At 34.3% G+C, this 143,384-nt stretch overlaps 8 protein-coding genes across 16 annotated transcripts; 6 read left to right on the top strand and 2 right to left on the bottom strand.

Moving 5' to 3' along the window:
* Positions 1-12,094: 12,094 nt before the first annotated feature.
* LOC127878454 (CD109 antigen-like) lies at positions 12,095-17,175 on the top strand. Its single transcript, XM_052424980.1, has 7 exons — positions 12,095-12,217; positions 12,573-12,800; positions 13,540-13,800; positions 14,699-14,800; positions 15,994-16,056; positions 16,436-16,618; positions 17,017-17,175. Exons 1-7 carry the CDS (start codon positions 12,095-12,097, stop codon positions 17,173-17,175), a joined length of 1,119 nt encoding a protein of 372 aa, XP_052280940.1.
* A 2,771-nt stretch (positions 17,176-19,946) lies between these two features.
* On the top strand, positions 19,947-32,081 carry LOC127879557 (C3 and PZP-like alpha-2-macroglobulin domain-containing protein 8). Its single transcript, XM_052426482.1, has 18 exons — positions 19,947-20,064; positions 21,196-21,310; positions 21,596-21,715; positions 22,253-22,354; positions 22,668-22,805; positions 23,232-23,373; positions 23,870-24,052; positions 24,290-24,371; positions 25,206-25,452; positions 26,009-26,198; positions 27,030-27,193; positions 27,722-27,886; positions 28,248-28,310; positions 28,672-28,781; positions 29,275-29,425; positions 30,231-30,333; positions 30,909-31,009; positions 31,704-32,081. The coding sequence occupies exons 1-18, from the start codon at positions 19,973-19,975 to the stop codon at positions 31,722-31,724; spliced, it is 2,289 nt and encodes a 762-aa protein (XP_052282442.1). The 5' UTR covers positions 19,947-19,972; the 3' UTR covers positions 31,725-32,081.
* Positions 32,082-38,317: 6,236 nt separating this feature from the next.
* LOC127877195 (CD109 antigen-like) lies at positions 38,318-61,777 on the top strand. 2 transcript variants are annotated; one of them, XM_052422854.1, is made up of 28 exons: positions 38,318-38,470; positions 39,855-39,948; positions 40,381-40,526; positions 40,834-40,974; positions 41,874-41,914; positions 42,177-42,330; positions 44,297-44,367; positions 44,636-44,764; positions 47,134-47,182; positions 47,423-47,507; positions 47,819-47,921; positions 48,630-48,857; positions 49,262-49,522; positions 49,819-49,920; positions 50,093-50,155; positions 52,285-52,467; positions 53,122-53,271; positions 53,627-53,734; positions 53,963-54,020; positions 57,358-57,523; positions 57,833-57,947; positions 58,717-58,836; positions 59,146-59,247; positions 59,593-59,730; positions 60,420-60,561; positions 60,814-60,996; positions 61,333-61,414; positions 61,628-61,777. In XM_052422854.1, the coding sequence occupies exons 2-28, from the start codon at positions 39,890-39,892 to the stop codon at positions 61,728-61,730; spliced, it is 3,282 nt and encodes a 1,093-aa protein (XP_052278814.1). In that variant the 5' UTR covers positions 38,318-38,470; positions 39,855-39,889; the 3' UTR covers positions 61,731-61,777. The 2 variants fall into 2 exon arrangements, with proteins under 2 accessions (XP_052278814.1, XP_052278815.1); XM_052422855.1 differs by lacking the exon at positions 38,318-38,470 and adding an exon at positions 39,422-39,487.
* On the top strand, positions 61,727-67,748 carry LOC127877197 (CD109 antigen-like). Its single transcript, XM_052422856.1, has 10 exons — positions 61,727-61,875; positions 62,298-62,488; positions 62,869-63,035; positions 63,304-63,468; positions 63,785-63,847; positions 64,678-64,787; positions 65,218-65,368; positions 65,609-65,711; positions 67,065-67,168; positions 67,460-67,748. Exons 2-10 carry the CDS (start codon positions 62,374-62,376, stop codon positions 67,478-67,480), a joined length of 999 nt encoding a protein of 332 aa, XP_052278816.1. The 5' UTR covers positions 61,727-61,875; positions 62,298-62,373; the 3' UTR covers positions 67,481-67,748.
* Positions 67,749-68,061: 313 nt separating this feature from the next.
* On the bottom strand, positions 68,062-100,661 carry LOC127877198 (coiled-coil domain-containing protein 169-like). Of its 7 annotated transcripts, XM_052422857.1 has the most exons (10): positions 100,553-100,661; positions 97,935-98,017; positions 91,507-91,620; positions 84,046-84,063; positions 82,856-82,960; positions 77,935-77,981; positions 74,241-74,336; positions 73,873-74,027; positions 71,859-71,942; positions 68,062-69,975 (listed from the first exon to the last, which is right to left on the bottom strand). In XM_052422857.1, exons 1-10 carry the CDS (start codon positions 100,621-100,623, stop codon positions 69,873-69,875), a joined length of 876 nt encoding a protein of 291 aa, XP_052278817.1. In that variant the 5' UTR covers positions 100,624-100,661; the 3' UTR covers positions 68,062-69,872. The 7 variants fall into 7 exon arrangements, with proteins under 7 accessions (XP_052278817.1, XP_052278820.1, XP_052278821.1 ...); XM_052422860.1 differs by lacking the exons at positions 82,856-82,960; positions 84,046-84,063 and adding an exon at positions 85,871-85,909 and having other exon boundaries at positions 100,553-100,660; XM_052422861.1 differs by lacking the exons at positions 82,856-82,960; positions 84,046-84,063 and adding an exon at positions 84,298-84,330 and having other exon boundaries at positions 100,553-100,660.
* A 5,183-nt stretch (positions 100,662-105,844) lies between these two features.
* Positions 105,845-109,206, top strand: LOC127879517 (transforming growth factor-beta-induced protein ig-h3-like). The gene is made up of 6 exons (XM_052426406.1): positions 105,845-106,126; positions 106,428-106,621; positions 106,778-106,982; positions 107,261-107,362; positions 108,427-108,537; positions 108,821-109,206. The coding sequence occupies exons 1-6, from the start codon at positions 105,970-105,972 to the stop codon at positions 108,949-108,951; spliced, it is 900 nt and encodes a 299-aa protein (XP_052282366.1). The 5' UTR covers positions 105,845-105,969; the 3' UTR covers positions 108,952-109,206.
* Positions 109,207-112,561: 3,355 nt separating this feature from the next.
* LOC127877823 (transforming growth factor-beta-induced protein ig-h3-like) lies at positions 112,562-116,129 on the top strand. The gene is made up of 6 exons (XM_052424082.1): positions 112,562-112,844; positions 113,241-113,446; positions 113,782-113,995; positions 114,822-114,923; positions 115,236-115,343; positions 115,893-116,129. Exons 1-6 carry the CDS (start codon positions 112,640-112,642, stop codon positions 116,012-116,014), a joined length of 957 nt encoding a protein of 318 aa, XP_052280042.1. The 5' UTR covers positions 112,562-112,639; the 3' UTR covers positions 116,015-116,129.
* A 154-nt stretch (positions 116,130-116,283) lies between these two features.
* On the bottom strand, positions 116,284-138,654 carry LOC127877822 (ATP-binding cassette sub-family C member 5-like). 2 transcript variants are annotated; one of them, XM_052424081.1, is made up of 31 exons: positions 138,200-138,654; positions 136,939-137,052; positions 136,424-136,588; positions 135,560-135,707; positions 134,741-134,888; positions 133,560-133,645; positions 132,881-133,054; positions 132,045-132,107; positions 130,914-130,998; positions 130,421-130,569; positions 129,534-129,641; positions 128,882-129,032; positions 128,505-128,572; positions 127,707-127,778; positions 127,301-127,425; positions 127,004-127,076; positions 126,690-126,893; positions 126,122-126,269; positions 125,383-125,493; positions 124,854-125,038; positions 123,942-124,169; positions 123,654-123,783; positions 122,955-123,237; positions 122,162-122,348; positions 121,577-121,666; positions 121,002-121,185; positions 120,530-120,689; positions 120,215-120,293; positions 119,371-119,484; positions 118,513-118,677; positions 116,284-117,533 (listed from the first exon to the last, which is right to left on the bottom strand). In XM_052424081.1, the coding sequence occupies exons 1-31, from the start codon at positions 138,364-138,366 to the stop codon at positions 117,435-117,437; spliced, it is 4,263 nt and encodes a 1,420-aa protein (XP_052280041.1). In that variant the 5' UTR covers positions 138,367-138,654; the 3' UTR covers positions 116,284-117,434. The 2 variants fall into 2 exon arrangements, 1 of the variants encoding a protein (XP_052280041.1); XR_008048625.1 differs by lacking the exons at positions 116,284-117,533; positions 120,215-120,293 and having other exon boundaries at positions 118,665-118,677.
* Positions 138,655-143,384: the final 4,730 nt, after the last annotated feature.

The raw sequence follows: 143,384 nt of genomic DNA, 5'->3' as shown, positions 1-143,384 counted from the left end.
GCCATACGCAGGTTTTTGAAAATGGATGTTCTTTATTTATCTCCTGTGCCATATGTTTGACGGCAGCGAGCGGCTTACCTTTACCCAGTTAGGTTGACGCACACAATAAACATTAATACGACCGTAATGATACCTTTAAGAATTGTCTTCAAGACTTGTCACGTTGACATTTTAAAACTCGTCCCTATAATGTGTAACTACATATTCGAAACATATAAGTTGTACAATTTCACTTGCGCTATTTCATTTTTGCACTAGCCAAAGCTTAAGAAAACATTATCAATAATGCAGTTATATTCACGTTTACTACAAAATAATCATAATAATAATCTAACTACATGCATATATCTCAGGCTTATGTAATAATAATCTTAATTAAGGATGTTCTGAAAGAAAGAAAAATTGTTATTTACTTTTCTTTTTTTTGTTGGAAGTAAACATGTTTAAAATCTTAAATATATAAAGAAAATTTGAGTAGAAAGGTCCGATATTCATCAATTGTATAGCTTTTTCAGGACAGTCATGCGATTATGAATATAGAGAATAAAAGGTTGATGTTGAAAAAGAGAAACTACGGGTTATCTGGTGCAGCTAAGGAATCGGAAATTGGGCGAGCCTTTAAATTTACTGAGGATGCTAACGTCTTTCCACAGTTTTCCACTGTTTTTCCCCCAAAATTCTTGAACAGCCGGAAGTGTTTTCAATTTGAGTGTACTTAATGTGGCCCTAAACGTTTCCGTTTTCCCCAAAAAACCATTGTTTTCGAAATCGCCACGACTTGTCGGACCATTTTTATTTTTCAACTGGTTTACAAAAAATTATCTGATTGTAAATACCGCTGCTTTAAATGCATTCAGAGGTTTTAATGACTAATGTCAAATACCGTTCAGGGATCAAATGATACCGTGGTTAGCTGGCGAGAAGGAATACACATTGACTGGATATCGCAGTCTCATGATCTACACCCGGATATCAACTTAATTATACGGTCACCATTTTATCTGTATAATGTACTCAATAGTAGCAGGATGAAACACTACTTCGGACAAAAGCTCAGTATCGTGAGATCTTGACAAATGGGCCAATAAGGCTAGTCTTGATAATTTTATCATGTTGTTTATCATGATTATATTACAAAGTTCCCACAAACCTCGTAAAATAATGTATTAAGTGTGTAGTCCATTTGATACTTGTCAATACAATATATTTAAACACCAGTTAATGATCGTTTTATTACGTTTATGTAATTGGAAACATGTTTCAGTATGTTTAATAACGTTTTTACTCAAGAACGATTGGTTCGCACGGAACTAACTAAGATACGCACGAAGATTCACTCCACTTGAAATGCTATCGCTGACAAAAACTTAAAGAAGAAAATCTACAAAACGTTATTTATTATGTGTAAGCAATTCAACACCCTTCTCTGTATCTATTGATACCGATACCTTCAAAAGTGAATGCTAATTGCGCAATACGGGAATCCTAATGACACAAACACTAATAATAACCATTTATCGGAAAACCAACATAATACATGAACTGTATTACCACCAAATCGACGATTGGTTGGCTTTTGTATTGTTTTTCGAAATGGCTGCAACTTCCACATATTTATTTTGAAGAATTGTTTTATCTCTTGTATCAGGCGTAACACAAATAATTGATTGTTTCCGGTGGCCCGACCTTACCTATTTTTTTTGCCGCCGGTCCTAATCTTTTTTAGCCCTAAATTCGAAAAACATCGGACCGCGTATTTTTCGGCGACGCTCAATAAACTTGTCTACGTTAACTATCATTTTTATTGTTATTGTAGCGCACGTGGTAGCTGGCCAATCAGCAATAAGTTTGCTCACACATAATATTGGGTCATTCATGCGCAGACACTGTACTTTTGGAATACACAGTCAGTTGATCTTGTCGTCTGCCAACAATATAGCGGCCGATGGCAAACGTCGTATTTAAAGATTAACAAATCAAAAGAGACGTACCAATAAATAAATTATTTCTAAGCTGAATACTTAACACCTTTCTCCCGACTATCGATCTGAATTAACGGATGATAATTAAATAATTAGTTCTATTTCGACGATGTTACACCTTTTTGCCGATTATCGTTTGAAATTAAAAGGTGATAATTAAGTTGTTTTTTACCCACAAAAAATGCTATTGTAAAGCAATATGTCAACCAAATGGTATATTTGCTAGGTTTTGCAATGTCTGCAGTCAAACGATTTGCACATTTTATCTAATGTGGCAAACGCGTACAATTTTTCGGACTGTCGTTTTAGGATACATTATATTTCGTCGATTATAATTTATTTTCGAAGTTCTTTATAGAAGAAAAAGAATGACGAATCCACATGCGGTGATACGGACGGTGTGGTTTATAATATTTTAAATTGTATTTACCTAAAAATACAATTGGAAAGACTGTCAAAAAGAACAATTAGTAAGGGCTCTGGATTGGGTGGGGGATCTGCCTTTATTCCCTGTTGGATTCCTGCGGCTGCGGTTCCAAGACCCCCGGCCTAATTTTCAGGATTCCAAATTTGGAACAATCGACACCCTTATTAAATGTACATTTATAAAATAACTTATGTTTGTACTTTGACAAGTACCATACTAATTATTTCTATATTGAAAAATGTATGTAACATTATGATATGTGATATGCCCCTTTATGTCATTAAAAGAAATATAAACAAGTTGATAGTAAATGTATATATGATTATTTCAAAACCAGTTTTCGCGCATCGAAAAACAAAAACCTGGTTGGCTCAAAGAAATTTTGGGACAGCGCTAGCCATAGTAGATAGACCCCACGACACCAGTACATAATATAATCTGAAAATGTGGTCCTTTGGAAGCATAAACTGCATCCAAGAAATATAATAGCACATCCAGTTTGATTGGGTCTGTTCATGGTGATAATGTTACATGCAACACCACTCGCGGTCCCCCTAGCATGGCTTTTGGGCTATTTAATATATTATAAATTATAAATAATATAGTATATAGTCCATGATCCCAAAGGAACAGAATGATATACAACACTAAATCTCTAAAGACGCTGAGGGTCAAGCTTACTACGACTTTAGTTATGCCTTTTATTGGTCATAAAATGGACTATTAAAGCCGTTGCCAGAAGTCAAAATTAAACTCGGAAATAAGGAAAGCAACAAATGCAAAATTAATGAACAGCAAGTTTTTATTTCATTAAAGCATTTAAATAAAGCCATATAACATTACATAAATCATCCAATTTATTGTGCATACAGTTGTACACAAAAAATGAGAAGAAGATGCAACATGTACGACAATTTCTAAAAAAAAATATTTTTAAAATAAAATTATTTGCCAACCTGCCTACCCTAATTTTGAAGGCCATGTCAGTGGAAACAAACATATTTTTTGTTAGGCCTCACCTCACAGCTAATTTTGAATCGTTTAACTGTTATAATTCGATAGGAAAACCCCTGTGTAGAAATTAGAAGCTTTTCTATTCTAGAGTTTAGCTCAATGCAAAATATTCAATTCGTTTATTCGTCCGTACTTACTCACTTATTTGTGTTATTTGCTAAAAAGTATCATTATTGGCACCAATTACACACGTAGTGTGTTTCTTAAGGGAAACATAAATAATTGGGAAGTAATAAAATAGACTTTGTCCATACAATTTGCCATACAAAAGTGGAACAAGTACAGAAGATGATATATGTTCACATATTTTCATTTGTAATGTATCATTTTAATATATTAAATAAAAAAAAATATTATTTGGAAAAGTTCAACATCTTACCCATAAAAAGTTGAATACGCAGTTTTCATTAACCTGGATTTTAAACGGGGACTTTTAAGAAAAAAATCAATTGCGATTACGATGCACACAACATACTTTATAGATTCACGGTGCATTTTATACGTTAATAAATGTAAATTATACACGTAGTTTACAAAAATGCCGATTTCTATTTAAGATTATGGAAACGATATTTTCTTAATGTTTTAATTACGGTGTGTTATTTTGCTTCTTTGAATCTATGTATTTTTTTGACAACTGACATTTTGAGACACTGACAACATGTTTCAAAAGTACATAAACATGTATTGTGTTACAGGTAATCACTAGGGGTATACGAAAGCGTTACTCAGTTTATACATGTATATACATTTATAATGTTGGTTAAATTGGTTGTTGTAAACACTTCTCATTTTTCGCATTTGAACAGGATCACTAGAAGGGTTATTCAGTGAGATTTAATGCATTTCATTACCGCGAATAAAACTCATATACAATACGTATCAGGCTTTGATGTACACAGAAAACGGTAGCGTTCTTTCTTGATGTTCGTCGTCGCCTTGGTGACTTTTTGTGGTAACGCAGTTGTAACATCTGTAATTAAATTCACATTACCGAGCACCGCTGCGTTATTGCGAGATTGAAGATTAAGAAAGAAATAACATTTGATTGAACATGCTATATCCGGCTCGATACGTTAATTATAATACGATTAAGGATGTTACCATGATTTCGAAACACCTTTCCGCTACCAGGCACGGACAACATAAAGTTTTACTTTTTCAGCTTGTAGATGAGTTCAAAAGCCCATATATAAAGCCTCATGTAATTCACAAAGCTATAATGGTCGGTTTTCATATCAAGATTTAACCATGTATGCTACTTTTTTCGTAGTTCTATGGATATTTACGTCACCGATAGCCGCTGAAAAGTAAGTAGTAGCTATTATGCGTTCGTGTAAAATCTACAAGTTACCAAATTTTTTTACAAACCGCAAATGGGTATTTGTGATGAAGATAATATGTCGAGCTGTACTTTCTTTTTACACAGTACGTATATGGTATTGGTTCCGAACACCGTTCGTGCAGGAGCCACCCTGCGCATTGCAGTTCACTTCTTGAAACCTCTGTCCGGTGAAACGGTCACTGCTGAATTACTAACTTGGCAAAATGATTCGCTAGCCAAAACAACATCATCCGCAACAAGTACGTTTTAAGTGGTTTAGTTGTAACATAATTTTTTTTGCATACAGCCTGATATGAGATTTAAATCACTTTTTAAAACAGTGTCAGTTTCTACTCCCAGATGTGCGAATAGAATAATACGCAATGACAATTTACATTTGTTTTAAGTTAGCTGAGTAACGCTCGATTGGTCATTGTTGGCTTGTGTACTACTTAAATGTACCCCGGGTACTCGTAAGTTAACTTTAATGTACCCCTGGTACTCTTTAGTATATTTAAATGTACCCCGGGTACGAAAAATATACTTAAACGTACTCAGCCAATTTAGACCCGAGTTTTATTCCCGCCCAAAATCCGATGTCGTAAAACTCGCTACGGATACGAAACATGATTCTCTTTGAACAAAACCTGCCTCATTTTTTTTTCTAAGTATGAGTTTCGATGATTGAAGCCATTTTACCAAATGTTGACATAAACAAGAATATATTTGATTTAAAGAAAAAACAACAATGACAAATTTATTTATAGAATTCCCGGGAACGTTTAAGTATATTTTCCGTCCCAGGGGTACATTTAAGTATACTTAAGAGTACCCGGGGAACAGTAGTAGTAACCGAATCGACAATGACCAATCGAGCCTGACTAACTATAACTACTGTGGTGTTCATGCAGAAAGGCATGCTATAGGTCTATTGTTGTATTGAGTTTGAATTTTATGTCATCGATTTTAATAAATAAGACGCAAAATCAAAAGCTAAGTATCAGTGTTTTCCCTAAAAATAAGGCTCTAATATAATTTAGGTAGGCTAACAAATTATGTTTTCTGACGCCCGGCATATTTGGTTGCTTTCATAACCTTGAGCTTCAACCATTATTGTATACGTATAATTCTCTCACAGTCACATGTACTTGTAAATGTCTTGCTTTATGACAATGCAGAGGGTCCTGGAAATACATTCACGCTTCCTGAACGCGTGTACGGCGATATAAAGAAGCTATGGCCATCAGGCAACAAAGAAGGGAAATTTCCTCTTTTGGGACCAAGTACTTATTTTAGTTGGCTTACCTATTTTGCTTCAGTATTTTGCTAATATTTTTAACGTATTACGATACTATTTATTGGCAGTATTTGCTTGACGTGTGCTTATACGGGTCAATGGTACACCATAGCCGTTGTGTAATCTATTTATAACGTACATTTAACGCGTAATCGTTGCATAATTTAGAACAATTGATGTAATTCAATGCATTAAATGTATGTAAACGTTATTTCTCTATAAAATGTACGCAAACATGGGCTACATATGCTTTCAATTATCCCGGATATAAGAAGTAAATAAGTTGAATCACAAACGTGTTAATTGCTATCAAGTCAAGGATTATAAAAAAAGTGTAGTGTACCATACATTTCATTAATTTTGCAATTGAATCGAAAATCAAGAACGCGTTACCTCGTGAAAGAATGCCAGATACGCACCGCTATTGGGAACCAAAGAAATTAGAAAAGCGATATCGGCACACATTTTATGTACGCCCCTCATTTTCTAATCCATATAACAAAAGTATCAACGACAGTTTGTTCATGATTATAGTGCGGTGTGTACTAACATCACATTAACAGCTTGTTTTACATTAACTTTTTAAGAATCTTGTTTTATGTTTTGAGTGGTTTTCATCATTTAAAGGGACTTGTTCACAGATTGTTATATTTTTGAAAAATGGCATTACATATGTTTACTTACAAATCAATAATGTTTAAATAGTCTTAGTAATTACAATAACAAGAAAAAGGTTGAATAAAAATATAGCGATCCCCGGGATTGTAAACCGGGTCATCTGGACGCCAAAACCAACGCTATCCCACTGCACCACGAAAACATTCATGTTAAATACCGAAATAACCATAAAACAAATTAGAACTCGACGTATTTTCCAAATCATAGAGGAAAAGTGTTGAAAGGCTTAATTATTTTACCGGTAAGGAATAAAGATTACGCGTTAATGAATCAATATTTAAAAAATAATTCTCAGTTAAGAGCGCTTTGTGGCTTGGTTTAACATAATGCGTACTTTCTTTTTTGAATATATGCCAATGATTTGGAAAATCGATATTTTACCAAACTCTGAACAAGTCCCTTTAAATGAAATCACATACCACATAAATTAACATATTCATGTTTCATTTTACTTACAGAGTCCAAGATTTAAAAAATAATTGTTGCCTACAAATGTGAGCGTATAGTATAATTTGGTCGGCAAGTCCATATAGTAAGCACTTAAGTTTGATTAAGGTCTGTTAACGAAACGGAATGATTTTTCAGATGTATTGTGTTGTAAACTTTCAACTAAATGGTTCACACTTAAAATCGGTAAACATATCAAATATAAAACTGTGTATGATTTGTAGAAAACATTATAGATGTGTTCGTGTAGGAGAAGTGCCAATGGTACAAAGCCGATTGCGTTTTAAAGACCTGAACAAATCCATCAATGGTGAAACTTCTTAATTTTAATAAAATTTTCTCTTAATATGCATTACATATCGTTGTCATTTTAGCGTCTGGAGGCGCGATTCAAGACATCGTTTTAGAGTTGGCCGTAAGTAGATTTAGTGTATATACTTCTCCAAACGAAACTTTGATATTATTATGAAGATATATGAAGACTATACAAATGAATTCTTACACATTTTATGCTATTCAGTAAATAAATCATTAAGCAATTTGCACCCAATCAATTCAATATGCCGAGATTACAAATATCTTCTAAAAATTATCCGATTTGAGAAAGACCCCATCACGGGGCATACTTTTTTTTTTTTGATGCGGAACTTTTTCTATTTTGCTGAACGAACATGAAAACAATGAAAAACATTCATCAAAGGAACGGGGTAAGAATTTACAGCGACTCAATATGTACATAATAATAATGTTCTTCAATCATTGCACGTGGCTTCCGTCTCCGGTCCAACATGATCTGAGCACAATGTCCTGCGTGAAGCAATCATGACGGTGCCGAGGGTCTACGAAGAAAACATTTCGAGAAAACTGGCGGAACAACTCACTTTAGGACTTCGTCTCCATGTCCTCCTCTCGTTTCTCTTCTTGTTCCCTACGTCCGTCCTCCTTGGGGGTGTCTCCTGCGTCGTTTTTTTCCCTGCGTTCCCTGTCTTCAGATCTGGAGCTGAGTCCACCCAGGGCCTCCTTGGCGAGGTTCTTCAGGTCCCCGAGGTCATTCCTCTCATCCTCCACGTCCTCAATCTTGGCTGTGATGTCTGGCAGGATCTCCCTCAGCTCCCCTATCTCCTTCTTTGCCTTGTACACCGGGTGGTCAAAGTACGAGGTCTCCCTTTCCTCCTCGGCTGCCTCCAGGACCTTGTTGAGATTGGCCACTCTATCCTCAATGACTCTGATGGATGCACGGTAACTCTCGGTGGACTCGGTGAAGTTCTTGTTGAAGCAGTAGGCCAGACCCAGCTGGTAATACGTCTCAGCAAGGAGCCTGTTGTCGGCCTCCAGGAGCTCCTTCTAGATCTTCAGGCACCTGTTTAGATCCTTAATGGCCTCTTCGTATTGCTCTGTCTACAGACTGACTTCGCCAAGTTTCAGATGTGATTCTGCTGCTCTCAACTTGGCCTCCCTGCTTTCATCCTTGCTGTAGATCAGCTTGGCCAGTTCCAGCATCTCCCAGGCCAGCTGCAGGTTGGACACATCGTCAGGGTTGCCATCTTGTGATCCGTCCTGTGAGGTTGTCTCCCCTGCCTCCACCTCTGTGGCCACAGCTTCCTACTCACGGGGCATACTTTATTAAAATACCATCCTTATTTGGCTATTATGAAGGTCTTGTTGTGACATATTGTGATGAAAGTTACCACATTTAAATGTATAGTACATATACAGAGCGTGCTATTTTTTCCCCACCAGGCGCCGCTTAATATCACCTGGACACAGTATAGAGTGAAAGTATGGGGTGAAGGTCCTGTTAACTTTAAAAACGAAACAACTATTAGCGGTAATCCGCGCTCTTTGGCCATCTTCGTTCAGACGGACAAGGCTGCATACAAACCAGGGGACACAGGTAACATTAATACACGCCACTTTAAGCTACTATAGTGTATAGCAAAAAATGAAACGGTCGCTGTTGAGTATTTGAGTTGGCGTATGGAACGTCCTGACTTCGATCTCCATTGTCGGAGATTTATATTGATGTCCTTCATAGGCATCAACACATTGATCGTATAGGGTAAAGATCTTGTGAACGTCTCAATTACCTTGGCACTGCTTTGGCTTTCAATGGAATCAGCCTGATATATATGTATAGGTTTAAAACAATAATCAAGACTTTGATCCCCAGTGCACAGCAAAACTTTTGACTAGATTTTCTATTTGAAGTTGAATATAATAAGACAGGATTTTAATCCTTGTGAGTTTGTAATATTAATCGTCATAGCAAATGTCTCTGTTCCTAACATATTGTAAACCATTATTAACTATAGCGGATTCGATTTGCCAATAATATGTTGTTGAATATGAAAGCACCGTTGTCAAATCCTGGTTAACTAAAATGCGGAATTTCGACTTGTAATAATTTCAAAATGTTAATATTTCCTTTCTAGTTCTTTATCGAGTCTTCGCCATAGATAGTTCACTGAAACCAACCAAGAGCTTTCTGGACATTGAAATATTTGTACGTATAACATTACATATCTTACTCTAACCAATATATTTGACATTAACATATTATTTTACATCCTTAAGTCTTGACATGATCAGCAGCTCAAAAAATGACAAATATTGACAAGTAATATTTAGCATAAGTAACAAGCTTCTTTTTCCATTCTGTCAAACTACACACAATGACTTTTTAACCCGCTTCGCAGCCAATTCCTCATTTTGTAATGTTTATGAGTTCATTATATCATACGGATCTATGAAATGTATACCTTTGTAAAATTTACAATGATATATGAAGTGTACATCTTTGTCAAATATATCATGTTTGCTTGTTTACTGATGCTTGCCTGTATATTTTATATATTGTATATTGTTGGAAGTAAACTTATATAACAATTTGCTGCTTCTGTAACTCCTACAAATATGATAAATTTTGTGTACAATAGTTCCAATGAACTTAACAATTTTGAAGTTTACGTTACCGTGAAATAACGTCGTGCATTTTTAATTGATTCATTCCACTTTTGTTTATATACATGTAGATAATAATATTGTATTAAGTTAAATTCTATAGTTTGTCTTGTCTCATTGTACGATCCTGTTTGTAACTCTTCCGAAAATGGAGAAAATTTAGATACATTATTACACCAAAAATACATTGAAAAATAAAACAAAACAAATGTGAATATTATAATTATACGAAAATTAATGAAGAAAAAAATATACAATTTCATAAATATTTTGGCAGAATCCACGAAATGATAAAATCGACGAGAAGATGGGTCAGGATAATTTAAAACCCGATGGGATACAAGGAAGTCTGCCTTTGTCTGATATGCCTGTGCTGGGAAGCTATCGGATACAAGTACAAGTTGCTGTAGGTCGTCATTTATTTACATAATTATATTACTTTAGACGCTATCTCGTCCCCTCGTAATATATAATTAACATGCGTTACGAATTTGCAAACGTTGGTCTTAATTATTTAAAGAGTGTTATTTACTTATAACACACTTAGGTGCCACGGTTGCTTTTACGTATCTGCATGAGAAACAAATACTACAGTGATTGAGTGCATATTCTAATCTAAATAATTCATGTGTTATGTCTACACTTCACAGGGGATGAAGAATGGAAATGAACACTATTACTTTGAAGTGTTGGAATATGGTAAGATATTGTCGACGCTATATTTAAATAACACACATTTTAAAAAGTAAACATTAAAACTTCGTGTTTATTTTTATAGATGTTTTGATTAAAATTATACATACCATAATTACGCGATGTGTTAAACATGAGACTCATCAACATCCGTATAAAAATTTAGCCGAGTCGATATCAAGAACATAAATGTTAAGTAGATACTGGAATTCTTTCATTATTTTCGAATCCAATGCCACACTAAATATCATGGTTATGTGATGATAATACACAATTGGCCATGTTGTTTATATTAATTTCAGAATTAGGAACTTGTGAGACAATTCGCATAAAACTATCAACAAGCTATGGACGTTTTGTTTAACAGCACACGATTGGTAGTTTAAGATAAAACATCTATGTGTCTATGAATTTCCATCGTTGATTTTATTTGAATGTCTGGACACGTTCCTTGGCCTCGTTTTCTGAACGATTAACAAATATTGTTTATGTTCGAGGCTATATGAGGAGCATTACACCTACTTAAATAGGACCATTCTTGTATCTGAGTTTGAATTAAGCGCGTATAATAGTAATCGGATAATCAACATAGTGAATGAACTGTAACAGAACACAATGTCTGGACTTCCTTTTAACACATTGCAAAATTGGAAACGAATTGGACATCAGTTGAAACAAATAATGATTCAATATACACACTCGATTTGTTTAAGTACTTCCCAAATTTGAAGTTATCGTGGCCCTATCATCGTACGGAAAGACATCGGATACCGAACTCACTGGGGAAGTGAAAGCTGTGTATGTAATCTACGATTGTTTACTTGTTCTTATTGATGATTCTGCGCTTGAGTACGATATATAGCAAAAGCAATAAGTCTTAATTCGGTTTAAAATGTGCACAGATGGCGTGGTTTTATGTGAATGGGACGCTGATGATACAGCAGCTGGAAAAGAAACATGTCAAACTTATTAAAAAATTGTTATCGGTACATTTCAAACCAGTGCAAATTTCCGCCTATTGCTCACGTCCGAAAAGGAGGTCTTGTTTTCCCTTTTTCGTGTACATTATTTAACAGCTTAGTAAAGTAAAGGATATACATGCAGTTGTATGTACATTTGTGAATCGTCAATTTCATTATGATAATTGGTTTAGTTCATTATGATTCCGAAAAAAAAGTTTACAATATTATTGGATGGCTTATTCCCTGACATGTGTTTTATTATTATGATGTATTATTATTTAATTTTAGTATTCCAATGAAGTCGGTATAATGGGTCTTCCATATTTCAGATACACGTTTGGTAAACCAGTGGTTGGCAATGTCAAATTACAAGTCAAACAACGATACGGCGGAGGATTCTATGATCCAGCCGCTGCCCAGACAGAATTCCCGGTTAGCACAAGTGTTCAATAAAATATAATAAATACGTACATACTAACTTGATCTTATTGAAATCTAAATATTAAATTTGCATATAGGTCGGGTCTGTTCTAATTGGTAATATTTGCAAATCAGAACGATCATTGTTAAAAATAAATTAATCTACCGTAAAATATTGAGTCTTATTGTACATTTACGACATCTTTTCACAGTTCTTCTTTCAGAATAATAATGTGTAAATAACGGACGCAACATGACAAGCCATTTATAAAATTTGAAGTATTTTTCTTGGTTCCTAGTGTAACTAAAATGACTGGTAATGACTTTTTTCGGCCCTGATTTTGTAACATAAAAATGTGTATCACAGATTTACGGTAAGGCCCCTTTCAAGATCCCCATGACACTCATTGGACGACTTGTTCGCTTTCTTGACTCGAATACCGTTCAAGTGGTTGCCAATGTTACGGAGACGGCTACCGGCGTCACACAACAGGGCAGTGCATATATAACGTTCTATAAGAGCCCGTTTGTGATAGAGTTCTTCCCAAACATGCCCGACAACTTCAAACCAGGATTCGGTCCATATCCTGTTACGGTATGACTTCGTCATTACAAAGTTTCTATACAGGTTACACGTGCGGATATAACTTCCGTCATTTTTCTGTACCACGTTTGCAAGTTTGATGTCAATTTCCACCATAACCAAGAGAGTTACTATATCCAAATAAGGCCATAATCTTTTGAATAAACATCATTTTAAATTTACGCTCTTACTCAAGTGTATTAACTTAGTATCAACTTACCATTTTTTATGCATTGAGGCTACGTAAGAACTGTATCGAGAACATTAAAAACAACCACAAACATGTGTGATTTGAAACCACATAACAAGAACGAAGACAGATGTTTTGTTCTTGGTTACAAATATACCTTTAACTAGACACAAAAGCACATCAATTAAACATCATACACTCAACAATGGGTGCTTATTCTTAACACATTCTTCAAGCATTTGTAGCATAAACTGCCGTTTATGAAATTAATACGACATTAATAATTCCAATATCGATCGTTCAATGGCAGTCGTGTATTTGATCTAATTCTTAGCGTCACTTAATTTTGTATTTAACTGTGATCTGATCTTAATAATTGTAATGTTTTTTCTTGGTTTTATGACGAGTCTCCAGCTATGATCACTTTTATGTTTGGTAGGGTTATCTTTGTTTTCGCGTTTCGACCACTTATCTAAATAAAAGTTTAGAAGATGACAACAACACAAATATCTCCCGATAATATTTATGAAGTTTTATTTTAATATATAAAACAATTCACAGATACGAGTAAAGGAACGTGATGAGCGTCCGCCAGTTTCACCCATGCAAAAGGTAAAGGTAACAACGAACTTCTTCACCGACAAACCCATTCAAGGACCCATGCAGAAAAGTGCCTTAACGTTTCCAAATGTTGACGTCATAAGCCCATTTATTTTGGGAGATACCATCATGATTGAGGAAAAGAGTTATGACTTGAATGAGAAAGGTATCGTCGAATTTGATCTACCCATACCTGCCAATACAGCAACCTTTACCATAAAGGTAACTATTGATACATGTACCTTGCATATCTAATGTTTATATTGGGTTTGATTATTCATTTTAATTTCATAAAAACATTAAACCAACAAGAAATATGTAAACGATATGAATTCACGTCACAAAATATACTAGTAGACACCCATATACAGATACATACACACGTGGATTAGGTGGATGCACAGTACATTCATATTGTCAACAAGCATATTAAAATATCCATATGACATTAAAGGGACCGTCAACCGCGATTGACGAAAAAAGAAAAGTTATAAAATATCGTATTTGTTTTACAATTATTTGTTTATAAAGATTAAAATATCACGACTGGTATATTATATAAATTGAAAAAAGTTCATTTTTGCAGTATATTCGGTAATTAAATTTCGCGATGTGAAATCGAAAGTACATCGCGAATAGGTGACATAACGATATACACACTATAAATAACGTTAGTAAATTGATCATTTCATATATAAAATACATACAATTCACTACGCATGCACAATTTGAATTCCTAGGTTTATCACGTGACAATGATGATCAATCTAGTTGCGTTTTTTTAGTAAACTGGTAGTTTCCTGGTACCTGTAGTCAGTAAAATTTATTACCGAATATACTGAAAATATGAAAACTTTTTTTCAATATTTAAATAATACTTTAATAGTCTATTGTTTAAGCTATAGTTTGTGTTTATTCCGAAGCATCAACCAGGGTATGAACTTAAAACAGAGACAAAATGACACAATCTAAGAATGGCATTTTTTGCTAAAGGGCAAATGTTAGGCTGCCAACGGACGCATAATCATCACACTTATACTGCGACATCGTAAGCTTGATTATGTCAATGCTGATCGAGTGTTCAATATAAGTGTTAAACGTCGTCTTTGTTCTTCAAAAGGCGGAATTTCAGGACGAAGTTGTGTACAAGGAGGTTAGCCGTTTCCGCTCCCCGAATGATGTGTTCCTAAAAATAGAAATGACCAACGCAACAGGTCTTCAGGTATTGTGTGTAATATGCGTTAGAAAGTACTTGTTCCCGTATTCTGTCACAGATTTTAAAACAATCAGTAAAGAAGTACATACAAGAAGTAAAACATGTAATTTGTATGATAATGAAATTCTTCATTTACAAAATCCACATTTTTTCTTGAATCGTTCAATAAGTAAAACAGTTTAGTATAAACATAATTTTTAAAAAGCCGGTTATGTTTAATCGGTATTAGTATTGCTAAGAGTATCCAGTTAGGTCGTATGCAAAAAACTATAAGCAATGGTTTTGCGGTTCGTATCTTTTTGTTATGGTATTAATTGCGGAGAAACAAAAACAACTATGATATTATACGGTAACTTGGGAGGGTGGAACTGTAAAATTAAATTTGTTTCACGCTGTGTGTTCAACGCTCACAAAACCAATTAAGTTTTTTTTCGTGCACACGAGTTCACAAAATGACATAAAACATTAAAGTTCAAAGTTAACTAAGATGTAAGTTTTCAATGCTTAGACACGTATGGTTCAAACTTTAAACAGTATAAACTTAAGTCTAAATAAAAAACACTTTAATTCAAGATTTAAGTTTGCTTATTATTAGAAAAAGTATCCAGGTTGTATACGTTAATATATAATAATCACAATCACTCGGCATTAGCTGCAACCCCCAATGACAAAAAAGTTCGTCGAAAAAAAATATTGTTTTACTTATATATATAAGTAAAAAAAATAAAAAAATTCGACGAACTTTTTTGTCATGTTATTTTTATTACTAATGGTCAATTTTGAGAGTTTGAGTTTGGGAAGGGGGTAGCAGCTGGGGGGGGGGGGGGTAGTAGCTATGGGGGGGGGGGGGTAGTAGCTAATGCCGAGTGCCTGTGATTATTATATATTAACGTACACAACCTGGATACTTTTTCTCAGCTAAGGAGGCAAGAATAAGTGTACTGTTTCAATCGATGTTTCAATTGTCTCAAACGATGTGTCCTCTGCCCTTAATAACACGGTGCAAGTACACAAGAAAACGTAGTTGGAAAGTGACGTTTGTCGATGAAAGAAGTATCGTACTAGGCCCTTAGTTAATGATGAAAAATTATTAAAATAAACAAACAATAATAAAGTGTTATACAATAGAACGAGCTGTTATTATTGATTGTACCATAATGTGCAACTTTGTGATCATGGCATGTGTTTGAATCATGTAGATCGGTGACAAAGCAACTGTAAAGTTTTCCAGTAAAACAAACCCTTCGAAGCTGAACTATTTGGTAAGATACTGGCTGAAAAGTTTACTTTACAATTTATATTACAACGTTTAATAACCTTGCTCGAATAACCGTAGATTAAATACACACGGTTGTTTTGTGTGAGCAGTGTGTGAACAATTTTGTTCTTACTTTAACTTTATTTGCGGATACAATAAACGCATTCAAGATAATATAATTTTACCGCTGGCATATTAAAAATATCCGTTAATGATTATAATATATATGTGTATTTATTAAATGCGCACGACTTCTTTGCAATCAGCTTGCTACTGTTTTCATTACAAATATATTAATGAAATAGTATCACTACATTTGTAAATTCTCTACTGTGTGTATGCAAACTTATGATTAACAATTTCAATTTAATGTGAAACTTCAGGTTTTGTCACGTGGGAGTATCGTTGTCTTTGGAACAGTGCCTTTTTCTGGCGGATCTTTCAAGTTTAACATCACAAAAGAGATGGCACCTTCATCGAGACTAGTTGCCTACTTTATTAACACAGATGGAGAAATCGTAGCAGATGGGCTGAACTTTGTTGTTGAAGACATGTTTGAAAACAAAGTAATACTACATGATTGTTTCGCCACGATTTCGTTGTTGTTTCAATATTAGAACATCATGAGAAAGTTACTTCTTTAAATTGTAAATGCGATTGGTTTTAATGATTCGCGAATGCGTACATGTTTTTTTAATTTAATCATTATAAACAATGTTGAACTTTTCTTACTACCGGTGCGTACATGTCTGAATTTAATGATTAAGGGCAATGTTGAACTTTTATTACTACCTAGTGTTGAATATGTGTAGTCACAGACATGTTAATTTTACATATCGAGTAACGTGATGGTATTTAAACGCAGATTGCATATACTCTTTACAGAACATTCCGAACGGACGCGTATTTTCAAAAAACGTAATGTTAATACATTTTAACAGGATCTTGTGTATCTTTCGGTCAGGTGTCGGTGGAATATGACAAAACCCAAGTCGTACCGAAGGCTCCCGTAAATCTCAAGGTGACTGCCGACTCTGGGTCATTAGTAAACGTTCTCGCTGTTGACAAAAGTGTCATATTGTTCAGACAAGGCAACGACATAACACCTCAGAGGGTATGGTAACTGTGTATAATTCCAAATTCCCACGATTTTAGCATGTCACAAATTAATGGCTTTTATCATGGCAGTCCCAATTGACACATTAGCATTGCTATTAAGACAGACTTATAGAATCGGTAAAATCTAGAGATATTTTGATTTATATTTATAAGATTATTAACTAAAACCGAAGCACATTGAAGATTGTTAACACAATTAGTAATTTTTTTAATCTTGTCCATTCAATTATGTTATGTAGGTAATAGAAAAAATGTCGATTTTCGGCGACTTCCCATTTATATCCCGTGGATGGGGACTCATTTGGCCGTGGTACTTCAATGCGGACGATGCGTCAGATATATTCAATGTATGTATATCATATAAAATTATATCTTTGCAAGCAAGATATTTGGTGCAATAAATGAGCCATTTGCATGGTTAAACCAGTAAAGTACCCTTAAGAGTTACTTAAAGAAAAGCTTACTTCATCATTTGTGGCGCACATTTATGTTCTTGCATAACAGCCTGAAACGCAGACTTCCTGAAAACCGTTGGTCCGACGGACATTACCAACAAATTGTGAGTGGGCCGATATTTTTCAACAAAATCGGTTAAACCGTCCGACGACTTTATAAAGATTGCATCATGTATGCAACTGAATAAAACGAACTTATATCGGAGCAATTGAATACATCTATGTTTTATTCTAGTTCGGTAAAAAGCATGTACACATTTTGGCTGTCAACAACAACCTTAATAACTTTACCGTAACGCCATATTATGGAATCCTAAAAAATGCACAAATACCGCGTATGTATGTAATGTTAATTGTTAAAAAAACGATTTGTTATCATGCATACTCGTATTTTATATGCACAGCAAAAGTTGTTGTAAAATGCGCTAGTTAATCAGTTTATATGTAATATATAGAATAAAAGGTTGTTGACGAGGATGGAGAATGGTTATCTGGCAAGTCGGAAGAAGATCCGACGACGAGCCAGCTAACCATTCTCCATCCACGTCATATAATTCTATTTATCAAGTCACATTTATTTATTTTTATTTTATGCTTTTTTTCACCGTTTATTTACACTGTAAAAGAGTTTAACTGGAGAGTTTCGCTGGAATGATGACGTAATTTCGTAAAAATGACGTCATGTCACAGTAAAACAGAGCGACTGACGGATATTCGAGGTCAAGTGGTCAACTAGCCTAATACATGTAACTCTTGGGTTATTAGGTTACCTGGTTATCAGGCTGATTAAAGGCATGTGGCAGGATAAATTAATTTATCGGTCCCTGAAGCTTTCGTTAAGTCTGAAAACGGAGACACATGACACATTTTGTATTTTACTCAAATAAAAAATATTAAAAAGGAAGGGATGCTTTTTATTAATACAGATTTTGTCGCGAGATTTAATAAATATATTTACAGTTTACGCAATATTTAAATAAGAAGGTTTAAAGCACTGCTCTAGTAACCATATCTATTTCTATACTCTGTGTGTAATAAAATGCTACGTTTCGATTTTTATGTAATTCCAATACTATAAATGTTCGTGCGCAGTTGCTTTGTATCTATTGTAGAATGCCAATTTGGACGTTCTAACAGACAGTAACTTATACAGCTTTAACCTGTGGTCTGGTAAGTTTATCGATTAAATGATAGCTAATACACCTTCTCATTTTGCCTCTTTGTAATTGAAAGTGAGAAAAAGTTTTAAATTTAACGTGTATAAAGCCGATGCAATTCAATTATGTCACGTTAATGCGAGGAGATTCGCAAACTCTGATGTTATACTGATTCCGAAAATAATATGCAAGCAAATACAAATGACTGAAAACTGATATGGTTACTGACTACAGCGATGTGTAAAGGTGGTTTGTTTGAGAATAATCCATTAAGTGTACGTTTAATAACGCATATAAAGTTTAAATAACAAAATAAAACGTGCGTCACTAGCATAACGTAGTGCCTTAATTCTACATGTTTGTATCTCATGAAAAGACATCTCATAGGGGCTGATTTGATGTAGTCAGATGCTTTCAAGTTTTCTCTCTGTTCATCTTCGGTTTGGCTGCAAGGAAATTATCGTAGTGACCAATGCTCAAATAAATGCAAAATGCGATTAAATATAATCAGTTAATTTTAATAACATTTTACCAGGACTTAAAGATATTATCATTCTGTTCCAAATAATGTGCACAATGATAGTAAAAGTCGTAACTCAAAAGACTGATCCCGAAATGCGCTTGAGTTAAGAAAACCCCACTAATACCTCGGTACAAACAAAGCTGGGTACCGGTGAAACGTTGCTTTAAAGCTGCTTAAAATGTGACAAAAGCACAATACAATGAAGTTTGCCTAGGAGAAAATATGTTTAAACGATGAGAGATATGCAACGAACACACTCCATACTTAGTTGTGTTTTTTTCCGGAATAGGACTCTTGAAAAGTCTCGGTCGAGTATGCTAGAAGTACTGAGACATGAAGCAATCGAAATTTCGGGTTTTACATTTTAACAACTGTTTACATCAAATACCATGTATTACCCATCATATACTTAAACCAAACTACTGTTTCATTAGTTATCATGTACTATATTGCACCCGTTGTTTTTATCACGTGTTTTGTCTTAAATTAAGTAAGTCGTTCAGGCTGATCCCACATTTTAAACTTTATTACATTTTATGCAACTGTATTACTCAATGCTTTTGCCGACGACACGCATTACGCGACATTTATCATTTATATCTTTCAGTCCAAAGAAGGGGTTTATCAGCAGTAAACTCTGTAAGATTTGGTAACGAAGATGCCATCATGTCAAAGTCGAACATAGATGCAGTCGAACCACAAGGTCAAGTTAGAACAGACTTCCCGGAGACTTGGATGTGGGCATCTAAAACAGCAGCGTACGTATATAACAACCTCATTTGAAATGTTGCAAAACGTGTTTTTTTCCGCCTGTCTGTTTTATGTGGTTATCTTTCAGTTAATTGAAACCCAATTGATTTGATTATGAAACAATCGATTTGGTTTGTTTTGCCACTGTAATATTATCCTAGAATTTGCGAGTTTCATTGCTAGATTGGCACTTGTCAAATTGTATCTTAGCCTAGCTAAATCCGGGATAAATGGTGTCCGTATTATATGTCTTTATTCCAACAAATATATATTTACTCTGAAGTAATTGGGATCATGTTTGTGTTAATGTTTCTGTAAATATCTCACACAGCAAATACTCATAGTAAGTCTTTATTAATGAATTTTAAAGGCAATATAAAATAAGTTGTTTGTTTGTTGGTAAAGCTAATGAATCTTTATGAATCTTTGTATTTCTATGAGTTGTGACATTTTCAAGGACTGCAATGGGTCAACTACATAAAAAGAATTTGACAAGAATAAAGTGGCATATAAAAACGGTCACAACTCTTTGCATGTTCAAAAAACTACAGGTTATGCAATCTGAGATAAAAATCTTGTTAAAATATACACTTTATAATATGAGAACTATTTGTTTTCCCTTTTTATGTTGACATTATTGGTTCATAATTGTTGTTATTGTCTATATCCATTATTTGGGCAGGATATTTATGATAATCATAATAGTGCTGTCGATAAAGGTGATGTAAACTGTCGTTTCTTGGTATGACTCATAAGTCATGTGTTCGATACCCACTTGTAGTTTTATTTTTTACGACGTTTTTGCTTATTTGTTTCTATGTAATATATCATTTTGCATATGGCAACTATTGATTAACTTAGGAAATATGTTTCAAGACCATGCGTCATGAAAAATATGATTGCAGTAGGAATCAAGTTTTTTTCTTGCCTTTGTTTTTATTATGTCACAGTGTCATTGGTAAGTAAAAATACTATATTGGGGCTTTGTGTGATTAATACCAATTTGTATTGGATCACAAAGTGCCGTCGTGCCAAATTGTCAAAGTCGGATCGTTGCATTTAATACGGAGACCCATTAATCTTGTATACAAGTATTCGAAGATACACATAACTTGTACTATAATCCGTTTTATTTGTAGAAATGGTCGGGCTATATTTCCTGGATTCGCCCCTGACACAATAACAGACTTCGTAGCGAACGCGTACGCCATCCACCCTGTGACTGGACTAGGCGTAGCACCTGTTACCTCAAATGTAAGTAACAGCGTGGCGTGTCGAAGGTTTATCGCGAACCATTTGTATATTACTATTCATTCAACAGAATCTTACCCCTTGATGTAGTGGAAAGATGCTTTCAGAGACACGCGCAGTATTCTTACAATGAAACAGTTCGGTGATATACACGTTCCCCTTTTTTAATCTCTTTACGCCTCTGTATCTTCATATATCGAATTCGTGATATGTTCAGTTTCTAGTGTTGTGTCACGTTCTGTTTGTTGGAATATCAATTACATTCATCTACATGTGTATTTTATTTAGCTGACGGTTTTCTTGCCGTTCTTCGTGAATCTTCAACTTCCGTATTCAGTCATCCGTGGAGAGTTGGCGGTGATTCAGGCCAACGTGTTCAACTATCGTGGGAACGGATCCACGGAATATGTGAGTATAATTAAAGAGACCTTTTTAAAGATGTTGGCATGCGTTCAAAATACTTATAAAATGCTTAATATTGATAAAAATGTAAATCATTGGAACTAAAAAGCAACATGAAACAAATAATGAACGAAAAAAAGTAATCCTCAACTGGGCTCGAGCCACTGACCCTGGGAGTAAAAGTCTTAAACAACTTGACCATCATGCTCATATTGCGATTTGTGTATTTCATTGTGAATATTAGCAATCCTCGTTGTGACAAAATTGTTAACGATAACAACAGAACTTCCCAAATTATTCAATCGTTTCGCGTTTGTAACGTTTTAAAATTTACAGGGTTTCATATTGCTAAAAGATGCCCATAATAGATATGTTTAAAGCATGGTAAATTTTCAGTTTAACTGTTTTCTCGTAAATATCGTAACTACAACGAATATTTTCGAATCTGAAACCATTTTTTTCTAATTTTGTCAATTTAACAAAACGTGAAATGGTCCCTGTAACAGCAATGATAGATTATAACTTAATATGCTGTTGCCATAGGCTACGGTTCGTCTGAAGTTCTCCAAAGAGTATGACATAATTTCTGTCAATGGCGCCGGAGTAGAAAAGATTCAAACAGAGGATTACGTCCAGTGTGTGAAGGTTCGTTAAATCGACGCAAAGTGCTATGAGAGTAGTATAAACTTGCGAATATATTGAACATAGAGTAATGCAAATTGTAGTGTTATATCCGAATGAAATTGTTTTACTAAATGTATTTTCTTAATGGTCAAACTAGCAGCGTCTTAACATAAGCAGCGTCATCATCCTTCAGATTTATTGCAATGATTTCATTCACTTTATGACATATTGGTATTTTAATTAAAAAGTATGTAAAGGCTTTTTGTCAGCAAACATAACATGAAATACTTATAATTAGTTTCCAATGTCACACTAAGTGTTTTCTCTTACACAGACGACCCAAGGTGGTGTTACTCCAGTATTCTTCTACATTCGCCCAAATACCATCGGAACTATTGAACTTAGCGTTAGAGCAACCATCCCTCGACCGGTTAATATCTTTGATGAAGTGATTCGCCAACTTCCGGTCAAGGTATCATTACATCACAGTCATTCTATAAGAAGTCTGTCATGTAGTCTTATTCAGATGAGATTCAATATGCTTTCATAATATTTACATATATTCAAGGTGTAATTCGGGTAAATCAAAACATGTATCCTTGTTTGGCCCTCTGATCTAAATTAATAAACCAATAAGAATACATAGCATGACAAAATAAGTTGATTTTGGCTTTTGTATTTTTTATTAATAGCCTTTTGTCATGAATAGAGAACTTCGTGGTGTTAATAATGATTTATTTTTGAAAAATTAAATTAGCACCTGAAAAAGATGTTTATCCACTGTTGCTCGATAAGTTAACATGCGTTTATTACTAACGTTTGAATGACATTTATGAATATACCATGCGCTTTTCAAAGTATACGATTAAACATATCAAAACAAACAAACAATTAATAGGCTGAGGGTATCCAGAAATCAAAGAACCAGCCGGTGCTTATAAGCATACAGACACCCGGCACCCAAGTGGCTACACGAAATATTACGTTCCCCAACGTTGGTTTGGTGCCGGAGTCGGAGAAAATACGTGTAACAATAATTGGTAGGCACGATTTGTTTACATGTTACACACTCATTCTATACATGACAACCAGAATGAAGTATTCCATTATGGTTTTGTGATGCCGGCAGTTATCAACTATATGAATTCCGACAAAGGCTTAAAAGCTAATGTAATAAAAAGAAAGTGATTTTGTTCGATACATATATATCTAGTAGAGAGAAATGTTTTTTAGGTTTTCAATCATTATGTTCTGAAAAAGATATGATTACTCTAAATATCATAAGTAAGATATAACGCATGTTTATGCTTTTTTAATGGATTGAATCTGAAAAATAGAAAAAAGAATGTTCACATTTTATCTAAAACACTTAAGTCAACTACAGAACAACTAGAAACCAAGGTTTTCCTTTTCTTAGGAGTTGGATATCGCATACATCTCATGTGGACCTTTAATCTTGCAATTGTAAAATTAAACACTGTAACAAAGAACAACCATCCTTCGCTCTAGAAACATGATCAATGGTATGCTCAACAGGTGATCTGTTTGGCCCATCTCTTGCCAACATAGACGATGTTGTTAATCTCCCATCTGGAACCGGAGAACAGAACCTCCTCAGCTTCGGCCCGGCAGTATACGCAACCGTGTACATGAAGAGTACCGGAAGATTCGATGGCAATGTCGCTCTACAGGACAAGATCCGAAAGATTTTGATGACAGGTACATTTCAAGGGCAGTTAATGAAGCATTAAGTTTAACATCATAAACTTATTATAAACTTATTATTTTTGATATTATAATCATAATAATTATAATTATAATGATAATTATTATAATTGATATAATAATACCATATTATAATAATAATAATTATCATAATTATTATTTATTTTTTTCAACAAACATAATACATAAATTGTTTCTGTTTAAACGTTTATGATATCGTTTTGAATTCAGGCTACCAACGCGAACTGATCTTCCAGCGTGGGGATGGATCATTTAGTGATTTCGGAAACGCCGATGATTCAGGGAGTCTATGGTAGGTTCTTTACCGTGCGAAAATTGCCACAACACAGCACTCTGGTTCGCTGGTTCGACTTTCTACCTGATCATTTAATTTGTCGAAAATAGTTATATTGCTTTTATTTTGTCCAGCTCTGAGTTCAGTGGGGCATTTGTCAGTTGCTCACATAAGTATGTGAAATATGAACTGGTACACCAGCTTACTCAGGAAAAGTGAAGATAAGTTATCTGAACGCCGTTATATGAATGAATAATGTAACAAAACGTCTAATAAATCAAACAAACAAAACCCAACCCACGTATCAATAATCAAAATTTGCTTGAACGGATCTCATAACAAAACTTATTGATTGCAGCGTTTACTCATTTACTTATTAAAATTACTTTCCGCATCTATACCTCTTAATCATCACGTTTGAAATCAATATTATTAATAAAGTTATATAAAATAAATTTAGCAAATCACGAAAAAACCACTTCAATATGTAATCAATGACAAATCAAACATTTGAGAGTATGATTGAATTCCCGTTCGAAAAATAGTTTATGTTGTAGAGTTATACATGACTTGTCTGCAATACTGGTTTAACTTCATCAAATATAAATATATAAATCATATATTCTTATGATTATTACCATACAGCCATGCAAACTGCGTTGGACAAGATATTATTGCTTTTTCAGCAGTTTGACATATGAATTGACGAACATGCCTATTTTGCTGTGTCTTTTAAAGCATTTGGTATTTGCATTACCTACATGTGATAAATTATACCAATACCAGCTCAGTTCAAAGCTGATAATTTTGAAAACTATCAATTACTTGATTCGGTTATCGAACTCTTTCTAGGCTGACATCATTTGTGGTGAGGATTTTTGCCCAAGCCGCTCAGCTGGACTTGATCACGATCGATTCCAAAGTCGTTGATCGTGCCGTCAAGTACATCATCAACCAGCAAACGACGAGCGGCAACTTTGTCAGCACTGGAACACTCGCACATCCCAGTATGCAGGGAGGTTCCAGCTCAAGCGTGAACTCTCTCACTGCCTTCATATTGATTGCATTGAATGAAGTTAAAACCGCGGATATTCTTACGGTAGGAATTGCCCATTATTTATTTTATTAAATTATACGAAATGATATGAAGTATGTCCGCTTTATAAAATATATTCAAAACATTAAAATCCTCTTTCCTAAACAAATGATGTGTGTCAATTAAGGATTGAATTAACTATCATGGTGATTTAATGCTAAATTGGTAAAATATTTGCCGTTGGTATCTTGATTAGTTTCTTTTTTTCTTACCAATTGACGTCAATTTTAGACATGTAAAACGGTGACTCTTTTCTATGTTTTTCCGATCTGGCTATGACAAATTATGGAAAATGTTGATATGCTTTACACATATATTCTTAAGATAAACAAAAAGTGCAATACATTTAAATGGTGGCTTTTTCACTGATGGCACTTCTATATGATAATTGGTCTAGGTCTATTTCATGTCTTCTGGCAAAGTTTCACTATTATACAATGATGCAAGTTTGGGAAATAAAAAAGGCGGATAAAAAATTGTGTATCTGAACTTGTATGAACATAAATATTTAAGTATGCATATATTCATAAACATGTATTCTTGTGGGTTTTGTTTATAGGACCCTTCAACAATTGCAAGTTTAACGGCATCTATCAGTTCGGCCACATCGTTCCTTGTGGGGCGAATTCCGACCATGACTACAGACTACGAAAGAGCAATCTGCGCTTATGCTCTAGTGAAAACCAGTGTGGCCCAGGCGAACACAATACTGACACGACTGGAATCCAGTCCCAATTTAACCATAGAAGGTAGAATGAATTGAATAATTTATGCCCGATGTAGTTAGTATATTGTTAGTTTATATATTGTATATTGTTATTCGATATATATATATATATATATATATATATATATATATATATATATATATATATATATATATATTACTTTAGCTTGTACCAATTATGGAGTTTAAAGATCCTGTTTATGTGTTTCGTAGGCACTTGATAATAAACAAGATTATCTTAATACGAAATATATACGGAAATATTTTTTGTAAAAATACAACATACATTATTAAAGTGTTGTTTTGAATGCATTCACATATAATTTCAGATACGTGTATCTCTTTAAGTTCTTTACGTTCTTAAATAAATTGTGAGTTATCGTTGTAGATTTGCAGCGCATTTGTTTCAACGCCAAAAGAAATATATGTAAACAAACAACAACAAAACTACAAATTGTTAGCATATTATTTAAATGAAGTGTTGTCTTGTCCGTGTACTTTCTTTATAACACAGAGGAATGTTGCTTCTGTTTGCCAAATATAGACATTGCAATTTATCTGTTTCGAATTGCAGGATCTACTATTAATCAGGTTATACTTACACAAAGTACACAGTCATCAACATATTCTATGGAAAAAAACACAACAAACACATAAAAGTTGTTATCTTTTTCACGATCCTGAAGTTTTGACAGCAGCAAGCACTTGATGGAAAACATGCTAAATACATTACACGTAATTGTCAGAAGCACGTGTCGCCATCGTCTGGTTAGGACACGCTATATATATGCTTTTAATGTTTCTTATTGATGAGTACGCTTTAAACATTTAAAGACTCTACCTACTATTTTAGGCAACAGCAAGTACTGGAAGAATGACATGTCCAGCTCGCTGACCACAGAGACGACAGCCTACGTCCTCCTAACATACAGCGTCAAAAACGACAGAGCTAATGGTCTGCTTGTCTTGCAATGGCTTGTGAAGCAACGCAATGCTTTTGGCGGATTTTCAACCCAAGTAATTAAAATTGTTTATTGATCACAATACTTTGTTACCTTCTAAAATATACATACGCGATATATGTCTATAGACACTACTAGGATAGTGATGCATACATGTAATTTTATTTAGCGAGGATAGGAAAAAAACCACGAGCCTTGACGAGTTGTTCAGGTCTTCGTACCAACCAACCAATCTTGTCTGTATTTAACACTTATACTATTTATCCTATCATTTTCTTTATTGTTTCGGTCATAAGTAAACAAAAGCCAATCGCTGAATACAGCACAACACAATCCAATGAAGCCATGGAAAACGGCATCGTGATACTGCGGCGTGTTTGCTGTATCAACAGTACTAAATAAACTAACATGTTTTACATGGGTTAACTTCTTGCTAATGCAGGTATGATTGTGTGATAACTTCATAAACATTATCAAGAGTTAAAATCTTGGTACAATCCGCTTTTACTGGCAGCTTACTTGTTATGGGCAATTTTGTTCTAAGACATTCTTATTCATAAACATAACATCAATACACTTTTAGGATACTATCGTTGGCCTTCACGCTCTGACGGAGTTTGCCAGACTGATCTACTCCAAAAGTGTCGACCTGACGCTTTACATCAGAAGCAAGACAAATGGCGTAGAGAAACTGGAGGCTACCCTTACCCTTACTTCTGATAATCACGACGTGCTTCAATATGTCGATGTATATTTCTCTTCTTTGTATAACCCTATTGAAATGTACACGCGTATACAATCGCTGAAATAAAAATTCGACCACTGTTGGTTTAGGCCCTTGGCAGTCTGTGGTGTGATAGCACATTTTTGACTATTCAACCATGTACGATGATTTACCAAGAAGTACGAACAACAACTATGAAAAAGGCTTAACACTGTAAAACGCCAGCTCAATTATGCATTAACAAGTAGAAAATGGTTGATTAAAGATATCCAGTAGAAAATGGAAAGTGTCTTATAATCCTATTCTAAATTGTTAATTGCAAAAGTTTAGGACTCGGCTTCCACGTTTCTGTTCACAACAATTACATGTGTTTCTTATTTTTTAGATTCCGGACGTGGTGGATGAGATAATTGTGCGAGGAGCTGGTACGGGTCTTGCTCTTGTGGATGTAAGTGACTTCTTTGTTGTGTATCCGCTGCGTTCATTATTTTTCTTCTTAAACGGTACATACCGGCAAATGCATGTTACTTTCTACTTCTGCACTGAAGACTATTCATGTGATTCATTTATCTTTGTGGAACTGTTTTATTTGAAGTTTTGTTACAACACAACTATTGATCGTGCAATACAAATATATATCTATATACCATCCACAATACAAACGTTAACTTATGTCTTAGTTTTATTAACCCTATATGCGTGAACATTATATTGCATATGATTCGTTGTATTAAGTACAAACTCGGCATTTGTTCAAGAATGAGTATTATTGGAACATTTTAATCATGACTTTAATGTTCAATACACAGATTATTCAATTTTACAACATTAAACAAGAAGCGCTACCGCCGAAGTTCGATCTTAAGATCACCACTTCCGACGAGACGCTGCTGAGCTACGCCTTGAGAGTGTGTGCGTCGTAAGTAACAGGCTGCTTCTTAAACATAGACAATACTAGATCAATGCTCAATAAAGAAACGTGTAGTCAGCGAAGCTTTTGAAACCAAGACCAAAGCAAATCGTTTCCTCTAAAATTGGTTTACCTGTTCGTGCCAAACATAATTTATGTTTAATTCTGAGAACAAAATAACACCACATGTTATGCAAAACGAAAGAAAGACGAATAAGCCACTCACATATAATTTAAAAGCGCGTTCTGCTGTATTACCAAACTGTGGAACTACATCTACGTGTAACCCTTGGGTGTTATTTTGTTGATACACACGTTCTTACAGATAAAACAGGATATTGTTCATAGATTTAGTGCGTAAAAGGGTATCAAAAACATAACAACAGCAAATATGATTTGTAAAAAAATGTGTGTTTTATAGAAATCGAACATGATAAACGTACATGTTGCATCCAAATAATTTTGAGAAAAAAAGAGTTTGACATTTCTTGTGATCTCTTAGGTACAACTTTCCCCAGAGTGGAAGCAATATGGCCATCCTGGACGTCGGATTTATTTCCGGATTTGAACCAGAAATTGACAAGGTCGACGTTACAGGCAATCTTAAACGGAAGGAGCTTGCTGGCGGGAGACTTATACTTTATTTTAATGAGGTAGATATCCATGTAGTTGATCGTCAGTAAAATATGTCCAATTATTGAATATTACTTTCGAATTGTGCTTAAGTATATAGACCTTTTTGAATTGCATATGCAGCTTCATATGCAACTAAAATGATCTTCGTTTGTGGTGCCAATATACGTTTTTGTTTTCTTGAGGTACTTGTGAACAGGTTTTCGTATTTTAAAAAATTGTTATTCAATGAATTTAGGTTTTCGATTTTATAGCAATAGTCACTAAATTAATTAATTATTATTAATACTTGTTATATTATAAATATTTTCTCAAACTTAACATAACAAGGACAAAAGGAAACAAACAAATTCATGTGATTCCATGTCTAAAAACCCGGGGCCTTTCGAGGGAAAAGTTAACGGTCTTCCACTACGCCACACAGGGTTTTGAATTTAAACGGTAGTCTTAACGCTGTGTTTGTAACACGGGGTTATGCTTAACGATAATGACAATCGTAAAAACGCCTTTTTCCTTATTTCGATTTAGGATAATCTTTAAATAAATTTTAAACATTTTTCCTACACAGGATTTATATATAATGCATACCTTCTTGTTAAACCTATAACATTTTTAATTGTCATTTGACCTAATTGTGTACGAGTAGTTTTAGAGGGTTTATTATCGACTACGGTTATGATTCAAAATGTTAATTAATCTTCTGCATTATAAATTGAAGTATTTTTTCTGTCATTAATATGTAGACTGGTTTTCATTACACAGATGTTAACTAAGTATATTCCATGTACGTACATGGGTTAATAGCTATGTTTTATCTATGTGTAGATTCCGTCAAAGCCGGTATGTGTGGATGTTGTTGCCCGGAGGTTGTCCTATGTAATCGGTGTTCGCTCCGCCACTGTGGTCCTCTACTCGTATTATAACCCTGGTTTGTGTCTATAGCATTGTTTTGGAAAAGTAGCGTTGTGTAATAAAGAAGTATTATTACAAAAAATATATTAAATGAGGGCTTGAATCCTTAAAATTTACCGAACATTCGTAAGTAAATGGAAACATGATGCATATTGTTAATTTACTTCTGCAACATGCGATATTTATTAATTTACGCATAATATTAAAGCAACATTAACCATATTTATAAAGTGCTTCAGAATTTAAATAAATGTACAATTGACATGCATATCAAAAAGTCCTGGTACTTCATCGTTGCTTGGTCTCAGATATAGTATGTTTCAAAGGGCAGTAATAAGTATCTTAAACTCAAGATTTACGCCTCCCGCTTTTAATTTTGCTGCTATCTTTTTTCACAACAATTTGAAAATCTCGTTGAACATCCTTTACTGGCATAACCACTGTTTTATAACGATAAAATATTGACTGAAATGACCCGCCACATTGGAAGTATTAGTTATGCTGCAAACAAAGCGTCTTTGCCGAAGCGGTCGTAACGAAGCAGTTTTTCGCGAGATAAATTTTGCACTACTTACACATAAAATGTTTCAGAGGAGCGGACTATGAAGGAGTACTTGCCATCCAACCTCAAGGCCCTCGGATTGTGCCGCTTATGCCCGACATGCTGCGCTCCGAAAGTCCTCCCTCTATCGGTATCTCGTTGTAATGCTTTGATCTCGTCGGCAAGATTCAAGGGGCAGTTGCAGGATTTTGTTTGGGGGCTCTGATTAATAATTTCCTTAACACTCAGTTGCCTTTATCTGTTTTAAGAGTATCAACCTTAAACTTCGTCTGTGTATTATCTATACTTTTCGAGCTTTACCTTGAAACTACTTTACTTATATACGAACACTACATCCAGCATTAGAGCACTACTCTGTGTACGATTGTCAGTTATGCTGCAAACATGTAATGAACACTTTTGTTTTTGTTGAAAACAACTGTACCATGAACATAATTATATATGATTACAAAAACAAGTGCATGTAGGACAAACGTTTTGATAAATAAAAAGACGCGACATTTCAATGCCATAGTTGTTAAACCGTCGCTTTGGCAATGTGACTGTCTCGCGTTAATTTTATTAATTAGACCCTGTCGAAAAGGCTTTGATAAACGGTCATTTGTCAGAAAAAAGTATATAACATAGCTGTCATCCACATGCTTACTGCCACAAACATCACGCATGTGTCATGGACTGGCATACACATTTCATTTTAAATCTTTGATATAAATGTTTTTACACTTACCAATACAGCATGAGACGATGAAATAAAATGCATTCGAGTGTAGTTAATTTATGAAAACGTTTCGTTTTAATATATTAATAGGTTCTTTTATTTTCAGACGTGTGGATCCCGTCAGTAATAGCCCAACGAACCCGGATATTGACATGTTTCTTATCGTCGGACAACGGGTTGTCAGAATATGTGCGCATTAAAACTTATTTTTTGCTCTTCGAGGAGCAGTTTCCTATAAAAAAAATTAAATAGTAACGGCTTCTTGATGACACGAAGATTAAAATGAATACATTAATTTGTGGCACTTGAAGATCATTGACACTTTTGGGTGGGTGGTAACCTTTTTATTGTGTGTTATTTTCGTTAAATCTTTATTAAGTGTTTCCATTTTATATTCATGTGTTAATGAAAATTGTTATTAATGAAATATTGTTCTTTTAAAACGAAGCCCATTATCAAACGAAATAAATAAATAAATTGATAATATGTTTCTCATTTTTGAGTGTATGTGTTTGAATAAAACTACAATAAAACAGTCGGTCATTTAGAGTGAGACCAAGTGATTGCAGATCTCTATTACCCAAATATTCCTAAATATGCTGGTATCTTGCATATGAAAAAGCATGCATGGATAATTGGCAAAGCACTGTGTTAGACTATTTGATAACAATTTGATAATAATTAAGTTTATTCCAAAGTAAATTTGATATATTTGCTTACATACACATACAGGGAAACTTCAAATACATAGGCATTAGTTAAACCATGAGGTCCTTTGTTTATAAAAGGGAGTGACAGAGCACTTGCAAACCAGTGTTTAAAAACGTACTTTACACTATGTTATTATAAATAACCAACACACATGAATATAACTGGGCCCCTGCATTGGAACGGTCAATACAAAGTATTTAGGGTTTTAACCGCTTAAAAGTTGTTTCAAGCCTAACACTTGACCAGAGTTATTCACACAAGATTTAAAGGGGCCTTTTCACAGATTTTGGCATGTATTGAAGTTTGTCATTAAATGCTTAAAATTGATAAATGTAAACATTGGATCTAAAAAGCTCAATTAAAACAAGAATAAAATTAAAGAAAGAAAAAAGTAACCCTCAACTGGGCTCGAACCACTGGCCACTGGAGTAAAAGTCTATCGCTTACACTACTCGGCCACATACAAACGTACACATTTTCGGTATTATTAAAGGCTTGAGTACACTTATCTCGAAAAGAATTAAAACAAACATGATGAATACAATGCATCATATTGAATACTTATACATGCTAAGAAATCATATTTTGTAAGTTTACTATACAACGAATAAAACCGAATAAAATGTCAATTTTTACAATATCCGCCACATAATTGGCATTGTTAAAGTTCTAAATAATAGAATTTTATTAAATTTAATAAATGTTCTTCTTATAATGTTCCCACAATTTAAAGATATTAGAAACTATTACACCGTGTTTGCAATAAAAGATAAATTTTTAGCTATTACCACATGTCATATTTAATTCTACAATTCCGACGATTAAATTGCACTTGTTCGTAAATTAATTAACTAAACTTGAATAAATAAAATATGTTTACGCTATTATAACATGATACAAAAAATCACAATTTCACCATAAAAATTAACTTAAAACTTTATTTACAACTACAATTAAGACGTTCCTACAAATTAAAAGTGTCCTCACTAATAAGTTATTGTTAGACATCCAATTAATTACTTTCTTGTTTTGAATTTAAATGTCATTATTCCAACGATAAAGATGATAAGTAACCTCATAAAATATTTTTATTTATCGCCATCCTTTCGCAATAAACATGCATAAACAAATCATTTATATTCATGAAAACACGTAATTTAACATCACAATACCCGCATAAAATGATATGTGTCTTGTTCTGTGAAATTGGGCAAAATGCATGTGCGTAAAATGTCGTCCCAGATTAACCTGTACAGTCCGCACAGGCTAATCAGGGACGACACTTTCCGCTTAAATGGTATTTTTCGTTTAAAGACAGTCCTTTTTTACCGAAAATCTAGTTTAAGCGGAAAATGTCGTCCCTGATTAGCCTGTGTGGACTGCACAGGCTTATCTGGGACGACACTTTAAGAACATGCATTTTGCCCAATTTTCACAGAACAAGACACATTTTATCAGTGAAGTTGTTGAAATCTTCGATAAATAAATGTGGCGCAAGTCCCCTTTTGGTGTGTAACTATCATAGAATTACCATTCAAATTTTTAAAGGGGCCTTTTCACAGATTTTGGCATTTTTTAACTTATTCATTAAATGCTTTATATCGATAAATGTAAACATTGGATCGTAAAAGCTCCAGTAAAAAATCAAGAATAAAATTTAAAAAAGGAAAAGAACATTGCCCGGACCAGGTTTCGAACCAGTGACCCCTGGAGTCCTGCCAGAGTCCTGAAGTAAAAACGCATATAATGGCTATATTAGACCATGGTAAATGTTCAGTATTACTGTTTCCTCACAAATATCATAACTAAAACGAAAATTTGCGAATCTGAAACAACTTTTTTCAATTTTGTCAATTTACCAAAGCGTGAAAAGAAATCAATATTTTGCAAGCATAATAATACTTATTGCAGATCTTCTATTGTATCATCAATTTTTTTCAATAACATTAAAAATGGCGTTTACATCCATTTTTGAGCTCGATAAATATGTCTTGCAACATGTACATGAGCACCAAATTTCGATGGCGGACAGCAACCCCTTTGTAAGCAATGTAACAGATTTCAAACTTAACATGTTCTTCAAATAAAAAATAAATTTCTCTAGTTAAGGTATGACAATCCATGTGACAAAATTAAAGACAATAAGACAAAATTCAGCCGCTTTATCTATAATAATTAAAGTACGTTAGATAGAATGTTGAAAGTTAATCAACCGAACGTTGGGCGCTTTTCTTTTTGTGTGGACAATTGAATACTTTTGTAGAACCATTTAAATGTATACCTTTATACAAATCAATCTCAAAACTCAAAATATATGTGTCTTGTTCTGAGAAAACTGGTCATAATGCATGTGCGTAAAGTGTCGTCCCAGATTAGCCTGTGCAGTCCGCACAGGCTTATCAGGGACCACACTTTCCGCTTAAACTAGATTTTCGGTAAAAAGGGACTTCTTTTAAACGGAAAATACCATTTAAGCGGAAAGTGGCGTTCCTGATAAGCCTGTGCGGACTGCACAGGCTAATCTGGGACGACACTTTACGTACATGCATTATGACCAGCTTTCACAGAACAAGACACATATGTAAATTGTAGTTTAAGCATTCCGTTGAGTGAACAACAGCAGCGGCCGACATTCCGAATACCAAACATGTATTAGAAGAAGATTCCACTTGTTGGACAAATTGTAGGTTAGGCATATTTGTCTTGTTCTGTGAAAGCTGGTCATAATGCATGTGCGTAAAGAGTCGTCCCAGATTAGCCTGTGCAGTCCGCACAGGCTAATCAGGGACGACACTTTCCGCCTAAACTTGATTTTCGGTAAGGAGGGACTTCCTTGAAACTAAAAATACCATAAAAGCGGAAAGTGTCGTCCCTGATTAGCCTGTGCGGACTACACAGGCTAATCTGGGACGACACTATAAGCACATGCATTATGACCAGTTTTCTCAGAACATGACTCATATGAAGACGCATACTTGTTTTAACAGTGGATTATAACTGCAGTGGACACACGTTATGAAATAAGTATCATATCCCCTTAGTGCCATAATAATTTAATAACAATAGCAGTGAGGGTATAAGATGGTTATGTTTATTTTTCTTCGACAATCCTAACACGTAATTATGTAAACTATTAAAATAAGGTAAACGATATAAAGTCAAAATCAAACAAGGTTTTATCGGTTCAATTTGTAACACGTAGTCAAGTTGGCACATACAGCAATAAACAATTGTGTCATACAACATTATATCATTTCCAGTTGCTATAAAAAAAATTAACATAATGCTAAAAAACTGTCTGAAGACTGAAAATGCATACTAACTTCACTCTTGTTATTTAATGTTTTCAATACCATTAAAAATATGCAGAATCGGTCACATAGTTTATTTAAAATAAATTGATATTCTGTAATTTTCGTTTTAACAATGATAATCCGTTCTGCCATGTTCTGACATGAAGGTCATTTATCCTGACAAATGGATTGCTAGCGAATCCAACAACAAAAAACTGTTAAAAAAAGCAAAAAAAAAATCCACACAAAAATAAATAAGCCAAAACAGATGTTCCAATTAAATACAACTTTACCTGCTTTGCACTGACCTAAACCATCTATGTGATAACGTATGAAACAAATAAACACTTGCAGGTATGTTATACATGTCAATTTTGCGGACAGAGTGAACAACAAATTATTTCAAAAGAATACTTAATTCACAAACTCGTCAGTGCAACAGTAACAAAAGGCTTATTAATTAATAAAATGACATTTTACATGGTAAAGTTCATTATTTATTCAACTGTACCAGTTTTGCGACACACTAGAAAGTTTCAGTGTACTTTATAAAAATGTGTCGAGCAAGCAGCTTGTTTTTGAAAATATGCACGTAAACATATCAGTACGGTATGTTGAGAGAATGTATTGTCGTTGCTTTATTTTTGTTTGGCGACTCATTTAAACTTACACAGAAGGTATTGGTGTGACTGGTCAAGTCTACGTCTTGTTTTAAACCATATTCGTAATCATACGATCCCACCTTCGTGCGATCCGGCATGAGCCTCACGATTCTTGACACGAAGCTGATCGTGGTTATTATCTGATATTTAAGGCTTAGATGTCCGTACGTTATGAAATGCGGCCTCGCGCTCGATTTAAATATGTTCTCTGCCACGGTCTAACATGGTCTGATCCCCAGTTCAAATACGTTAAAATACCCAATTGTTGCTATATCTTTGGGCTTTGGCGATTGTATTTGCGATGAAAGCGTCTTGACCCGATCGACTATCATACCCGTAGCAAGGGGATGCGTTGGGTCATCAACTGTGACGGATCTTGGGCATATAATGGGCATATAAGTACATCTTTTTTCTTCATCGTCCTAGTATACATTGTTAAGGACTTTGAGACCATAGGGCCAGTAGTTTGTGGTTATAGGGTCTTTATGAAGCCTTAGGTGTTCTATGTTTCTGAAATTCGTTTAGAGAAAGATAACTATTTGTTAAAAATATTTATAAAAAAATAAAGTAACCAGTTATACCATTTTAATTTCATTTTAGGATTGATGCACATTAGAGAAGACCAAGTGTTGTAAATTAGTGTTTGTTGTACTATTCACTATTAGCACGTTAGAGCAATGCTAGGCCTCTGGGGTACTATCCATAGTAGCAGACAAACAATAGTTTTGAAAAAAGTCGAATATTTTCAATTAATTTGCTCGATTTATGAATGGAAGAATGTTGGAATGGTAAAAACACACCAATTTTATCAAGGTTCCAAACTCCCAATAAATAATGATCTTTTAAACCGTTCTTATTGTTCATTTTACATTCTATAAATTTTATGTTGTATATGTAAACAAAGTGTGTGCGCGGATACTAGTGTCGGGTTAAACACCGTATAAAATTATGTATTTCCGTGACTGATCGAAAAAGGTGGTTATTGAAAAACGTTGTGGGGAATACATGTATGTTATATCATATTCATGTCGATCAGTCATTGAGTATGGACAATGAAAGTAAAATTTCATATAAAAATGCTCTATAACTTCAGTCTCTAAATATAGTTAAAAAGTGACCAGAATGCAGGAGTTTAGGTTTCATTTTCAAAATTGTCTTGGGTGGGACCTCTAAAGCATCCTATTGCAGGAGGAAATTCCCTCCTGCACATAGCCCCTTCGCCACTTCGTTGCTCAATAACAATCGTCATTTGCAAAAATTCGCACCCCATTTTCAAAACTCTAGCTACGGACCTAACTTTAGACTTCATCTCTTCTAACCGATCCTAACGTTTTTCTTGCATAAGATTGACTGCGATTGCCACGATAACACGATGACGACAGTGCGACAATACGATGACGACAGTGCGATAGTACGAATGTGACAATGCGACAATGCGAAAGTGCGATAATACGATGACGACAGTGCGACAATGCGATGGCGACAGTGCGATAGTACGATGGCGACAATGCGATAATACGATGACGACAGTGCGACAATACGATGGCGACAGTGCGATAGTACGATGGCGACAATGCGATAATACGATGACGAAAATACGATAACGCGATAATACAATGTGATAATGCGATGATACGATGGCGACAGTGCGATATGACTATCGTATTGTCGACATCATACTATCTTACTGTCGACATCGTATTGTCGCACTGTCGCATTGTCGTCATCGTGCTATCGCGTTGTCGCATTGTCGCCATCGTACTATCGCAGTGTCGCCATCGTACTATCGCATTTTCGCCATCGTATTATGGCACTATCGCATTGTCGCCCTCTGGATTTAAATGTGTAACCACGATAGCCGTTAAAGTATTCCGTATAAGAGCTTTGTTTGGATACAATTTGATTTACTACGGTTACTGCGATTAAGAATTAAGCGCAGTTGATCGTGCGTATAGTAGATTTTTTTTACAGTTAAACCATTTTTCACGATTAACATGATTGACTTCAAGATCTGGTATTAACCGATACGATCTGATTAGGTCCCAACAAGACGTTCAATCGAGGCGCAAATCGTGTTTTTTTTGTGCGAACGCAGAACAACAGTACACACAGTAACCTAAGATGTTATAAGCTCAGATCAATCTCGGGTTGTTTTGGCTTGGCCAATGTTCATTTACAAGTATTTACGTGATTAACGTCTTCTGAAGGTAAGTCACGCGTTTATTTTTTAACTCATTAACAACAACAACAACGGAAACATAAACAGCACGATAAATATGATGCTACGTCAACAATCAAAACGCACGAATACACTCGCTTGAAAGGTTTATGGCCAGTTTGTGGTTTACACCGCTTACCGACGTTTAAGTGCAATGTCTTTGTTAACAAGTTAACGCATGTTCGCATGTAACAGTAGCGTAGCAATAAACGTGTAACTGTGCAGCCACACATAGCATGCTTGTATATTTGTTTGATCGGTTTTTGATATTTAAATGGAAAAAATATAGTATTAGACCAACTTCGATGTATCTGAATGCAAACGCAAACGCTCACGCCAAATTGTTTGAACACTTTTGCAAGAATAAAACAATGAAATGCGTAAAACGGCAAACATAAATAATCATTTAAAACATCTTATTCGCCCATGCAACAAACTTGTCGATGAATTGACTTCTTTCAAAAAAAATGTTTTTCGATTGTTCATGAAATATGAATTCCAAGAAACACGCGAAGTGCATGTATACATACATGTGTCTCCTTTTACACTGACTTTTACATATTTATGACATTGTGTAAAGGGTTAATTTGTTACTTGAGAGCTAATCGTGCGTGTATTGTTATTTTTATATGTTTGAACGTTTGACTACTTGTGTTTATACTTTTTAAAGTAACGAAAGACGAAATTAACTTTGTCAAGTGTTACCTGAAGTGTTTTAACAGAACCCCATGTTTAAAGTATTTATTCGTCTTACGTCCCTGCGAAGTGCACATGGAGTCGTTTATTATTTGTTGCCGCTTGTCTGGTATTCGAATGACACACGTTGATACGAGTTATGAGAAATCATGTTTTTGCTGGGACAACATCGGTCGACTGGTTTTGAGATATGTATGACCTTCAGCGGCGCAAGAGGGGTGAAGGTCAAAAAGAGAAGATGAAACTATATAAGATGAGAAGCTTCAAGAACATTTCTCTTTTGAAAATTGTTTTTCAAGGAAACTACACTGTGAGCATGATTTATCAATTCATAATTTTACTTACTGCAATATGAATCACAATTAACACCGTTAAATTGAAAGTTATACTTTGAGGCGACCACTAGGAAATCGATTTTAAAAAAAATCGCTATATCTCTCAATTGAACTTTGAATTGTACTCGAACGTTTCATTTAAAGGAAGTTAGGTTAAGTAAATATCAACGTTTATTGCCTTGAGGCAGGTGTGTTAAGTGCGAAATGATGACTAAATATTTCCACGTATTACTTGTTGTATTTCCAAGCAGCACATGAGAAGCCATTTAAGTAGATAAGCATTTGTTCATAATTTGTTGGAGCATATTGAAAAAGTAATAATAATAATTATTGTCATTTCAGTGTTGTTCGTGAACTAAGAAAGGAACGAAGTTAGAATGTACGGTGTTTTTCTAACCGTGCTGGTGTCGATGCTGTGTTCGACATACGCAGAAAAGTGAGTATTTTTTATATTATTAAAAAAAATCACCAGTCATACCACGAGTAGCTTAATGTAATGAGTAAATAATCTCTGCAAATAATGTTAAACGACGTTGTTTTTTTTATGAAAATACAGGTAAAAAACATACGTTCACGTGGAAAGATAGAGAAGACTATAAAATAAACCGTACGCGGATATCATATTTTAACATATTAAATAATGTTATTATTTAAATAACATTTAAATTTAATAAATAATATTAAATTGTTTAAATTGCATTGATGTTGGTTTTGCATGAAAATGAATATTACAAGTGAAAATAGTATTTCAAATATTATTTTGTTCAGGAAAAAATATTTTCTGATTCTTATTCCAATAAAATTATAAAAAGAGATATAACACATGATAATTTTTTACTTGTTACACCGATTTTCATATTTCTTGCAGTACCTACTTGGCACTTATTCCCGGCACGGTTCGGCCGGGCAACATTCTGCGCATACCAGTTCACTTCCTGTCTCCAGTGTCTGCCGAGACCGTCACAGCTGAGCTGCTCACGTATGAAAACGAATCGCTGTCCGTCGCTACTTTCCGTAAGTTATTCTTATATGCTGGCTTCTTCCTTCGGTAGAAAATAGTGCACACAACTACTCCCGTCATACCTGACCTTATAGCATGTGCGTTTAAAATGCATGCTAATCGACGAAGTTCAGTAGATACGTCCTTGTTCATTTCTTTGGCTTTAAAAGAATAAAATTCAATCAATCAGATAAACGGTAGAAGAAACATCCTGAAGTTAAGAAGAAACGTTTTAAGACTCCTACAGGATAAGGTCATGGTGCATAAATAAACGGAATATCGTGTGGCGCAATTTCCATGAGTCAATATTCATGGTTTTAGAGATCTCAGCTGGGCCGAGAACAAAGCGTGGGGTGTCACCTGATCCACTGGGTGCAGAAACGGTTAGTGGAATGATCCTTACGGTGCCAGGAGCGAATGCAGTCCCAACTACAAGACAGGTCATCCGGACAGCACAGTCAAGTATGCTGATTGTGTTTAAAGCTAGCTTATTGACGATAAATACTTTACATGCAAAAAGCATATTGTTTGAATCAAACTTGTGTTTATCTATGTAATCCAAGTAATGTTTTAAACATGGCTGACTAAGACCATTTTAACCAAGATTTGGCCTTGCAATAATTTATTAAGCAGGTCGATTTTAATTCTTATCATTGTGATCCTCTTGGTGTGTATGAAGAGCACAGCTTCTGAGCTTTATATTTAACACATTTCGTGTTGTTTTGTTATTACATTTGTAAATATACTTTATCTAATATGAGAAGTCAGTGCTACTTTCTCATCTCATCAATCGTCGTTGTCTTTTAACTAATAAGTGCATATGCGCGGAGCGCATGTCATATGCTCTTTATGCTACTGAACGAACCCATTTTAAGCATGTTTATTGTACGCCGTTTAGTATGCCTAAGGTTTAATTGCCAATATGTATATGCCGTTGTTTTCTTCTTACTAACCATACATACTTCGACACACGTTATGATAATGGATGCATCTTGTTCAATTTCCACATATTTGCTTGATAGTTTTTTACATGGGCAAAACAAATCAACAACACACTCAACGTAAAAGAAGCATTATAATTGTTTTGTTTTACTCAGTATATATGGTATTCATTATTTACAGACATGTCGGCATTGTATGCTTATGTTGGGGAATGTATGCATATATGAACATATTCCTTGTTTTACTTCTTGTTTATTATTGTTTATATGTACTGTGTGCAACATGCCCTGCATGGTCTGAGGCCTCTATTAATGGAAATAGATTAGTTAACTGCATATTGTACAGCAACGTATTTCCCCAATGATAACGTGTGCCTTAGTTCTAGAAACGATCTTCTAGATGGGTCTTATATTTTTCAGCCTCTACAGCTCCGACACGAAACATAGTCCTGGATCTTACAGTAAGTTTATAATTGCTATTTTTTGTTGTGTGTGTAATTTTAACAAAAAATGCTTTACTTTAATTGCATGTAAAACAACTGATAGATATGTTGTACTTTGGGTGAAATATATATAAAAAAGCATTTAAAGCAAGCCGAAGTAATGGTGCATTAATAAATATACGTGTACTTTTCAGTTCATTATTGCATGTTCGTGTAGGTATGGATTATTTTATTAAACAGCACTAAATCGTATGTTAATTTAACTATGCGGCTCTTGTAGGCACCCAGTGGCATCACATGGGGCAGTTACAGATTGAAAATCAAAGGCGCAGGAACAATCAATTTCGAGAACCAGACGATAATTAACGGAGACCCAAGATCCATCGCAATTTTTGTACAAACGGACAAGGCAGCTTATAAGCCTGGGGATACAGGTAATACAGGAGTTTACACGTACCCAGGGGCACTGCTAAGGGAAATAATAGGCGATCATTAAAAGTGCATGATGACATTTTTACACTTTTTTCTGAGAACAATCGCTTGCTAAACGTAAAACTGCTTATTGCAACCTTTACGCTGATCGTATATGAGTTCATATTACATACAGTTTATGAAAGCCATGTAAGCAATTAAGAGCTATTAAAATACATTAATTAAATAGGCAATATGCAAGTTTAACCAATAAGATGTGCGAACGAATAAACGAAAATCAAGTGGTTTGTGTCAATGCGCACGTAATAATATGATAGAAGAGCTCAAGTTACAGTTTGAACACATAATATAAACTTTTGAACGTATCATGAAAATTAAATATAAACTAAATACATCAGACATAACTTAATTGTATTTGGATATGTGTTTTTCAATATGGATACGTCTAACTTCAGTAATTGTAAAGTCATAATTGAGGAATACAGCTGTAACCAAACGGCATATACTCGAAGAGTTTTCTTTAACATTTATGAATTAAATAATGTACAGTCATATAAAACCATGTGGTCAGTTTAGACTAACGTAAAAGCGAATCCGTTTGGATACATAGTATTTTTTAAGTGACACATGCATGTGAAAAAAGGGAAAAGGTTTATGACATCTGGCATATGCAAAACATGCAACATTTTATTTTTAAGATAATTCTAGATTTGTGTTTTGCTGATACACACATTTTATTGCTTTTGAGCAGAGTCGCAATATTGCATGTGACCTTTTCCAGCCACAAAGTGCTGTTCTCCCTCAAGGCCTTTCATTAATCAAGTACATAAGCGACATAATGGATATTTTGTTTCCCTGATATGATATGGAGTATAATAGTATACTAATAGTATATACTACATTTTTTGTTTAAGTCACGATAGGTTTAAAACATAATTATCAGAAGATGCATCGTTTCATATTAACTGCATGGCATGTAATTTTCTACAACTGCGGTACATGTGCCCATTAAGCGCTTGACAGGCACACGAACAGTAGACATTTACCAAACTGTAAAGGAATATAAAAATGTATAAAATCTGAAGGGTGAACGTACTTTTAACTGATGATGAGATTAAAAAATGTTTTAGCTAGGCTGACACAACATGCGTTAATTGATAGGCCACGCGAAACTTTCTACATGAAACATGCTGAGATGTCAGGGAAAAATAATTGTTTAATTAGTGTCCAAATGGTAGGTGTCCTGGAACAAACTGTCAGTGTCAACTGTTAACAAAGTATGCCCTTGATCCATGGTTAACCCTGAAACGTCTACCGTCTAGTTTGTTTACTCGACAGTCGTACCATTGATGTAAGAAATGGTGTTTCTCGTTAAAACATGTTTTGTCTACGTGTTCGTGTTCAATCACGGGCTAATGTTTTGATTCAGTAGGTCGTGCATCAATTGCGTTGAAATAATGATTTGAACGGCAGGATTTTTGCGCAATGTGTATGTTTGAATTTATGGTTCAGTTCAGTTGTGAACTAGTTATTGTACATATGTCTGATTTGTATTGATTTGTATAGACATACAAAACATAAAGTTTCAGGAAACATAATAAAGATTAATATTTTTTTACCATTCTCAAAAAGTATTCACGATGCTGAAAGCGCCTTGAGATGATCAACGAAAAACATAGCTTTTCAAAAGGTTGAAAGGCGATAACACATTTCAAAAATTAAATTTCATCGTCGATTTGCTTCTTAAAACCGCATTGACAGGTGTCACTAGTGATATTGTATGGGCATTTTAAAATAAAAATAAAAATGAAAAAAAAAATTTAATAATTGTATATTTTATGATGTTGTTTCTAATCAGCCCGATGCATTAATTTTCAAAAACGTTTTATAAGATTGCATATAACGTTATTGCGTAACGTTGTTCCTCCATGTACAGAAATGAACATGTACATGCTTTGTCTTTCGCAGTCCAGTTCCGCGTGTTTGCAGTTGACAGTACACTTAAACCAGCGAAGAGTACTTTAAATATCGAGATATTTGTAAGTGAAGCCACCAAGTGAAACCAACATTATAGCCTCGCTTCCCAAAATGTTATAAGTACAAACCTTTTTATAAGAGAGCCAACAGCTTTAACTTATTTTAACTTATCTGCTTAAGAAAAAATTTAACTTGGCGTCCTCGTATGTTTTTATGCCTCCTTGCGCTTTCAAAAGCCCTCTTTTTCCATCTGCTTTACATGTAAAGACATGATAAACACACATACTTGGTCAAAGAGATTTATTTTAAAATCGTTTTCATATTATCTAGAATCCTAAAGGAGATAAAATATATGAGCTGATGGGAGAAGACAATTTACAACCAAATGGAATACAAGGCAGTCTGCCTTTGTCAGAAAGGCCGGCTTTGGGCAACTATAGGATACAGGCGCAAGTTGTGGTAAGTACTGTTTAATAAATAATATGTTAAATATACATAAATAAGTGTGTATGTGTCTTATGAATTCAGGAAGCAAATGTAAAAAAGCGGCTTTTTTTGCTTGGATAAGTAGTGATATCGGCTACTTAACTGCACATACACATTTCCATCGGCATGCCAAATACACAAACAAATTAATAAGTCGGTATGAAGAACAAAGTATTTAAGTAAAATTCTCAGTTAGTTGTTATTGCTGCTTGAACATAAAATAATCATCGGATCATGTTATTTTAACACTAGGCTGTGAACGTTGTGAATGCCCTAATAAATGTTCGACTGCTCCTCAGTAGGTGTACTCACCGGTAAAAATTACAGCACACGGTCTCAACGTTTAAGTTGCCTTAAACCCATACTTTGACAATCAAAGACATCCATAATTTTGAAGACCTTGATTACTTTTTCATGGCGTACTTACATGTGTGACTCATTTTATTTACAGAAACGCGTTTCTTTAAAGTTAAACCATAGAAATTCGCCGGCAAAATCGATGGTATTTTTCAACGAAAATAGCCCGTTTCTTTAAATGCGCCATTAAATCAAACTGGTAATAATCGGCAAAACGCTCGTGGTTACATACCACAGGTGGTTAGCGTGTGGCTATGCTATTAATTAGTGAAAACATCATTTTGAATGATAAATAATCATATTATAACGAAAAATTAACTTTTCTGAAAAAAAATATTTCACTATCAAATATATATATAACAAGGTATGCAACTCAAAATCAGCCCAAAACGGGGTGCATCGCTTTGAACAGCCATATCTTCATCAATTTTGCAGCGATTTTCACGATCTCGGTCTTATTCAACGCAGAAATGAATTTCCTTTCTGGAAATGTATATGTCTTGCAATATTTTTACAAATGCTGGGTCAACTTTTAAGAAATAACACGATACACAACACGCATGACCCAGTTGACAGTGATCATGTATTCTTTATGAATGAAATCTCCAGTTGTAAAGACACACCTCCGCATTGGACCAATGAAATCACTCGTATGTTTAAAATGTTAGTTAGATGAAATGTATGTAAACAAAGGTTTCAAACGGCGCTGGACAGTTAGTCTTGATGCAGAATGTAACGACAAGAACGGTAATAATGTTTTTTCATACGTTTTATTGAATTATGGTATCGAACTACACGAACTTTATAGGGAAGTTACCCTTTACTCCGTGAAGATTTCAGTCTTAAAGACAGCATGATCACTGTCAACTGGGTCATGCGTGTTGTGTATCGTGTTATTTCTTAAAAGTTGACCCAGCATTTGTAAAAATATTGCAAGACATATACATTTCCAGAAAGGAAATTCATTTCTGCGTTGAATAAGACCAAAATCGTGAAAATCGCTGCAAAATTGATGAAGATATGGCTGTTCAAAGCGATGCACCCCGTTTTGGGCTGATTTTGAGTTGCATACCTTGTTATATATATATTTGATAGTGAAATATTTTTTTTCAGAAATGTTAATTTTTCGTTATAATATGATTATTTATCATTCAAAATGATGTTTTCACTAATTAATATCATAGCCACACGCTAACCACCTGTGTTACATACCACTTATTGCTTATGTTTATTACCTTGCCGTTAACACGAATTTGGATCGACTACTACTATTACTTCTACTACTACTATAACTACTATTACTATTACTACTATTACTACTACTACTACTACTACTACTACTACTACTACTACTACTACTACTACTACTACTACTACTTCTACTACAAATCTCATTTAAATCGTGATAACAATCTATTGGAAATACATGTTAAAGGGGCCTTTTCACAGATTTTGGCATTTTTTAACTTATTCATTAAATGCTTTATATCGATAAATGTAAACATTGGATCGTAACAGCTCCAGTAAAAAATCAAGAATAAAATTTAAAAAAGGAAAAGAACATCTCCCGGCCCAGGTTTCGAACCAGTGACCCCTGGAGTCCTGCCAGAGTCCTGAAGTAAAAACGCTTTAGCCTACTGAGCTATTCCGCCGAGTACACAGAGATAACGTATTTTATACATTATATAAGCAATCTTCGTAGTTTCACAAAATTTAACGACAAAAACAGAACTCTCCAAATTATTCAATCGTTTCGCGTTGCAACGCTTTATAATTTTTAGGTTTTAAAATCGTCAAAAGATGCATATAATGGCTATATTAGACCATGGTAAATGTTAAGTATTGCTAGTTCCTCACAAATATCATAACTAAAACGAAAATTTGCGAATCTGAAACAACTTTTTTCAATTTTGTCAATTTACCAAAGCGTGGAAAGATCCCTTTAATGTAAAATAAAATTTAAAATGCACCTTTTCATGTTTAAGGGATTGGACAGTGCTTCCGAAAGTCAAAACTTCGAAGTTTTAGAATATGGTAAGTAAGTGATTTTTAACAATATTATATGGAATACATATAGGGTGAAATTAAAGACAACAGTCTTGTATTTTGAACAAACGGAACGATAAAACGGTCAAACTACTGTTGCTCTTTAAAAAATAATGTCATTTTATGTTGGCAAAATGACTTTTTATCATGATTATTTGAATCTGTTAAAATGGTTTGACTTCACTTTGTCATACTTTAACCACTTGTTAAGTTCCATTATTTTTTCAGTGCTACCGATGTTTGAAGTCAGTGTTACAATTCCACCGTTTGGAAAGACAACTGACACGCACCTAAAGGGGAAGGTCCAAGCAAAGTACGTTTTCCAGGAACTTTTATTAAGTGTTTTATATAAATCTTGAACAATTTCTTGAATCTAAAGTAAAACATTGATGCATTTTTAAGAAATTTGTTATAAGATAAAATTAAAGGACCTATTTAATATATGATTTTTAAAATCTTTCGCTTGTTGAACACAATTTTTGCTTTAAATAATACACACCATTTATAGCTAAATACAAAACTATTAAATCCAATAAATTCGTAAATATTTTATACCATTGTCTTAATGTATTGGCTTACATACATTGTAGTCGAAATATAACATAAACTGTATATATTCGGAAGGTATACGTTTGGCAAACCGGTCATTGGCAATGTCCTTTTGCAAGTTAGAAGAAGGTACAGTTCAGGATTTTATGACCCCATAGCTGTCCAGTCAGAGTTTAAGGTAAGTGCACGATAACAAAGGTACAAGTGATACGCCAAATTAAAATTGATAGTACTTCAAACTTTTCGCGGTCAACATTTACTATTTATATCAACTGTTGTTGTATTCGATATTCTTGCGTCTCTCTTTATTTCGTTAATTATTTTAAGTAATGGACACACGACACCATGAATCTTTGCGAAATTAGCACTGTCTGTGTTCATTACGGTTCATACAAAAGCATATTTCCATTTTAAAATTTAATAGCTATTTACCAAAAAGTATCATTTACTGGTTGTTAATGGGTGTATAACTGTTGCGTAAACTATACTATTAACGGCATTAGCATTTTATCCAAGAACGTCGTTTCGTTTGGAAACTAATTCATTTTAAATGGCACAGAATAATTACTTTTCGTTAACACTTATCCGCACAGCAACACATATCGACGTTTGCATGACAGTAATTTTCTATCTATAGCGCAGTTCCAACTACTTTTTGGCGACAATAACGTCCTTTCTTTATAGTACAATTATATAAGCATATAATATAGTGATTCATTACGCGGTCCCTTTTTTCATTTGCTACAACAGTTGCAAATTTCGCGCAGATTGTTATTTTTATTGAAATTGTGTTCAAATATTCACTTATCATGTTACGCCGGCAATGTCGCCTATAAAGACCCTAATACTGTGTAAAACCTTAAGTCTGATTTGATATTGCGGTTAGATTGACGGTGAGGCCCAGTTCAGCGTTCCCATGGCGGTAATCGAGAGGGTTACACGCAATCTAGAGTTTGAGACGCTGGTAGTGTTTGCGAACGTCACTGAGTCCGCTACGGGCCTTACGGAGAAGGGCGAAGCAGATATTCACTATCGCAAGAATCCTTATGAGATCGAGTTCTTTCCCAACATGCCAGACAACTTTAAACCAGGTTTTGGTGCTTATCCAGTGAAGGTATGTTAATTAGTCTGATGAACAAGTGTATATATTTTTAATACATCTTCCAAACAGTAACTCACTATATTGTAGAAGACGTATTTTATGCTCCTTGAAACATATCTTACAAGACAAAAGCACTTTTATGTTAAAATATTCGTGCATTTATCGGAGATTACAATTAAGTCTGACGAAAACCGTCATAAAATTCCCTTTTTTCAAAATTTGAATTCAAGTTTATGTTATTATAAACAATAAAGCTTGACGTTTCATTAAGCCAAGTCCTAATTATTATGCAACAGCGTTATGAATATCTATACGCGTTGATTGAATTGAAAACTTTAGGGCGGTTAAATCTAATTTATTTTACATGTGAGACACATTTTATGCGCTAAACACTCGATGTTATCTTGCTTTCGCAGATACGAGTGAAAGAACGCGATGAACGACCTCCCGTTGCGCCGACAGAGCAGGTCAAGGTCACAGCAACATTCTTCACGGACAAGCCTATCCAAGGACCGCTTCCTGAGAATGCCGTAACAATACCGGACTTTAGCTTGATATCGCCTTTCCTTCTGGGAAATACCATCATGACAGCCTCTAAGACATACCCACTGAACCCAGATGGAACTGTGACTTTCGATCTACCGTTCCCCAATAACACTGCTACATTTTCAATCAAGGTAATGTTGCATTTAGTTTGTTGTATCGGCCAATCAAAAAAAGTTGACTATATACGTTATATTGAATAGTATATGATAAATTTACATAATTATAGAGGTATACATATTTACAAGTGCGTTATTTTACCGGTCTTTGTCGCCATTCTTATATTTAAAAAAAAAAAAAAAATATATATATATATATATATATATATATATATATATATATATATATATATATATATATATATATATATATATATATATATATATATATATCTATTATTTGCAATATTTAGTAGCACTATTTATTTTAGGCGGAGTTTGGTAACGAAAACGTGTTCAAAGAGGTCAGCCGGTTCCGTTCTCCAAATGAGGTGTTCCTGAAGATAGGCATGGGTGACACGTCCAATCTGAAGGTAAAGTAGCAAAACTCATTAAGGATAGCTAAATTGCATTTTTAAATTGTAAAGCTCTTCAAGTCTGAATTATATGGTTTATGAAAAGAAAAAAAATGCGTTTTAGAGTCGTATTTCTAAATGAGAATTAACCATAACAAACAACCCAACTTATATGAAAAACGCATTTCAGATTCGAGACACGGTGTCAGTTAACTTCACCAGTAACGCATCACCATCAGAACTCAACTACCTGGTTAGTAAGTTTATATTATTTCTGAGCTATTGCATTTCACGTGCAGTAAAGGTCCAGTATTAAAATTGTCTATTCTGAAATATATGTCAGTAAGAACATATATGTGCACTTTGATAGACATGCATAATAACAGCTGGTATTTCTCATTTGAATAAAGTTATAGAAAGAGTAAGTTATAATATAGCACAAGTAAATACAATAAAATTCAGTGTAAGACTATCATACAACATATCCTCGAGTGCCCAATTTCGACGCATACAAGCAGTTTGTTGAAGTTTTGTTGCTCAATATAGGGATTAATGTAATTAATTTGTTATTTCGTTACACATTTACCTTTTATTTATACATTTTAAATTCATTTGATTGTGTTACCAACTAAAATTCGTTGAAAAACGAAATGACCAAAGTCTATGTAACGGCGGCCATATTTGTTGAGAGTGCCCTTAAACGACGCATCTGATTTGTTACCTGATTTCAATGTAAATATCACTCCTGTGGAGACTGAATGCATAAAATATTAACTCATGAATGTTGTACTTACATTTGTATCACTGTAAGAGCAATATTGAACTGAAATTAATTAAATCAATTAAGATTTTTAATTTTGGGATGCCATTTTTTCTGGCAGTGGTTTTAATAGGGGCCCCTGTCAGCAACCCCTTGTCATAAGCTGTGTTTATTGAAGTAGGTGAATACAACCTGTACTTCTTTTGTGGATCCTACCCTTATAATTAAGTAAATGAAAATAAGTAATAATCATAATATGCAATTACCAACATAAACACTTGCTAATTGTAGTTAAAATTGTATAACAGCATAACCAAAAACATATCTGGACTTCAAATCAAAGTTTACGCGTACACCTTTTTCATAGTGAAAATTAATCTATTTATACGATGTTTTGTCAAATGGCAGTCATGTGACTTATGAATGAAATAGTGAACTTTTGCAAACGAAACCGATGCATTATCTCACGGTCTTATTTACAAAGACAATTGGGTGTAAAGTGTTCAAAAGTTTTGCATTAAGTAAAATACATAAAAATCCATGTATTGCAAACCAATCAACCATACCATACCTTTTAAGCCGCTATTTTCCACATAACAAACAACGACTATAGACAATTGTTCGTAGTGTTCCATGTGCTATTGTATGACCTCAACGGATGTCGCTTATGTATCAAACAGAGGCAAAAATCGCGTCGAATTAGGGCAGCGGGTCACTCAACGGTACGTTTACAAAATATATGGGGCAAAGTTAAATAACAATTGAATGAATGCAAGAATAAAAGCAGCCATATTATATATCAGAAACATACAATTGTTATGATATAATATTTCTCGGCTATTAAGTTCACTCAAAACAACAATATACGATTATTCGCTCAGGTGAAACTGAAGCTGCACCAGCAGGGGATACATATATGTCTAATTTAAGTTATTTTATATTATATATGACACATGGGAAGCAATTTCAAACCAGTGAGACACAAAACAGTCGTACAATAAAAGACATGTGAACAATGTATAAAACTGGGGTTACCTCATTAGAACGGTCAATATAAAGCATTTAGGAATTTTAACTGTTTTAAGGAGCTTAATATATCAACATTGCCACAGAACTATTCACATTATATTTAAATGTAAAAACAAATAACCGCATAGCACCACATACAAAATAGAAACAAAAAAGAATACATTTCAATTTAACCACTTATCAAACTGGTTAGATAATAAAGCACCAGAATTGTAATTTTCTGAGATACGACAAAATGAAACCAATACAAGTATAACGTGCATGTTCAACTTACACCAAAAAGATCTTGTGAGACGTAATCTCATAAATTCAAATAATCAATTGTCGCATATCTCATGCATTAGAAGAAAGGTTGTCTTTCAAGGCGATTCTGCATAGCTTTAACTACACAAAATAGTACATGTAACATTGTTTAAAAGAATTAAAAATGTACAGCCAATTTCAATTGAAATGTTTTGCGTAATTCTAAGTTGACTTTGAAAGTATTACATGCGTTTTCTATTTTGTTGAGAGTCATTACTATGTTGCAACATAATTTGCAGGTGTACCGTTTACATTTCCGGGCTGTGAAGGTGTATCATGTCCATTTTTAGGTTTTATCTAGAGGGACAATTTCGGCATACGGAACGGTTCCTTTCTCGACTGGTTCTTTCCAAGTGGCAATAAGCAAGGAGATGGCACCATCCTCAAGACTGGTGGTATATTTCGTCAACGCTGGCGGGGAAATCGTAGCCGATGGGCTGAACTTCATCGTTGATGACGCGTTTGAAAACAAGGTGAACTCGATTTTCACCAATACTATGATTATCACAGAACAGCACGGCCTGTTACGTTACGTTCATACAATAACGCGATATTCGAGTATAATATGTAAATATTAATACAATACATTTGGTAAGGGTTAATGTAAATAAATAAATAGTGTGCATACTTTTGTAAAAATATTACCACTAGAAACAGTACCAAGATAACTTTATTACGATCACTACTTATCGACCGGCACACGCCTTTGTCATTTCACAAAAAAAGAATACGTAAAAGCGCTTAAGCTCAACATTGTGTGTAATAGTAACTGGTAGAATACTGCATACATGAATGTGATTTTAATGCTGCGCTTTTACATTTTTTTCCATGATTAACCAACAGAGATATTGAACCAAATTGACTTGCATAAAATATTTTTTTACCGGTCGATTCGTCAAAATCTCAAGTAAATATATTGTGTTACCGATATTCTTTGACAATCCTCATATATTAGTTACAACGGTTTTCATCTTTTATTTCGTTTCAGTATGATTTTCTTGTTTTATGTCACACTTTGTTTACGTTTTTTTGTTGCAATGATCTTTTTTTTTAAAGTTTACTTATATACAAAGTATGTTTGGTTTTATATAATACGTATTATAATAACATTCAACGGTCGAATTAAGGTTACCGTCCAGTTCGATCAGACGAACGTTCAGCCCAAGACGCCGGTTAATCTAAAAGTTACCGCTGACGTAGGATCCCTGGTCAACGTATTGGCAGTCGACAAGAGCGTGTTGTTATTTAGGCAAGGCAACGACATCACGCCACAAAGTGTATGTAGCTAGCGCCCATCAATTTCTTAATAAAACATGTTATTGTAATTTTCTCACCCTTTGTGAAATATTTAAATGTGACTTTTTCACGATTCTTTTTTTCAAACAACATCGATCAATATGATCACATAATAAATTCATTATAGCAAATATTATGGTCTAAAAGATGTAAAAAGGAAGAAATCCCATTAATGCAGATGGAAAAGTCAGACGTTTTATATTATGTTCAGAATCGTTTTCACATTTACATTTAATATATTCGGCAAACAAAACTATGAACATGTTTGCATTGACTATTTTCTTCAAAGCAAAAAATAAAAATTACAAAAACGTTCATAAAGAGGTTTGTTCACAGGTCAAGGATAAACTGTCGATGTTTGGAGAGACGCCATTCCCAACACGAGGGTGGGGCATAATCAGACCGTGGCCATTCGCTGCCGATGACGCTTACGATGTTTTTAGGGTATTTTTAATTTGTGTTAGTAATAGTTCCGTATGAAACCAGAATTGTGATTGCAATTTCGATATATATATAAAGATATTATTTATAATACGTGAAAGACAGGTGTACACTTGACTTTGTGTAAGATGTAGTTTAGTACATGGAATACAACTACAGCATGTAATACACATGTTAGCGTGTAAGTATTAAGATTCTTAAAACATAAATGGTCTATTATGCTACTTGTAGACTGCTCGGCTGGAGGTTCTTACAGACGCAGACTTGCACCAATTCAACTTGTGGGCAGGTAGGCAATGCATTTAGTGTTTTTAAGGCATATCAAAAACAGCGTTCAGATATAGGTAGCACACATGGCTATAAAAGCTTAAAGACCGTTTAAGTGTGAACTTTGCTCGTATCAAACAATTGATTTATGTACTTAAACAGAAATGAAAAAATAATAATAATGCATATACGCGCCGCGACATGCAGAACGTGTCTGATGCTATATGCGGATTGCGTAGCTCCAGAGCAGCAAATCTGATCAGGAGATACCCTGTCCGCATTAAAGTCATACAAAGTTTTGTGGTTTCATATACGAACCGGTTGGTTCTTGACAGACTGTGGGGATATGCTGGGTGGTCGGGAGCTACGGTTGTCGTACCTGACATAAGATCCATTTTCGCTTGAATCTAGTCATATATGTGAATTTTTACAACGTGTAACCCATGAAGAAAAATGCAAAACATGAAACCCACACGATTGCGTTTTAATTGAGTATTCGAATACAATAAATACCAACTTATCTTCAAGTAGAACTGATAAAACCCTTCATAAACCTTAGTTCATTATTTTATTAATATATCTTTTGGTAAAGTCGTTGTAAATTTATACCGTTCAATGAATGTTGTTTAAGCCAAAGGAAACTAACTTTGCATGCTTATTTTTTAAAAAAGACTTAATATATACAATGAAAGTATTTTCACTCGCATTATTTCCATGTCAGTGATGATAGAATGCGTTAATTATCATTCCGCAGACACATTTTTAGTTGTTCGCTATAGCGAACAGCTAATGTTGTTACTGAAAATGTAGGGTCAGTTCTTTGTTATCTACGGAAAGCCTACTACCCGCCACAACTGCCGTATCTGCGCGAGAAAGAGTTTTATAATTTATGCAAGATGTTTGAGTTCTCCAACTATATTCATTCACAAATGGAAACATTATGTGAATATCGGGTTAAATGGAATAGTTTCGAACGGAGCTTTTATAGAAAAGAATCATAAACAATGTTGGTATTATACGTGTCGCGGAAGAGATTGTTTATGAATGATTAAAAGAGTCCACTATCTGCTGCATCTTAATGACGTAGTACAGGTCATTCATAATCTGAGGCTATCTATAGATTCGGGAAAAAAACGCAATAGTTTAAGGTTACGCTTGTTTAGATTTTCAATTTATAAAACGTTGAACATGAGTTCAACAATAATGATACGATAGGGATACGATAGACATCAACAAAAATGCTTCATAACCGCTAAAACCGAATATAAAAAAAAACAATTAAATATAACAAGAATTAACAGTTTCGTAACCTCGGGCATGCTTCTACAGCGCGGTTAAATTTGATATTTATGGGAAACTGTCTTTTGTTCTCAACAGAATGCGGCGATCTGTTGTATTTACGGGTGCTAACAACGCAACAGTAGAAGGTTAAGCTTGTTTATATTCACAGTTCTCAATTAATAAAACGTTGAACATGAGTTCACCAATTACTACAGGTATACTAAAGACAACCTCAAAAATGCTTTATAATCGCTGAAACCGAATAAAAAACAACTAACTATAACAAGAAATATCTTTTTAAAAGGTAGTCGGCGTTAATGCTGACTTTGAAATCAAGTTTGCAATTTTTCGTTTTTAAATAAATAAATTGAAAAAAATTTTTAACTATTGTGGGGGTTTTCAGTTTTAAGTCGCATTTTCACCGCATGAAATGTGTGTAATCATTGTCAAACCACACATTAGTGTAAGTAGATAAAAATTATACTACGGGAGTGCACATCATATGTGTCCTCACTTGCCTTATTATGAGTATAATAAGGCAAGTGAGGACACATATGCTGTGCACTCGCGTAGTATAATTCTTCACTATCAAATATATCGTATGTTAATATTTGATTTAAATGCAGTTTTCTTTCGACACATTATAATCACACTTTCATAGCCGCGTCATGCGAAAATGGGTCTTATGCTTTCGGCCAGCGTATCTTAAACCCAACATGTGCATTTGCGCAGTCTGGGCAGAGTCGATGCTGTTCGCTATAAAAAATCTCTCAATGTGTTATGGTCTCATTATGTATCTCCTGACCATAGATGCGCAGGCTGAGTGGGCTATATATATATGATGGGCGCATATGGAATAAGACCAATTTTCGCATGACGATGGTCATTAAAAATCTCATTGCGAATTGTAAATGGCACATATTGGCACAATGCTTTCCGATTCGAAATTGAATTCAACATAGCAAACTTGTAAATAAGGGCAGCCTATCCAGGCGTTCAGGAACGACTTCCATACGTGCTGACCGAGTACGGCAAACATTGTGGTTGGATAATTCAATGATTTCCCCTTATCGTGACATTATACTATTTCGGTAAAAAAAAAATTAGTGAACGAGTACTGACCCTGAAATTTTGCGAGATGGATTTTAACGCTTTATTGTATTTGGGCCACGATTTGTGTCGTTTGAACATACAGAGAGTAGTTTGGAGTTCCTAACACTGAACAGTGCAACATCCTTTGCGCAGAGCACTGGCACAGTGCTGAAGCCAAAGTTCAGAGGTTTTATCTTGAATCAGCCTATGAAATATTCGAAAATATGCATGCGTGTCTGCTGGCGTTATGTAAAAGTCATTAAAGGTGAAAAGCTGGGTAAAACAGCTGCGCCGAAAAAGCGAATTAGTGCTCTATACCTATGTTTAGGTCAGAGTTGTTGACACCGTGTGAACTGCTAGGGTAACAAGTAATGCATAAACAACAAAACTAGTTCAACAGCGCTGTCTTTACGACTACCTCATTCGTGAGTAAAAGGTAATGCTTGCATATTTATTTTCATCAGTTATCTTATTGTATATTTTGAATTTGTATATGGTGCCAAAAATCAAAAGTTTTGTACAGGAAATTTTTATCATGAAATTATATTCTTAATGAGATAGGTATTCGATACTCCAACAATATTCATTGAATATGATTGTGATTGCAAATTGTCTTTATATTCAGTTTTCATTATCATTTTCATCATACTTTCTATGCTTTCAGAACGTCAAAAAGGGCCATGTTGTTGTTAATTTTTTTAAGTTATCTCTATGAAATAAATAGGATAATAAAAAGTGCACACAAATCTCGACCCGTGCGTTATTTATAAATGATAAATTTGAATGGCGTGTGTTCATTTCAAACTTGCGATTAATTTAAAAAAAAAATGAGTTGCGGCTTAAATTATGCAAGAGCGAACAACTGCAGTGCCTTCAGCGCTTTGTTTTATGTATGTCGTTGCGACGACGGGTGTTCGAAAAGTCTGTTTAATAATTATGTTCCTTAATGGATTAAATGATCCTGAATCTCCGATTAATTTTGACAGTTCCACGCCCCGAATTCAAACAAGCTGTAGGTTTCGGGGGAGGAATGTCCCGAATGGCAATGTCGGCTGATATGGCAGGAGGATCAGGCGGGGGCCAACAGGGCCCACAGGGCCAGGTGAGGACAGAGTTCCCTGAAACGTGGCTGTGGAAGTCTGGGATAGTGACGTAAGTATCGTCTCATCGTGTTTTTGTTTATTGGGTATAGTTTTTATACATCAACATGCTCCATGAACTGCGTTGAAAATTGCCATCAGTTAGCGACGGCTATCGAGCGTTCAGCGTTCATCGTTGAACGCAAAGATTATTAATAACATGTAAACGTACGTACGATTATAATGGAATGCCGATTATTGAAGCTATATATAAAAGATGTGTTATGTATGATTGGGACATGGATATTTTTGTGAGACATTCACTTCAATTCATACATGTATTGGTATGTAAACTTTACAATAGTTGTTTTCAATTTTTAAGCAACGGTGAAGTAACTTTCCCGGCCAATGCCCCTGACACGGTTACAGACTTTGTAGCGAACGCTTACGCCATCCACCCTGTGTCAGGACTCGGTGTTGCCCCAGTTACATCAAATGTAAATAGACCGTGCTCTGTGAAAAGGGGGTTTAATTACTGTGCGTAAATTGTCGTCCCAGATTAGCCTGTGAAGTCCGCACATGTTCATCAGGGACAACACTTTCCGCCTTTACTTGATATCTGCTAAGTAGAGACTTTTTTTAAACAAAAATACAATACAATACAATACAGGGTCATCTTGGTCGACACTTTGCGCACATGCATTAACCTCCCTTGTCACAGAGCACGACCAAAATATTGATAACATGTGTTTTTTTAGACTTTAACATATGTTAATACGAATGAGGTCTTTATTGCATTGCTGTAATTTTTAATTACGCCAATGCAATACATAAAATACTGTTTAGTAAACGTTTAATTGCTTTGAGCTGCTCATCTGCTTTTGATGCATAAACAGTGAACATTTTTAATTTCAACTGTTCATATAAACTTACCTAAATAACCATCTTATTTACCGTCGCTCGTGAATCAACATTTATTATTAAAATTGTTAAGAAAGTTTAATGCTATGCATTTTTCACATTCGGACGAGAATAGCATGACCTTTTCTCTATATATTCCATATTTAAAATTAATAAATTCGATGATGGAATCACTTGCTATTGTTTACCAATGATTTGCCAACTCAAAACTGGATTGACAAGTATCTACAAGTAATCTATGCACAATGTTCAATTTATCATCTGGTTTGCCTCATGTGTCTCATTGAATACGTCCGTAATTAAAGAATTGTGAAACTACTACGTTCATTCACATTTTACATTCAGCTGACGGTGTTCTTGCCGTTCTTCGTGAATCTTCAACTTCCATATTCAGTCATCCGTGGAGAGTTGGCTGTGATCCAAGCTAACGTGTTCAACTATCGGAACACCGGCGCAAAGGAATATGTAAGCAACTTTTTAAAAAAGGCTCCAGTGTGCTATATACAATATTTTTCAAGCAGATTGATATTTGTAGAGCAAATCTTTGCACACTTCTTTATACATATATTTTTTTTTTCACCAAGAGTTTAAATTTTGGGTGCGAAAAAAATTTTTTTTTTGTAATTTCAAAGGCTGATACTTATTTCAACATTTAAAAAATAATAACTTCGGTCTTCAGACATATTATTCTTATGCATCCATTCATTTTTCTTAAATAACTAAAATGATGTTTTAGTATACTTTCTTTTCACGTTATTGTTTGAATTGTTTCAGGCTTCCGTACGCCTAAAATTCTCGCCTGAATACGATATTGTCTCTGTCGACAGCGCTGGGGTTGAAACGATCATTACAGATGATTATGTGAAATGCATCGATGTGAGTAAACGTTTCAACTGTTTTATATTATTTTTGTCTATCGTTATGTACGATATTATGGATGATACAAGACCGGAGTTCTATCATTCACGAATGAGTCTAATATCTTTACATTTGAGAATTAGGCAATAAAATAATAACTTGAGAAACATACTGCTTAACACTGAAACAATATTTGAATAATTATTATAGTTATATTAAATCAGGATATAGAAACACATATAAAAAGAATAAACAAATAATAAACATACATCAATAAATGCAAAATTAACATAATTATTTAAAAGTTCTCATTTAAGAAAATTTCGGTACGATATGTTCACTTTATGGATGATCGTGTTTAAGGCGAAACAAGGTGGCGTCACTCCTGTGTTTTTCAACATTCGACCAAAGGCCGTCGGAGTTTCAGAGATAAGTGTTCGGGCTACAATTCCTCCTCCCGTGAACATCTTTGATGAAGTGGTTCGGCAACTCACTGTCAAGGTACGTTGGACCCTGTCGTGCTTACCTTTTAAAACGGAGCCCCAGGAAAATATGAGTGTGAAACCGCAAGGTTCAAATAAAGGCTCCATAAAGTGTGTTTTTTTTCAAATCATGACAAAAGTCTAAAATTTGCCCTTTCTGTGTTTAGACGATAATGACATGTTTAAATATAGTTATATTTTAAGTGTGACATCAGATTGTTGGCCTCTTAAATGTTTGTTCGAATCATACTCCTGCTTCCGAAATCACCAATGACCAATAGTGCAGATGAGCGATCAAGGCCCAACCTGTCCCTCTAGTTTAATTTTGAATTCATTAACGTGTAACTTATTAACTGTTTAACTAGTTTACGAATGACAACATATGTTGTAACGTGTGAGTTAAATGTGATTGCAATGGAAATAATTAGATATTTACTTATCATCGATAGAAAAAGTTTAGTTTAAATAAATTTGATTAACCCGAGTGGTTAGTTTTATAACAAATATTGCACACTGCATAGTTACCACAAAATGTTTTACAGCAAACATTTTCAACTAATTTCTTTTAGCTCTTGATTATGTATGAAACATGAATTAATAAGGAACGGACTGAGTTGACGTAAAACGTGCAAATGGTTGGTATTTATGCAAAATCCTATAAGAGTGTTTTCTTTTAAACCCTAACCATGCTCTTATGATAAACCACAGGCTGAAGGCGAGGAGAAGCAAACGAACCAGGCCGTGTTGATCAGCATGCAGAGGCCCGGCTCACAGACCGAATCTAGAACCATAAAGTTCCCCACCGCTGGACTGGTCCCAGATTCTCAGAAAATAACCGTTTCTGTCGTCGGTAAGCGTTTGTGAGCAGACTAAAAGCTATGCTACTATTTGACCGTATCTAATAAGCGAGACAAGTTGTGCTGGTTGGTCAATATTTTCACAATCCTTTGGTATGCTATTATGCTGATTTCGGAGCTAATGCCACGTAGCAAAGTTATTGACCATCTCCAGTTTAATGTTCCTTGTTAATATGTCATGTTTTTTTATTTCACTTTACACATCTTACATACGCAACATAGCTTCAACTCTGATTATATTTCAGGTGATTTGTTTGGGCCCTCTCTTAAAAACATCGACGACCTTATCAAAATCCCGGACGGAACAGGTGAACAGAATGTGCTCAACTTCGCTCCGGCGGTGTTTGCGGCGCTTTACATGCAGAGAACCGGTCGCTTTGCCAGTAACATAGATCTTCAAAACAACATCCGCATAGCGTTGCTGAAAGGTACTATTCTGATGTATTTCCTCACATTTAAACATTTAATAGTGATATTATTCTGTTCATCTGTTCCTTTTGAGTGAATTTTTTCAAACGTATTTTCAACGAAACAACTTGTTAATTGGTTTTAACTTGTTCTGAACAGTAACGGCTGCGAGTCTGTCTCGTTAATTTCTACAGACAATACAAAAGAAATATATCGTTTAAACAACGGTTACCGGCCAAACTTGAACAATATGAAAAGAATGCATACACATGTATATCTGTCCATGCTTCACTGATAATACACAAACAATTTTCATTTCAATTGATCCCAGGAATTGTTTACACGTTTGTTTTAAGGGTATCAGCGACAGCTTATCTATCAGCGAGGGGACGGTTCATTTAGCAATTTTGGAGACGCTGATGACAGCGGAAGTCTGTGGTATGCTTATATCTTGCCATTTATTAAGTGTGGTATTTACAAATTGTGTGCTATCGCTGTAAAGAAGGATGAATTATTAGATGAAGCCATATCAATAAATTGAATGTACTTCGTTTTATATTTCATCATCAGTATTTTTTCGAATGCGGTTTTTCATAACAGACTCACGTAATTCATCGTTCGCATTTTTGCCAATATCGGGTTTCATTTCAGGCTCACGTCATTCATAGTGCGGGTCCTCTCCCAAGTAGATCAGCTAAACATCGTCAACATCGATCCCCAGGTGATCGACCGAGCCAGTGCGCTACATCCTTGACAACCAGAACCTCGACGGTGACTTCGCCAACACGGGCAAAGTCATTCACCCGGCCATGCAGGGCGGCTCAAGCTCGAGCGTAAACGCCTTGACGGCATTCACATTGATCGCTCTGTATGAAGTACAGAGAGCTGAGATACTGACGGTAAGTTTCGGCTAATTAATTCAGGAAAGTTGGTTGTGCTAGTTTTATTTACATAAAGATTTGTTTTCTAAGACGTGGCTAGTTCACGGTGCAGCCTTATGTTTTTAACCCACCGTCGATCATAAAAGCCAGTGTTTGAGCCTGCATGTATTCGTAGGCGCCCCATTTCTCCAATAACCGTTTATTTAATTTCTTAAAACTTAACCTGGCTAACATGTTTTTAATCAAACTGGTCTAAAATTTAAAATGTATCATACAGAATTGAAAAACACGGTTATCTGAACGCCACTGCGAACTATAACATACCATTATTGCGTAAGGAAAATATGCCTTTATGTTATCTCACACTATTCATAACACACCGTATACATATAATGCTTGTTCAAGAAAAATATTCACCTTCATCAATGCATTTCTTTCAGGAGCAGGCGACAATTACACGATTAAACGACGCATGCTGTCAATGCTGCTACGTTCCTCGTTAGAAACATTCCCTCCATGACGACCGACTACGAGAAAGCCATCAGCGCGTACGCTCTCGTCAGAAACAATGTCAACCACGCCGACTTCTTGCTGAATTCACTGGAGTCAAGCGGGAACAAGACCTCTGATAGTAAGTATATATAAAGAAGGTAAGTGATGTATGTTTCTTGCATACTTGTGTATAGAACTGTGTGATTATTTTAATACAACGGTCAATTATTTATCATCACACTTATTGTACCTAATGTGACTTTGTCGTTTTTACCATACATATACGATGTGTGGACTGCCTAGCTGATTAGTATTTTGCATACACATCACTCTGCTTGGGATGTATTATTTATTATACCTTCTCAACTGCCTATGATATTTATATACTATAATTATAGTGAACCACTGTTGAATGTTTTTGGGATAATAAGGTAAACCCCATATTGGTGTATAGCATTCTATGCGGGATGTTCTTGTATGGTACGGCAGTACATGAATCGATGCACTGCGTTATTTTAGGAGACGGAACGTATTGGAAGAACACAGGCTCCAACTCCTTAGAGACTGAAACCACGGCGTACGTACTCCTCACCTACAGCGTCAAGAACGACACAGTCAAAGGCCTGCCCGTCCTCCAGTGGCTTGTGAAACAACGCAACGCCTACGGAGGATTCTATTCCTCTCAAGTAATTGAACAACTGAAAAGATTAAAACATATAACCAATTTACGAATAAACTTCTCTTCATACTTTCTGTCATAGAAAAAAAAATCTCACAAGCAAACTTCAAACCACATCCATAGAAATTGTCACTCTTCAAAATGTAAACCGAATACGCGCTTATATTTCGTTTAAAGCGTCCTTTGTTTTCCCTGCTTATATATTTATGTTATCGAAAAAAAGAAGATATAAACCATGCTCAATATACCTCGGTAAAAAGCGATTGTCTTTGTAGGACACGGTTGTTGGCCTCCAAGCCTTGACGGAGTTTGCCAAACTCATCTACTCGAAGGTTGTTGACCTGACGTTGGCAATAAAGAGCAAGACAGGCGGAGTAGAGAAAGTGGAATCGATGCTGACTCTAAATTCTGCAAACCACGACGTGCTCCAATTTGTTGAGGTAAGCGTTTAAATAATATCAAAATTACTTCAGTTGTGGACATTATAAGGAACATATAACGAGTATGTAAAACATAAATAAATCTTATAATAATAAAAACGGCATTGTTGATGTCAAATAAACAGGAGCTTGAGAACACGCTACAATACCTTCTAGTTGATTGCTGACCGCCAAAGCCATATTTTACGTGAAACATTGAGATTTTGAAAATCCTTTATGATACTTTGAAATACGTTTTCTTATATTTTGATGTAACATGTTTCTATCGAAACATATGTTGGACATATTTTAAACTATTTTGATCGATTTTCTTTAGTTCGCGAACAAGGTTGATGAGGTTATAGTACAAGCAAACGGATCTGGGCTTGCTCTTGTGGACGTAAGTTTTATTACACATACACGGATAAAACCACAGTATTAGGGTATCATAGAGAGATGCTAAGTTTTATGTTCATTGATTAAGTGTGCAGAGTATTTCAACAGTACACATTTGTCAGTACAAAATAGACCATGGCTTAGTAATAAATCATTGACGAAAGCTATTGAATATATTAAAGGGGCCTTTTCACAGATTTTGGCATGTATTGAAGTTCGTCATTAAATGCTTATTATTAATACATGTTACCATTGGATCTAAAAATCTCCAATAAAAAGCAAGAAAAAAAGAGAAGAAAGAAAAAAGTAACCCTCAACTGGATACTGACCCCTGGAGTAAAAGCCTATCGCTTAGACCACTCGGCTATCCGTGCTCATGCCATCACTATTGTATTTTATACTTTATATAAGCAATCCTCGTAGTATCACAAAATATAAAGACAACAACAGAACTCTCCAAATTATTCAGTCGTTCCGCGTTACAACGCTTTATAATTTTCAAGTTTTTAAATCGTCAAAAGACGCATATACTGGATATTTTAGAGAATAGCAAATGTTAAGTATGACCGTTTCCTCACATATATCATAACTACAAAGAAAATTTGAGAATCTGAAGCAGTTTTACCAAAACGTGAAAAGGCCCCTTTAAGATGCTGGAACTTTAAATATAAACACATATTATGTCATGTTGCTTTTGCGTTTATAACGCCTTCTCTACACAAAAGGAGATTTTAATACCATGATAATGTTTTAACAACATGATGCTTACAAAAAAGTTTTTTACACAAATACAATATTTCTTGATAAAGATGAACATTTTGATTGAATCTACAGATAAACCAGTTCTACAATGTGAAACAAGACGAGAAGCCTCCGAAGTATATCCTCAATGTCACTACATTGGAGGAACAGGCAAACAGCTACACTGCCAAAGTGTGCGCAGCGTAAGTGTATGTTATGGATTTATTGTGTACTTAAATCGGGAAACATACGGCAGACAACGGTCATAAACATACAACAGATTTACAGCAACTGCTGTACATTTATACGCAAAATCAAGACCCAAACAACGGCCATCAGACGTCAATGGATTTATAATATAAAGCCACCAACGTTCATGGTTTGGCGTTTTTAAGTATTCGACCAGATGCCTTTTTTTCAAAGTTGTAAGATGCCAAATCAAAGATTGATATATTCAGAGAGAAAAACAAGCATATGGCTGAATGATTTATAATTGTACAAAAACCTTTACACAAACAGAACGATGTCTCAAATTCACTAGTATGTTTCTAATAACATCTCGGTTTTCGTATGTAGTAATAGACCAATATAGTAGACGGCCCTACAGTGAATGGAAATAAATGTTACTTCCAGGTTCAATATTCCAAACAGTAAAAGCAACTTAGCAATTATTGACGTAGGAGTTGTTTCCGGCTTTGAGCCTTGGCTTGACCAAGTCGCTGTGTCAGGAAACCTGAAGCGGAAGGAAGAGGCCAATGGGAGACTTATCCTTTACTATGATGAAGTAAGCTTTATCTGCATCATTGTATGTATGATTGTGTTGACGCAAAGAGTACAAGCGAATCGGATGTGATTGTAAACGCGGAATATAAACGTTTACATATATTCCTAAGAGTTGAAACATTTAATATACATGCAATTTTCTTATTGTTCTCAACAAATATAGTATATGTATTTTTTTCATGATGCTAATAGGATAACATATTGCTGAGCAGATATATGATGGGTTTCTTTTATTATCTAGATTCCATCTGAAGAGGTGTGTGTATATGTACCTGCTAGGCGTATCTCGGCGGTGTCTGGTGTGAAGCCCGCGACAGTAGTCGTCTATTCGTACTATAACCCCAGTAAGTATCCCCCGCCTTTGGTTACTTTATAGAATATACATTTCTTTTACCAAAGTCGTAGAAGGAAGAATCTAACACAAACGAATAATTAGTTAAACTGGTAATCTACTAGCACAAGTATTATCTATCGCACCTGTATTGGTAATTAAGTAGAATATGACGAGCTAAGAGACCCCGAATGCGCACAGAGGAAATAACGTGTGATAATAATCTTATTTCGGCTTTCCACTTGTACTATAACCACAGAAAGTTATCAAATGTCATGGGTATGAGAAGTTTCTTTTTGTTAGGATTTGCCCTGTTTTAAACAATAATTCGGTCATATGACGGCGGTAAAATGACCTATTTACAAATGCCCTCGGTAAAAAGGCTTATCAGCACTAATTAAACACTACTTATGCCAGTTAATGACATTGTCCTACTTGACTCAGAGGTAAGCAAATGGTCGTAAAATTATAATATATCATCTCAAATAACGCCTAATGATAATCAAATGTATAACTATAATCTTAATGCCAGGAATACCTTAATTATCTACAGTGCAAGTACTTGACGATGTCAATGCACCTTGATGGCACTTACGTGCTCCATCTTTACTTGTATATATGCGTACGGTGTTAATATTAACACATAGCCTATTTTTTATAAACCGTCAAGGCATGACTAATTTAACAGTGGTTAAGTAAGTTGAATGACGAAAATGAGACAGATCAATAAATCACGCACTTAAGTAAATGTATTCATGATTTTCAAAACATCATTATTTTCTAACCGTTAAACATATTGTAAAGCAACACGACGAGGCACACTAACCAAATTTCTACAGGTTCGAGTTCCAACATTTAAGCTTTTCTTAAAGCGAGTATTTATAATAGTTTGTATTTTTATATGATGTTCGTGAACATTGAGGTGTGTATATAAAAGTTTAAAGTTTTTTCTACTTTTCTTCGTGTTTGCTTCTGACTCTTTCCCAAAATTAACAACAAACGATGGATCAATTCAAATGCAAAAATTATTTTCATGTAAGTATTTTGAAGCATAAGGTAATCTTGGAATTCGTGTGTAATTACTCAATTAATTAATTATTCAAATACAAATGGAAAACAAGTCCGCTCCGATCAAACCATTCGTTGAAAAGCCGATTTTCTTCCGTTCGACCATGGCAACGGATAGAATATGTGACGGGTAATATATATATATATATATATCATAATAAGCTTTTCGGCCACTGTGAACATGGGGAATACAATGACGTTTAGAATAACACAAAGAACACATTCAACCGATATGAAAATATAAATAAATATACACTATATAACTCAATTGCTTGCACACCTAATGTGTTCGTTTCAGACGAGCGGGCAATGAAGGAGTATCTCCCCTCCAACCTGCAAAGTGAAGGAGTGTGCACATCATGTCCGAACTGCTGTTCCGCAGCGAACACTGTTCCTCTAGCGGTAAGGATTAAAGTGTCCATGTCAAACAACATCTTAAAACCGGAAATAAAAAAATAGCCATTCACAATGACCATGCTAATAAAAGCAATGTTATTTCATTCTAATTTCAAGATTTCAAAGAAAAAACACACAGTTTATCAAAACCGTTAACAACAGATACATTTTACAAAGACACTATAAACAAAACAATCGTGTATTTGAACAATATGTCCTGGTGTGCTATTTTTAGTATACACGTAAATGTATCATATATGGGTTTGTTATGAGATTTTTACCTTTTTTCTATTCCAGAACTGCGGAATTATGCCATAATAGAGGCCGTCAACAAGATAACCAGTTGATGCATTTTCTGCTTCAACACAATATCGTTGTCAGAATAGTCAGTTTAAGTGTACTCAGTTTCACATTGCGACATTAATCATGTAAATGCAGCGCATGTTCCATAAACTTGTACTTACCCGTACTTTGAACATTGCCATTATTATATAGTTTATTTCTGTTGAGTTTTCTGTTTGTGTCTGTAGCTATAATCCCTTTGTATCCGTATGATACTTTTATTTAATAAAGTAACACAAATGCCCATTGCATTACGTTTAGTATGTACAATAGCTATTTTTATATAACACATTAACTACTTTCAAGTTTCAACAGACATTTTATTATGTTCAAACTGTGTGCACGATACATGAACATAGTGTGTTGCTGTTTTGTGTGTTTCAATTTATCATTGGAGCCGCATCTCATTTCTAAACCCAGGTGTTTTAAATGAACCATTACTTACGATAATGTGCATCGAAAAACATTATACAATTATTTGAATTCGCAGATAACCCTAGTGTTGCACGTTTAAATATGAAACAATACTTCGGACTCACAACAGAAAACACGTCACATTCATTTTCTTCAACATTTAATTTATGTAATAAAATATAAAGAATAATAAAGCATATATAAACAATAACAATAAAGTATCACAATATTAAAAGGTGGCAAAATGCCAAACGTATCGTATTCAGAATTATATGGAAGTACGAAATATTACAAACTAAAAAATGAGATCCGCTGTCGGAGACATATGCCCCATCCCCTCTCTCAAACAGGGCTTTGATTTGAACTAGTGACTCCAATCTCAATAGGGGTCATCTACTGTCCAAGGCCAATGTACATGTGAAGTAGCAAGCCAATCGGTCAATTCGTTGACAAGTTGATCAGAAAAGATTTTGACACTTACTGTGAAAGTAACCAATATTAATAGGGTTCATCTACTGTCAAAGTCCAATTCACATAGGATGCATACAGCTAATCGGTCAATTTGTTGACAAGTTATTGATCGGAAACGATTTTCCCACTTATTGTGACGTTGACCATGACCTTTGACCTAGTGACCCCAAGTTTCAACTGTCCAAGGCTAATTCACATGTAAAGTATCAAGCCAATCGGTCAATAAGTTGATGAGTTATTGATCGGAAACAATTCTCACACTAATTGTGACCTTGACAATCGAACTAGTGACCCCAATTTCAATAGCGGTCATCAACTGTCCAAGGCCAATTTACACGAGAAGTATAGGCTAATCGGTATATTCGTTGAAGAGTAATTGATCGGAAACGATTTTCACACTTATTGTGACAGTGGCTTTGACCTAGTGACCCCAATTTCAATAGGGGTCATCTTCTGTCCAAGGCCAATGATCCTGTAACGTATCAAGCCAATCGGTCAATCCGTTGACGAGTTATTGATCGGAAACGAACTGGTCTACCGACAGACCGATGGACCGACATCCAGCAAAACAATACACCCCCTCTTCTTCGAAGGGGGGAATAAAACATGTACCCAAAATTCAAGCAAAAACACAGACAGTCTAACGCCGTTATTGTCATACATGCAAATCGATATTAATCTCGAAAAACAACATGTACGCCATACTCTTCAGAGGTTTGTAGACTTAAACTTTTACAGACGTTTGTTTTCACCAGAGGAGGCTGAATTTAAAATCTATGAATGATAAAGTATTCATCTTTATTATGAATAGCACTCATGTACATTCATGTAACAAAGAACTATTTCTGAGTTAAAAATATTTAACAGTTACGCCATCAGTGCACGCATATTTCTTAAATATACACAAAATAAACACTTTGGAATGTTAGACGACCCAAAACGAAGATATACATCCTCGTGTCAGGCAGTTATGATAAAATAATTTATAAAAAATGTCGCACACGTGCTTAATGAAAAATATATATACTGTAGATATCATATATGATTTTTACATATAATAAAGATAAAACAGGATGCAACAAATATAATTTACTTAAAATGCAGAAATTATGGATGCAATTTTGTCATTTATTTTCATTATAAAATTGTCTTTGGTTATGTGTTCACTCTTCTTAAGGGTTTCGACACTCAAACGTGGAGGTACATGCTAACATTCATATAAACATTTGCAGCCACATTTTCTATTTCCAAAGAAAACTGATGAAAACATGATTCAATATCTACACGTAAATTAATAAACGAGCATAAACACCCAAGGCTAAGAAATGATCAGTATCTACAATTTTTAATATATATTTTCTGATTAAACATTGCTGATATTGATCGATCGGCGTAGTACTAATGTAATCATATAATCCACATTACTTCTCCGCTTTTTGACCAGAAGTACCATGTTTTCGAATTAAATGCTCGATTTTGATATTCAGGTCTCGTGTAGGTCCAGACTTGGTAGATTTTTCACCGCTGCTGTCTTTTTGATTGGCCCCTTCCTTGGGTCTAGAATCCTCTGGTCTTCTGGTATATTGCTGGAACGTGCGAATGCATACACATCTGAATGTTATATTACTGTATAATACGATGGTGATTTGTGAATAGCCTTTTGAAAGAACTCTCTAATAAACTTAAGTTCAATAATTATTTCCCGTAACACAATTAAAGCATGTTGCTATTTCATCCCACAATTTTATATCTAACATCAATTGCTTCATATTTAGACTATAATAACTTTAATTGAGCATAAATCCACACCGATACATAAGAATTAACACATTAAACTACACCACAATGAGAAGTAAGTTTTCAGAACAACTTCTAGTATCCTATATATAACTATCCATAATAATGCCTTTTAACATTTGAATCCGATCTTTGGCTCATTTAACATAAGGATAAGTCTATATTCTACAAACACACACTTGCAAAATAATGCCTCATAACATTTGAATCCGATCTTTGCCTTATTCAAATTAAGGATAGTCATTGTTTTATCTATAAACGCAAACCTGCTAGTGTCTACTTGGTTGAAAAAACATTTTGCTCCAAACACAAATCTTGAGCACTAAAATGTGTTTCCCAGTATGTCTATAACTATTGCTGGTTATGAAGGATTGAATAAGAATATAAGCATTATTCAAATAATATAAAGAATGCAAATGAAGTTAAATGTAATATAAGTTTCCGGAGAGCATCATTAAATACGCTAAGATAATTTTAGTAAAAATAGTTGTTTAAATGTTGAGGTAAAATGTGTTTCCTCTCTATCCAACCGATAATAGTGTATTATTCGTTTGCAAACAGAACATGTGCGACCTGCAAAACAGACAATATACAATGCTGCAAACACATAAGACCGAAACGCATTGTAATCAATGGCATAATTGCCATAGTAAGTCATGGTGAGGAAATACAATACTGATATAAAGTATTTGAAATCAGTCTGCCACCAGAACAAAAACGCAGAGGCACGAAACTTTGCAACTGCTAGTTAAACACCTAGCTCCCAATATTCAATAAAGCACTGTGCATATTGTTTCAGCCTTGATTAAAGGTGTTTTTTCTTACATGTTCAAGCGTGCAAATGAAATTTGCCACCGTGTAACAATGTGTACGAGAATCATGAAAGACTGAAGAAAAATCGTTACAGACAGTACCAATGCATAATGTTAACCTGGTGTTTAAAATTTATTCCTTATAAGAAAGTTAGATGTGTTTAATATTAATGCACATGTGTATAACCCTAACACCATCTGTAAACAATCACATTGCAAGACGTTACATTCAACACCTTTGAAGCAACATACATAATATGAAGATGGTTTTATCGGGTTTTTGAACTCTTAATGGATCTACTATCTCGCGACTTTGCGGATTTTCGTGTATCATCCTTTTTTCCCAAAATGTAAAGCAAGAAACTCGTCATTTCTGAAATGTTTAAAATGGAAAGCATCTGAACAACAATGCGGCTAAAGAGGACTCTGGAATTCAGTCATTTTCTATTCAAATTGTTTAAATAACTATTTTCAACCAAAGCATGCTCCCTTTGTAAACAGCTATGCCACAAAGTAACACAATTGTTAACAATTTGAATGTAATTTAATAAACCGAGTGTTAATAACAAAAGCAAATACAAAAAATAAAGTATAATTCTGTATGTATGAATACGAAAATAGTATACATTAATTTAAGATGAGAAGTTTTGTCCCTCATAATAAGTGTTTGCCACAAAGAAACCTTGACAACGTTTGGGTCAAAGCTGAAACGTTACTTTGCAATATGACTGTTTACAGGCAAAACATGAACACAAACAAAACAGTCCCCAACTATAAGCTGAATATGCCACCTGGAGAATCTAGATTTACTATGACTGAAGATTCTAGATCTACTTTCACGCCGTAGGACCTTCCTGTACCTCAGACTGGGCACTCTAGAGCCCATATTCGATATGGAGTACGAGTACGAGCTCCGGCGACTGCGATCCCCCAGGCGACTGGGACTAAATATCAGGATCACCATTCAAGTATCGCAGGACAGATAATTATGAAATTTTTTATTGAGTATTTCGTATCTTTATAACACCTGTTGTCTCAAAAAGAACGGAACATGAATACTTTTAAAACCATATACGAATTATTATAGACATGCGTGTGTCCTTATTTTTTGTATCCAAATATATTATATTAAGAACATCCGCTTTCTTATAGAATTGTGAATGATACCAAAGCATTTTGTTTATGTCACATTTTCACGCGAAACATGCGTATTGACAGACTACTCTTTTACAAGTCTTCGAAAACTACACAATAAATGTATACATTTGAATAAAAATACTTATAACGTTTGAAAAGAAAGCAACAGTGAATAATTGTGTGATGGCAATGGTAAACATTTTTATAACAAACATTATTTAATACATTACCTTTAAAGTTTAGCAAACCTCAGTTAATACAAGACTTACATACAACGCGTTAATACAATGAACACAATTAAAAAGCTATTAGATCTAGAGATTATAAATCAAAGCTTATATAAAACCAAACCCAACATCATTTTTGATTCAAATAACCTGATAACAACATAAAAAAGGACATGCGTGTCAAATGTTTATGAAACATTTGATAAGCATGAATGATTACAGAACAACAATATCCCTTACACCAATTTTCATGTAAAATGTCAAATCAAACCCGTATTTGTTTCTTGATTCTGTAAAAAGACAACCAAAGTTCCTATTGATGCAGTCACTTGCATCAACGTATTCAATGGCGTAAGCATAAACAGTGTTCTTTTATCTTGAATTATTAAATATGAATGAGCATTATTTTCAACACTGTTACAAGTCTGTCCCATGTATTAAATAAGAATAATAAACAACTCGAAACTTTTAGCATTCTATGAATTACCGTAACAGCAGGCAACCTACGATGTTAATTTACAAGCCTCAAAATTAGGAGCTGAGCCACGTTAAATATTAAATAAGTTTCAAACCTGATTCAGGCATTTCAATTAGCATGCGAATGAAATGATACCTATTCTCCGTGGAAACTCGCGAGGCTGGAGATTGGCTAGTTGAAGCCGTGTTTTGAGAAGAGCTTTTGCGCTCCTTTTCAAATAATTCAATATTGAGCAACCGCATCTTAAACCGATCAGCGTAGCTGAGAAAATTCGCAATTATTTAATATGAGCTTAAAATAACACGAATGTACAACTCCTACAGCTTAATATGTAATGGATGAGAAAGTGAACTAAAATATGAATACAATCAACAAAACCATTAAAACGGACATCAGATTATCCTAATATATAAATGCAAGCATTTCCGCGTGAGATCAAAATAATTCAAGCAAGCAAACTCATATGAGCTGGGTAATATGCATTGATTACTACATTTATTGTTATAACTGTTTTAAAAAAGAAAATGTAAACATTTGGTCGTTAATACAATGACTCATTAAATAAAACACAAGTCCTCCATAGCGTGCATCCCCTAGCAGTATATATCACCGTTTTACCATGTATAAATGAGCATTTACCAAATAAATGAATTAACTTACATTTTTCGATTAAATTACATAAATGAACAAAATGTATATAATTAAAAAAGAGGAAACTGTGACGCCGAATATGTTCTGGCAGTAAGCAATATGATCTGGCAGTTAGCAATCATTTTTTCTGAAAGATATGTCAGGGTTTTTATATTTGTAACCCTACCTTGTCCATATTTATAATCAACATTTATAACTGCATAGTCTATAGATCGCAGCGAAATACTCCTTAGGTAACAGTTTTATGAAAGCGAAAAATGGAAAGAAAAATTTTGTAAAATGGTGTGTAATCAGTTCTTAAATTGAATTACACATATGTTTGCAATATATGTTTCACAATCCCTAAAATAACACACTAACAGTACGTTGTTTTTGCCTTACCCCATCAGCCTTGGCGACCTTGACAATTCATCCGCCTCACGCTGCTGCACTCCTACTGCCGCGCGCTGTCGGGCTTTGTTTCCATCTATGTTGCCTTTTGTGGTGTTGATCTCCAAAACGTATTGCTTCCTTTCATCATTAGCTTTGTGGTAGGCCTATACAAAATTGTTATTAACTAAGTTCTGATACAATAAACATAACTATATGTGTAAATATTTATCAAATGTTAAAAATAATTTAATTTGTTTTCGTTTTTGTGAAGTTCACGAATAAAACCGAGTATAAATATCATAGAGGGCACAATGGAAGCTTTAAATGTATGCTATTAGAGTTTATGAGTGTAAGGTTATTGTTGACATAATATATACCTTTGATTCCTGATCTAGCCTCCACTCAAGGTCTCTGAGCTGGTTGTACAGCAACGCTTTCTCTTTCTCCATGGTCTTGACCATAGCTGGATTGGCCTGCATTAAGAGTTATTTTAACTTGTTAAACTTGAAAGGCGAGATAATGCACTTTATGGTAATACAACAACCAACAACAAGCTCTATAATGCATGACTAATGTGTCTAAATATTAACGAAATAAACATGAAGTGAAAGTCTAAATACATGTACACAAGTAAATTACAAAATGTAATACGCAATTCATAATTGTAAGAAGGAATAACACAAATATATTTATTAACAATTATTAACATCTGTAACAAATAAAGATGTATATTAATTTAAGTACTTTTGTGTCACAGAAGGTGAATAAACAGTTGTGCCAGGATTATTATACCTGATATTTTCAGATGAAAAAATGGTATAATATTTATAAAGAATAAGAGAAATTATAGAAGCAAATCAATATTGAATATGTATTTATGTATTGTAGGATTTGTTTTGAATATTATCCAACACCCATTTAAATATTGATAAAATACCAGTATAATACGAAAAAAACACCATATTATATTAGTATGTGATGTTATCTAGCGTAAATTTAACTTAAGTTGTTAAGTGGTTAAAGATTAACAGTAATGTTTGTTGATAAAACTAAATAGCCACGGATAAACAGGGTCTGCAAACCAATCTTAACTGCTAGTAATTATGTGTACACAATTTATGCGCAAACTGGTTTGGGATATATATGTTTGAAATAATCGGCCAACATTTTGCACGTTAGTATGAAAATCATAAACTCTGCCCGTAGCAATTTTACCACACTCACATGCGTTTCATGCACAGATACATGTACCTAAAAGTTAAAATGTTAACATACAACAAACAAAGCAAACAATTAAAACAAATGTAAACAAGAATATCAGTGAAACTGATGGGTGCTCCCCCAAGATGCGCTTTGTCAATCTATGTGTTAATAACCACCTTAAAAAATCTATTATTAGCCTCAGTGACCTTGACCCCAGTGACCTCAAACCTCATCAAAAGGTAGAGGTCCATGCAAGGTACCTACATGCCAAATATGTAAGAGATCGGTAAAATAGTGAAGGCACTATGAGAAATTGTAACAAAATTGTGACGGAAAAATCTATTATTAGCCTCGTTGACCTTGACCACAGTGACCTCAAACCTCATAAAAAGAAAGAGGTCCATGCAAGGTACCTACATGCCAAATATGTAAGAGATAGGTAAAATATTGAAGGCAATATGAGAAACTGTAACAAAATTGTGACGAAAAAATATATTTTTAGCCTCGGTGACCTTGACCTTGACCACTGTGACCTCAAATTTCATCAAAAGGTAGAGGTCTATGCAAGGTACCTGCATGCCAAATATGTAAGAGAACGGTTAAATATTGAAGGCGCTATGAGAAACTGTAAAAAAATTGTGACGGAAAAATCTATTTCTAGCCTCGGTGACCTTGACCTTGACCAAAGTGACCTCAAACCTCATCAAAAGGTAAAGGTCTATGAAAGGTACCTACATGCCAAATATGTAAGAGATCGGAAAAATATTGAAGGCGCTATGAGAAACTGTAACAAAATTGAGACGGACAAATATATTATTAGTCTTGGTGACCTTGACCTTGACCCCATTGACCTCAAACCTCATCAAACGGTAGAGGTCCATGCAAGGTACATACATGCCAAATATGTAAGAGATCGGTAAAATATTGAAGGCGCTATGAGAAACTGTAACAAAAGTGTGACGGAAGAAAGGAAGGAAGTAAGGAAGGAACTCCAAACTGGCAACTATATGCTCCCCGAAAATTTTCGGGGAACATAAAAAAAGAATTTCGTTTATAATCCGTAATTCTGTACGAACGGGTGCCTACGGCGCTAACATACATATACAAGAACAAAAAGTATGTTCTCAAGCTTTTTTCGAAATTATGTTTTAAATTCACAAAATGCTCTGCATTCTGGTTAAATGCAAACACAAACCAAGTGAAACAAATACATATTCATGTTGGTCACACAAGTTTGTCATGGTACAAAAATTGCTATTGGGAACTGAATTAAAACTGTTGCCCCCCCCCCCGCCACCCTCTTCACGTTAAAACGATATTAAGGTGGTTTTACTCAACCAAAACCTTAAGCCATTAGCTATATATTTATTCCTAGAACATACCCTCGGGTGTTATACTATAAATGTATAGTCGAAGGAAGTAGGCAACAATAAACATGTAGGGAATTACATTTTTACTTGCGCAGAAAAAAGTCATTATTTGCTGCGAATGATCTTTTCAGCATATCAAATCAATGTTTATTTTTTTCTTTTCTAACACGAACATTTAGCTTATTAAGGAAGAGCTATACCATTCCCTTAACAATAACATAAATAAAAGGGGTTCCATGTGCTAATTAAGTATTGGGGGAGGGCTAAAACGAAAAACAGTATAATAATAGTTTGCACAATGTTCCATCACAGAAACATAATAAAATAAACAGTCGTCTTAAAATAAGATTTCAGATCTTTGTTTCAATCACATTTTAAAACTTATGTCTGAATTTTGTTTCACTTGCTTCTTCCAAACAAAATCCAGTTTCTTGTTAAATTCACAAACAATTATATTGTATCAAATGATGAACAACATACAAATAAACAACCTTGGTTTCAATGTCCAACATGCCTTTAAGGTGTGATAAATACTGTAAAAATAAACAATATTCAATTTCAAAAGTTTACTATAATTATTTTTTTAGACATAACATTAATGTATGTCGAAAGCCAATATTATGCTCATGGGCAAAAAATAAATTAATGACATACACGTTAATGTATGCATATATGCTGCATAACATGACATATTGTATGGCCCATAACATTACATAAATGAATTACATAAATGTATGATATAAATGTTTGCGCATGACAAAATGCTCCTCATCGAGGTAGCATTAATGTATGCTGCAAGGCCTGGCATAATGCATGTCACATGACATGACATAATTGTCAAATGACAAGATGTACACTGCATTACAAAAAGTACGCCGCATGACATTATGTACGCCACATGACATGAAAAACATGTGTGCCGTGTTACAAAAAATTTACGCATGATACATATCATTACATGACTATAATGTATGCCGGATGGCAAGACAGTAATGTATGCCGCTTGACAAGATGGTAAGACAATGACATTGACTTGATAAAAAAGACAAATTTTGCAATAAAATAAAAGGATTATACCTAGCTCACGATTGAGACAATATTCAGCAAAGTGTAGCGTAAAAGTTGATATTAATGCATCGTCATTTAATGTTTGTGGTAATATATATAAATCTATGTCTGTTACTGACAGCATTTTGATAATATGATCTTTAACAAACAATTGCACAGGAATAATTTCCATGCGAATTAAGTGTTCAATTGCATTATAACTAGCGCTAGCTTCAACCTGAATGCAACGAATTATTTATTTAATAATAAATCTTAAAATGAATCATTATTAAGACAGATTTCATGTTCAACCAAATCACATAGCCTATATTCTTCAAACACGTGTACCTTCATTTCGTCTTAACTAAATAAATTTAAAATTATGACTTAACCATGACTTAGTATACATTTTATTATAGCATGCCATAACAAACAATCAACCCGTACTTACGTCTGATAGATCATCAAATGACTTGGCATCACGCGGAGTCTTGCCAGCTGAAATAAAATAGTTTGTATCACACCACAGCAACAACATAGTGTATTTGTATGAAACATATACATATCAGAATACAGGAAACAATCCCTTGTTAACCAATAAAATTTACTAACTAGGGTTACGTTGTGGACCCCAGACTTGTGACGTTTTTAAATGTGTACATGTATATAAAATTTGTATAATCTGTGTCAGAAAAAAAACAGATGAATGAAAGTGTCTTGCGTATTGCTTTCTATGAGACATACTGACGTTTTACTACAGCACTAAAATGTCAAAAAAGCATTTGGCATCTGAGAATAAAAACAAGGTTCCTGGATATTTTGTTTTACTTCCGATTTACATTCTAACTAAACACAGTTGTGAGTTATATTAAATAAAAACTTGCATATAACATCTCAAAATATCAAATTTTACAATAAGTTAGGGGAAAGTGACTATAAACATAAACATAAATAACATTGAATAAATATTTAACAAATAAAATTGTAAGAAGAAATGGATAAGAAAACAGATCTTTATCTTTACAAAACTTAGATAGTGCATATCAAGTGCAAAACGTCAGTTAAAATATTAATACCCTTTTCTCCAAAACTAGAATGGTGTTATTGTAAATTTAAAGGGAAATCTAACAGTTTGATAGTTTAATGAACACGTTTTATAGAGTAACCTATATAATCAAATGTATTAAATTAAAGAAAAGTTATTGAATCATGGGAAGTCATAAGTCACAAACAATAGGGTAAAATAAGTATTTCAAACAATAACACACATAAACAATAGCAACAATGCTAAAATACAAATATGACATAATTGTGAGTATTGACTAATGAAATATAATATGAACTAGCAGATAAGAACATACATACAAACATTGACTTAAATGAAATGAAGTTCGATATAATTTTTGTCACAAACTGTATTGTTTAATGCATAATATTTATTACATTAATTAACATTAATAAATATATTTTAATAGCTTTGTGTTTATAATAAATATCTCAATTTATCTTTAAAACAATTAAAAAATTAAGATCATTAGCTTTGTGTTTATAATAAATATCTCACTTTATCTTTTAATTAATTAAAATACAAGACACCGTCGGAGACGGTTGATGCTCCCAAAAGGTTTTTTTGTCACAATATTGCACTATATATTCAGATAAAAGGAAACGTCTTGACAGTAGTTGGGGGGACAAGATTTTTTATATAGAAAATTTCAAAGGGCCATAACTCTGTGAAAAATCATCCGACCAGAACCCGCTGATAATATGCACATCTCCTCTTGGTAGTGAAGCTTCCTTTAAAGTTTCATTGAATTCCGGTCATTAGTTGCTGAGAAATAGCCCGGACAAGAATTGCACTATATGTACAGTTAATGGAAAATTTCAAAAATTTAAAAGGGCCATAACTCTATGAAAAATCATCCGACCAGAACCCGCTGATAATATGCACATCTCCTCTTGGTAGTGAAGCTTCCCATAGTTTCATTGAATTCCGGTCATTAGTTGCTGAGAAATAGCCCGAACAAAAAGTGTGCACGGACGGACACACGGACGGACAGACGAAGCGGCGACTATATGCTCCCCCCCCCCAAAATAAATTTTGGGGAAGCATAATAAAGATCTTGTACTTGCATTTGACACGCAAAAGGCGATGATGTCAAATGTGAACGAATTAGACATGTGCCCCGCCCCCAACCCATGCCTGGACAGGGAGATTTCGACTATATATTCTACAGTCCTAGTTTCTTTCTAAATGATCGTGAAAAATGGTCATTCAACTGTGAAAAACAGACAAAAGGTCGAAATTCTCCCCCAAACGCATCTCAACCGAAATTCCTTTCTGTGTGATCTATAGGACTTTAAACTATGAAACATTAGGGGAAATCCAAAAAGACGTTAAAGAAGAGTTCAAAACACTATCTCTAGGAATTACGGACTTACGTTAGGACGTATATATGTACAGACCTATTGACGGACCATTCAATGCTTAAAATATTTTATTCATTGGGGCATAAACATTCATTCAAATTAAAACGAGAGCTGTCTCCATCGGAAGACATATGTCCCCGAAAAACACTTTTTCGAAACCTAAACGCAGATTTCGAAACCTAAACGCGGACCCTAAGTTCAAGGTCAAAGGGGTCAAAATTTGTGTGCGTATGGAAAGACCTTGTCCATATACACATGCATACCAAATATGAAGGTTACATCTGAAGCGACATAGAAGTTATGAGCATTTTTCGTTACCTAAACGCAAAAGTGTGACGGACAGACGGACAGTGCGATCACTATATGCCCTCCTTCGGGGCATAAAAAATAAGAAAAAACAAAGAGAAGCTTCTTAATAAAAGGACATAATGCAACTGAAAGTTATGGTGCCACAGAGGAACATAAATAAGAATCTGTAACCGTAGAAAACTCAAGTTGAGTACTGAAAATAAGTGCATTAGCGTTACTAATATCAAGTTGTATATACTGCATAGCTAGCAATACCAAACTAAAATAATTGTAAAAAGGCACACCAATAACGAACAAAATAAACTAATTAAACATTCATTTTTTTCTATAAGCATACCATTATTACCAAAACCGTCAAGAATATTACTAGCTATGCAGACAGGTGCAAGGGTATAACGCAGACAGCACGCATATAACATAGTTAATAGGTAAAAGCTTTGCATATAAACAACCTTTTTGATTATTTTTGTATACACTGACATGCATTTAAATATTAGAATACATTGGTACTAAATGAGTACATGTATCATAATATTTAAGTCCGATTTTATGTGCTACTTATAAGTGCATTGACTGATAAAAAACAACCATGCCAGTGATAGCTTTGCCACATTTAAACATTGTATTTTGTACCAGAATGTAAATGGTCTTCAAATGAATATTAGTCAGTTCAATTAATAATTATAAGTACATTTATTTAAATACTAGAAAAAAATGTGCAAACCCCATCAAAACCATATTTTTATGTTGACATTTTAGTAAATATAAAGTTCTGATAAAAAGTATGGAAGTTTGGAATTCCAGTTGTTAACGGGATGAATATGTGAAATTATGAAAATAGTTTGTCCAATAAAAGTAAGCGTTATGGTGTTACACTGAAATAATATATTTACTTTGATGAAATTTTGCATATTTGCATTTTGACACTGTTTGCCAAACGCAAATTGCTTCATTTGACATGTTATCATTCATGCAGAACACGAAATGGCAAATTGGACTATGGGAACGTTCATCGAGGTGCATTGAATAGTTACTGAATTATTAACGTGCAACAACTGAATTTAAATAGGCTTCGTTTTAGAGCCCAGTACATGTATCAGCATTGTGAGTGTGAATAAAAGATTGTGTTGTTGGTTTGCTTTGAGACAAACATTTTTTTAGTTCAAACTGGTATGTAGCGCAAAGAAGCGGTACAATTTGGCACACGTCCTTCTTAAAAAATGTGCGCTTAATTATTTGATCATAAGAAAAAAAGCGTTAGTATGTATTTATATTTTAAGCCATTATTTCAATCTTGTCAACTTAAGCGGAACCATATGGACATGCTTTCTAGAGGACCTTCCAAGGAACATAAGCGTATTTGTTCGTGAAGATTATCCAAGAAGCTAAGAACATATGTCAAATACACAATTAGCCGTTAGCAGCTTTTTGTGCAATGAAACATAACCTTTTAAATAGTTTTGGCAGTGGACCACCTAATTGATAAAATTATTTACAAATCTAACACTTGACTGGGTTAGAAAAAATGTTTTAACACAGGTTTTTGTTAGAAATGGCGGCATAAGTGTGTAGTAAAATGTGACGAAATGCACGTGTATGATAGAGGACCCTCCAATAACCATGTTTTTTTAATTACAATTAATAAATAACACCATATTTAGCTCAAGCGCTTTTAATTAAATGTAGAAGAACCTTTTTGCATATTTTTAAAGAGAATATCTTAATGAGCATTTGTGTGAAATCCTTTACAAATATAACCTGTTTTAGACAAAAATCGTATGCATACGTTGCCATGGCGTTCATATTGAGCGGTGACCCGGAGCCTTATACCTATGTTGTATAGAGGATCGCCTAAGAATCATGTGTGTACATTTCATGTGTTTTTTTCCGAAAACATGTCAAAATATACAAAACTTTAACGCAAATTATATATAAGGTCAAGCGGTCATTGTCTTCAATCATGCGGACCTTTTTGAATTATTTGGCACATAATCTCCTTATGAGCATTTGTGACACAACATATAAATCTAACATATATCCATGTGTATACATGGAAGCATTATTGTGCAGTGAAGCAGAAGCATATGCACATGTTTTGTTTGAAAGAGGACTATCAAAATTAAAATGTGTGAACAATTTGCTCATGCGAGATTTTTCGTTGAAAAATCCGGCTAAACATTAAGGGATCTATAATGTGCGTGCGGTCTACGTTCAGCCCTGCATCTAAAATAAACTAGTTGAGAATGGAAACAGTAACGAGCCCTTGATCGCCCAAAGAAGCACAAAACACACAGATGTGCTCAGGGAAACTGCCCCATGGACATTACCTTATCAAATATATCAAATGCAAACCCTATAACAACCTATTTTTAATTCAACTATTAACAAAAAGGGTTTAGAAGCTATCTCGCCTTGTACAGGTAATAAGGCTGATCAAACAGCTAAAAAGGAGAACATGTCGACTGACTCGAATATCATAATTTGAAATCGGCATATAATGATTAGGGTTTTCATTTGTAACTGTTTGTAAATAATAAATATGTTGATTAAACAAATCAAAAATCCTGTAATAAGAGTGTGCAGTTTTCGTCCCCTTTCGCCACTTCTGTGCGAGTGTGTGTACATCACCCTACCTTGTGGGGATACAGAAATGTTAATTGTTATCCCTGTGGATTTAGATTTGGGCGAATCAGCACCTGCACGTGGGCTTGGGGCTCGCCCTTCCACATAGGCTCTCGCTGTAAAAACGGGAACCATACCATATTCAATGTTATGATTAAATACCTAGAGTTTCTGCGACGCCAGTCACAAAACCATATTCACACTTTAGTTTTTCGAATTAATAATGAAGTATGCATCATGCCAGTTAAAATGATAGGCCGTTTTAAAGTGAAACGAATTGATGCAAAAATTAAATAGCATTTTATATTTTATTTTAAGACGAGGCCTTTTTCTTTATGATGAATATACGTTCCAATCATGTCCCATCAAGTCACAGACGAGTTACTTGTTTGTGACATATATTTGCGAAAGTAAAAACAATACGGGGTTGAAATTTCATTTTTGGTCAATTACTTTGTAATTATAACAAATACAACCGAGCCATAACATAATCACTGTTGTTTTTATGTGACGAGTATATTAACCAGACCACATACATTGCTAGGCGAGTACATCTTTTTTGTGATAAGTGTTAAAATACATGTGCAAATATGAAAACACCTCCTATCTTAATGTTCAAATTGCACAAACGAAGTTGTTTGCAAATACATCCGTATATGAACCAGGTATTTTGTTATCAAGGACTAAATTCATGCTATCATGTAAATAATGTTTTGATAATGAGGCGTCAATAAAACTTAACTACTCATGAAATCAATCAATAGGCACACTAATTTTGACAGTTCCTTTAATACATGATTTTTCGAAAAACGTACAACCATATGTGATGTGAACAGGTCACAGGTCGGAACCTTCTGTGTTACATATGATTCATGGATACACATGTATGTGCTTCCAAATAATCATCATTTAATGTAGAATAACAACAAATATTGTGATGTAATTGAACACTATAATTACTAAAGTTTGGACGGCTTTGGATATGCATATCGCGAAGTCAAAAACATGCAAGAAAGAGGGAACAGTGTTTTTTCAGGGCAAAGTAACATTTTAGCCGGTAAAACTTTAAAATTATAAAAATATGCGAAAAAGAGAAACTGTTATTGAGGTTTTGCAATACAATATACTATTTAGCTAAAGAAACTTAAAGATAAATATTGGTTAAAACATAACAAGGTAATTATTAAATATAACACGTTACCTGACGCTTCCTGTGATACTGAAATGTCGGAGATAAAATGTTTGGTCTGATTATTTAATACACTACAGGGGTCGAAAAGTTCTGAAAGCACACAGATGATAACAAGGGATTACGAATAGTTGGAATACGCAGCTATATTAAGCAATGTCATTGAAATAGTTGATGAGGCCAGTATCACAACAGGCAAAAAGGTAGGAATAACACAGGTTAAAAGCCCTAAAATACTGGGACAAAAGCCGTTGCGGGAGTTACCTTTCTTGCGATTGTTTTGCTTCACTGTTTCTTCTGTAAAATAACACGGCTTACGAGTGATCTTTCGCGTTGGTTTTTACATGGTAATTTATGGAGTTTTATAAATGGTTACATTGTTTGCATTTATTTGGCAATTTTTTATATACGAAAAATGTATGTTCATATTAAACGTATTATTTTAAAGGCTTTAATTAAAAAACTTGCAGAGTGAAATAAAAGACGGTGTTCATGCTTGATCAGGGCGAAAAGATCCAATATACTTTAAGTTCTTCAGAAAAAGAAACAAATCATGCCCTTACAGTCCACTTTTGTCTTAAACTTCACTTATGTCAAACACAAGCTGCTTCATGGTCAAAAACGACTTTCGACCTATAAGTATAACCTTGACCTTTGAGGTTTGAAGATGGATGTTACGGATGACACGTTGGCTTATACGCGTTTTTATTATAAAAAATAATCAATATATTGAAACGTTAGGCCAGAGACAAGAATTTCACGCTGTTGTTTGGCTAAATGACTTTTGATCTCTAACTGTGACCTTGTTTTTTAATGTAGGGAAATAAGTGCTTTACGCGACATATCGTCTTATGATGGTTAATATTCCTGCCAACTTATTTCAAAATCAATCGATATATGGTAACATTATGCCTGAAACAAGAATCTAAGAGGTTACGTACAGATGCACCGACAGATAAACTGACAGACAAAAAGACAGACAGACATCCGACATAGCGACTGCTATAACCCGCCTTCTTTGACGAGATGGGTAGCATGAAAACGACATTAAATGTGATTGGATGATTTGCCAACATAAGTCATTAACCAAGATAATGCTTGGATGCTTACCTGACTTGACAGAACCAAAAAAGAACCAGATAAGAATTTAGTAGCTAGAATGTTATAGCTACCTAAGTTGAGAAGGAAAAAATGGCAAAATCTGACGAGATATTCCTAATAAGAAGAACAATATGTTTTAGATGTTGCCTTGAGCATAAAAACAACTCTTTTAGTGGATGATTTTGTTCCAAAATCTGTGATGATAACCGACCGAACAAACTTATAATAAGTCAGTTTTCGTTGACCGTTTACTTCAAAAGATATGAATGGCTTAACACAAAAAATACTGTCTTCTTCTTTGATGTGAATGTGATTTTTAAGCACTCTGATTAAATCAACAGAACGTTACAAATGTTTGAATAAGTCAAACAAAACACTAAATCTAACAAATGTTAAAATCTGTGTTAACGTCACAATATATTAGAGGTACGAAACAAATAAGTGAAAACTTTGGAAAAATTAAAAATTTCATTTCATTTTCCTACAACTCAGCATATTAATTGCGTACTTTCCAATGTACAAGTGACCATTTATTGTTGTTTTATTTCTAATAAATCTCTTGTGTATTCAAAAATACGATTTCACACTTAATATTTTAATGGACGTACTAGATTTGAAAATACGCAAACCATCGATTTTGTTAAAAAAAAACTCAGAAGTATCAATGTTTTTTCCAAAGTTCACAGAAACAAAGCAAAGTTTAATTGCCACGTCTGAAGCACAATATAAAGTTAACCTTCGAATTTCTTGGACTGATATAGTTGAACCAAGTCAGCTGAAATTGCAACATTGACAGTAACAAATACGAACACTTACACTTGTACAATATAAAGCAATGTCAGTTGTAAAAAACTACGCTTATTACTGTACTGATTATTAACAGTGTATTCAGTGCCTATAAACGGAAAACGCATGTTCATGTTTTTATTGGAAATATTTAAGAATCAGAAGAAAAAAATATTTATGAAAGTTTAGGTTGTAATTTTTTTTATAAGTACTTTAATTCACAAGAGCTGTCAGAGGGCAGCGCGCTCGACTATTCGAGTGCTTGACAGTATAACGTAAGCCATCATGGAGTGGGGGGTATAATGGGGGTGTGTGATCATTTAATAGATGATCTTTCAAAAATAAGAAAAAAAATGGAGGGGGGGGGTCTGGGGGAAGAGGGAGGTATAATGTGGGTGTGTGACCATTTAATAGATGATCTTTCAAAAATAAGTAAAAAAATATTATTTTTTTTGGGGGGTGGGGGGGGGAGGGAGGTTCTGGGAGGGGGGGGGCGTTGGGGATGGTTTGAGTGGAGTGCATTGTGGTATTTCAGGTAAGTGTTGTTTTGTCAAACTTTAACCTACATTTATCAATAATATGCATTTTCTAAGTATAAAAGGGGCAATAATTCTGCCAAAATGCTTGATACAGTTGTCTGCTCCTGTTTATAGGTTGGGGTCATGGTGGTAAACAAGTATGCAAAATATGAAAGCAATATGTCAAGGGACACAGGAAATATTTGGGGTAGTACACAAACTTTAACATAGATTTATCAATAATATTCATATTCTAAGTAATAAAGGGGCCATATTCTGCCAAAATGCTTGATACAGTTGTCTGCTCTTGTTTATAGGTTGGGGTCATGATGGTAAACGAGTATGCAAAATATGAAAGCAATATGTCAAGGGACAATGAAAATAATTGGGGTAGTACTAAAACTTTAACATTTGCACGCTAACGCTAACGGAAACGCCGACGCCGGGGTGAGTAGGATAGCTCCACTATATATATTTCATGTATAAAAGTCGAGCTAAAAATGAATTGAAGAAACGGATAACAATGAGGGCCAGAGGCCGATGCACGCTCACTTTATACCACACGAAACTGAATGGATCTAATGTGCTTTTGTGATGATACTTTAATAAATGTAGGTTCTGACTTAGCTTGTTACTCATATGACACAGATTTTGTCTTGCCCAAACCATTATTTGAATTAATTAATTTTCTGACAAAGTTTGAGCAAAGACGATAGCCCCTGCTTGACCATTTTGGAACAATAAAAAAGTCTGGTCAACGTTAACCTATTATTCTGCATTATGTGATACAAAAAACTGCGTAACCTTCTAGCAGCTAAGTGCTTTAATTCACCCAAGACATTTATTATTATGGATTATGAGAACACATGCTCTGATAACTTTTTGTAATACTAAGGTACAGTTTTGATTTCTTGCTTGTTCACAATGTTTCCATACAATCACATAATAAAACCTGAACTCTTAGAGCCATGTTTTTTAAACAGACTGGAGTCTTTATCGAACTCGAGACATATATAAATAGAACAAAATAATTTCCTAAGCATTCATGTTTATGATTTAGCACAAAATATGATATCTTAAGTGTTCTCAAGCTCTTTCAAGTACTGATCTAGTTTTTTACCCGATATGAGTAAATATAGAACTATTTCATTGTTCTTAATTTTTAAGTTTTAACAGGACTTTTATATATTACAGACAACATACAGCCGAAGGACAGATCCAAGCATATTATTAAGACTAACCTAACATTCGATAACTGAAAATATTTAAGTGAGACCTTTAAAAAAACAAGAGCATCGCCTTGCGGGTGCAGACCGCTCATCTATTTTCTTTTTAAAGGTGAAGGGACTCTCATTTTCAATCACAAAGGAGGGAGGGGTGGAGTGAAGAGGGGTGTATAGTGTGGGGTTGTGGACATTTATTACATTATCTTCCAAAAAAGGGAAAAAAAAATCGGGGGGGGGGGGTGGGGGGGGGGGTGGGGTGGGGGTGGGGGTGGGGGCGATGGGGGAGGGGCGATTTTTTGGGTGCGATGGTTGGACGGTATTTCAAACATAACCGTTTAAAAAAAAATTGGGGGGGGGTATAGTGTGAGGGTGTGGTGGTTATTTGTGAGATGATCTTAAAAAAAAAAAAAAAAAAAATTGGGGGGGGGGGTGGGGTGGGGTATAGTGTGAGATTGTGGTGGTCATTTGTGAGATGATCTAAAAAAAATAAAATGGGGGGGGAGGGGGGAGGGGGGGGAGGGGGGAGGGGGGAGGGCATGGGGGATGATTTGGGTGGAGTCTATTGTGGTATGTCAGGTAAGAGTAGTTTCGTCAAAGTATCAATCAAATCTAATCATAAATAAAGAAGTTATGGCAATTTTAGCAAAATTTAATAATTTGACCTTGAGAGTCAAGGTCATTCAAAGGTCAAGGTAAAATTCAACTTGCCAGGTACAGTAACCTCATGATAGCATGAAAGTATTTGAAGTTTAAAAGCAATAGCCTTGATACTTAAGAAGTAAAGTGGATCAAAACACAAAATTTAACCATATATTCAAAGTTACTAAGTCAAAAAAGGGCCATAATTCCGTAACAATGACAACCAGAGTTATGCAACTTGTCCTTTTACTGTACCCTTATGATAGTTTGTGAGTGTTCCAAGTATGAAAGCAATATCTATGATACTTTAGGGGTAAAGTGGACCAAAACATAAATCTTAACCAAATTTTCAATTTTCTAAGTATAAAGGGCCCATAATTCCGTCCAAATGCCAGTCAGAGTTACATAACTTTGTCTGCACGGTCCCCTTATGATAGTTAATAAGTGTTGCAAGTATGAAAGCAATAGCTTTGATACTGTAGGAATAAAGTGGACCTAAACACAAAACTTAATCAAATTTTCAATTTTCTAAGTATAAAAAGGGCACATAATTCTGTCAAAATGCCAGTCAGAGTTACATTACTTTGCCTGCACAGTCCCCTTATGATAGTGAGTAAGTGTTGCAAGTATGAAAGCAATAGCTTTGATACTTAAGGAATAAAATGGACCTAAACACAAAACTTAACCAAAATGTTCAATTTTCTAAGTATAAAAAGGGCACATAATTCTGTCAAAATGCACGCCAGAGTTATCTAACTTTGCCTGCCCAGTCCCCTCATGATAGTAAGTAAGTGTACCAAGTTTGAATGCAATATCATTGATACCTTCTGAGAAAAGTGGACATAAACGCAAAACTTAACCAAAATTTTCAATTTTCTAAGTATAAAAAGGGCACATAATTCTGTCAAAATGCACGCCATAGTTATCTAACTTTGCCTGCCCAGTCCCCTCATGATAGTAAGTGAGTGTACCAAGTTTGAATGCAATAGCATTGATACTTTCTGAGAAAAGTGGACCTAAACGCAAAACTTAACCGGACGCCGACGCCAACGCCAACGCCAACGCCGACGCCAAGGTGATGACAATAGCTCATAATTTTTTTTCAAAAAATAGATGAGCTAAAAAGGAACATTCGTACGTACATAATTATTTAATAATACTGGAGGACAAATCCACTGGAAAAATATTACTTATGAACGTCAGAGCCTTGTAGATTAAGAAGATATCATTTAAAAGCATTCAAATTAGTTGTCCTATTACAGGCTTTATAGCACATGTTACCTCAGGCATTACCAGATTTGATGCCTGGAGGAAACATTGTTAGTGATTTTTGTGTGAGATGGCCAGAGAGCGACCTCAATCGCTTTCTATGAGAATGTGTAAATTCAGGTTATATTAGCTTAAAATATTACTAAAAAATACCGAAGAGCTTGCATGTTGGTTTGGCATATACAGAGAGACACAAATGGATGACGTAACGTAACGTAAGCATTATTGCTGGACGTATGCAAAACACTCACGTAAAAACATTACAATAGGCAATGCTAATAGTAAACCTTGAATGCAAACTGCAAAGTTAAATGAACAAAAACACGAAATAATTAATAGCTTGTTGTTGAGTGGTAATATGTAAAGAGACTCAAATTAAACTTATTCTAAAGGGTCAATAGTATAAATTATTGCAATTAGCACTGCATAAAATACTTCCAAATATACGTAGAAAGGATTAAACAATCGTTAAGTTTGAATGTTTAATGCGATCGAATTATAAACGATGACAGAACTTACTTAACCTAATTAAAGCGATATTAATCACGAGTTATTGTATTATTTTCACTATTTTAGGCCTGACATATTATGGTTGGTAGAACTATTGGATCCGTCTACACAAATTAAGAGATTTTTAATAACAATATGAGTAACATTAATGGAAAGAGAATGACATCATCCAGGAATTTACCCTTAAGTACCATTCAACAACTCGCTCTTCATTGTAACTCGGCAGTCTTACAACTCACATGTGTCTTACACAGATTCAACAAAAGTGTCATGATCTCAGCATATGAAACGCCTGTCGCTAAAATGTAATTCAAATTAAAATAAATCCATTACATCGGTCAACAAATGGATTATAGATTATACGAAACAATTTACAAAAATTATAGTTTATAGTTTGGAATAACGTTTATCATACTGATGTCTCCAATGTTATATTTTCAAGATATGTCGGCGAATGCTATATTTAATTTTACCCTATACCACAAAAATATATTGATGATATATGAAGATCGGCAATCAAATTTCCCTATTCTATTTTGACATAATATAATATTAAATGTGATAAAAATACTACGCAAAGCTGTGAGGATAATTTTTGTGAAAGGCCTACTACAGATACCAAACAAGCAAATTCGTTGAATTGATATCCCCCGCCAATATGCTTCTGGACACAAGTATTATTATGACCACAGGAGTTTAAAATTCTATCTATGAAGCTAATCTAATGGCTAAATAATAAAAATAATATACCCCTATATAGTATATAGACTATACTATAAAGGGGGTATATTTTTTATTATTTAGCCATTAGATTAGCTTTATGGATAGAATTTCAAACTCCTGTGATTTGACACTAAAAAAAGCATTTTTTAAGATAAAAAGGGCCATAACTCCGTTATTAACGGATGGTGTCATTCCTGTTATCCATATATATACTCATACCAAGTTTCAATGAAATCCGCTAAAGCACTTCCAAGATATGGCTCCGGACGGACGGACGGAAGGACGGACGGAAAGACGGGCGGACGGATGGACGGTACAACGCCAAAACAATATCCCTCCGCCTATGGCGGGGGATATAATAACCATTTATTTAAAAAGTGTACATTATTTTTTAAAATGTGCCCAAAAATGTCATCTTTTCGCCAGATAATATCGAATAAAGGTGAACTTTACTTTTCAGATTACTGAAAAAATGTAACAGGTACCAATTTTTAATTTGCAAGGCTTTCGTTATATATTGTATTGTGTATTACCGGTATGCAATAAGTCTTTATTTAGTTATTTACACTTGGCCATGATGGGAAAAAACTACGGTACATGGGAATCTAAGCAAAATCCAAAATAGTATACTTAACTAATGCCTATAACATGCTTTGGGGGCCTTTTGTAAAACTAACTAAGAGCAAAGTGTTATAGCGTACCATCCTTCAGATTGCGTTTCGCCTCCTCTATTTTGTCCTGCAGCATGATGATCTGCCGTTCCAACTGTTGGTTCATCTCCTCTTGCGTCTCAAACCTTGTCTTCCACTCATTGCCTACACACATACCAAAGATACCACATGAACATGCCTACAGTTAGCAAACGACTAAGCATGCCTTCCATCCATTGCGAACGCAAACCAAGGACACCATAACAAAATGCCTAGAGTTTGCAACATGACTTTCCTATTACGCATTTGTTCACCACATAAATAATCCAACAGCATACCAAATTAACATTTTCCGACATTATAAACAAGTTCACCGCATGAACTTTAATATGTTTAAATTATCTTACACATGTCTTCCACTTATTGCCAACACATATCAAGCGCATCGAATTACGATGTCAACAGTTAACAACATGACTTAGTTTTGTCACAGCCAATATCTATTTCCTCTCTTCTAAACAAGGTTATGATCCGATTAAATTTTATATTTATTCTCATAATGTATAACATATATATTTCATAGAAGTAAAAGAGGTTAGCCAATTTGAACTATGTGTATTTATTCATAAACAATAATATACCAGTTGATATCGTATTATATACAATTGTCATCGTAAAAATCAACTAACGTTAGTTAATTGAATGTAAAGCTTATATAGAAAATTAAAGAAAAAACAAAGAAACAACACATTAGATGGAACACCCTATTAAAATATTAAGCATTCAAGCTCGAGAACGGTAAAATAATGGTAAAGGGACCATCTACATCATACACTATTTCACCACAAAGCATGCAATTGCGAAAGAAAAGTTTACACAATTAGGTAAATAACTAAGGTTTGTGCGGATTACATCAACGAAATCATATTTCACGTCATATTTGCTGAATGGTTATTACATAACATGTAAGTACATACGTATGTGCATGCGTGTTAGTTCGGGGGCAACTTGTACTGTTGAACCAAGCAATTCAGCTTGTACACATGTTATCAAACTTAATCTAATCTAAAAATAACATTTTAGTCCGACTTAACTATTCGTTCCTTCGTGACATGGTATTAACTGTCAAAATGTACGAGTTTTGATAATTTATATAATATATTATAAAATTGAAAACAAATTGAATCAAATTCAATACTTGCAAATTAAGACAATGTCTCATTTAATTTAGGGAAACCGTTCATGCATAGATATATAATTATTCGATAACGTTTAATTAGCAGTATTTAACGGTTAAATAACAGTATCTTTACAAAAGTATGCACAAAACGGAATGAAATCAACAAAAAAGACAATACCACTTTGCTATTTGTTAGAATACATTCTTTTTAAATTTACTGGCAAATGCAAAAAGGTGTTAGTTACGACAACAATAGGCATATATACAATGCATGCATATTATGCAAAAGAACGGACTGAAGATAATAAGCAATGTTGATTTTATATGCAGCCATGCATAACTTACGAGCCTGGTCATCTTCCATATTAAATTGCGCAATTTTAACTTTATCTAGAATATACAGAGAGCGAGCTTTTTGACAGCATTTATGGAAGACACATTGCATGCAACAGGATAATGTTAGTGGGTAACATAGCCTTTCTTATTGATAATGTCATTGGGTAACATCGCATGTCTAATTTACTTTATGAAATATGTACAATCAGTTTAAAATAGTACACATGATCAATATTTATGCTACGAAATCGTCATTAACATTTTTAATTTCACTTTCTTTTCATTCAAAATATGTGCGAGTATTAATGCTATCTAAAGCGGAATGGAACAATAAAGCACATGATAAGAATGTGGCGTAATGCGTATTAAGCACATATATGAACAGATTTGTTACGGACACTATAATGACATAATACCACATTACCTTTGCTTAAAACGACTTAATGAAAACAATATGAATGCATATTCAGGACGGGTTAAAATAAATTTACTTGTTCATAGTCCAAGAAAATCAATATTGCTTTGTTTGATCATAATTATTTAGATGTGCACACGCCGTTGGACTATAACGTCCTTAAAATATACAAACAGGAATCAAAGATATGCTTGAACAATATCCGAATGCCTTTCCTTCGGTTTTAAGATGTTATGTATATAGTGTCGGAATCATAGTTTTCTGAGTTTTGTAAGCAAAATAATCAATAAATTCCCAAGAGTTCCGCGGTCGAAGACATATGCCACCCCAAACAGGGCTTTTAACTAGTGACCTCAATTTTAATAGGGTCATCTACTGTCCAAGGCAAATACACGTGAAGTATCAAGCCAATCGGTCAATTTGTTGACGAGTTGACCACAAAAGATTTTCACACTTACTGTGACAGTGACCTTGGCCTTTGACCTAGTAACCCCAATTTCAATAGGGGTCATCTACTGTCAAAGGCAAATGCACATGTGAAGTACAATCCAATAGGTCAATTTGTTAACGAGTTATTGATCGGAAACGATTTAATTTCCCACTTATTGTGACGGTGAACTTTGACCTAGTGACCCCAATTTCAATAGGGGTCATCTACTATCCAAGGTCAATGTTCATGAAAAATATCAAACCAATTGGTGAATTTGTTGAAGATTTATTGATCGCAAACGATTTTCTTGTGACAGTGACCTTTGACCAAGTGACCCCAATTACAACATTGGTCATCTACTGTCCGAGGCAAATGCACATGGGAAGTATCAAGCCAATCGGTCCCTCCGTTCACAAGTTATTGATCAGAAACGAACTGGTCTACCGACAGACCGACCGACATCCAGCAAAACAATAAACCCCCTCTTCTTCGAAGGCGGGCATAATTAAAGGATGTACTCTTACAGCGGATACTGAATTCCATTACTGCTACACATGAACATATGAGACTCACAATGGTAAACGGGGTTTAATGCATGTGCTTAGTGTTGTTCCTGATTTGTCTGTGCACTGCTTAAGGCTTTTCCGTGTTTTGTTTTTTCAGGTATGGGATACATCAATATGTACATTGGATTCCAGCCTTTGGTAAGCCATAAGGGACGTAATCACAGTTGTTTTGAAGTATGTATAAGCTGGCTTAAGCACGGGGTTCAAATATCAAAGTTCTATACCAATATACCTAGTCTTGTTTAAACTCGTATTACTTATAATTTACCGTTCTGAAAATGCAGTGATCCATATTTTTGTGTTTATGTTTTTGTGTCATCAATGTCCTGTTGTGTTTAAAGCTATTGGTATGTTTCTATTTTGCATTTGGTTTCTTGCAATGAAAAAGGACTATTAGTCATAATAAATAGAGGATATTTGTTGGATTCGGTGGAATATCGATTTTATTTCACGAGTGATCATAGAAAACAATATTTTCACGAGCGGCGCAGCCACGAGTGAAAATATATATTTTCTATGATCACGAGTGATATAAAATCGATATTCCACCGAATCCAACAAATTTTCTTTTTATTTTATGCTATTTTTCACCGTTTATTTACATTGTAAATGAGTTAATCTGGACACTTTCGCTGGAGTTATGACGTCATTTCGTTGAAAAAAATGACGTCATTTCACAGTAAAACAGTGACGAATATCGATATTTTTCACTGTTATTTTTCACTGTTTAAAACAGTGGAATACCAGTTTTATTTCACTGATATTTCTCTATAAACCACCGGAAAGCATAAAATAAAGTTTAATCTTCTGCTGGTGAAGCAATAATTTCACTTTATTTATAATTGGTTTATTGACTTAAAAGACTGGCTGATGTGTCAAGGATTTCTGTCCAGATAATGTTGTGGAGTTTCATTATTCTACATAATATCACATGGTCATTCCAATTGTTATAAAATGTCTGTATGAAATTAATTTGGTGTATAAAATCCAGATTAAGCTAATGATTTTCAAGAAAAACACTCCAGGTGATTTTATCAGGGCTGAGTGAGTATTACCATGTCGAAGCCATTACATTTTCAGTAGATTAAACTGAGGAATCATGATAATCAATGATAAATTGCTACATTTTAACCTTTATATTTTAATCAAGTTAAACTGATAATATTGATAATTACTGATTTTTTTTACAATTACAGTGTTATTTTGCATTTAAATAGTACAGAACTGATACAGATCTTTAAAAAAATTACACAGCTACAATTCCTTAATCTTTACACAGGCTCCTTTATGGTAATAAATTTAATTGTACATGTATTTATTTTTATGAAGTCAATTTTTACTCTGCATGTCAATTGAAAAGCAACTAAAAGAAAAATTATAAATCAAAACAAAAGTCAAAAGCTATGCATGCTTTCTGATGAAATGTAAGCGGATGTAAAATGGTGGCAGTGTGTGAAGAACAAGGTGTGAGGGGAAGCAGAGGGCTTTTGGATTGTTAGAAGGTGACAAGCAGAGCAGTTAAACGTGTACCTGCAAAAGAGAAAGCACAAGCACAGAAATATAGTTAGTATGTTATCATTACAGAAAGTATATATGATATAAGTGTTATAAAATTATTATCCAGAAATTAGTCTCAATAGTTTAATAGACTTTTTTTTAATATCATTGAACAAAGGCTCTGCTAAGTAAAATAATGATAGGGCTAAATTGTATATTTTTCTAAATTTCAAGATGAAACCTAAAACTTCAACTAAAATCAATGAAATAGTCCTCTATTTTAATTTAAGATAAAGATATAACTTTATAAATAAAATAACCACGATCATCCAACTTTTTACCATTCAAAAAAAGTTTGCAGATTAACAATGTCATTTTATGAAAATAATTTTAACCAATTTTAGCAGATAAAAATTTGTGTTTCTTCACAATTGACTGCAAAGGTGTTAAACTTTGAAAATTGTACAAACTAGAGCTTTGTCACAGACGTGACTAATACCCCCACATTCCGCATTGACACAGAATATTTTGCATGTTGTCTTCACAAAAAACAGCAGACACCATGCTCAATGTAAAACAACACACATAGTGACCCCGTGACCTAGTTTTTGACCCGGCATGGCCCATGTTCGAACTTAACCTACACATCATCTAGATACAAGTTCTGACCAAGTATGGTGAAGATCGGATGAAAACTACTTGAAGTAGAGAGCGGATACCATGCTCAATGTTTAAAACGCACTAAGTGACCAAGTGACCTTGTTTTTGACCTGCCATGACCCATATTTGAATGTGGCCTAGACATCATCTAGATACAACTTCTGACCAAGTTTGGTGAAGCTCGGATGAAAAGTACTTAAATTAGAGAGCGGAAACCGTGCTCAATGTTTAAAACGCACTAAGTGACCCCGTGACCTAGTTTCTGACCGGGCATGGCCGATATTCATACTTGACCTAGACATCATCTAGATACAGCATCTGACCAAGTTTGGTGAAGATCGGATGAAAACAACTCGAAATAGAGAGCGGACATTAAATACGGACCAACAGACCAACCGACAGACAAGCTCACTCCTATATACCCCCCTAAACTTCGTTTGTGGGGGAATAACAATTTAATTGAATAAAGTAAACATTTTATACAATTAAATCTACAAGTGGTTTATAAAGAAACAACAAAAATTGAACAAAAACAGTATGATATTATCATTTAAAATATTTATTGGAAAGAAAAAGTTAAAGAAAAAAATAAAAGTGAAACAAAAATAAGTCTGGTGTGTTACTTGTGTTGAATAGAATTGAGTAGGGGTTCGAATACATTAATGAAAAACAGGTAATATAAAACAAGTCTACCTCTTGCACTTAAATCTGGATCTGATTTCAAACATATTTTTTACCAGATATAACAAAAATACCAGATCGAATATTGCACTTGATTTCCATAAAAATTAAGTATTGACATGTGGATGAAGTTAGAAATTTTGAATAAGTATTTCTTATAGGCCACTAACCAATAAACTTCCTAGAGATCTTTAGTCACAACTGTACTTCATAAATACCAAGCTGTTCAAAACATAATCTGTGGGATATTTAAAAGACTAATATATGGCTACTGTAGGGGATAAAGATCTAGAAATGGAAGTAAAACTTTTCATTAAATCAGGAAATGGAAACATGTCAAGTCAAATTTTGAAGGTGTGCATTGTTGAAATAATTAAGGACGTGTTAGTATTAACATTTTTTAGAAAATGCTAAATGGGGCATATGAAACATGTTCACATTCTTTGAGTGTTTATTAATTTCATTTTGCTTTTTTTATATAAATTGTTTATTGCAAATACTTTCAAAATACCTGTATACTGAAAACAGTATTAGCTGTCACAGTGTGTTTTAAAACAAAAAATAAACAATATAAATCATTATCCTAAACAAGTGTAATTTTAATTAATATTATGTTTCTTAAAGCCTTATTTGATAAAAAACAAGTGGCTTATTGCAAATTGTATTTACTCCCGAGATAAACAGACCTTTCAATAAACAAGCAAACCTCTATACCTTCATTTTCAATGGCCTCGTATCTTTTTTCCAGTTCTTCAACTGTTATACGAAGCTCTTTTGCAGATTGATCCAGCATTTCTCTGAAATGAGACAAATAATTGTCACTGACACAGAACTATGACAACTTTAAGAACTAAAGTGATGAACACGGCCTCTGAGTACCAATTTGCTGTTATTATTGACATTTGTAAATTGTCTCCGCCACGTTACAAAAATGTTTGTATTCTAGGAGCATGCTTAATTTGCTTTCTGCCTTTATACTGTGTGTTATTTAGGAATGTTTTACTTTTTAATTTACACCACTTACATTTAAGTGATGACTGATCTATTTTTCTTCATAAGGATTAATGTAAAATTGTTAAATAGCATTTTATAACTTTTAACAACTACAAATAAGGGTATTTTATGTCTATTAGGTTAAACACACAATTAGGGTACAATTTATAACTACATGACATGACTTTCTGTAAAGCATCCATAGGGGGCAAACAAAGAAGAATTCACCAACTTTTGCTAAATCAACATTCAGCTGCGTGTAAAATTCACTGCAACCAATAATAAACACAATCAGGAGAAAGTTTGCTTACAAAACCAAAATGACACACAAGTGTGTTATTGATATAACACCAGTACATTTGGTTAACTTTTAACTTTTACAATACTAACATCAGTGTAATTAATAACTGCTCAGAAATTTGTTTCAAAGTGTACAACTTTGCATTAGTTCACATATAATGAAGCATAATCAATTTTATCCATCCATCCATCCATCCATCCATCCATCTATATATATATACTGTCTAACTCCCCTTTCGGGTATTATCGACAGGTGCGCAGTCAGTGCAGGTAAAAGTGTTAAAAGTGAAAAAGTGAGAATGTTAAAAGTATGTTAGATTTATTAAAAGGTGAAGTGGTTTAAGGTTAAAAACTGATAAAAACATGTCTCCCAGAGTTCAAGGGGCAGAGGGGGAAGGCAGGGACTGCTTAAACCCTTCAAGATCAGCATGTAAAACTGTAGTGGCGGGGAGGTTGTTCCACATCACAATAGGACTTGGAAAAAATGAAAACTTATAATAATTTGCAGTAGTATGGATCTGTCTGTAAGAGAGGGGATGCATGTGATGAGTGAATCTGGTGGGTCGCTCGATATATGATGGTAGGGGTACAGCCACTAAACCTTGAACAATTTGAAAAACATTATTAATGTAGTGTTATTTCGTCTATCTTGTAGGGTCTGCCAACCAAGTTCCTGTTGCATGGAGGTGACACTGTCATATGGGGAATAGTTATGTTTGACCCAGCGGACTGCTCGGTGCTGTACATTTTCAATTTTTTTTATATTTTGTAATGTAAGAGGGCTCCATACGGAAGAAGCATATTCAACTTGTGGTCTAATCATGGTCTTGTATGCGAGCTGGCGAATGTTGGAATTTCTCGTCTGTATGTTCCTGCGGAGAGAACCAAGAGATTTATTAGCGTTATTTGTAATTCTATTTATATGGGTGTTCCAGGAAAGGTCTTTTGAAATGTCCACGCCTAAGTATTTTGCATTGTCAACAGTTTCTAATATTTGTCCATGGAGCCTGTAATTAAAAGAGAATTTTGATTTATTTCTGGTTATGTTTAAAACTTGACATTTACTTGGGTTGAACTCCATGTCCCAAAGATGTTCCCATTTCATTTGTTTATCTAGATCTCTTGTAGAGTGTGGCAGTCATGCATATTGTTGATTGTTAGGTATACGGCAGTGTCATCTGCAAATAAGCGAACTTGAGAGGTAATAGACTTAGGTAAGTCGTTTATATAGAGAAGAAAAAGTAACGGACCAAGCACAGACCCTTGTGGTACCCCGGATGTCACTGGTACCTCTGATGATAGTAACTCCATCTAGAGCAACCCGTTGAGTGCGACCTATAAGGAATGATTTGATCCATGAGAAAGTATCTTTATCCACACCATGTTTCTGTAATTTGAAAAGCAGTTTAAGATGGTTAACTTTGTCAAACGCTTTGCTGAAATCAAGCAATATTATATCAGTTTGTTTTCCAGATGTCATATTTCGTGCAAGGTCATCAATGAATTGTAGAAGTTGTGTTTCGCAGGAACGCTTTTCTCTGAAACCATGCTGTAAGTATGGACGTCACCCTCTCTAAATTACGATAATCTAATCCTTCACTGAGGTAATAAACAAATAGTCCATGGCAATCATTAGCTATACATGAGCACACTAATGGAGTAAGCATAAAGCTTTATGTGAGGAGACTGAAGTGTGCATTGTCAAGTACTAAATGGAGATGTGGCATGAGTTGCAAACTCAATGTGTTCAGAGATAAGGATAAAATAGTTATAAAGTCGAATTTGATTTAAATTTCATAAGTTATACTTGAATATAAAAAGAAATTATTATAATATCATCGCATGTACTGCCCGGCTCACTACTGGTTAACATAGAATTTATACATTTAATTTTTCTTCGGTGTTCAAAATTTAGTTGTGTGTAACCTCTAGAACCAGTGCCCGTTAAATTGAACTTTAATGGCTTGTTTTAAGATAATACCACTTAGACAAGTTCGGTTTGATTGTGATCATGGTATGCTTAAGGTTGGAATTAATACTTCATCTGACGTTCTTGTAGAATTTCTGCTCTTAATTTCTCCAGTTCATATTCGTCTACTTCGTCGGCCATGGCGTATCCAGGGTGTCGTGACGTCAATTTGTAAACAAGGTGGCGTATGAAATTTTTTAGTTGTAAGATTTAACAAAAAGCGCATAGGTTACAAATCATTTTTGATCGACTACTGTTACTGTCGACGTTAAAAAATATTGCTGGTATTCACGCATTTAAGTAAAATTACGGGTCGCGGTTGTAATAAATAAATTTATTATCGCTTTTTGTTTATTGATGAGTTTTTATGCACGAAACTAATCAAAGTGAACGATAGTCACATTTTCCCTTTGTCTTTAATTGTCCTGTAACAATGTTCATATACGCGGGTAAAATAATCATGTTTTAATTGATAAAGTCATATTTTAAGTTTTTGACAAGATTGCGATTTCATTGTTTCAGTAATCCACTATAAAGGGTACAGAGAGACCACAGTTAAAGCTGCTTTCATATTTACATAATGAGATAGAATGAAAAGCAATTATAGCAAAATCATTTTGGGTTGATGTTAATTTAAATTGAAACTTTTAGTTGAACAAATATATTGTAAGGTTCTGCATAAGCCACAATTAACAAGGCATTAACAGTGTTGTAAAAAATACGTACAGTACTCCGATACTTGCGAAATCCCCGACTAATATAAATGCGCTATTTTAACACGTGTAGGCAAATGTGTCACTTATATAAGATGTACATGTGCCAAAGAAGCATAAATATGTCATTATAACAGAAACCGGATGCTTTCCGATCGGTTAAAAAGTGGTTCATACGCCACAAACTAGGGTCATATGCTTTAAAAACTCGAGAACTAGAGGTATATATACGTACTTGTGTTTCTTATTTTACTAACAGTCACCTGACATTATAACTTTACGGAAATTAAGGTAAACGTATATGTTTTTATTTTATTTTTAATATAAATAAAAATATCGTTGCATTATACTTTTTTACTTTTGATGTTATTATCATTTTGCGCACATATTGCTTGAGCTACCGATGAACGGGGGAAGAGTTTTAGACTGACGAAATGTAAAGATTTCGGCAAGTGTCATGATACAATGTTATATACCAATTGATACTAAAAATGATATACACTTGGAGAATTTAAACGCAACACTTTTCAAACTTGAATATTTCTGTTTTGTGTTAAAAATTTTATTTAAATTTGAAATGTGATCAGTTGACTACATTATCATCAAGCTCACGATAAAAGCATTAATCCGTGACGATTGGACGCTTAAGCACATGGGGTATGTATAGTTTCGTATTTTTTCACGTGGAAATTGTGAAACCAAATATTATAATATATTTATTTCAATTGTATTATTTAAGATGGATTCTTACACCAGTGAAACATAAAAGTCATTAAAAAATGTATGTCTCAATATGAATATTCAGAAGCTCAACCGCGCGTTTTAGTAAATTGCATGCTACCCATACAACGTGATAAAGCGTCCGATATTAACGGATGAATGCTTTTAATCGTTAGCTTGCACCGAATGTAATACAATGATCACATCTACAATTGTGAATGAAAAATTGTACTTATAAGATAGATATTAAAGTTTTTAAAGTGTCGCGTTTCAAAAGTCTCCTATAACCTGCAATTTGCTAAAAGCGCGATTGCGCTCTTAGATATTCATGTGAGCCATACATTTAAAAAAACTAGCTTAATGTTATTCTTACGTAAGAACCCACCTTAAATGATGAAAATGACATAAATTTAAAATATTATTGCGTTTCACCATTTCCGCGTGCACACAGATAAAACCATATAACCCCACGTGCTCAAGCGTCCGATCGTCAAGGAGAAATGAGTTTTATCATAAGCTTGCTTAGCATTTAGTCAAATGATCACACGTAAAATCTTAAATCAAAATCTCAACTACTAACTGAGATATTCAAGTTTGAAAAGTGTTGTATCAGAAAAGCCTCCAAGTGTAGACGGACACAGAGACGGTGGGATGAGCAGTCAAAGGGATTGTAGACGGACACAGAGACGGTGGGATGAGCAGTCAAAGGGATTGACATTCACACTTAGTAGCATATAGCTCAAACCGTATACAAAGTTTTATTAGATTATTTCTTCGGTACGTTTAAAGTTATAGCAATAATTAGTTAATTCAGTTGTTTAATACCAGCGACCTGACTTTCGAGCTCTTGTAAAAAGCGTCATCTAGATTCTTGATATTGACTTTTCGCGGTCGGAAGGACAAACATACACAAGGCCAGACAGAAATGAAGGACAATATGTAAACCTATCGTCCCCTTCGAGGTAACCGGTATGGGGCATGTAAAAGACAAATATTGTTGTATCTTGTACTCCCCATTATTAACGTTGAATTTGCACTATTCTTTTGCTTATTGAACAGGTTATTTTAATGTTTACTTACTGACACATTATCTAGCACTGGTATTAAACATTTAAACAATTATACACATTTTTAACTCCATCTGAATAAATAATACTTGTCTAACCTTCGTCGGATTCATTTTGAAAACATCTACACTAATTATAACTGGAACTTAAGATTCAAGATATTGCGAACACAATAAATGGAACAGCCATGTTCTAACCATAGCAATTAATATTTTTCTGAAGGCTTCTCTATATGTATTATTGAAACTACTTTCTTTATCAAGATAAATATAAATCAACTGACACATAGTCTATGAATAGCCTAAAACCGTGTTGAACACGCAGTTAATATAAATGTAACACCGATAATAACATACAATAGTTCGTATATCAACTACATATATTGTATTGCTCTATCCTCTAGCACTGCTGAAAAAAATATACAGATAATTACACTTAAAACTTCGACAATGCGATATTTCTACATTTGCGCCTGCGTGACTATCTCATAGACTGAAGAGTTAATCAGCGCCTGCGTGACTATCTCATAGACTAAAGAGTTAATCAGCATTCACAATTTCGCTTCTCGGCTATATTGGGATATTCGTGAACACGTTAGCTACTAAATTGGCCTGAACACAGTATTTAATACTGAATGTTCTATTTCACAACCATGAACTACTTTGATTCACGATTTTTTCAAATTTTGAATACAATTCAGGTAAGGCATGGAGATGCAGTTGAGGTTTGAAAACTAAATGACAGATGTAAACACATTTTTGCAATGATTTTCGTAATGAATACTATACATTTATCATCCGCCACACAAGATAACTTAGAGTCAGATGATTGTGTTACCTCGTTCAATGGTCATATTTGAAGAACGGGAATTTAAAGATCGCATTAATTATAATACGGTACATAAATCTGCCAATTATCTTTAGTTTTTTTTACGAGAACATTTAAGCCTTTTTCAACCGAAAATATGTTTATAACTGTAAGCCTTATATGCTTACAATAAGTCATTCTTTAATATCTAGACCATTTACAATATATGCAAATTGTCCTTTTTAAACGTATTAAACTAATCTGGCATTTATGTAAACATGTTCTTACACAAAACGATTTTAATTCTCATTATTTCCCGCCAAGATCTACGAGGATCAACGTAGAAAAGATTTTCAAATGAAACGATACTTTTGTTGTGAATGGTTTGATAATTTTACTTCATAACTATGTTATTTTAACGATCTGAATGTGTTGTTTTGCCTTTCGTGTTTTTGTTTGTCTACATACAATGTATTCCACTTGACGGTCAAGCTGTCTGCATCACTAACGTCAGTGATCCAACAAAGAAAATTTGTGTAAATATTTAGCGACCGAATGCTCATAGAATTACAAAACAATGAAAATGTGGAATCGATATTGGAGAGCTAAAGGTGTTGTGTCCTTCAAGGTTTCCCCAGCAGTCTAAATAAAGTTAACGTTAGTACTTCGCTCAGATTTCGAAGGGTTTAACGATAACAACATACAAGATGAATCTTTGTTGGAAGTCGATGAGTGTGAACAAACACCAGGCGAATGTTATATGGTGATACTAGTTTAGTTTGATAATATTTTAAAATCGTTATCAAGAGACTCAACATTCGCCTGATAAGATCAATGGCGGAGTTGATATCTGTACTTGAAAAGCGATATAACATCGACATTGTACATAATGCCAAGAGGTTAAGCTGTGGAAATAAACCAAGACAAAGTCACTAAAATACTTAACAATAGCGAAAGCTGTAGGCGAAACATATCGACCCAACAAAACACATTTTCAGGCATTATTGTGCTCTAAAGAACTGTGAATTTTTTAATGGCAATAACGTCGCTGTCGATGTAATCAGAATATTCCATATATGAGTGATTTTTACGTTATTTACTATATACCCAATGATAGATAGGAAATGAGCAACTCATGTCTAAAAAATATTTATTTTTCATTTCAACTTCGTATACAAGATTTCGTGTTTGCATATGTACACAGTTTTCCATTCTTACTTTTGTGAATGCTGAATAAGTTTAGTTTTCTTACATAGTAGATTTGTTCTCAAATATTTCCATGTGCCACGCGCTATAATATTTCAATAATTAATAAATCTAATCTGTTGGCCTAACCGTTAAGAACGTCGTTCATGTCCGTTTTTAAATATTCTCCAAGATAAAATTTGGGTCATTTTGTGGCTTTATAAGCGACTAACTGCAGCGCCTATGTTTAAATCCACTTTTCTTCTTCTTTTTTTCACAATTTCTACGGCCAAAAGTAATCTCAGTTGTAGAATTACCCATGACGGCTGTAATGCTCTTGATGGTTCACACGAAATTTAGATCAAATTGGGAAAACATCATTTACATTCAGGCAAGAACATAGACTCGAAGAAAGTTACTCATTGATCAATTGTTGGAATAAAGGGTTTATGACATGTTGTTTTTTTAAACATCATAAAAAATTATACCAATTATACACATTATTTCTTCGTGTGATTTTACTTAAAAGGCAAAATATTCTTATATCGGACCAAAACCGTTTAAATCTTATATTTTCACCGGCATAACACCGTACAAAAACAAAAACTTTCAAAAATGTTATTTAAAATTTTCCCCCAAATTACGCCAATCTCCTCATTAGAAATCTTGGATCTGCCCCTGGTTTGCGATGGTTATTATTAAGCTATACATAACCAACAGTTCGCTCGAACCACATTTCATAACTATGCTTATCTGTTTTATGCCAAACATGGGTCACATCTAGTTCGCATTCTTCAATCACTATATGATTGCCAAGCCTATGTAAACAAATAATCTAACTACTCACGTGTTTGATCATTTATCAACAGAAATTGTCCCCTTGATCCCCGATACCCGGCTTGGTTCTATAATAATTGTGTTTAAGTAAAACGTAACCGCTTTGCATTTAGTAGTCCACGTTATTTTAGTGTAAGTTTAGGTTACGAAACAAAGCCATGTTTCGAAGCGTTCTTTGCATTTTCGCGTTGATATTGCGCGTCTCTTTGGCATATGAAGACAAAACGATCGTCCAGTATCTAGCTGACAATGGATACACCAGCCTCAGTCGAAACCTCCAGAGCCAGGGGCTAAACACACCATTATCGGGCACAGGTATGTGTTTCTTTGCAACGTTTCATGGATGATATGTGGACCTTTTTCGCTGGTTTATACAACCCATACTAGGGTAATCTTTCTTTCACAGAAAACGCATAACACGTTGAGTACATGTTTATATAACATTTTTTCTCATACGAATTCACACAAAAAGTTATCGCTGGTTGTTTATTTTAATCAAGGCAAAAGATGTGAATTCAAAATTACTTTATATTAAACGATTGTTAAAGTATATCTTTGTTTGGCTCCGGTTTTACGAATACTACAATAATTTTATCATTATGTTTCTCCTAATCAGGCCCATTCACAATCTTTGCACCTACCGATGCTGCCTTTGCAAAGCTCGGCAACAAGACGTTCTCCAGTGCCCAATTGACAAATATATTAAAGTATCACGTAGTCACTGACTATCTCATCATTCCGATGATCAAAACTCCTTCTAACCTGACAACGCTTGAGGGCCAGGACTTGATGGTACAGCCAATACCAGGGGTAGGTTTATTGTCTAGGTTATCGTATTTACACGTAGATACAAAAAGCATGTTCCGATTTAATACATATTTGACAATGTTGTATGCCAATATCCATGTGTAATACATAAATGTTTGGCAGGTAATTGTTTTGTGGAATGCATGATTTTTATGTCAGACGTTGCTGCTGAACAATGCATCGAGGGTTATAACCGGAAATAATGACATTATCTGTAACAACGGCGTGGTACATCCGATTGACACGGTGCTGGTTCCACCAGAATTGCCGACATACACCATTGCCCAAGTCCTCCTTAACGACTCGCGTTTTGCTGATCTGAACATTGCTCTGCTCATTGCCGGAATGACGAACATTCTGCAATGTAAGTGCTTAAACCCATTAATGTGGTCAATACCTTTCAGAGCACAGAAGACGCTTTGTCTACCTAATTTTTTCGGTATTACTGCTAAATGAACCCATGGTCTTACCATCAAATCTTGACGTTTATTCTTATGACGTTTCGATTGCTTCAAAACTAACTTATAATAAACTTCTATGAACTACTTTCGTTTCGAATACTTTGAGTGTAGTTGTTCATATGATATACATGTATACGCATTTTACAAGGCCGATTATCCATGAACATATGTTTTTTTGTAGCTGGCGACTTCACGTTGTTTGCCCCAGTCAACACTGCATTTGCAACGTATCAGGGATCGGTCCTAAGTCCAGAGACACCGAACGCCATTGCCATATATCAGGGTAAGAGGCTAATAATCCTTCTGCATATTATTATCATTCATATGCGAATTTATGTCCCGTTACTATACATATACTGCAACACGGTTGACTCGCGGTACTTCAGGAATATTCACTTGCGTCTGGAAACCATCTTCATATATCAGATAAACGATTAAAAGGACAATTATATTTAACTTAACTTTATTGGACAATTGCCTTTTTATGAAGAAAATCCTCCAAAAGTAATTGCCGTAGACACAAATCCAACACCACTGTCCGCCATTGTTGTTAATTTTTTCGCCGGGTAGAGTCGTGGTAAATAGGTCAAACAGCACCAATATAAAATTTCACATGAATAATCAAAGATCTGACACATCATTTGAAATAACAATCAATAACGTTAAAAACAATTTAAATATATGGACTTTAAGACATCAAATAAATAAATTGCACAGTTAGTTTCAAGCACTGTAGTATTTCTTCATTACGACAATTAACAGAACTATAAAAATTCGAATATTGTTAAAGTCCGAGTTTTACGAAATTTAATTACCAAAAATCGATTCCAAGCTGTAGCGAGAGATATTTTCTGTCAAATTTGACAAGTAGGTCACGCAGGTTTGTTTCTAAACACGATCTAGAGGGCGCTTATGAAATACCGCGAGTCAACCCGACCCGCGAGTCAACCGGGTTTGAGTATACTTGTATATATATATATATATATATATATCAAAGTTAAAACTAAGAAATTTAAATCAAAATGTAATATTTGCAATATATCCATAGTAAAATGCGTGTATAAAAATGATTTTTTGTCATGAGTTTATTAAACAAATTTTTTTGACGTTTATTGCAAATCGTAAACTAGAACAAACATATCTAAATCGATCTCATTATGAAATAACAAGTTCCCCTCTACCTTGCTGGGCAAGCAAGAACCCACCAAACGTTAAATGACGTTTCACGACCCGCCCTGCTGAAATTAATAATATATTTTTACACCGATACTCGCCAAAGGTTTTTGTTTTTCTATTCGGTGCCAATTTATTTATTTCAATTAATTCGTTTATTATTAACCGTTTCAGCCGTACTGAAGTATCACGTTACACCCGGAGGAAGACGAGCAACTCAGCTGAAGAACAACCAAGCGCTGTTTACACTACATGGTGTTAATCTAAACATCACAGTGAATAACGGTAGGAACATTTTTATGTTGGTTATTCCATTTAATCAACATCATACAGACATACATATACTTATACCGCATTTTCTGACTCTTCAAAGTAGTGTCATTGTTTACATAATGCCGTTTTTTTAATAAAACTGAAGACTGATTGTCTTATTTAAGTAAGGTTATTATATTCAGAGACGAAGCCTTATTTAAACAGATAAACAGCATCAGATAACTCGGAATTATATACTGGTTTTATTGTCAACGTTTACTGAGTATTATTCAAGAACACGATGTTGGTATTTTAGGAGTGACTGTCAACTCGGTGGCGCGTGTTATTGACTCTGATATCCTTTGCTCAAATGGCATCATTCACGCTGTGGACCACCTGCTTATCCCTCCCGACATCAACCAGGTTGCGAGCGGCAACATGCCATAACATATCGTATATTCAGCACATGCATTGACAATTCATGCTGCGCATTCATTAGCCAATAGTGCGTACTGACAATCGATGGATACGGTCCACAAACAAGATAGATAATCGGTAATGGAATTGACACAACTGTATTAATAAGAAATTGATTACTACATGAAGTTTACTTGCATTCATCGAACAAGTTTTTTTTGTCTTCCCATTTAACAATCCTTTTTTTACTATTTTACTTGAATAAAAAAAAGATGTTCTGTATAATATGGCTTGTTGTCTTTTAAGACTAGTCGTGTTTTTATTTTACAATCAATATACGCGACATAAAACAACACCACATACAAAGATCAAAGCCAAAATATTTTGAACTCATACGAAACGTAAACAGCAATACCATCCAAAGTGCATTTTCCGTTTTACCGCGGTCATTATACATACACAGATATGGCCAAATAATAAAACATAATATCCCACATTAGACCTGGTATTCCCCAAAGAAATTGTGTCGAAAGCGTTATCAAATTTAAAAAAATGTCTGGGCGGTAATATCAACCTGAATACACTGAGACACATTTGTTTCTGTGACCGACATTTTTAAATGACCGCCGCTATTTGTCTGTAAGCGTAGACATTCCGGGTTACGTACATTGTGTACACACCGGTCTTACTGACCTGTGTACTAACGCGAAACGAATTGTGGGTAGCACTTCTTTTACGAGTGAAAAGTGAAAGCGAAAGTTGGTCAGGTAATCGTGCTTCTGATAATCGCTATCAGTCTTAATAGAGATTCAAAATAACATTTCTTTAAACAACATTCCGTTTTAAACACACAATAAAAAACGATTTTTCTTTCATTATTATCATTTTCAATTCTTCGCAGAACTACTTTGGCGGAAGCATAATTCCCCGAACCAGGGGAATGTGATGCGTCTAAGTATAGAGGTAATAAAGTATTGACGTCACCATCTATGTATAGAATGGGGTTACGTGCAGAGAAATGTGTTTATTTTGTTTGTTGAGAACGATTTGATTACGTGTATACAATGTCAATTATTTACACATACATGATGCTAACTTATTGATAGTACATTTCTACCTCTTACAATTTTTTGATAAGTTTAATGTGTCAACTAAAGATATGTTCCTTAGTTTCTATAATGAATAACACAAATCCCATATTTATACCTCAAATTATATGCGAAAGTTTCTAACATTGTTCAATTGCATAATGGAAAGTCCTTGAGCGAGAAGACAGTAGAGTGCTCCATTCTGAACTTTCAGTGGTGTTTCTCTGTTCTACGATGTTTGTCAATGCAAAAACATGTGGCTATATGATTGATTTTCAAGTATATGAAGGAAATAAAGAAGGAGATAAATAATAATAAATTAATGAAAATGTTCTTGAACGCGACACATTGTCGAGTGTCGAGTTTAAAGTCATGTTTTAAAGTCAGCATACCATACGACATTACACAATTATGGTCAATGAAATAAAAGAATTCAACCTTTCGCGCAATATTTATTATGCAGCCGAGCGCAGAAAATTCGACAATTAAATGTTCAAAATCCGTGTTTAATATTATGGTAACATTGGTTATTAGCAATTCTCGTTACACGTCTCGTGAATTTTCACAGACGGCGTCCAATGAGGAACTTACCGGAGGACATACTTTTACTACAGGAGAGTATTTGCCTATCACTGTGTCGAGTTGATTACCTGAAATTGTGGTTCAGCTAATAGAATTGATGATGTAAACATGAGACAAAATGGGAGATTTTAACATAATAAGAAAACTCAATTACTTTCGTTGATTAAACTGTAGACGAACTTATCTAGATGAGTCTACCTGCATAGGACAGTTGTTCTCATTTATATGAAAATATTTATTACTAGATATAATCATATAAGTATACACATTCGACGCAATTCTCGAATGACAAGCGTTTCTTGACATTTAATATTGTGCATCTGTATACATAGCTTATGCTGTAATCTTAACTAATACAACATCGGCACCAAATAATATGTATATTGTACGACCTCATCATTAAAATTCGTGTAGTTACGAACATGCAGTAAACAGATTGTCGTAAAAAATATTTTAAAATGGCTGTCCCATTTTATTGTCATTGAAGGAGTTTATGTTGAAGTTACACAAATACTATATAACTCTTTTTGTTAGCGTTTGTTATGCCTAAAGTTTTTGGAACATGTTAGTAGTATTTATTTAATTGTTTAGCAACATGATAGGACTCCTTCTGTTTTAAAATTCTCTTTTCATAATATTTAATTATAAATATTTTAATTTATATAACCCTTTATCAGTAAGTGGAACATATGTGCCTTCTTAAATAAACACAGACCTAGTCCGACAAACGTGTGAATTGTAAGCCGTTTATCTCAACATGGAGTCAACTACTCAGTACTAGTATTTTAAAATAAAAGCACACTCAGACGTCATCAAATAAGGTCAGGACTTAGGCCTACACTACATAAACTCCTGTTGGGACATGTCATAATATCTATTTAAGGACCAACATGCTCTAAAATGTCAAAACACGATTTTGAAATTCTTGCCAAAGAAAGCATGCACGTAGTGCACATAAAAACTGATAACGTTGTGCGGGGGTGGTGGTATAAAACAAAAAGTATATTATGGGTCCATTATATTTGTAACGTACAACAGTTATCAGATCTCTCACAGAGCATACAGCACAAATATGCGGACATTGTTATTGTTATGTCTTTTCTTTAGTACATGTTGTACAGTTGCCTGCTACGAAGATGTAAGCATCACTAAATATTTAATGGATCACAATGGATATTTGTTTTTACGCAATTTGATGAGACAGACCCTTATGAATGTGACGTTGGCCACGGTACGTAACTGTGTGTAATCTGTAATAGTATCAGACCTAAAAACAAAAACAAGAAAAAAAACTTATTTGGGCCGATTCGGAGTAATTCACGATACTATTTAAATGAATATTAATTTGATGTGTAAACACGACCGCGAGCTCATTATAGAAAGGAGTTCTCTCTTTGTATTTGTTTTTCTCGCGAGCTAAAATTAATTCATGGGTTTGGAAAAACGTTTAAACGTTCTTTATTATTAGTACTTGTAAAAGGATATTTAAACTCGGTCGATACTATTCTTGTATCTGCTTTGCATTCAACTATAACTTATTTCAACCATTAATCATTTCTCATATTTACATTAAACAAGATAACAGTTATGCCCTATTGACCGGCGTGACTCGCTGATATTACTGCTACCGAAATGCAGTTTCATGTTATTGCACCATTGAAATTACTTCGACAGTATCATTTGTTTTAGCTTATTAATAATATCGAATAGTTGTTTTATACATTAAACCAGTGCTTTAAATTAACATTCCTAATTGCATGACAATACATGTTCCCAATGCGTATTTTATCGCACGAAATCTAGGCCAAACCAATCTTAGACAGCTACGCCGAAAAACATGGCGGGGACGATTTCTTAAAACTGTTTAAATCACTATCTTACCTTCACATAACCATGTTTTGAAATCAATTTTAATCGCAAAGACACTGCGTTGTTCAGGTGCGAGTTAAATAAATTCCAAAGTTACCAAATTAAGCATAGGAGATGTTTGCAGATGAGTTACCACATTAAGCATAGGGCATTTTTACTGATAACGTTTTTCCACGATTATGAAACAATTTTCTTTTCAAATCTCTCAAAGAGCGTGTAACAGAAACATGCGGTGTTTGTGCTTTCTTCTGTTTTTTACGTTTTCATCTAACGTTTGGTGCTACGAAGACGTAAGCATCACTAATTATATAAAAACTCACAATGGATATCTGTTTCTGCGTAACTTGATGACACAAACACTTGTGAATGAAACACTTAACCAAGGTACGTTACAGTATACCAGTATTAAATAAAATAAGGTCAAAGCAATAATTTGAACAGAATTTACTTATATTTATATAATTTAATTCAACTAAAACAACCATTGCTTCCTTATTATTTAAATTCGAAAATTATATAGACGTTGTCGTTGGCAGTGTCTATGTGTGGGAATTCATCTTCTGAGCTAGATCAAGATAACAAAGCTGTTTTACCGATCGCACTTAAAGACAACAATTATACGATAATTATAATTACATTTAATTTAATTTAAATTATATTTGCTTATATATATCAATAGAGTATCCACATCACATCAAGACACAATTTCACAATTTTCAATATAACAAGCTATATATTATGTATAAGATCAATACAACGTTATGTCATGCAAATGTGTAGGTGGTCCATTCACGCTCTTCGCGCCAAGCGACGGTGCTTTCTTCTCGTTTGGTCAGGACAAGCTCAACGCCCTGTCAGTGGGACAACTAAAACGAATCCTTGAGTACCACGTCGTTAACGGCTTTATACTGACATCATCGGAAACGAAAGACAAAAATCTTACCACTTTGCTTGGCGCTAGCATACTGATTTCACCGCATGGAGGGGTATTTAGTGTTTTAAAAAAAATCACCACTGAAATTGAAGTTAAGCCATTCAAAACGACTGAAATTCATTTTTTTTAAATGTGTTATTTGAAGCTATTTTTATTTTTGACGTATTTTTTATAATTCCAAATATCTTTATTTCCATAAACGTATATGATTTGACACATATGATTAATTATTACATTTAATGTTTTTAACTTTTGTATTAATGAATAATTTACACGGGATATTAATTACATTAAATTCAAACTTTTATTGTTGCACCTAGTATGATAGATAAACTGGCATTTCCGTCCGACAATGTTATTTTCATAAAGAATTTGTTAATTTCAAAGCATCTTGATATCAATGACAACAATACACATGTTGGGCCGACCAGTGACATTATCGTTCAAAATGGAGTCATTCAGCCGATTAATCACGTTCTCGTACCGCCCGAGAAGTACCTTCCCGACGAGACCATCATCCAGGTGTTCCTTCTCGACAACATCAAATTCAAGGACATCTACTTCGCACTGCTCTTCGGCAACATGGTCAATCATTTGGAGAGTAAGTGAAACTAAAACATTTCACAAGGGCGAATCCATGTACTTCCAAGTATTGTTTTGAATTCAGTCACGCATTATTAATTCGTCCAAGTTTATGTCATTTTATCATAGTAAATATTGAATTGTTTTGTTATTTTCCAAGAGCATTGCTACCGTCATTTCACTGCAGATGACTCATGGTTTAAGCTACAACATGTATTTTCTGTCCGTCTCTCTATATTTATAAAATATTTATCCGTCTGTGAATCGGAAAGTCCGTCCGCAAAAGTGGAGCCTGTGATTTGTAGGTAAACACTAAAGATACTTGTATACTTGAAAATAGCATGAGTATCATGAACGACACATTTAACCAGAGGTCAAGTTGTCGAGCCACTGCTTCAACACTTAATACCGTAACAACCCAACCGGTATATAAGAATGTAGCACACAACTGTGTGTGAAATCAGTTGTGCAAACAGTTGACTGTAAAATTAAGTAATATAATTATACATGAACTATTATTAAATACGCAATTATGAGTTTGACTCTGTGTTACGTTCAAACGTAAATTCAAAGTTAAACACGAAAACACGTCCAATTTTAAAGACTGTGATAAATTAGAGTTTACGGTAAAGGTTTCTAAACTAGTAAAACTCGAAGTAACGCATATGAAACTTAATTATGCGTTTTGCAGCTTTAAACATTGAAGCGTAAGAGACTTAATCACGCTGCATGGGAGACTGAATTTACTTGAAATGATGTTCACTAAAACAAACAAGAAATCACACAAACACACTTCAAACTATTATTTGTTTATATAAAAGGTTGCATAAAAACATTTGTTTCAGACGGGACGTACACAGTGTTTGCTCCAACGGACGAAGCGTTTGCCAAACACGCCAACAGGCTTCTTGATCCTAGCCAACCCAACGCCAACAGGATATACCAAGGTAAACACCAAACTGTGGTTTTACGTTTTAATTTGTTGGTCGTTTAATTCAATACTCGTCTGTTCATTTGCAAATGGTAACAAGTTTGCTTTTTGTTTCTTATCCGCTAACGCTTTCCTTGATTGTAGCGTTTAAGGTATCTAGAATAAATACAAATACAATTAATATTACCGCATGACACTTTTAAATTTAAAACCATATTATTCCGTTGCATGAAATTGGTCGTCTTTGAGTAAATGACTGTGTATGATTGATAACCGCTTGCAACAAAAACTACCGAAACAATGTCCATAACTCTTTTTTTTCATGCAGTCATTATGCAGTATCACGTCATTCCGGGAGAAATCCGATCAAGCAGTCTGAAAAACGGACCTATCTTCAGCGAAGTCGGGCAGGCCATCAACATTACCCTCGGAAACGGTTAGTTTTATGAAATTCAATAAAACCTATTATATTGTGCTCTCATTAAATATATTTTGATATTGAATACGCCAATGTTGATCAAATAATAATTACTTAATACATAAACACAAACTTAGTTATTAAAAAAGTGTTCATAATTTGGAAAACCTGTTGGATAAAACATTTTTTCATGGAAATCTTTTAACTAATTAATATAAAAAGCGGTCCAGAATTTAAAGACTAGACTTTATTGGTCGTTAGAACCTTAAACCTTGGTAGAAATTTAGTTTGAATCAGTGTCAGGAAAGAATGTCATTGAAAACAGTTGCATTGGGAAAAAATACAAAATTCAAAGAATAGCAATATTCGAGAAAGTATTGCATTGATTTTCCGTGAGGCAAAATATGAACATCTTGTGGATGTGTGTTCAATGACCGACTCCAATGCATCATGTGCAAAGTATATACTTCTTTACAGGGTTAAGCAGTGTTTTATTAAAACTTTCGAATGACATCTCTATTTGCTTTTCTAATACTTCATTATGAGTGTTCTCCATTATTTTTTCAGGCGTAATTTTGAACAACTATGCCAGGGTAGTTGAAGCTGATATCTACGCTGTGAATGGAATTATCCATGCCATTGATGATGTCCTCGTACCTCCCAACATCCAAGAATTGATCATGGGATAGATGTGGAGTGACAAAAAACGAGCGAGACGACTTTCAACACATTATGAAAATGACTTGTTTATGTATGGCTTCTAAAGCATATTTGCATCATAATATCTGTAGCAAAATAAGTGTCCATACTTGTTTTCTTTCTTTTAAAACTTCCTTATCAGTTACTTTGATCTAAAAAGAGAAAATAAGAAGTAATGCTTATGCATTTTGAGCAATGTTCTCCCCTCATGTTAATCTAACTAAATTCTATGAAGTTTGTAAAATAAAGAACAACAACAGAGAAATAAAAATGTTTACTTGAATATCACCCAGCACATACTCGTGCAACGGCACAATTTAATAACAAATGGCTAAAGAAACATGAATGAATATCTTGGTGGTTAAGTCCCATAAAATAACTCAAGACCAAAGCATCGTTAATTGCTATAGACAATACACTACTGTGTAAAATATTTTGCTTTAAATCGGAGCTTGGTATACAGCATTCACTCAGTGATAAAGTAATAGGGTTAGATAAATAATGCCCCATTGGCCCATGTATATCGACAGATCAGATTAAAGTCAATAGCGGTGTATTAGTTTCCATAATATACGCCACTGATAATCTTTGTCAACCGTGCGAACTACTTTCAATAACGTCAGTATTTTACTACAAGTTCCATGTTCTATGCATATTTCAAATATACACAAGGTTAAGCTGTGACCGAAGGAGAGAGTGCTAATTCGCACGCATTCCAACAGCACATCGCCATTAATATAGCAAGATATTAGTTGCAAAACAACAGACCACATCGCCAGCCAAAAACTATTGATTCACAGAAATATTAATGAATGCAAATGGATATTTTATTTAATTTTCTTGAAGATTTAGATTGTTGTCATGCTCTTTAAGGAAGAATTAACCGTACATTGTTTGGCTTCGAATGCTTAATCGCATTGCTGTGGTGTTCATGTTTATATAAAAACAATTTTACAATTTACAATAAAACAAGAGGGCCAATGCCCATGCGTTAAACATAATTGTATACGTATATATATACAAAGCAAATAGTAGCAGAAAATATAATAGAAAACAGAAAAAAGATATAATATTTATGTTAAATAAAATTGAAAACAAAATAACTTCACAAATGGTTGCACAAACATGTTTTGAAATTTTCATTCTAAGATAATTTTAAAATGATAAGTTAGATAATTGTGCATAACATATTAAGCCACATGGAATACAGCTCGATAGATATCCACTTTCTATTGGGAATGTTACATCTTACTTGGCAGACTGATTTGCTTAATATTTTAAACCTATTTCCTTTTTATAATGTGAATACACATTCAGCCACATGAAATACAGTTAGAAATGTGCACGCTTTCTAATGGAGTTGTGTACCACACTTCTCACTCGCACTTATGTTGAGCATAAGTGCCTACTTTATGGTGATGGAGTTTTCACTGACTGTGCTGTAACCATTGCATTGAAGAAAGAATACGGATTAGATAAGAGTTCTTGTGGAGATCCACATTCCATCACCTGAAACAACAGTAGGACGATTGGAACATGAAACGTGCAGCACTTTCTTTATCCGGAAAGTGCTTTACATATACCGTCGTAAAATAAACAAATTATTTGAATATGATTCGTTTTTGTTCATACAATGGTTCACATATATTAAACAAATATTATTAACAGATACAGTTGCCCGTATGACATATACTGGAAAAGAGACAAATCCACTTATCAGATAGCTTAGATTAGCGTTCGCGAAAATAATCTCTATATTCTGATAATAATGTAAAAAAAAGCATGACAAAGGGTGATAATTCTGCTAAAATTGGTTGTACAAGTGTATTTCATTACGATTGCGAATACATTTAATTCTTTCAAGTGTGTACGTTTGAGCGAGACCAACACAGTGGTTTAAGGGGAGTTGAAAAACACATTTGATGGTCATTCAGCTCAGAACCTTTGAGAGAAATCCATCATAACACAAAAATGTGGCTGATTTACATGTATTCTATAGTGCAAAACAGCCACAAAACCATAATTACGTCCAAATTGATGGCAGCTAAAATTCCTTGATGCATCTCGCTTTAGTGGGTAAAAATTATTGAACCAACGACAATAAGTATAATATCAATTTAACAAAGACTGATGGTTAAACAGAAAGTGATGAACGTTGAATATATTTTTATAATTTTGTTCGATGAAGAATCAATAACGATAGCGTTGACAGTTTTCTGTGAGTGCACATTGTATGTATATAATTTATTTTTGATATATATATTTTTAGAATAGAATTTACTTAAATATGCCCAAATAAGGATTTAAACACAATTGATAAAACTCATTTGTGAAAATATAACATTAGGTCAGGTGTATACTATTTTACATTTAATAATTTTTTTAAACAGCAATCATCATACATTTTAAACGAATTTCTTAGTTTGAAAGCCTTGGTAACATTAATACAAGATTGTATATGTTACATTTGACGAACATATACACACACCTTGCCACTATCAAGCACTAGTATCTTATCGCTGTGTAAAACAGTATTCAGGCGATGAGCAATTGTGATGACCGTGCAGTCTGCAAAACATTCTCGGATGGTCTGCTGGATCATCGCGTCAGTTGAGGTGTCAATGTTTGCCGTGGCCTCGTCAAGAAGGAGAATCTAAGATGATATTTCTAGAAATTAATTGTGTCATGGGACAACCGGGCGTCAATTCGAGTCGGTTAATTCAGTTGATGGAGGGCTACACTACAAGTATGAGGGTCGCTTGTTCGATCGTCAATCCGGTAAAATAACGTGTGTGGGGTTTGTGTCATGAAATTATTTGTGTTGCAATATCATACTACATATCACTCGAATAGGACAGTTGTCAGTTAATGGCATAAGCATAAGCACTTATTACTGGTAAAACAGTGAACCCATTAAAAGTGCTGAACTTTTGTAGAAAATGGCAAAACACCCAAATATGATACAAATAAACATTCTGGAATAATGCACGTTTGTAGTGGTGCTCATGATCAGACAGTGCATTTCCACATGTTACACAGGCTGGCGCTTTCCGCATTCTGTAAATGTGTTTTAAAAAGATATAACCTACTGAAAGACGAATTAAAATTTACGATTATTTCTGTTTTTCACTGTATATACAGTCAAACATACACACACACACAAATTTCAGCAACAGCAGGAGGAGAATTTTTCAATAAAGCACTAAGTGCCTTACTGATGGCAAGTGACAAACTTCAAAAAACCAACAAAATAAACAGTAGCTCTACCGCTACTGGCTTCAGAAGATTGCAATTATTACGACATTGTACAAGGGTACGGCGAAGAGGATTCAAGAAAAGACATAACCTTGCTGCTTCTTACAACCGCCCTGGCCAGACACAACAACTGCCGTTCACCCACTGAGAAGTTTTCTCCGTTCTCCTCCACCATTGTATCGAGATCCTGATTGAATTGCTTTATCTACAAACAAATACGAAACATCGCTGTTATTGAATTATAAGCCTGTTGTATGTAGACCATAAAGTTGTTTTAATAGCAAATGATATGATGCATAGTATTTCTTCAGTACATCAAGTACACGTCTACTAATTGGCTTCATTATATTGTTCTAGTACGACCTCTTTCATTTAATACTCTCTCTACATACTATAACAATGCTTAAAATTGATGGCTTGTATTTTTAAAGCTATAAAATTGTTTGCGTATGTAAAATTACTTTAGTCCAAGCAAAAAATGTTATTATAAAATGCACATTTATATAACAAGTTTACCAAAGACGGACTTAAACATGCGTGGCTAGTGTTATAAGATGAAAAGTTTTTTATAATGGCCAATGAGTTTAATATTAAATATATGGTTATAAAAAAATGGTGCCTGCGTAAGGTCCATTTTGTGGTTGTTTAACACGGACAATACAATAATGCGTGTACTAAAACTGCGTTAGAACAAAGAATTATGCATGATCCGTCTACACAGAGGAGGCATGGGTTGTTTTAGTTTTACATTAACATAATTAGTGATTGTCTTACAAGTCATGCAATTGTATGTACATGAAAAAATGGTTCATGAAAAATACCGCAGTACACAAATGTTCATGCAGGATAAAATAAGGTAAGGTGATCCATGCAGATTTATTTGGGCTTCCGACTAGTACTGATGTAATAGTGATTTATAAAGTATCATATTGAACCTTCTCCTTCATGTGGACTTTCCCCAACGCTTCCCATATAGTCTCGTCCGTAAACAAAGAGAATGGGTCTATGTTGTACCTAGCACATATATGTTCATGTTTAAACAAAGAGGAAATAAAAAAAACGTGTATACGTGTATGTTAATTATTGATTAGTTGAGGAACCAACCGATACGTCCAAACGAGTCTCGTTTGAAAATCGAACTAACTTCGTAGGCGAATGCTTTATCCCGCGGACGATAATAGTTAGCATCATTATTGTATACCATTTTTCTTTAGTAATCAACTTTTAAAGGTTCAATGAAACTACTGCACCTGATGGTACCAGAGAATAAAACCGGTTCTTGTGTAATAGTTGATATTTTAGAACGAATTATGTTCAAATTCAACTCAGAGATATCCTCGCCATCGATTGTTATAACGCCGTCAGTAAGTTCCACTAAACGGAATAGGACTGTTGCCAATGATGATTTGCCTGAAGAATACGTGCAATAAAATCATAATAAGTAGTGCGAAGTAGTATCAATGTCTTAGTATCAATTTCTTACATAACGCAATTAAAATAACTGCTATTAAATAACGGATTATTAATTTTGGTTTGATTTTCTGTGGCGAAAAATATAAAACCCCGGTGATGTCAAAGTGAAATTATTTAGCGCATATACTCGTTTGTGGAGCATCCATTTTTATATTTATTGTACGGCATAATCATAAACTAGTGGCTAATGTTGTTAATAATTATTACCGATTAAGTTGTGTTTTGTAAGTACTTTCAAAGAAAACTTACCTGCTCCTGTTCTTCCGACAATGCCAACTTTCTCCCTTGGCTTAATCTCAAAACTGACATCCTTCAAAACGGGGTCAATATCTGGTCTGTACCTCATGACTACATTGCGAAAGGTTATCGCTCCCTTTTCAGGCCATTTAGAAGGTGCTTTCTTCTTCGCATCTTGGTTCTCGGACCCAAGTTTCTAGAACACACACACACAATGTTCAAATGTTCAAAGCATTTCGGTATGAATATACTAACTATCAGAAAGATGAAAAATTGAGATCTGGTACATTCTTTCAATCAGGTATCAACACATTGACGGAATCACCAATGTCTAACCAATTGAAAGAAATATTTACGTTGGATAGTACAAAACGACCATGTTCGGAACTCGCAATGTAAAATGCATTTGTGTCACATTTATATTGACAAATTGACTGTAGCTTTGTAGGCACTTTCGAAGACCTTGGATGACAATTCATAACCTCGAATATTTAGATATTTTGTATGTGAACCACAAAAAACTTTGACCTAAAGTTTCACTGATTCCGAATAACAGCTATTGCAAAATGATTTTGAGTGGCTCTTACCACAGTGTATTCGTGCAGCCTTTCCACAGACGTAAACCGTGCTTCTGTTTCATTCATAAGACGAATGAGAAACTGCACTATACTTATTGTCTGAAATTAATTATCTTTGAAATAAAGAATGTAAATTGAACTTCAAATAAGTTACGAGTGTGTAGAGAAATCTTGAATATAAAAATATAAAATGACTAATTATTGAACTATAATTGAAAGGAGTAATATTGAAACAAATTATGTTCATCATTTTGTATCGTAATCGTGCAGTTTATGTAGAACGCTTACAATTGCGATAATCTCGACGATACTTGTTACGTCCAATTCGTGAAAGGGAACACAACATTCATAAAAACAATAAGTAATGACTTTTTACCTGTGCATTATCGTTACATGGTGAACACCGAACAATACTATTGAATGAAATTCGCAGTGTACGATAGCACAACATTCCACAGTTCAGAGTCTTAATGAATCAAAAGGTTGAATCTTTCATGGAACGGTGTGCTCGATTTCAAAAGTGAAAACAAAACAATGTTATAAAAAAAGTTTCTTTTAGTGATCATAACGCTTATAATCACGAGCGAATCTTACCTTGCCACAAAGTCCAAGCACGAGTCCAGCAGATGCCGGCGGTATTAAGCCTTTTGTGACAACAAAAATCAGACTTGAGGACATAGTCATGAGGCCAGCAATTAGATCAAGTCTTAGCCCAATCCATCGCATGCTGACGTCGAATAAAAAGACCGACATCGAGGCCACGTCGCCGTAACTGACGCACCTTGTGAAACGAACATGGTACAATTAATAATAAAATTAACGTTCATTGTTTCAGCCAAAGCGATTTGTGGTCAGGAAGTGTTTACTTAAAAAACGCATCTGTTGTTTATTATCATATATACTCCTTTTGTAAATCGTATATAATGTGAATTGAGAGATGGCAATCGGTTCCCTTAGATTTAAACCACATTTTGGGTATTAAATAGGCCAAATCAAAACAAACCCCAAATAAAATTATCCCATTCGTAGTTGAATTCCTTATTTAGCAAGCCACGGAGATGTTCAAATTAAATCGGGTAAAATACATTAAAAGGCGTCTCCAAACACTCACAGTTGGCGTGTATCAATTAATAAAATCTAATTATTAAAATCATATAAACGAAATAGATATGCAACCCCCTTATAGTAGGGGGAATTTAATTTGTGTCCACTTGCATCCTGCTGTGCACAGAGCCAGCTGAAACAACAAAAATCAAATGGAATATATTGTTTGATGGACAATTATTTTAAACAGATGGAATTGTTCCTTGCGTTGGGGATATTTCTTAACAAGCCCTTTAAAAAGGACACCTTAGCGGTAGATTTATCATGATTTTTTAAATCTTACCGTTTGAAGAAACGATCCTGTTGTCTATACGCCACTATCGTTGACAGACCTTGTGACGTAACATTCACGTTGCTAATTAGTGGAGAGCGCGTAATATTCTCCAGTCTTTTCAATTGTCGAACAGACACCGTAGAGACTTGTTTCATGACGTAGAAGACGGCTACGACAGGCACAACGGCGATAAGTAACCAAGGAGTCACGTACGTGGCCGTACCTATTGACACGATTGTTAGCGATAGAATTCGTACCAGTTGATTGGTCACTTGAGGTATGAATACGTCGCCTGTTTCAAATAAGCGTTCGTATTTTAGTATTCAAATTAATAAATATATTTAATATGTTATTTGTTACAATACACGAATAAGACAACCAATTTACGGTACATGTGCAACTATGTATTGCATATAAATCTTTAACTTTTTCATTTAATATGAATGATTGTTAGCAATATGAAACGTTATTAGTTCGGGTTTTTGTCGAACTCACATATCTGAACGTCAATGAATTATTTATTTCTGTAAATGGTAAAAACTTCAAAAAATAAACCATTACTTGAGAAACGTCAATACACTTAGTTATAAAAGAGCATGAAGCATTTAACTAACTTTTATTGCGAAAATCTAAATAAATTAAATCGCATGCTTTAATATCATGGTGATCTAAATATATGTTTAGTTTCTTTGATAGCAGCAAAATAACCTTCGTCAAGGTCTTTTGAGAATCTGTTCAGTATCCTTCCAGTCGGAGTGGTATCAAAGAATGACATTGGCGCTTTCATGACCCTATCGAGGCACTTGTCGTGCATTTCTTTGGATGCTGTTAATGAAACCTGTCAAGCAGGGCAGACACAAATAGAACGAAAGACAGAAAACATATGTATATTCAAACGCTTGAAAAGAGTTGCAACGCAATATATGTACATGTACATTTAGTATTTGAAAACGTGAATATATGTGCTACGCTCTATTGTTTTAAATAACGACATACCTTTGCATGACAAAATCCATTCACCAAGATCAGAACTATAATGCCAGCAAGTGAAGATATGTAAACGACGAAATAAGTATCGCTACCTATGAAGCTTTCGTTTACCATTCCATTTGCGTACATAGCTGTTGAGTTATTTGTTATAATTACTGACATCGTCGTGTTCAAAGAAGATAACGTTGTATTCATATATATGTTCTCCATGGTTGTATTTGTTGTATACGATCCCTGCAAATAAAAGATGGTGGTAAATATGCAATAAGTTCTTGTAAGCATTTTCATTATGTTAAGAAAGGAAAACATGTCAAATAGTAACGGTCGACGAAAGCAAAGTTCAACAGTATTACACATAACATTTAGCATGCAAATAAATGTTTTTAAGTCAAAGAGCCTTTTCTTCGAATTTCAACTCTACCTGTTTAAGCATATCTAAAGTGGAAAATGAATCGGTAATATTTTTGTTTAATACTTTTACCATAAGATTACGAACATGTTTGTAGTCGTATTGTAAAATTATTAAACACATATTATCTTATGCATTTAATTATTTTCATGAGCTTCTTTACGGATTCCGGTAATGTTAAACAATACTCCATTACGTATCTTAAGAATTATAGGAACCATATAACACGATTATAATATCGAGAAACAAACAACTAAAAGTGAGAATAACGTATACACGTTTAGACGTATTTTCCCAGTTTCGATTTACTCTTAAAATGTAACAAATGTGATAATTGTTCCTTTTTCAATTGATTCGCTTCCTTAAAAATATATTTCTTCGTCATATATGTTTAGATTTTTTAATGTAATCTTTTTTATAATGGAGTATTTGATACTGTTTGAAAATGACATTTGGAAAATCTGTAAACATGTTCCGACCTGATCACGACAGAAAGTTACTAAAAGTACCTTAGGAAGAGATCCTAACCAAGCACTGAGCCAATAATCGGAAAACACGAGTGAGCCCGAGCACAGGAAATAAAACAAAATAACACCGAGAACGGCAAACCAGCCGCCAGCTGCCCGAATGTAAGCGGTATAAGTGCTTACACCTACGTCGCCAATAGCTGTTTCTTCTGCTTGAACGAGTTTGCCTGGATATAACATAAGAACCATTACTGAAGATTACAGTGTTCATTGAATTTCATATTGGATTCAAATTCGTTACTTTGTCAGTATCGCTTGTATCCCCTGATACTAGTTATATAAACACATGCGCCAAATAATGATACAATGATACTCATAATTATAATATTACATCACATAATATCTTCACATAATACTTTTTTACTCGGCACAGTCACTGTTTATGTATTTTAATATAGTCATCATTTGTCATCAACAGCTATCAAGTTTAACAATGTGGTAGATACATCTAACCTCTTGTATAAAAACCATGACGATTTACGTTATAACCGTTGAAAGCAATATATCTTACCTTTCGCCTTTGGCTTGTGGATGCCATTAGTTTCCTCGGCTGGTTTTTCTTTCTTATCTTTCTTCATTTCAGTGACTTCACTTTCCACCGGTGCGCCGTCATTGTTACTGTCTGCAAATTATTTAGAGTGCATGCATCATACAACAACAAATATTCAACAATTACTGGATATTTCACAACCAAAGTACTTGAGAAAAAACAGTATAACCATTAGGTATCCAGTAAAACAACATACCTAGTTTACAATGGCAGTCATTTCATTAAGTTGTTAGAATTATGAACGGTGTGATCTTTTATTTTAAACCACAATTGTTTATATTTTGAAAGTAAAATACATAAACAAGGTGTGTCACTCATTTAAAGACAATAATATATTTGCATACTAGTACTTCGATCGTGGACAGTTAAATAAAGCTGACTACAGAAAGGTGTTCGTACTTGAGCCATTATTGGCGTTGTGACAGGGCTGATTTAGTTGTGGTAATTCATGTGAACAGTTATATACACTATGTTTAAAAATTCAGACTGTAGTTTGGTATTTAAGTGCATTAAATTATGCATGAATGATTATAATGGGATTTCAAAAGACAATGTGAACAACTTTTGAAACCTCTTTTCCACTAAAGATTTGAATTTCGGTATAAATAAATGTGACGTTTGTGCGTTCGTTCGTTCGTTCGTTTATTTGCGATGTAAATTCAATATAAATTATCCATTATTGGAATACGATTTTACTTACATATTTTTCTGCTTTTCATTTCGGTTAGATTGAAAATTCTGAACATCTCGGAATACTTTCCGTCGCTTGCCATCAACTCCAGATGATGACCTTTTTCGACCACTGTGCCATTTTCCATCACGAGCACTTCGTCGCAATCTTTCAGGTACTTTCAAACAAACAAAGCCTTCAGTGAGTAGCTTAAGTGTTGTTAAATCAATTTTTATGTATAATGCGGTGTTGTGTACATTACCTTGTATTGAATAGAAACTTGGGCATTTTTTCACTAAGTAAAATAATAGCTTTATGTTTATGATAATGATAATGTTTCGGTAGTTTCATTACTCCTCTCGTTTATTGTGTGGTATTGATGTGTTTGTTCATATTCTTATACTAAAAAGCGATCCTGTTATCTTATGAAAATATAAATGTGTGGATTTAACATACTTATTTTTTTTAAATGACAATACATTCTTTGTAATTTGTTTTAAAAGAATAGAATTGCCTTGTAAACGAATTCATATGTCGTTTATGTCTTACATTTATTTGCTTAACAGAACATGTAGTGATAAGTTTTATCATATCCTACCTGCAACTGATGTGTAACTAAAATCACAGTCTTTTTATGAAGCTCTTGTTTGATACATTCGTTGAAAATTTGTTTACCGACCCTCGTATCAAGAGCAGAAAGAGGGTCGTCCAATATATAGATATCACTTTTGCTGTATACGGCTCTCGCAAGATTTACCCTTTGTTTCTGACCACCACTTAGGTTAACTCCCCGTTCTCCTATCTGCAATACACAAAATGCATTTGTCATATCATGGTGTCATCATAAAATTCGAGCATGCAATCAATTTAACAGAACATAAAGAAAGACAATTTTATGATAGATCTACACACTTCAGTTTCATCTCCGTCTTTTAGAAGATCAAAGTCTGTTTCGAGTCCGCAGCATGCGATAACTCGGCTGTACCTAAAACATGTAATAGTACAGCAGATTTAGTAATATGAAGCAGTATATTATGAATAAAACATATATTACTGATTATTTATACAAAATTTTCGAATTACACGGTTTAATTGATCTGTTTATAATCGGTATAACAATGTAATTGTGTAAATAATAATTAATTTTGTATCTACAATGTATGAACTAAACCAGTCACACGTTCGTCCGAATGTGCATGGTAAAATTACCTCTCCGTCTTGTATTCTTGTCCAAACAAAATGTTTTCTTTGATCGAAGCGTTAAATATCCACGCCTGCTGGGCAACATATGCTACCGTTCCACTAACTGCTAAATGCCCTTTTGCAAGCATCATCTGCATATATAATGTGAGGATTGTGTGCTTTGTTATACCTTTAAACGTACATTAACACTCGTCTTAATTGTTATTACAAGTATAGTACATACAAGTTATTTGTGTAAAGTATTTAAAGATAATTATTGTGTTGCATTTAAAAGATGTACATTGATTTGATATCAAACGTAAAAGTTATGTGTATTCTCATTTTGATCTGCCCAAATGTCTTTATTAACTTAAATGCACCAAGCGCAAGCTTTCATATAGGTAAACAAGTGTGTAGTTAAAGTCACGCTCACCCTTCCTAATATAGCTGACATCAGTGAAGACTTCCCAGACCCTACGGAACCGCAGATGCCAATCAGCTGCCCCTTGAATACAATTAAATCATGGTCAAATTATATTTCAGTCCAACGTACTGTCTCTCAACACGTACGTACAAAAGTTAATACATAGTTAGATAAAGTATATTAATATAAGATTTTGAATTTTAATCGTTAAATATGATAAATTATTACAATAATATTTTATAAAATAAATAAATGAATAAATTGAAATAATCACAAACCATACTTTACTTTTTTATTGCAATTAAATATTAAAGAGTGTGATATCAGGCATATTTACGATGACATAGAGTTGAAATATACTCATAGTTTTTAAATGCCTCCTCTTTTTAATTATCTCGTTACCACGACATACTAACACGTGGGAACGAGTAAGCTATGTCGTGGGAATGACTGAATAAGTCGATGTAAAGAGATAGAAAACAAAGAGGAATGCAAGACTAAATAAAAGAGGTATGCTATAAAACAAAAACAGTTAATAAAAAGGGGGCATTCAAAAAGTGCATAAATGTTTAGCTATATCTCGAGGGGATAAAAGAGTAGTGCATTTTTTAAAGAGGAGTGAATTTCATATCTATGCACGTACATATTATTCCATTTTTGACAGAAAATGTATTAAGGAAATGCTTATTTGTGTGTTTTATTAAATGTGTATAGCATGCACACATAGTAAAGCAAACTATGGAACTCGAAAAACTAGCATGTAAAATTTTACTAACTGTTAGAAAGATAGATCTTGGTTCATAATACCTTTCTCACTTCGAGTTCTATATCCGACAACTGGAATAAATTGACACTTTCTCTTCTTGAGCTTGCAACTAAAAGCATTAACAGATGTAAAATGTAATGGGTAGTTTAAAGAATAGACAAATAAAATTATAAAACGATAGCCAAATTAAATGAAGCTAAAACTAAATCAAAACAATTGATTTAAAAAGACGAGTGTTTCGCTTTAATGACAACTAACATATCGTTATATATCAGCATCACAAAAGACACATTACTGTGCAACCACTAATTTATTATATATCAAATTATTTTACTTAAAATACAAAAACAAGCTTAAACGTCGTCTCTACTGACAATAAACTACCAAGTATTATACCGAAAAGCCAACGTTATCTCACCGCTTGATTTGCGACCTCTTATCCTTGTCTTTGTTTCTTCGTCATCTGCAACTGTTTCGCAAATAAAATTGGCGGCTTTAATTTCTACTGCGTTTTCTTTGTTAAAGACGTCGGGGGAAGGCGAAGAGAACTCGTCTAACGTTAGCAATTTCTGAAATAACATATACGTGTGTATATTCATATTCTAGAGGACCGGTCCAACCAAATATCAAAATGAACCTATCACGCAATAAAGCGTGAAGAAAAGACTGACGTGATATTCAACATTGATAATTAAGTTTATGAATGTAATTAAGAAATTATCCTTTGCTTGTAGCTATGCAATACCTGGATATGTCTCTTGAGCGTGTTTAACGCTGGTAAGAACAGGTCCATAACGGTTAGAACGACCATAATATTATTTTAATATTGGAACAAAATGATAGAAAACACGTTGATGCATCACTAGAATATTACAACAAATATTATTATTAAGCTATCCGCCAATCAAACGTATTGGTATCGTCCTGTTCTGCGTACTGTGTGCACTACGATTGTTTTTATATCATTGTAGGTGTGATAAGTGCGTCAATTAATCACGTTAAAAGTGTTGTTACACTTAAACAATAGAATGAGTCTCAAGTACGTACAGTCTTCATATAACGTGGCTTACCTCTATCCTTCGAAAGCTTACTTTCGCTTCTCCGTATGCCCTAAAACCGATCGGAATAAGCGCGACAATGATCCGCAGAAAGTTCATGGTTCCGATGATAGCAAAGGCCTGGAATTAAAAAAAAAAATCACGCATATTTCTAGTCTTGTGTTGCCAGCATCTACAACTTTGTTTAACTCTAAAATTATTCTCAATTGTTCTTCATTTTTTTTAAATAAATATTTATTGAAAGAAAACATTCTCGAAAATAAGCCATTTCAACCCATTTCAACTTATTTTGAATTATGTAATGTTTACACTACATATTACGAAAATCCTTTTTGCATTCACGATCCTTTTTTACGATAATGTTTGTTGAACGAAGCCCTTTACAGGTTGACCATAATTATTTCTGATTTTGAATATGGTGCGCTGGTCCTGGTCGTGTAAGCGTATGCACGAAACCAGTCAAAGCACAGCTTTGATGTATTCACCAGTCAAAGCACTGTTTGGATATATGAAACGGTCAAAGCACTGTTCGTATGAATGAACCAGTCAAAGCATTGCTCGGATATATGAAGCAGTCATATCGCAGCGTGTGTTTGTGAGCCAGTCAAAACAATACTCGTGTATATACGTTATAAAATGCATTATGATCTTTCACAAAGGTGAGGCAAGCTACTGGAATTCACCATTAAGGTAGGGTTATCATGTGTATATGACGTTTGTCGTAGCATGATTAGAGCTACATGTAGTGGTAGACAGTAAACCCGACTTCCTTCCTTCATAAAACAGACGTAGACATATTCGGTAAAGAACTTTATAATATTATGTTATTTTAGCAAATAAACCAATGCAAGACTAAACGAGTTTAACTTCTCTGTGAATTTTTCCTTTAAAATACTCACAGTAGATGCGTTTAAGTCGTTTCCGGCGGCTGTGTAGACCGTAATGGTAACAACCGATGCAATGGTCGGCGTCACCGGTATGATAGCACCGACAACCGCGTCCAGAAGAGCAGAATATAGCAAGTACTTTTGTTCTGACTTCCTCACATCTACAAAATATTCGTTTATAACGAAATTCAATATAGACGAATTAGCGGGAAAATGATATAGAACACTCAGTAGCATAACGGATAATAACAATTTAGTGATTGCAAACACATTGGTTTTAGTTTTCTATGTTATATTGCAAATTCTCAGTCGAATACTCCAAATGTGAGGCTTCTGTAGAGGCCTTTGATCTCAAATTGATAACGTTAACGGATGTTATATAGGTGTGTTATGTTTATCCCGGAAATACAACATTGAGTCATTTCTAAATGTAATTGATACAATTCATTGTATTGTTTTAAGAAGACAAACTACAAAGTACAGTTAAAAAAAATTCATGTCATACTTTTGATGGCTTCGTTAAACGGTTTTTCCCATGCATACAGTTTGATGAACTTCATGCTATTCAGAATCTCGCCCATGCGTCGAACCTGCAAGGGACTTCGAACTGAATTGTTCAATGTATTAAGTAGGATATGCGTATATAATTATATTCACTTCTGTGCATAGAACTTCGGACGTAATCATAGCATGTTTCTAGTACGATTCGTATATAGTTATTATCACATAATTGCATAGGACTTCGGATGTAATCTAATAATACATCTAGTTTGATGGGTATATAATTATGATCGCTTCTGTGCATAGAACTTCGGATGCAATATTAGCATGTATCCATTACGGTGCGAAATATGATTACAATCGCTTCAATATATAAACATCGGACGTTATCTAAGAATGAATCTAGTATGAGTCGAATATACTGGTAACTGTGATCACTTCCCTGTATAGAACTAACGAAGTAACCTAAGCATGCATCTTGTAGTACGCGTATCTAACTATGAACACTTCCTTGCAGGGGATTTCGACGTAATGTAGGCATGAATATAATATGCGTATATAATTATTATTGTATAGAATTTTGGGCGCTAATTAAGTCTGGTTCTATTTTGATGCGTATATATGTATTATGACTTCCCTATAGGACATCGGGCGTTATTTAAGCATGTATCTCGTAGGATAAGAAAATATTTATTATCACGCCCCTGCATAGGACTTCGGGCATCATATTTGAACATTTCTGGTAGGTTGAATATATTAATTGCCTTGATAGTCATTCATAGTAACAATAATGACGACGTCAGTATGTTTGTATTAACTGTGTATCATCTCAGAAACAAATTTCTCAGTCCTCGTTAGGATTTTGGATGTATTTATGGATTGATGTATGCGCACAGCATCAGAATTATAGATTATGACAGCTCTTTGTTACGTGTAAAAGAAAAAAAATCACATGTTGTTTTATTCTAACACATACTAATTTCTATTATCTACCTAACATACGGACACAAGCATCTTGTATGGACTTGTTTACATAAAATATGAACACGAAACATGTGTTTTAATTGTGCATTATTGTAAGGTCTCGTGCATTTATTGACATGTTCGTTATGGAAAAAATGTAATGGCTGCATACCCTCATATCGGTATGTTGTGAGCATTTCTTTCGCATCTTTTTCAATAAGCCGGTCATTTGCACCTGCAAAAATATAATATGTATCTTACTGAAATTCATATTGCAACATCAATAAAATGGGATAGGTAACAATTCAGTTCGTGAAAGAATGTCATTTAAATTTTACTTTATACTATGTGTATCATAATGTTTTGTACAAACTGGTATCTCTTGCGATCTATGTTAACCAGGCTAAGTGTTTGTACATGGTAGCAAGTTTATCAAAGTGTTGTTAGTTAATTTTAAATGGAAAAAATAGGCATGATACAAAAGGGTGTAAACTATATTGTGGCTGTAGAGTGTACTCTACATAATGCTGAATACATACATTATAAGTTAAGTAAAACCAGATTCATTTGCCAAAAAAACGTCATAAGAATCAGAATCAAAATGTTTGATAAAAAATACTTAATCCAGCAGAGGTAAAATGAATAACAAAATATTTTTGTGGAGTTTAACAAAGAGTATTTATAAATTATACTAGTCATCGATATTACACGAAAATTACTTTTTGTAATACATTTATAAAATAAACTTATTATTTATAATGCATGAAACAAAGTTCATAACTTTCATTTCTGCAAATGGGAAAACAAAAATAAAATGCACTGCAATTTATAGAAAAGCTGGCGTTCGTATGGAAACATAACAATTATGATTATGTGCCATATTCGTTTAATGTTAACTGAATACATACCCGACTTTTCAGAATTTATAAACTATAATTTGTTGGAAAGTACTGTCTTAATTAAGGCATTTGTTGAATACAATTACTTCTTTTCGGAAGAGCTGTTTACCTGTGTCATGTAACAAACAATAAAGGTCCCAACGGAGACAAAGCACCAATAGCCAATTAGAGTGTAGGCGTAGACGGTGCCGATGATGAGATAGACGGGCACGGAAATGATAAAGATGGTGGTCCACGTGGCGATGTACACGCGGTACGAATCCACGCTGAACGCATTGATGATCTGCAAGCAACAATTGCTGTAAAAAAATACTGTGGTACTTTGTTTTATCTTAGAAAGAAATACTTACTTAAAAGAAAACGGAAATATAGCTACCTGTGAATTTTCTTCAACCGTGTGCACTAGATAACGCACTAATTATTTTAAAATACTGTTTATTATTAGAAAAAAATGGTATTAAAATTAAATTGAAAAAATACTTTGTATGGAAATTAAAGTAAGATAGCACGTTATTTTATGACAATGGTATTGTCACTTAACGTTTTTATTATGTAAACTTTACTCAACTAATAAAAACAAGTTATTTTTCTCTTTTTTGTAAATCACGTCAACTAAATGTTTTGGTATGTATGACGATGCTCATTTCATGACTTATGTAACAAAATCAGCAGGAATCGCTGATTTCGTAGACTGATTTAAATAAGGTTATTCGATCGGTTTATAAATGCCTTGTCCATTACACTGTGTGCAGTAGTCAAATCATAATAAATAGGCTGGTACATCATACCTCTGAATTGGTCTTTCCTTTGCTGACTCTCAGCTTCAGGAGTTTATCATACAGTATGCCAATGAATCCAGATCGGAATCGTGTACCTAAGACAAAGAACTTGTTTATTATTTGATTAAAATACATATTCTTAAGTACCGCATACATAAAGGGTTATGCAGGTTATGTCGGTACCGACATGGAGTACGAGGGATGTACAAAAATGGCTGTGTATATCTCATAGCTGCATTACACCTGTGTTTATCCCTGTGTCGATGCGTATATATGCTGTTAAAACTTATAGATGATGAATACCTAAAATAACAACCTAGTTTTGCAAATACAGTGTACACGCATATTGTTCGAACGGTATTTATTAAAAATGACTATCGATACAAAATTGAAGTCATCTTTAAATGTAATATTGTTTTATTGCCTTTCAAACGGGCCTCTCAAATCGTCCTATTCGTTTAGATTTCTCTGATCTCATTGCTTTCGATAAAAGTAGGAGTTGAAAAAATGTCACTGTTTGTGAATTTATGTCTACGGAGAAAATAAGCAAGCCTATAAAAAGTAAATAAGCACGTAATGTAAAGGCTGACAGCGTTTTACTGCAGACGTTCCGCTTAAGTGGAACAAGAGATATTAACTAATTTCTTAAAATAATACATGTGCAGCATTCTTAAATCGTGATTGTATGGTCATCCAGTAAGCGTGTATATGATCGTGCATTTTAATCAGATTGAATTTCTTTCGTAAATCCCAGATAACTATTATATTATTTTCAAGATTTATTCACTGGTGTACCTGCTTGTGAACTTATCGCCAAAGGGCAAAATTGTTTATTACCATAAACACATATGGACGTTTTGACGTAATTAAGTACCGAGCAAATTGAGATTGGCGAACTCATTTATAAACTATCATTTAAAGGACATTGAACGGGGTTCTTCTCCTTAAATTTTGAGTTGTTCAACATTTTTGAAACTAGGCATGATACATAAAATATATGCTTTCAAACAAAAATGGCTCGGCAGAAGTCACTTTTGACAAAATCCTCGATTATTTTTTTTGATTTTTTTTTTATTTTTTTTTTATTTTTTTTTGGGGGGGGTGTTTGATCTAGCAACAAACTGTTTATATGTTGTCTTAATATAACTTTTAATTTTTGAATAAATTTATAAAAAGATTTCAGGGCGTACCGGTTTGCGCACTGAACACAATTATATTGGCGAAAGTGATTGCGCGCACCACCTCACAGGCCATTATGGCCGCCGTCAGACCGAGACCGTACAGGAGGTTGTCCTCGGCAGACTCCAGGTATTGAAGCACCTTGTTCACCAGCAGAGCCTGCAGAGGTATTAGGGAATATTCAAACATTAATCATTCTACGGTAAATGTTCATTGATATTAACGAACATTTTGACAAGAGTTTTCCACACTTGTTGTTCAGTACTTTTTGTACACATCAAAAATGAGTTTATTTTCATAAATCTACAAATCAAAATCACATTTAAGGGACCTCACGTTCGTTCGCTCCTGCTTATTTATATACATGTGTATAATTGTAGGAACTAAGAAAGCCTTGCGTAAAAGAAGTGTCGGTAAAATGTAATACCATAAACCGTAAACATGTATTGCATTGAGAATATGTAGAATACGATTGGTCACATACAACGCAAGGAAATTTGGTGGAAAGTCATTTAAACGCGAATGGCAATGCGATTCGTCATTTACACAAAAAATAAAGGTTTGTGACGTAAAGGCCAGTATGATGGTAGCATACTATAGTATTCTCAAGAATCCTTGTTAAATCAGTACAATGTGCCCAATACCAATTACCAATGTTCGGCCTTTAGTTAAAAACTTAAAATTAAACCCTTGCATTAATTATTAATCCGAGCAATTTACATCGGAACCTCAAATAAACGCAAAGGTGAATACCGGTCGGTATATCGTCAATAGTTTGTTTCCGGTTTGTATATTTCAATTTTACTGCAAATGTACCACTAAGAGCTTACCGAGGAGAGGAACGTGACCAGAGCGTTGACAACCAGAATCATAAGGCTAGCAACAGATCTTGTGAATATGAATCTGACCCACACCCTCAAAAACGATGCCTTCTCCGGACCATGATCGTGCAGCTCTTTGGACCATAGCAGCTTCATTCTGTGCGAGAAAAGAACTTTGTGTGACATTAGTGTGTTTGTACTGTATTATGATTTAAGATAGTCGTGTGCAAGAGAAAAGCAGTGTTTATCATAAATATGTAGCATATATCAGAGATGTGAATGATTAAGGCAATTTGAGATCGAGAATTTATTTAACATACAGTGAGTTTGATGTGTTTTCAGGCGCTGTCAGACCGCATGGCATGAAAACGAAAACTTTCTTCAATTTAAAACCCGAAAGTTGTTTTTCTGCGTTCAAATTACAAAATAAATAGTGTTTAACTACTTTAAATACATCTCAAAAAGGACTTCAAGACCCGGACTCAACTGTATGTCCTTATCGCGTGCTTGGAATGCACATAATTTTAGAAAAAAAATACCTTTATTGTAATTTCCCTTTATATTTAAGGAAAGTAGGCGTGATTAAACAATAAAATAACAGTAATAAAGGGTATAAAACGGCAAAGTATGCCAAATTCTTTCCATTTTAAGGATCACATGATTACTTCGTCTGAATAATGTCTTTTTAAGAATATAATCATGTACAGTTGTATTGATGTTTTGGACAATACAAACGATTCGTCCATATGATATTGTGATGAAAAACGACTGAAACTAATGGTTCAATTCCAATGCGTGAAAACCCCTAATCCGTCGATGAAATACTATAAAAGGACTACGTGTATTTCTAAACTGAACGCATTTTCACCTCACCTCTCCGTGTTCACTAGGACTCCCTCCATGTCAGAACACTCCCATACATCGCTCTCTGACACTGGAACGTCGCGATGTTTATACATTCTCCAAACTAGCGGAGAGAACCACGTTAAGAAAATGTACGAAAAGAATCCTGCCTTGCTGATTGGGATTTTTCCGTCCCTAAAATAATAAAAACTAATAAATGACCATTGTATTTAAATACTGTACGTTAAGTAATAGCCTTTTTGAAATTTAAAATATGAACCATGTGATGAATAAACACGTATCTTATCCACAAATTATCACATTAGTAACAGTTATATATTGTTAACATGTATTTATAGTATTGCATATATCTATTGATTATATTAATGCTGGTATTTGCGTTAAGAAATAATTCAGAAAAAAAGTTATAGATTCGACATTCAAAAACGACGTATTTTCTTGATTTAGTATACGCAAATAAGTTCCTTCAAATGTCTGTGTGCTTTAATACGTAAATGAATCGGATTCACCTCATTCCAACTTACTTTGATGCGGGTCGGAAGGGCTTTAAAATCTGAAGCGCCTCTGAGTACTTCCGTTTAAAGGGTCCGACATTTCCGCCGTCAAAACTCATCGAAGGTAATTCCGCGAAACGAACTCTGAAACGAGTTCCAAATACGCGGGTTATGGTGGTGATCAGACATAAATGTATATTTCATCGGAGATGATACCCGAATTTTCGTACATTTGCATGCATGCGTGAGGATACTCCCAAGTGTTTGTCAAAGTTAAAGTATCGCACATGAACACGGGTAAGTCCGCACGTGAACTCTTAAAACTGCGATTGTGAAAGCAACACTAGTTCTGGTGACACCTATATGTAACCGCAAGTCATGCAACCGTTAAAGTTATGACACTAAATAAGTTATGTATTTTCTAATAGCTGGTTTATTTTTTAGAATATCGATTGGACTAAGATGATAATGATAGAAGTCTCTTACTCGTTTATTACGATGTAATAAAGTTATGCAAGTATTGGTTAAGGAAAGAGGTTACACAAATGAAAATATCTTCCTTTTTTTCACAAACGTTAACTTTAACTATGTAGCAATATAAAGGGATTTGATGTCGTTGTTTTTATTGGGTAATATATATAGTCACAGGGTCTACGAAACGCAAGAACCAAGTTGTTTATGATTGAATCATAGAGGGTTAAAATTTACCAATTCAATCAGATTGACACCGTGCTTGTGACTGTGTGACATGAAATAAGGAAATTAAATATGCATATTTAAAACAAACATCAAACATGAAAATGTCATCTGAATAATAATTTATTCACTGGGAGCCAAAAAAGGCGTATCAGCTTTCATTTATTACGCATGATAGCATGACATTTTGCTTTCAGTGAGATGTATATATATATATTATTTATATTTATAAATGTATACATCTGGAGACATTTCTAACGCAACACTTTTCAAACTTAAGTATCTCTGTTATAAAATTGTAATTATTTTTTTTTTAATGTGATCCTTTGACTACATTCTGTGCAAGTTCGTGAAACATGCAAACAGATGGAAACATACATACCCCACGTGCTAAAGCGTGCGATCGTCAAAGATGAATGAGTTCATCTTGAGCTTACACGGAAGGTAGTCAAATCAGTACATGTAAAATATTAAATCAAAATTCTTATTAATAACTGAGATATTAAAGTTTGAAAATTCTTGCGTTAGAAAAGACGCCAAGTGTGTATGCATGCATGAGCTATTTAAATACTCAATACTAAATACTTAATTTTACCTTAATCGCTCCCTTTCTTCTTCAATGGTGAGTATTTTATCAGGGTTCGATTTGTCCAGAAGAATGTTGGTGAATCCGGTCAGAGACACGCGCGGGTTTCCATTCGTTTCCGGTAGAACACTTTCGTTTGACGAACGTTTACCGCCGGATAAATTGGTTTCCTTCATTTTGATAGTTTTCGCGTCGATTAGTTTATTTGTATGTTTATTACGTGTTAATTGGTATTCGCATGTTCTGTTGAAACAAAATTTATTTACGAAACTCGCCGTCGAAAAATATGTAAAAAAAATCTAAAATATTTTAATGAATTTCCAATAGATAAATTGTAATCTGAAATTAAATATATTATTGGAGGCTATTTAGTTTTCCATAAAAAAACGTTTTAAGATCATATAATTAAAGCCGTATTTAATTTCGTATCCGATTGCAAAAGTGATCAAACAATTGTTCGTCTATCCAGCATTTAGATCCTAATGTATTTCATCTGAAGCTGATTGTCTCTTTAAATAGTTTTGTTTCGTCGACATCTCACAGTTCTATAAGTTAACCTTGTTATGGGTACACATTGATCGGCTTATTAGAATGCAAGATAACGCATTGTGAATGAATAAATTATATTTTTCACAACTTTGTCATGTCTACGCGTGTATAAGCATTGGTATCGTGCATCGATTTCTATTGCCAAGTCCGTAGCGTTCCAAACGCATCTACATTTTTTTCAGTATTCGTAACATTTATCTAAAAAAGAAATAACTCTTTAAACGTGCTTGCTTATTTCACAGGTGGTTAGCGTGTGGCTATGATATTAATTAGTGAAAACATCATTTTGAATGATAAATAATCATATTATAACGAAAAATTAACTTTTCTGGAAAAAAAATTCACTATCAAATATATGTATAACAAGGTATGCAGCTCAAAATCATCCGAAAACGGGGTACATCGTTTTGAACAGCCATTACTTCATCAATTTTGCAGCGAATTTCACGATCTCGGTCTTATTCAACGCAGAAATTAATTTGCTTTCTGGAAATGTATATGTCTTGCAATATTTTTACAAATGCTGGGTCAACTTTTAAGAAATAACACGATACACAACTCGCATGACATAGTTGACACTGATCAGGTAGTATTTTAGACTGAAATCTTCACGGAGTAAAGGGCATTTTCCCTGCAAAGTTCACGAACCTCGATACCATAATTCAATAAAACGTATGAAGAAACATTATAACCGTGCTTGCCGTTACATTATGCATCAAGACTAAGTGTCCAGCGCCGTTTGAAACCTTTGTTTACATAAATTTCAACTAACTGACATTTTAAACATACGAGTGATTTCATTGGTCCAATGCGGAGGTGTGTCTTTACAACTGGAGATTTCATTCATAAATACTGCCTGATCAGTGTCAACTGGGTCATGCGAGTTGTGTATCGTGTTATTTCTTAAAAGTTGACCCAGCATTTGTAAAAAATATTGCAAGACATATACATTTCCAGAAACGCAATTCATTTTTGCGCTGAATAAGACCGAGCTCGTGAAAATCGCTGCAAAAATGATGAAGTAATGGCTGTTCATAACGATGTACCCCGTTTTCGGATGATTTTGAGTTGCATTCCTTGTTATATATATATTTGATAGTGAAATTTTTTTAAAGTTAATTTTTCGTTATAATATGATTATTTATCATTTAAAATTATGTTTTCACTAATTAATACCATAGCCACACGCTAACCACCTGTGGCTTATTTTACCGAAATTTAGAATATTTTCATCCAAAAAAAATTGAAATATTATAATTGTCGTGATCGTTAATGTAGTTTTGATATAATTCGCAATTGCATTAAAGAAGGCATTATTTTCGACCTTGAGTTTTTTTAATCAGGGTGCAAAATCAACGGGGCTTTCAGGGGTTTACACACGGACTGGACAGCGTGTAATCACATCGTTAAGAATTTTAGTTTTGCTAATATCTCAAGTTATTGAAATACGTTTGCAAAAAATCTGCAGTGAATAAAAGACAGTTTTTCTTGTAGCTTTGTGTCGATATCTTAATTAAGGTATAAGAATAAATCCTTGAATACGTCTGAAATCGGTGACAAAATTTCACGTTGCGTGAAATTTTATCGTGTACAATGAATGCAGAAAACATGGGATGCACTAGTTGAATTTTTTAAGAAAACTTGTTTTTAAAAGTTATTTGAAATAAAGCATCACTTACCCATAGGCGGTTCCAGGGGGCGGACGCTGCGTCAATTCATTTGATGTTTCACACTTAACTAGATCTAAATCACCTATTTAAACTTGTCAAAGCCTTCAAAATCATTCAAAATCACTAAAATCGTGGAGCTTCCGGGGGGCGAACCGGGGGGCTTTGCCCCCCTGGACCCCCAAAACTATAAACTATGCACTTTTTTGGCATTATAAGAAGGTACTTTGATGAAAGTATATAAGGCGTGACATGCTCGAGAAGTGGTTGTCAACGCCTTTAAAATCACTAAAATCGTGGAGTTTACGAGGGGGCTTTGCCCCCCTGGACTCCCTAGCAGGGTTTTGCTCTGCACCCACCAGGGGCCCTGGCGAACCCCCAGCAAATCTTTCCATATCGCCCCCCCCCCCCTAACCAGAAATCCTGGAACCGCCCCTGTCACCGTCCAATAAATCCATTAAAGTTAAAATGTGGAACCCACAAAAAGTCACGTGATTGTGCACCCTGAAAATGTCCACGTTCATTTTCAGCGACCGCTATGGTTTTGAAATATTTAGAACAATAACCTTCAGCTGCAATAGAATAAGAGGATAATTTGTTGTTTATGTGTACTTATTTTCGTTTGTTTACGCATCGCCTTAAACACCCTTTCGAATGGCATGAAACATTGATGTTATATTGATTTAATTATTTGCTTGATTTGCAAGAAATTCAGCATATGCCGCCTGTCTTGGTCTTCAAAACATTTCGGTTTGGTTTATCGTGTAACTTTCTGACAAATTATTGATAAATATACATATTTTAAGAATGTATTAACACTCACAAAAGAATACGTTGAGTATTAACAATGCCACGGGCTAATTTATGGAGCAAGCCATATATACAACGTCGAAGAATATAAGGTCATAATGCGCTTTTGAGGCATTGCCAATAACATCGATTGTATAGCGACCTCCTACTTCAGGATGATTGTATCATTCGTTTTATTTGATTACCCGGCAATGTATATTCTTCAAGTTCGAGTAACGCTGCGGCCCAACCCTGTTCTGTTTTTTAAATTACTGATTATGTCCTAAAATACGACCTTGTTTCGTAAGCCAATGTGACTTATGTGAATGTTAATGACTATCACGTTTTACGCTATGTAGTGCACCCGTGCTCATGACTTCCTTATCTAACTTCTTGACGTACTGTTCCGAATAAAGTGTTAAGAATGCGGTCGCTAAATCCAGCAATACGTGATGACTTTTGCACTTGATTGTTTATGTAAGATGGTTTTTTTAGTCGAATATGAGACATAAAATATAAATTAAGACGACAACGGTTTTGACAATAACATAAATGATAAAGATATACATATACTGTTGATGGCGTTATAATGTTTAAAAAATCAAGTGAATAAAGTAAAATACGTGCGAGACCGACAGAGGAAACAAATAATCTAGTACAGTAGACTCTCTGTAAACCGCATGGTCTCGGGACCGGCCTGATCGTCCGGTTTTTAAAGAGTTCCGGTTTACCAAGAGTATGCATATTGCCGAAATATACATGGTATGCATTGTGCACAGACTCACATAAAAATATAACAAACCATATACATTTACATGTACCATGTGATAACTTTACGCAGGTACTGATGATGTTAATTGCATTCTTAAAAAATGTATTTTTAATCGATTTAAAGCAAAAAAAAATTCCATACCGACTTGTTTTGATTAATCCCAAAGTGAGCGTGGTGCTTTATACATGTACGTACGTGGCATTTGTCATATAGGCGAGTGACGACATAAATAAGATTGTTGTAGATACACGATTTATTATTCAATACATACATGTACAACATTTCATAAAACCTACACATTTGGTTGAGCAGTTGATTCCGTGATGAGCTTTATCTTATCCTCTAACGTAAGTTCTACGCGTCTGCGTTTAGCTGGAGACTGCGACATTTTAGATGCGTTCGAAATTAGTAAACGGCAATGAATGAATTTGCATACTGATGGATGGATATTTAACAGTCATATTTCTAACAGTTTATCTGACAAACAACCATTTCAGCGTTAAAAACATGGCTATAAGATCTTTTAAAATACCCAAGAAGATCACAAGAAAGTGATCGTCGCAACGGCATGCATTAATTTTTTAATTAAATTGTTTATAATAGGCGATAATAAATAATTAATAAAACGATAGAGTCAATCACTTTTTGGTGTTACCGCACGTCTATTATAGGCATTCACAGTTTGTTTTACATTATTTAATCGGACTCCCATAGCGCGGTAACGACTTGACACCTTTATGGTATGTTAAATCCGATTATCAATAATTGCGCGAGCAAAATGTGTGACACCGCACTCGCTGTGCTGACTAGGTATTGTTATTTTTTACGCCTCGGGCATCTTCAGAATTTAGACCGTCCGGTATACTCAATGTATTTTACGTTGAAAATGACCAAATTTACGGAGATACCCGTCCGGTTTCCGGTTTTCAGAGAGTTCGGTTTATTCAACATTTTTTAACAAAGAAATAGAAGGAGAAGATACGGGACTGGCCCGACCGTCCGGAATCTGGAGAGTTCCGGTACTCAGAGAGTCCGGTATTGGCAGAGTCTACTGTATAGTGAAACTTTACTGTAAAACTAATAAGAATGCAACTCAGCCGTCAGACAAATTATTTGCAAAGAATTCTAGCAAACATATGTCAGTAAAAATGTATGATGCTACAGATCTTTGATTTAGGGGACAAGGTCAGTATGTATTAACATCCTTCAGAACTTGAATGTTTTTAAATGTACCTTAAATGTTAAGCTGAACACGCGAAAGAGTGTGTTTTAAATACTATGCTTTGCTGAACATGCAAATCAAAACACTGACACAATTTTTAAATATATTAAAAAATTTATTATACATGTTTCATTGTTTTATATATAAAATGTCATACTTGCTTTTGCAAAAAATATAATAAGCTTGTAAAAGCAT

Source organism: Dreissena polymorpha, chromosome 4 (assembly GCF_020536995.1).
Source record: "Dreissena polymorpha isolate Duluth1 chromosome 4, UMN_Dpol_1.0, whole genome shotgun sequence".
Taxonomy (NCBI): domain Eukaryota; kingdom Metazoa; phylum Mollusca; class Bivalvia; order Myida; family Dreissenidae; genus Dreissena; species Dreissena polymorpha.
Note: the sequence above shows the minus strand (reverse complement) of the source record. Positions and strands in the feature narration are given on the sequence as shown.

Coding starts and splice junctions, on each gene's coding strand:
- LOC127877195 (XM_052422854.1), top strand. CDS start 39,890: ATGTACGGTGTTTTTCTAACCGTGCTGGTGTCGATGCTGTGTTCGACA. Junction 49,921..50,092: donor GTGACACGTCCAATCTGAAG/GTAAAGTAGCAA, acceptor AACGCATTTCAG/ATTCGAGACACGGTGTCAGT. Junction 57,948..58,716: donor TTGCCCCAGTTACATCAAAT/GTAAATAGACCG, acceptor TTTTACATTCAG/CTGACGGTGTTCTTGCCGTT.
- LOC127877198 (XM_052422857.1), bottom strand. CDS start 100,623: ATGGCCGACGAAGTAGACGAATATGAACTGGAGAAATTAAGAGCAGAA. Junction 74,028..74,240: donor GGCTAGATCAGGAATCAAAG/GTATATATTATG, acceptor AATTTTGTATAG/GCCTACCACAAAGCTAATGA. Junction 69,976..71,858: donor TCTAGAGTGCCCAGTCTGAG/GTACAGGAAGGT, acceptor CGCACGTTCCAG/CAATATACCAGAAGACCAGA.
- LOC127879517 (XM_052426406.1), top strand. CDS start 105,970: ATGTTTCGAAGCGTTCTTTGCATTTTCGCGTTGATATTGCGCGTCTCT. Junction 107,363..108,426: donor CGCCATTGCCATATATCAGG/GTAAGAGGCTAA, acceptor TAACCGTTTCAG/CCGTACTGAAGTATCACGTT. Junction 108,538..108,820: donor AAACATCACAGTGAATAACG/GTAGGAACATTT, acceptor TTGGTATTTTAG/GAGTGACTGTCAACTCGGTG.
- LOC127877197 (XM_052422856.1), top strand. CDS start 62,374: ATGACGACCGACTACGAGAAAGCCATCAGCGCGTACGCTCTCGTCAGA. Junction 63,469..63,784: donor ACGTGCTCCAATTTGTTGAG/GTAAGCGTTTAA, acceptor GATTTTCTTTAG/TTCGCGAACAAGGTTGATGA. Junction 63,848..64,677: donor CTGGGCTTGCTCTTGTGGAC/GTAAGTTTTATT, acceptor TTGAATCTACAG/ATAAACCAGTTCTACAATGT.
- LOC127878454 (XM_052424980.1), top strand. CDS start 12,095: ATGGGTCTTCCATATTTCAGATACACGTTTGGTAAACCAGTGGTTGGC. Junction 12,218..12,572: donor CTGCCCAGACAGAATTCCCG/GTTAGCACAAGT, acceptor TGTGTATCACAG/ATTTACGGTAAGGCCCCTTT. Junction 16,619..17,016: donor AAGACATGTTTGAAAACAAA/GTAATACTACAT, acceptor TCTTTCGGTCAG/GTGTCGGTGGAATATGACAA.
- LOC127877822 (XM_052424081.1), bottom strand. CDS start 138,366: ATGAAGGAAACCAATTTATCCGGCGGTAAACGTTCGTCAAACGAAAGT. Junction 135,708..136,423: donor GTCCTAGTGAACACGGAGAG/GTGAGGTGAAAA, acceptor TTTCTCGCACAG/AATGAAGCTGCTATGGTCCA. Junction 120,690..121,001: donor TGTCGGAAGAACAGGAGCAG/GTAAGTTTTCTT, acceptor CGTATTCTTCAG/GCAAATCATCATTGGCAACA.
- LOC127879557 (XM_052426482.1), top strand. CDS start 19,973: ATGTCAAAGTCGAACATAGATGCAGTCGAACCACAAGGTCAAGTTAGA. Junction 21,716..22,252: donor GGAACGGATCCACGGAATAT/GTGAGTATAATT, acceptor CTGTTGCCATAG/GCTACGGTTCGTCTGAAGTT. Junction 24,053..24,289: donor CCGAAAGATTTTGATGACAG/GTACATTTCAAG, acceptor TTTTGAATTCAG/GCTACCAACGCGAACTGATC.
- LOC127877823 (XM_052424082.1), top strand. CDS start 112,640: ATGAAACAATTTTCTTTTCAAATCTCTCAAAGAGCGTGTAACAGAAAC. Junction 112,845..113,240: donor GAATGAAACACTTAACCAAG/GTACGTTACAGT, acceptor GCAAATGTGTAG/GTGGTCCATTCACGCTCTTC. Junction 114,924..115,235: donor CGCCAACAGGATATACCAAG/GTAAACACCAAA, acceptor TTTTTCATGCAG/TCATTATGCAGTATCACGTC.